Source organism: Boleophthalmus pectinirostris, unplaced genomic scaffold (genome assembly GCF_026225935.1).
Source record: "Boleophthalmus pectinirostris isolate CB_2022bp ecotype Guang Dong unplaced genomic scaffold, ASM2622593v1 HiC_scaffold_17, whole genome shotgun sequence".
In the NCBI taxonomy this organism is placed as follows: Eukaryota; Metazoa; Chordata; class Actinopteri; order Gobiiformes; family Gobiidae; genus Boleophthalmus; species Boleophthalmus pectinirostris.
The window spans coordinates 10,676,247-10,798,142 of NW_026571115.1; the positions used below are offsets into that span (position 1 = coordinate 10,676,247).

Below are 121,896 nucleotides of genomic sequence, written 5' to 3' on the forward strand. Positions count from 1 at the left end.
CTCTTCTCCCTCCTTCTCTTTCTCTTTTTCTTTTTCTGTCTGTCTTTCTTTCTATCTATCTTTTTATCTCTCTCGTCTCCCTCCCTCTCTTTCTGCCCATCTTTTTCTGTTTTTCTGTCTCTCTTTCTTTCTCCATCTGTCTTTCTCTCTCCCCCACTCCTTCACTCTATTTCTCTCTTTTTCCCCTCCCTTTCTCCATCTACCCCCCCTGTCTCCAGCGTTCTTTCTCTCTCTGTCTCTCGCTCTTTTCTCTTCCTCCCTCTCTTTCTCCCCATCTCTTTTTCTGTCTCTGTCTCTGTCTCCCTCTCTCCCCCCTCTTTCCCTCCCTTTCTCTTTCCCCCCTCCCTTTCTCCATCTGTTTTTCTTTCTCTCTCCCTCCCCATCTCTGTCTCCAACCTTCTTTCTCTCTCTCTTCTCTCCCTCCCTCTCTTTCTGCCCATCTCTTTCTTTTTCTGTTTTTCTGTCACTCTATTCTCTATTTCTCTCTTTTTCCCTTCCCTTTCTCCATCCTTCTTTTTCTCTCTCCACTCCCCTCCTCTCTCTGTCTCCAGCCTTCTTTCTCTCTCTCACTCTCTGTCTCTCTCTCTTTTCTCTCCCTCACTGTCTTTTTCCCTTCTCTTTTTTTCTGTCTGTCTCTCTATCTCTATCTGTCTCCCTTTACCCCCATTCACTCTATTTCTCTCTTTCCCCCCTCCCTTTCTCCATCCTTCTTTCTTATCTTTTTATCTGTCTTTCTTTCTCTCTTCCCCTTCTTCACTCTATTTCTCTCTCTACCCCATCCTTCCTCCCTCCTTTGCTTTCATTCACTCCATCCTTTTCTTTCTCCCTGTCTCTTTCCCTCTTTCTTTCTGTCTTTCTTTCTTTTTCTCTATGTCCCTTTCCCCCTCTCATTCTTCTCCCTCCTTCACTTTATTTCTCTCTTTCTGCCCCTATTCTTCTCACTCACTCACTTATTCTCTCTCTCTCTCCTTTCTTTCCTCCCTCACTTTCTTTCTCCCACCCCTCCTCCTTACTCCCATTCCAAAGCTATTTTTCTTTCATTTTAGCCGCTGTAGTTACTAAAGTCTTCGCTAAGCCAAAATCCAGTCTCTTTCACGGCCCAAAATCCCCATAAAAACTACAAACCCCAAAACGCCTTGCTGTCCTGTAGTCCATTTCTCACTCTGCCCTTTTTAATGTAATGGACGGCAATTGAGTTTATAATTTTAAATCCTCTATTGTTTTATTGAGCACTTTGATACATTTGTGTTGTTTTAAATCCATAAATAAATAAACTGGATTGGATTTGGATAATATAAAAAAATAATCATTATAAAACATTCTCAAATATGGGCACATTTTGCAATTCTATTAAAAGTCCAGTATCATGCAAATCTGTCTCTTGTGAGCTTTAAGCCATGTTATAATGTTGTTATTTCATCAAAAACATACCTGGAGTTGTTGTGTTTTGTTTCATTCACACATGTTTGAGCAACTCTTTATTATTAGTCTGTCTACATCTTCAATGCTTGAAATGCTCTGTTCCACCTTGTGATGTCATGTAGTGGTAGTTATCAAGTTAACAGCTACCATTCACTGCAAACATCTATATCCAGAGTGCTGAAAGGGACAGTCCTGGAATTTTGGACATAGGACCTCATTTCCTCGTGAGCCAGAGTGTTGGAGACGTGTGGAGACACTTTTTTAAAATTTTCCATCCAGTCCTTGTATTTGCAGAGGTCACTGGTGCTAGGCTAGTGCATGTCAATGGCCATAGTTAGCCTGCCAATAAAAACAGTCTTACCCACTCCACAAAACACCCGAAGCAAATCTATTATTACGGCAGACTATCGATGTGAATGTCTGTGTTGACAGAATAATGTTTGAAATAAAATTAACCTTGCATCGCATGAATCGTCGCATGTTGAGGGACTATTTTCCATGGCTGCCAAACTTTCTATCAGGAAGTACAACTCACTGCTGCTGCTCAGACATAAATCCTTCAAATGTAAGTTTGGTTTTACTTCTAAAATTATTCTATGGACACAGACATTCTTTGGGTGTTTTGTGGAGTGGGTAAGACTGTTTTTAGTGGCAGGATAACTATGGCCATTGACATGCATTAGCCTAGCACCGCGACCTCTGCAAATACAATACTGTATGGAATATTTTAAAAAGTGTCTCCACACGTCTCCAACACTCTGGCTCACTAGGAAATGTGGTCCTATGTCCAAAATTTCAGATTGTCCCTTTAAAATGGCTTAAATTAAGAAAATTTTTCTTTATTTGAGTCGATATAACTTGACAAGTAAAATGATCTACCCGTGGTATAAGCACATTTTTCTTAATTCAAGCAACATTCAATTTTATTTCTTATTTTAAGTGCAAAAAGTTGTTGTTTTTCTTATCCTTAGTGCAGCAGGATGTGTTGTCATATTTTAAGTACAAAAATCTTGTTCTGTTGGCAGATCATTTTACTTGTTGAGTAAAATTTATTCAAATCCCAGTCAAACTTTGTCAATTCAAGTGATCTTAACTTGGTCAGATTTTAGTTTTTGCAGTTTTTACCTTTTGTTCAATAGAGATGAGCAATTACAGGGCTGAAATTATCCAAATTATTCTAGTGAAGGTGTATGAAGACGTGTGTGAATGAAACAAATACAACTCCAGGTTTGTTTTTAATGAGGGAACTACATTATAACAGAAGAGAGATTAGAAAATAGTGAGCAATATAAGCCACGTGATCCCAAATGTCAAATATTACAACATATTAGAGACATATTGTGTCATCATATCAAACATCACACACCCTCTGTTAGACCGTATTCAGTACAGCCAAGCCATACGAGGGAGACACAGACAGCAGACTTTCTCTATCTCTTTCCACGCAGATATGTTAACAGGTGTGAAGCTGTGATAACACGCAGACGTCAAGACAACGGGTTCATTTTCTGTTTTTGTTGTTTTTGGCCTCATTTAAACTCCATACACCTACACTTGAATCATGGGGATAATTTCAACCCTGGAATTCCCAATCTCTCCTGAATAAAAGGTAAAAAGCAGCTGTTAACTTCAAAACTGCAGCTTCACAACATCACAAGACTGGACAGAGTATTTTGATCTTTGAGGAAGAAACCAGCCTAAAACTGTAATCCAGGTTTGCTCAAAGATGTGTGAATGAAACAAAACAGACCTCCAGGTGTGTTACTGAGGAGGTAAAAACATTAAAAACGTGGCTTAAAGCTATAAAAGTGAAAATACTCTATTGCTAATTTTGTTATTTTGGTATTAAATGTGTAATGTTCTAGGAAATGCTGGAAAGGACTAGATCATCTATTTTGCAACTTTGCTGGTCTCTGTGGAAAAATCCTCATGAAAGACAGCTTTTAATACACAACAAAGAGCAGCCAGCAAATATTAGCATTAAAGAACATGAAGATTGACAGTTAAAGCCACAGTATGCAACTTTTTAGCCAAAAAATGGATTAAAATAAAAGGCTGTTTTGTTCATTTTGTTGTGCCTATTCGTGGGCTCAGCAACATTTTGAGAACTTCTGCCCATTCAAAAGACATAATAATATCGTGTGGCATAAATTGTTAATCACTATGGCAACGGTCCTAATATTAGGTTATACATTAGATAGATTTTTCAGCTGCAACAATTTAACATAATAATAATAACAATAAAGCAGTAATTCATCATTTATATTCATGAATCATTCTGAAACCCATGGATTCCACTTAAAATGCTGCACCCTTAATGTGAGCAAGCTCGCATCTCCACAAACCTGACTCTTGTTTGGTCTGGGGGAGGGCCTAGTTCTGCTTGATTCCATGGAAATGTTGTTCCCTTTTAGTTTGTTCTTCTTATTCCACAGTATTTCTATTTCCATGGAATCTTGCAAATGACCTCCAGAAAGTTACTCATTGTACCTTGAACTATTTATAATATGTTACTCAATAAAACATCAAGTTACTGCAGTTCTTGTAAATTCTTTGGTAGCAGTTTTTATATCAGTGTTTACTCCTGATTTAAAACATCTGTCAGTTTCAGTCAAGGTCCTGAGCCTATGGAGCTCAACTGTCCTGCCCACTTTGAAGCTCGCTAAGTCAATTTTCCATTCATTTTTCCCATAAACTTTTACAAAAATTCCAATATTGAAGGTGCGTTGTGTAACTTTTGTGGTGAAGGGTTCATCAGATGCATTTCTCCATGGAGATGTTATTGCTTTGTCTGGAAAGTTTCACAGTATGGCATTAAACCTTTCTATCTTCATAGAGACCAAACCAGACCAAGTTACACGTCAGATCTGAGGAGAGATGACCCGCTCACAGTCAGAATGCCTGTTTGTCTAGGTATTTTTGAGCTATAGAACCACCTGTAATTGAATGAATGCAAGGTAGAGCTGTTTAATGTCATACTGTGGAACATTTTAGCCAGAGAGCTGGCATATCCATAGAAACAAGCAGGCGAAAAAGTTACACAATGCACCTTTAAGAGCTCAAAAACATTGCAGAGCCTAACCATCTAACCAATTTAGCAGTTTATAAAGTTTCAGAAACAGACTTTAAACCAAATTACAAGTCTTGTGGTCAGTAGTTACCACATAGCTGATTAACCCCGTGAAAGCTTTCAAACATTTAGTATTAATTTGTTTCGGAAAGTCTATGTGAAAAATGAGTGGGAAATTTACTTCTGGAAGTAGGGTCAAGCGGTCACCGTTGTGCACCATTTAGAGAGTTTAGTAGAGTAGCCAAACTACTTATAACACTCACTAAAATCTCAAATTACTTTTTTATTTATTTTATTTTTTTTGCAATTTATTCAGTGCTTTTTTCACATACGCCACAGTGTATATGTGCATAGATTTTCTTTTACATAAAATTAATATCAAAATAAGAATATATATGAAAAAATAATTAAATAAATAAATAAATCCTGGGTGAAATGGGGTAGGGAAAATGGGAAAAAATAGTAGTAAGTAGTAAAAAACAAGAAAAAAAATATATGTATGAACCTACATTTTGATGAAAATATACTTTAACAAAAATAAATATAAATCAACTGAAAAAGAAAAGAAAAAAATAAGAATCAATATAAAATAAATAAATATATAGATAATTTAAATTGAAATAACTGTAGTTTTAGTAAATTATTTGTTAGCGATTTTTATATATTGGAAAAATTATTTCTCCTAAACTAAAACATCTGGCAGCTTGAGTCAAGGTCCTGACCCTATATTGCGAGATAAGACCAGCATGCCTTGGCAGAAATCTATTCTACGTAAGGTATTATTTATCATTATATTGTGCATTTGAATTTGGCATTTTTATATTAGCTGTATATGGTTAATATTAAATATGACATTATTATGTCACGATGACTATGTACAAATGCATTTACGTGTTTGCTTAGTGTGAATTTCTCTCTGTGTTATTTTCTCAGGCTCTTAATCTCTCTACGTAAATCTCTCATTCACAAATAGGGCCGGGAGAGGCTCAGCTGACGTGATAAGATTATAATTTTTTTTTTTTTTTTTTTTTTCAATTACAAATCAGCCTCAGCTTATGTAGCGAAATTCAGCCAAGCCCCTCCCCTCCCGTGCGTAAAACACCCCGCTAGCTCCTCCTATTACGAGTGTAGCCACGCCCCCTTGCCCATAGCCCCTCCCACTCATCTGCCTCACCGCGGGACCTACAGAAACGCACCATTCTGCAGGTTGCGATCGGCAGCGTCACTCCTCTCCTCTCGCGTGCGTCTATTTTGAAATCTAGACTTGACAGAGAGGACTTTTTTTTTTTCCACGACTGTTTTATCATCGTCTCCTCCTCCTCCTTCTTTACCGGGAGTTGAGCCGCACATCTCCGGGATAGCCTGTCACCATCATCCGCGCGCACCAGAACCATGGAGCCCTCCGTATCGACAGAGGGGGAGCCGAAAGAGAGGAAAAAGATCCAGTTTGCAGTGCCGGCTTCTGCGCCCACCAACTTGGACCCCCGGCAGGTTGAGATGGTGAGTACCAGTTCAACCAATCTAACATTTGCATCACGGTTTTTTTTTTTCTTTTCTTAAATTTTGCTCACTTAAATACAACTTTGAGATGCGTGAACCACGTTGCCAAATGTTGCCAAGGCGTTTCTAGCTAGCTTTCAAGAATGCAATGAAAAAAAGGCACTGAAAGCGATCTGTTCTGCTTTACAACTACGAAATATCTTAGGCCTATTCATAACAAGTTGTCAAGGGCATTTTAGATTAGTTTTTAAGAATGCATTGTAGGTTAAGCAAGTCCCTACTTCTCTAAACTCCTGTCAAAAGTGAAATTATTTTCGTCTTATTCCTTGCCAGGATATTTAACCTCGTAATACATTACATTAGCCATGGTTCTTTCAGATTAACCCAATTTTTTCCTTGATTAAACGATTAAAAGGTCCATTAAAGGAGTGAGGATAGCTGTTTTGCAATGGAGTTCATAGGGGAGACTAATGCAGGCCAAAAGTGACACACAAACCCAGAGCAAAAATTAGAACCAAATGTCTCCTATGAAAAGACACTGGACCTTTGCTCTACAAGGCTACAGGGTTTCTCCTCCTTAACTACTTCAGACTATACTAAAGATTTGTTACAGCTTCTTTTGCAGTTGCTGTATTCATTACAGATCTATCGTTATCTTTCTACTACTGCTATCATTGCTACTACTATTGGAAACGCTTCTGCTTTTGCCACCAGCTTTTCAAATGTCAAAAATAGTTTAAAGAGCCCATGTTACGCTATTTTTGGATCTATGTTACAATGTTTCCTCGTCAAAAACCTGGAGTTTTGGAGTTGGAGTTGCAATTTGGAGTTTATTCAGACATGTTTAACTCACAAAGCCTGCGTATTTAGGCTTCGGAGTTATTGTCTCAAACAAACAACACTCTGTTCCACCTTGTGATGTCATCTGGTAATACAGGAAGTGCTCCACTGTGTTTTTAAGTGCCATACACCTTCTCAAGAAGTAATAATTCAGTGAAGTTGGTTGTTTTTAGGGCTGAGTATCATTAAGAAGTTGCCGATACATTACATACCTTGATACATAAGCCATGATACAATACATACCTCACTACGTAGGCCACGATATGATACATACCTCGATACGTAGGCCACGATATGATACATACCTCGATCCAGTGAACTTTGGGTTCGATACGATATATTTCAAATCGGTTCGATACGGTTCAGTAAAAAATCTTCTCTGTGATACTAAAAGTCTTTGTTAAACCACTTCTTGTACAAAGTGAATATGAAACATCACATCACATTAAATTATACGACATATCAATATTTTGATATTTTTGCACACCCCTTGTGTTTATTACTACTATATAAAACTACCATTACTACTTCTAGAACTGCAATTGTTAATACCAGAGTTGTACTTCAGTGGTACTATTACTGCACATAGAACTGCTATTGTTTCTCACTTTCACACCAAGGTCAGAAATGTTACTTATTTTCACCAAAGATATAGAGTAAAAGTTTCCTAGCATTTACACTTAGAACTGCACATTCTTGGTAGTTTTCTTTTAAGTTTATTTCCCGACATCGCTGCTGCTTAAAGTTATTGTGTAACCTTTCTGATGGAGGGTCCCCCCCACCCCCCACCTGCTTGTGCCCATGTGTTACACAATGTGGCATTAAACTTATCCATGGAGACAAGCAGATGATGCCACCATGCAGGCGAAACTACAGGTCAGATCTGTGGAGTGGCGACCCAACTCACAGTACTGAATATATACATGCAAGACTGATGGAAAGATTTCTGTCAAAGCAATGCATTCACTCATTTTATTTTTTTTTTATACATGAAAGCAATCATAACATCCAAACAATAGGAAATAACATCTCCATGGAGACAAGCAGGTAGCTGATCCTCCACTAGAAATGTTAACAGTGAAGCTTTAATAATCACTAAAAGCCCGTGACATTTTTGACTCTTAATATTTTTCTGTTTTAATCACTCTCTTACTGTAACTGCATGAATGGTCAAGGCTCTTTCTATGTGTAATACTTTTATAACTCTTATCGGCCTGACTCAGCAAAGTTGTATCACAGCGTAAATGTCATTTCAATCATGGTTTTTAATTTGACCCTAATTCCTGCAGATCTTATTTTAGAAAGTGGGACAGAGTGGGCATTGGCTGGAGGCGCCTTGAGGATTGAGGCTCTACGGGACCAGTGATAGCAGAGGTATCGCAATGTGTGGTAGAACATGAAATGTATAAACGAAACATCTTAAATCGCCCATATTATGCCATTTTCTGAGCTATTATAATGTTGTTTCCTCATGAAAAACATGCCTGGAGTTGTCTTTTGTTTCATTCACCCATGTTTAACTCACAAACACTGCATTTTTAGGCTGAGCTCTTCTCTTTAACTGAAAACACCCTGGCCTGGAGTCATATGGTAATACAGGAAGTGCTCCAATGTGTGTTTAAACTCTATACACCTTCACTAGTATCATTAGGGTAATTTCAGCCCAGAAATTGACAATCTGTACTGACCAAAAGGTAAAAGGTAGCTATTAACATGAAAACTACTGCTTCATGACATCACAAGGTGGAGCAGAGCATTTTGAGCTTTGGAGATATAGACAGACTAATAATAAAAGATCACTCAAACGTGCAAATGAAACAAAATAGAACTCCAGTTATGTTTCTGATGAGGTAACAGCATTCTCACATGTCTTAAAGCTCAACAAGAGTCAATTTTGCGTAATATAGGACCTTTAACGTAATATTTGACATCACCTTTGCCCTTTAGGTTAACTCTCATTGTGTCTGTCCTCGTTTCACTATATTTAAAAAGGCTTTTAATAGCACGTTCTACTCATTTCCCTTGACACCATAATCTCACAAGGTTGCGCCATTATTAAAATGTCTCCTTTGAATTTTAGCCCGTATTTGATCCTGGATCTTAGTGGTGCTGTTTGATTGTCTTCTCCTTTGAACCCAAACTTAACAAGAAGTTAAAGAAAGATGTGATTTTAGTTATTAAAGTGTGCTACAAAAATACTTTATGTTATACCACCCTTGTGGTATTGGATATCAGAAGAAAATTTGAAGTCTTGGTTATATACTGTATGTTCTGTTGTTATCTCAGTTAAGCCTTTAATTGGATGTTATAAGACCTTATGTTTGATCTTTTATTCATACAAAGCTGTTCTGTAGTTACTTGCAGCAAAATAACAGTTACATAACATAACTGATGCATTTTGTAATAAGTTAACTGCATTTTAAGGAACATAAATGCCATTTTTAGTCCCTTCATACTGGTATCAGCAGTTAAAGACAAAAATATGTATTAGTATTACAGGAAATCAACTGGAAAGTCCCCCTGAAATGTACCCTTTATGAAACTAAGTTAATTAATCTGTATACATATAAAAAAAAAATCATTATATATATATATTGTATTAATTACACACACAGGTTACAATATATTTCAACACATTTATTCATACAAACAAACAAAACATGCAAAAATTAGTGGTCTCAAACACACACAAAGAGAGTAAATACCTTGTGTCAAATTACTCCTCAGGAATAGTCCACAAGTGAGGCACACACTTTATGTATAATCTGTCAATTTCTCATGTGTATTCACTCCTCAGAGTAGTCCCCGAGTACTCAGGAAGATCGGTCGGGAAGACTGGTAAAATGACATAAACAAGGTTCAACATTTGGTGTCTCTCTACATTCACATTTCATTTTATTATGATATAGAATGCTGATTTTCGAACTCAATACATCACACTGCGTGACACGGCCAGCTAAAGGCCGGCAAGACTGTACCCCCTCTCCTGGGCACAGCAGTTACCATGTGCTGCTCAAGAGAAGGGGGTGTCCAGAGGGAGGATGGGACACTCGAGCCAGGACTTTCAAGCCAGGGGGATGTTCGAGCCGGTATTCATATTAGAATTCAAAAAGCTCTTTCGATTCATTTCTGTTTTTATGGATCTTTAAAGGTATATATTACACAAAACTGACTCCCCTTGAGCTTTAAGTCATGTTAAAATGTTCTTACCTCCTCAAAAACATACCTGGAGTTGTGCTTTGTTTTAATCCTTATTATTAGTCTGTCTACATCTCCAAAACTCAAAGTGCTCTATTCCACGTTGTGATTTTCAAGGTAACTCTTTCATTTTAGCTTTAGTTCAATGGAGATTGGCAATTCCAGTGCTGAAATCATCAAAATGAGTCTGCTGAAGGTGTAAGGAGTTCCTGTATTACCGCATGACATCACAAGGCGGAACAGTGAGTTTTATGTTTGAGAGAAGAACTCAGCCTAAATATGCAGAGTTTGTGTGAATAAAACAAAACACACCTGCAGGCATGTTTGTGATGAGGAAACAACATTATAACATAGATCAGAAAATAGTGTAATATAGGACTTTTAATCTATGTGTGTATATTACGTCCATCCTCACTTGCCGTCACGATATCCAGACATGTCCAGACACCTGCCAGTCAATCATTCTTCAGCTTCTTATGTATGAAAACAACACATTTATTTACTGAGCTATTACTATGTAGATGCAGTTAAAACATGTGAATAACTGAATACAAATAGCAGTTGGTCATTGACACAGTAGAATGACTGTCTGTGTGTTTCCTTGTCGTTACAAAACACTTTTCCTTCTGCACCAATTACCAAAGCACTGGCAGTAAAAGATATAGGAAATACTTCGATCTGGTTTGATCCAATGGAAGTGCTATGCCCATATTAAAGGTGCATTGTGGAACTTTTCAGGTGGAGGGTCCGTCAAATGCTTGGCTCCATGGAGATGTTATTGCTTTGCCTGGAATGTTTCAGTATGACATTAAAACTTTTTATCTTCATGGAGACCAAACTAGACCATGTTACAGGTCAGATCTGTGGAAAGGCAACCTCGATCACAGTCAGAATGTTTGTTTTTCTAGGTATTTTTTAGCAATAAAACCACCTGTAATTGAAGAAATGTAAGGTAGAGCTGTTTAATGACATATCCATATACAAGCAGGTGATGAACTCCCAACCAAAAAGTTACACAGTGCACCTTTAAATAAGTAATACATAAAAATTAGGTTACTTAAAAATTTTGCTTTTGTGATTGCCTTATTATATTCATTCAAAGTGTAATGTAGATAAGATTATGATTAATTTTGCAACCCCTGAATGCGTCTTAATGCGACCCTAAAATAGTAAATATTAAATTTTCAAACTCAATTTCGATACTAAGGAATAGACTTGATACTCAATACAGATTCTTATACCACAATGATAAATAAAACACTCTTTATTTAGACAATAGAACGTGATTTTCAACATTTAATCCTAGTACTTTCTTTTGTGGTCTTATATCTGTGTATCCCTCAGTGGTCCAGGTAGGTTCCATAGTGGTCCATGGGCGTATACTAATCTATGTGCTCTTACACTTGTTCTGATACAGCTCAAGATCACTCTAAAGCTGTTCAGGAAAGGGCCATTACCGTCCTATGAATGTGACTTTTTTAGTGTTGACCCCTGCTCAAATGACTGTATAGTTTCAGTACTGATACAATCTGATTTTCTGTGCTTTTGACAACACTACCACTAACTGTTGGTAGTTTGCATAAATACAAATGACTCTTGTGTGTGTGTGTTTTCTTACCACACAAACATGCCCTGCCCCCTTGTTTGGATCCTATCTCTTCCAGGAAACCACAGGGCTTCAATCCCCCATATGTCAGCTGTTCTTATATGTTTATTTTCATGTGTGTGTGTATTTTACTGTGTGGGAGGCGTATTTCTCTGTGGTCTTATGTTATAACAGCGATATTTTCCTGTACTCTTCACCTTGCTTTATTTCAATGGACTCAGCCTTGGCTTAGACTGCTCCCGTGCTGCACTGCCAAAACAGTTTGAGTTATTTTATTTTTCATTGCCAATGCACAAACTCAAAATGCTGATTGATTTACACAAGATTTCCTCTTTAATACTATGCCGAAAATCCAACCACCAACCCTGATTCAATCCAGAAATGACAACAGTAATAATAGCATTCAGTTAGCTGTCTTAAAGGTCCTATAGTACGCAAAATTAACTGTTGTGAACTAGGGTTGGGTATCATTAAGAAGTTGCCGACACGATACATACCTCAATACATAGGCCGCGATATGATGCATATCTCCATACAGCGAGCTTATGATTCGATACGATATATTTCAAATGGATTTGATATGGTTCAATTAAAAATAAAGGCTTAATCATGGCTGTGATACTAAAAGTCTTTGTTAAACCACATCTTGTGCAAAGTGAAAATGAAACACAAACATTTTAATCATCAAAACAGTGAACATGTAAAATGCGTCACATAAATGAGTTTCCTTTCTCTGAACAAACAACAAAATTGATGCAATGTAAGAAAATAATTTAGTAAAATATACAAAAAAATATTCTTGGCGATATATTGATACAGCAGTCCCCGATATCAATACCGTATCATCCTTAAACGATACAGTATATAAATATTTCTATATTTTTGCACACCCCTATTGTGAACACACCTGGAGTTGTGTTTTGTTTCATTCACACGTTTGAGTAATTCTGCATTATTAGTTTGTCTACATCTCCAAAATGCTCTCTGAAAATGCTCTGTTCCCCCTTGTGATGTCACAAAGAGGTAGTTTTCAGGTTAACAGCTACATTTTACCTGTAGTTCAGTAGAGATGGGCAATTCCAGGGCTGAAATGATCCAAATGATTCTACTGAAGCTGTATGGACTGGAGTTTTAAAACACAGTGGAGCGCTTCTTGTATTTCCATATGACATCACAAGGTTGAACAGAAATATGCAGGGTATGAAAGAAACAAAACACAGCTTCAAATATGTTTGCGATGAGGAGACAACTTTGTAACATAGATCAGAAAGTAATGTAATATGGACCTGTTAATTTTGAATAAGTCTGGATACTGCTACATTATTTAACAATTAGAAAAACGTAGGCTATAGGCTGATACTCAGAAATTCACTTAAAGAACTACTATGTCATTTTTCATCTCCATGTCATTTTTCAAGCTCTGCCACATGCTTGTCTTCATGGAGCTGTCATTGCATTGCCTGGAATGTTCAGTAGTACGGCATGTGACTTATTACTAGTGTTTTATTTAACTGTATTACTAGTATTTTTTTTGGTAAATATACCTCAAAAAACATAAAAACTTGCTGTGAGCGGGCTTGCCTCTCTACAGGTAACTGATGAGGTAACTGTCAGATGTTTCTCCTTGAAGATTTGTTTGTTGAACCATATCGACCAAGAGCACCAACAGCCCTGCATGCGTGTAATAGTATCTACAAAGGGCTTTTTGTTTCAGTTCTGCAGACCTATTATGCAAAATCAACTTTTTATGTCCATGTTATAGTTATTTCCTCTCTCCATTTACTCTCCTGAACTTGTATTTGGAGTGATTCATGCATATTTGAGCAGTTTTTTATCACTCATTTTCAAGTGGCCATATTGCCGATAAACCCCTGTTTTCACCACTACCTGCAAACATCCACTGCTCTGTAATTTTATTTTCTTAATTTGTGATACACTTAGGATTTAGCAGTGTCACATAGTCATTTTGGTTCAAATGAAAAAACCTTACTACTTCTTAAAAACTCAAATTCACAGAGAGCCAAAATTAAAAACTGGGACAAAATTGTGGGGCAAACTAAATATTTATTGAACATTTTCAACAACATCTGCATGTTTTCTCTTCTTTTGAGATATGTAAAGTTAAACCTTTTCTTATTACAATCAATATTTAATAATAGTTTTGATTAAACACTAAATCCAGAACAAGCATAATTTAAATAATTTTTTAAAAATAAATAATATCTATAGCCTATCTGTAGGGAGCCAGCTCTAATGCATATTTGATATGATTGAGTTCGACATACCTGTCTTATTCTGTTTGAAGCTTATGATATTCTGAAATGTGATTCTTGTATCATTTTGTATCAGTCTTTTTGTAATTTGTTCTAGACACATTTCTACTGGAGAGTCCACGATCTGTCTCCATGGAAATACAGTATTATTGCTTTGTCTGGAAAGTTTAAAATGACGTGTGGCGATATGCCTATTTCCATACAGACAAGCAACCAATCTCACAGCATAAAAGCATGTTTTTTTTAAAGTTTTTTGAGAATTCCATTCCAGGCAAAGAAATAACACCTCCATGAAGACAAACACTTTACAACCCCCCATCAAAAAACCTTATATAGTGCAACTTTAAAACACACATTTTTTTCAGACAAAACCGAAATTAGATATTTCTCCCTCAGCGTTCAGTTAAAATATTTCCACCAGTACTTTTGTTGTTTACAAAATTTGCATGTTTTCTTTGACCCATATAGCAGACTGAACGCATTAGCGGCTGCTGCGCATATGACCGACCGCACGTGATGAAAGTTGAGTTTGTGCTTGGAGGAAGTTTGTTTAAACCAAGAGCCCATTCAGGGGAGGATGTGTATGTTTGTCTTTTGAATCTGATAACTTGTCAAGAGTCCCAAGAGATTTCACTAAAATCCGAACAATGATTTTAGTCCTGTCCCCTCCCATAGCCGCCTGCTGTTCACTAATGAGCTGACTACTGTATGTTTATCTCACGCCCCCATTGTTGTTCTTAATGGCATTTTTAACCCCTGTCACTTAAAGGTGCACTGTGTAACTTTTCTGTTCTGGCGATGTTGTTGCTTTGCCTGGAATGTGCCACAAAATGGTATTAGGCTCGAACATTTCCATAAAAACAAGCATGTGACGCCACCAAGCAAGGTTACAGACCAGATCTATGGAGAGGTGACCGCACTCACAGTAAGACTGCATGTATTTCAAAGTATTTTTGAGCAATAAAAACAGCTTTAATTGAATGAACGCAAGATGGATACGTTTAATGCTGTACTGTGGGATATTCTAGACAAGGGGTTTTCAAATTAGGTGATTGTGAGCCTCCCCTGAGAATAGGTAAAGACAGCAGAGCCCCCACCCCCTGCTCGGCGTGGTTTAGACCTGGTTTTAGTCCCGATTTTACTCCAGGTTTAGACCTGGTGTAGACCTGGTTTTAGTCCTGGTTGAGACCTGGTTCAGACCTAGTTCAGACCTCGTTTTAGTCCTGATTTTAGTCCTAGTTTACTTCTGGTTTAGACTTGGTTTATACCTGGTTTAGACCTGGCTTAGACCTGGTTTTAGTCCTGCTTTTAGTCCTGATTTTAGTTCTGGTTTAGACCTGGTTTTAGTCCTGGTTTAGACCTGGTTTAGACCTGGTTTTGGTCCTGATTTTAGTCTTGGCTTAGACCTGGTTTTAGTCCTGGTTTATACCTGGTTTAGACCTGGTTTAGACCTGGTTTAGACCTGGTTTAGTCCTGGTTTTAGTCCTGATTTTAGTCCTGGTTTAGACCTAGTTTAGACCTGGTTTAAGCTCTCGTTTAGTCCTGGTTTTAGCTCTGGTTTATTCCTGGTTTTAGTTTTGGTTTAGAGGTGCGGCCCACGCTGCGTACGGGGGGAGGCGTGGTCCACTCAGCGTATACAAGATCAATACTGCTGCAGATGTGTACAGATGTGGACTGTTATTTTTTCTACCCGTGTGTCGCGCCTCCCCAGTGGCTCTTGGAAACTTACACAGTGCACCTTTAAGTTGTGGTTGTGAAACTATGGAAACATTACAGTGTACTTTGTTGAGTGGCGTTCTTTGCTTTGGCATTTGAAAGGTCAGATTTAATGGGAATATATGAATACCTGAATGTTTGGTAATAGGCTGTATTTAAAGAACACATATTGCACTTGTGTCTGTTATATAGTTATAATCTATGACACATGTGGATCATCATGTGTTATAATTCGGACGTTTTAAATAGCAATATTCATCTAAAACGACTTGATAAAAGAAACACGCCTGCTGACTTCTGCATTAGAAAACTGCGGTGCCCGATTGTCGCTGTAAACATCATCCCAACAAATAGAGAACATGCACCGATTAAGAAAATAAAATTGGAGAACAAATCAGTACAGAGCAGAGGGCACGTACTGGTGAAAAACAGGGGCTGATGTGCAACATGACGTCTTGAAAATAAGTGATTAAAGATTGCTCAAACATGAATCACTCCAAAGACAACTTCGAGAGGGTAAAAGAGAAGGGGAACCAACTCGAAAGCACACATGATTTCACATATTAAATCACCTTTTATACAAAATAGTAATGGTAAATTATGTTAAAAAAGCAGAATAAAATTGATGTTACAATCAGTGTTTTTTGGACATGCCGGGCCTGATTCTGGCCAGCTGAATGATCCTCACATTTTCCTCAAATCTGCACCAGTGGATACTTGTTACACTGAGCCAAGAACATGTCCTTAAAGTGATTGCAAATTACAGATAGGTACACACACGATACCAAAACCGCACTCTGGAACATTATCCATGAAGATAGATATTGTGGAATATTATTGCCAAAGGAACAACATTTCCATGGAGACACGCAGCGGGAGGCCCTCGTCTTGGCCAAATAAGTGTCAGGTTTGTGGAGATGCAAGCCCGCTCACAGTAAATGTTTTGATACGTATTTCATTGCAAAAGAAAACCCAGCCAAAATGAAAAAAAGTTATACAGTGAGTCTTTATGGAAGAGCCATGATACAGTATAAGCTGTTTTGATTTTGTATATATTTCAGATCCACTGGGGAAACCTGTCAAGGCAGTGTTTTACTTAAATGTCCTATATCATGCAAAATTCACTCTTGTGAGCTTTAAGCCATGTTAAAATGCTGTTACCTCCTCAACAACAAAACATACCTAGTGCTCTGTTTTGTTGTGTTTTGTTCCATTCACATATGTCTGAATAACCCTGCATTATTAGTCTGTATATCTCATCTCCAAAGCTCCGAAAGCTCTCTTCCACCTCATGATGTTATGAAGCGGAATTTTTCAAGTTAACGGCTACTTTTACAATTTTGTTCAGTAGAGACTGGGAATTCCATGGCTGAAATCATCCAAATGATTCTAGTGAAGGTGAGTTTAAAAAACACAGTGGAGCACTTCCTGTATTACCACATGTCATCACAACGCAGGATTATAGCGTGCAAGTTTTGGAAAATGCATTACCTTTAAAAACATTTACCAATCCTTCTTAGAATATGTCAAGTAAAGAGATAATTTATTCATTGCTAATTAGGGATGGGCATTCGATTAAATTTTCTTAATCGATCATCAGGAGAATTAACGATCAATTGTCGATTAATCATTAACGTTTTTTATATAAAATTTATCATCATTATTATTACTATCTGCACTACTCATCTGCATAAATGAATTCAACTTTACGACATATAAACCGTAACCACTCTAGAGCCACATCAGCCCGTTTGACATTATTATGTGTTTAATGCAGATTTGCGCAACTCTCACAGAAACGAAACTTAAAACCGCATGGCTAATTTGCATAAACTAAGGAAGGCAAAAAAAAAAAAACAGCTCTTTTTTTACTTGTACAATTTCTTGTACAAGTCATCGTTAAATCTGAGTCATCTGAGTGCAGCGAGCTATATGTATGGACCCGTTTGTACTTGGACATGGACGTTTGGTCACCCTATGCTACGCACAGCAACCTGCATTGGGTTTGTCGATGAAAATGAACGTAATCAATGAAATTCTTAATGATCAATTACCGATTAATCGACTAATCATGCCCATCCCTATTGCTAACCCCAAATATTGGTCTCAGATTTTCACTTTATTGTTGAAAAATGGCAAGTTTAATCTTACATGTATGATTCACAGTCAGTTTTTTTTTTTTTCCCTCAATAAATACGGAGAAGTGGGTGAGGAAAGGGGGCAGTTGAAAACAGCAATTTTCTGAGCACTTGAGCCACAAATGCTTTACAAAACAAGACCACTCAAACATGTATAAATGTAAATATGACTTTGTGTAAGATAGTGATGAGGAAACACATATAAACAAGCTCATTAAAGGTGCATTGTGCAACTTTTCTGGTGGGGGGTCCATCAAATCCTTTTCTCCATGGAGGTGTTGTTGCTTTGTCTGGAATTTTTCACGGCATGACATTAAACCTTTCTGTCTTTGTGTAGACCAAACCAAATTACAGGTAAGATCTGTGGAAAGGCAACCCCCCTCACAGTCAGAACACCTGTTTTTCAAAATGTTGCATAGTGCACCTTTAGAGTCAGTATGTTTTCTTTTACATTTGAGCGAAATATTAGCTGCTAACTATATACAAAAATAACACACATTTCAGAACATTTTTTGCAGAGGTTGAGACTGCAGTGTGGGGTTTCAGCATTATATGTCAATAATAGAACCTTATGGTAACACTGATATACATTTATGTGTCAGCAAAGGACTATTTCACCTGTAAATAATTTCAGCCCTTCTTAGGATTATGAGAGTAGGTGGTTTTGCTTTACATGTAACACCAAGGTCAGTAAAGGAGTATGTGTGTGTGTGTGTGTGTGTGTGTGTGTTCACATTTAGGCAACAGAAGAGACTGTTTTGGGTTAAAGAAAGGCATTTTGTCATTTGTTTTGAAGAAGTGCTTATTATTACATGCTGAATATCTGAAAAAAGCATATCTTCTTAAATGCCTTTTTTTCTTGAAGGTATCGAAAAATAGGATACTAATCGATAATAAAACTAGTATCAAAACTAGATACTAATTTGAGCAGGTATCGATACTAAAAAAGTCACATTCACAGGACAGAAGTGAGCCTTTCCTGAATAGCTTTAGAGTGATCTTGGGCTATATCAGAACAAATATAAGAGCACATAGACTAGTATAGACTCATGGACCACTGTGGAACCTACCGGGACCACTGTGAAAGACCACATGCTGATTTAAAAGAAAGTACTATGATTAAATATTGAAAATCACATTCTTTTGTCCAAAGAAAGTGAGTTTTTTATTATCATCATGGTATCAGAATCTCTAATGAGTATAAAGTTTCTCCCTCAGTACTGAAATCAAGTTTGAATCAAGTTAGTATCGTGACAACACATGCGCTCATAATTGCAAGTAGTTTTACAAAATTTCTGTTATCTCCAATTTGTTCAGTCCTAGTTAGGGATGTGGAAAAATATTGCAATATCGTGATACTAAATTTGGTGAGTATTTTTTGGTATGTTTTAGCAATTTTTACGACTATACTACAATTTTGTTGCTTATTTTATGGATGGAAACCTATAACAGTTCTATTCACTATTCTGATGATTTAAATAGATGCATTTCATAATTTTGCAGAAGTGGTGGTTTAACAAAGAAATATTGTTGCTAAAAAGTATTTGGCTTAAAAAAACAAAAACAAAACAGCAACCACTGAAAAAACATTATCATTATATAGTTAAAGTGTCTTAAATTAAGAACATTTCACTTTATTTGAGTAGATTCAACTTGTGACCCTGTGATTCCCAGCCCTAGTCCTATATTTCTAAGTCCTGGGTTAGTCCTGGGTTAGCTCAGTGAAGGGGCAGAAGACTGTAGTGGCTGTAACTCCTATGTCCATGTTCTTACCTTGCAGTTTATGAACATGAATAATGGCAGCAGCAGATTTTAATGCTGACTCAAAATTATTGTGCAAAACAGCACTCTGCAATTGTGCGTAAAGGACACTGGTTCTCTCTTTCATTCTGATTTAGTTAATTATTCAGCTATTGACATTTGTTGAGAAGAATGAAAAGCAGATGTCAAATTTCAGCTGAATAAATTACTAAAAGTTATGCAATTAAAGGTCGCATGCTTTTTTTTTAAAAAAGGGGATAATATGCAAAATTGACTTTCTGGAGCTTTCTGCCATGTTATAATCCTGTTCCCTCATCACAACATGCCTGAAGAGGGTTTATCCAAGCATGTTTGAGCAATATAGGGATCTCAGGCCACAAGCACGTCACCCATGCTCCCACAAAGCAATTCTCCATGACTATACAAAAGCAGGATATAAAACAATACCCAACAACTTGTCAAACCTGATGTAATGTGCAGTAGTAGTTTTACACTCTGATTGTGTTGTGATAGCGCTCTGAAGGGGGAGTGTCCCCTGAGTCCACTACAGTCCAAACAATAAAAGGTAACATGATGATCTAAATATGTTACATGTTTTAAAATGCTTTTTGGGGGGCTAAAAAGTGACATACTGTGGCTTCAAAGGGCCCATTTTGTACTCTTTTCTGATCCATGTTATAATGTTATTTCCTTGTCAAAACATACCTGGAGTTGTGTTTTCTTTCACTTGCACGCACACACAAATCATTCACACATGTTGAACACACAAACCCTGCACATTTAGGTTGAGTTCTCCTATCAAACAGAAAACACTCTGGTTCACCTTGTGATGTCATGTGGTAATACAGGAAGTGCTCCAGTGTGTTTTTAAAGCCCATACACCTCATGGATCTATTAAAATAACTGGATAGGTTATTACTGGCTTGTAGCTGCCTCCAGTTGACATAGTGGCCACTCACTGGTACTTCAGCAAAAAAAATCCTCTGGGCCGAGAAAGGTTTTTTCTCATAGAGTGACTTGTAATCATAAACTACTCGTGTTCGGTTGAGAGGGGACCTACAACTTTTAAAAATGTCAGATTTTGAGGCAATTTTGACCTATTTTTGGATAATAAACTTTCTCAAAATCCTTCAGTTGTCTTAAAAACACATTATAATCATTATCTCCGGCTCTGCTCTGCTCCACTCTAGCTCCTTTTGCTCTGATTGGTCAAAGGGATCACGTGATGCACGAGACTGCACTCCATGTGTGCCCTCGCGTGCATTCATTGTGCCCACGGGAGAAAAGAGCACTACTGCGCCTGCTCAATCGGCCCAGAGCCACAGGAAGTACCTAGCTAAAAGCGAATCTGGAGTCGTGCGCCATTGAGCTTGTTGACTTGAATGAGCAGCCATTTCAAAACCCCGAGGTGATACACCTTCACTAGAATCATTTGGATCACTTCAGCCCTTGAATTTCCAGTCTCTACTGAACAAAAGATGAATGTAGCTAGTAACTTGAAAACTTCATGACATCACAAGGTGCAGCAGAGCATTTTGAGCTTTGAAGCTGTAGACAGACTAATAATAAAGCATTACTCAAACATATGTGAATGAAACAAAACGCAACTCCAGGTCTGTTTTTGAGGAGATCACAACATTATAACATGACTTTAAGCTCTCAAGAGTCCATTTTGAGTAATATAGGACCTAATGATTGGACTGCGTACTGTACATGTGAAACACAGATCCATACATGATTCCATTCGATACTTGCTTGTCTGTTACATGGAACAATCAAATACCAGATGTGGGTTTACTGAATGATTACTATGGATTTTAACATAGATTAGTGCTATGGAGGCAATGATGCTGCTTTAGGCTAATGTATACTAATAAATATAGATCACATGTCAACACGTGTCCGTACCGTATAACTTAGGCCTGTCACAATAAAACATTTTGAAGTGCTGAAGTAAATATAGATGATAAACGATAATACTGAAACCAAATCATACAGCAGAATTATCTTCAAAACGGTATTCTTAATGTACAACTTTGTAAAAAAAAACAGAACAAAACAATACTTAAAGGTGCACTATGTAACTGTTTGGTTGGAGGTCCGTCACCTGCTTGTTTCCATGAATATGTCATTTCTCTGCCTGGAATGTTCCGCAGTATGACATTAAACAGCACTACCTTACATTTATACAATTACAGGTGGTTTTATAGCTCTTTAGCATTTCCACAGATCTGACCTGTAACCTGCTTTAGTTTGGGCTCCATGATTTTAAGAATTTTTATGGGATAGCAACAGCAACAGGGTGGGTTGAGTTGGTGGAAAGTTTGGAAGTGAATCATGAGTTTAATTTGCATTTTGTTTTTGAAGAGGCTAATATAAGTGTAGATGGGACACTTTTTTTGCTTTTAAAATACCTTGACAAGATTTTGGTGTGAATTATTTCCATCATAATCCCAAGAATTCAAGTAAAACACATATATCTTCATGTTGTCTGCACTGAAATGAATCATGGGATATGTAGTTCCAATGTTCATAAGCTGTTGCTGCTATAAAACAATGCATTTAAGCAAAGGAACTTGTTATTCGATATATTGTGACAGTCCACGATATTATTATGAGACTTTTGACGATACGGTATCACGATATTTCGGTTATTGTTACATTCCTGTTGTTTTTGCATGAACTCCCCCTGCAGGTGTAGTCTTGTCAGTGCAGTTGGGGTCAGATACACAGATGCGAAATAGTTTTGCGAGTTGTAGCCACACACCCTTTTTAGTTGACTATTCCATCTGCACGACATGCCTTTAGTCGACCAAGAATTTTTTTAGTAGAATACAGACCACGCCCTCTGTGACCCTGCCATCTTTCTGACCCCGCCCCCTCTCTCCTCTGTTTCATCTCGCAGCAGCCTTCTCTGGGTTAAACGTTAAACAGTGACCTTTGAGGCGCGCTCTGTTTGTGGGTAAACAGTGCGTGTCTGGGGGACTGTCAACATGACCAAAACCAAAGAACACAGCTGACTGCCCCAAAGCATGCTGGGACATCGGAACTGCTAATATCGCACACTTTCTAGTCTCACCAGAGCTTGATGTTTAATTTTCATGTATTGACACGTTGATGGTGTTCTACATATACACTACCGGTCAAAAGTTTTAGAACACCACACTTTTACTGTTTACTGTTGACCAAAACGTATTCAGCTGAACACACTCGTGGCATTCTTTTTACAATAGAAATCAAATATTGTTCAGAAAGTTCTTCCCAAGTCTGTTGCAGAAGTTCCCGTAAATGTGTGGCACTTGTAGGTTACTTGGTTTTTACTCTTCTGTCCAGTTCATCCCAAACCAGCTCGATGGGGTTTAAGTCTGGAGACATGTTTTCAAGTTCATCATCTTGTTCTTTTTTCCTGTGGTAGTTTTGGCACACCTTGGACTTGTGTTTTGTTATATTTTGTCTTTTTTTTTTTTACCTCTTGCTGTTCAGTACCTACCACTGTACCATTTGAAGCTCTTCATTGGACTTGCACGACTTGAATTGCAATAAATAACTTGAAAAATGAGGCTGATCTAAAACTTTTGACTGGTAGTGTATCTCTCTTGGTAGAATGTTCAGCAGTTACCATGGAGACACGACGCACACAACATGTTTTAATATAGTCTGACAACTCGAGACAAAAATTTATTCAAACAACACGTTTTTGGGGACCTGTGTTCAATACGAGCATTCAGACAGAGCAGTGCCAAAACTTAACAAAGTATCAATGGTTTTAACTATAGCCACACTTGTATGGGAGGAATGTTTTGTGTATAAGTTGTGTAAAAAGTATACAAATATGGTTTACATTGTTAGGATAAGTCAAGGTCATTGGGAATCTACATTAACTGGCAGAGGTGGTCCATGGAAATGTTATGGTTTGCCCGGAATGTTCCACGGAATGGCATTTAACATAACTATCTCCACGGAGACAGGGAGCTCCGATTGAAAATACATCTTTATTATATACACATGCAATATATTAAATGCAAAAGACTGTGTAACGTTCCCGTAAATATGTTATAACCCCCTCCAGAAAGGTTCCACAGTGCTTCTTTAATGTCAAGCCCTTATTATGACTCACTTTCCCCCTGTTATTTTACCAGTATTCCAACCAGGGCGTCCAAGATGCTTTTAGTTGCCTTTGTAAGTGTCCAGAAATAATTGGAAAATGTTGACACCACATGTTGTAAATTAAGTTTGGGGACTGCTTACGGAAGGTTTTTTTTTGTTTTGTTTTGTTTTGTTTGTTCTTGTTGTTGACGGTCCAGTATTTCGACGAGTGAATTCATTTTTATTAGCAATGTCACCAGCTGCCATTCACAACTGTGCTCAGAGTGTTACGACATGTCCTTGGTTGACCTTAAAATAAGCAATACGTACATTTTGGTCATTCACGAAGTCCCATTCATATCAGAGAAAAACATCACGACAGTTTCTTACCTTAAAGAACCCATATTACACTACCTCATAATCTATTTTATAATGCTGTTCCCTCATCAAAAATATACGTGGAGTTGAGTTTTGTTGTTTGTCACTGTGTTTCTAAACTCCGTACACCTTAATTAGAAACATTTGGATCATTTCAGTCCTGGAATTGCAAATCTTAACTGAACTAAAGGAGCTAATTGGAAAACTACCACTTCATGACATCACAAGGTGGAGCAGAGCATTTTGAGATGTAGACAGACTCATGATAAAGGGTTACTCAGACATGTGTGAATGAAACAAAACACAACTCTGGGTATGTTTTTGAGGAGGTAACAGCATTATATTTATTTTGATTGATTTATTTGGGTCACAGGTATATTCTGACATTATTTCACAGACAGTCATATTGAACATACACAGACCGAAAAGGTGTCAGCTGAAGCTTGAGCTTATTATACCTACCCTTTATTCCTTTGTCAGAGCGTCATCTTGACACCAGTTCATATTCATAAATATAGCAAGAGGAAACAAACAAATCAGTAACAGTACAACAAAGTCCTACAGCACAAACTTGGGAATACGTTCAGACTGCAGCCTGAAGTGACCCAAATACGATTTTTTGGCCCCTATTTGACCTGTATCTGATGTTTTAATGACAGTCTGAACGATACAGATCAGATTTTTTCAAATGTGACCCAGGCTACTTGGATATGTGCTCCTGAAACCGATACATATCTGATCTTTTGACATGCGACTTCAGTCTGAACGGCCAAAGTGCATTCATCCGACCTACACATCATCAACAAGCCACAAATGTCACTATTCTGCGCTGAAGTAGGCGAAAATTGTTAATGAACTCCGTGTCACTGAAGCAAAGCACATGGCCACTCACCACTCTTGACTACGTCTCCACATCCACACGTTCCTTTCAATGGACGTTGCTGCCGCTGTCCCACAAAACACCACGGCCAAAAACCTCGACCTTCTCCTTCTCAATCTCCTCCTTACAAGTAAGTTGTTCATGTTCTGGCTCCAGTACGAGAGGAACCATGTTTGGACAACTTCCATAAACACAGAGCACGCTCGCTGTAATTGACATCATCGTGTCCTCCAGTGCGCATGTGGGACACTTTCGGGCCATTTACTGTTCACACTGGAGTTCACTTACAAGTAATATTTAATTGGAAATGTGAACGACCTCGCAAAAACATCGGATTTCACAAAAAAATCGGAATTGAGCATTAAGCTCTGCAGTCTGAATGTAGCCTAAGTATCATAACTCATGTATCTGCTCAGAGTTAAACATTTAAACTTGAGAGTGGTGCACAATTTCATTATATATTATACATTATATATACGTTATAACATGACTTAAATTGATAAGTGTCAATTTTGTGTAATATGGGACCTTTAAAGTGGACATGACAGGTTTTTCATGTTTTTCCAATTATTACTTGGTTTAGTGGGATAGTACCTGTTGTAAAAAATATTATTTAAAGGAACTGTATGTATGATTTTTATTTAAAATTTCATAAACTTGACCTTTGTGTGTCCTCAGATCAAATCAAACATTGTTTTTACTTATAACACTCCTAATGCTGATTCTTCATTATAAAAAACAAAACAAAACTAACATTTGACATGATGGCCCCGTTTTAAGAAGCAAGTTTTGTTTAAAGTCAGAATTTGTTTCACCGTGAGAGAACTTAAACCCTGAGTCAGTCACCATGGTAACTCCCTCTGTGAACTTAACCTGGTACAGAGCAGGTTTTATTCATCTAACTCTGAGTTCTTTGAGGAGAGCTCACTTAGGCTACGTTCAGATTGCAGGGCTTAATGCTCAATTCAGATTTTTTGTGAAATCCTATTTTTTTGCGAGGTCATTCACATTTCCAATTGAATGTGAACATTAAACGGCCTGAAAGTGTCCCGCATGCGCAATGGAGGACACGATGACGTCAACCGCAGCGAGCGTGCTCAGTGTTTACGGAAGTTATCCAAACATGGACGCGAGCATTGAGCACCTGGAGGTTTAAAAATTTCTCTCATACCAGAGCCAGAACATGAACAACTTACTTGTTTTAAGGAGGAGATTGAGAAGAAGAAGGACGAGGTTTTTGGCCGTGGTGTTTTGTGGGGCAGTGGCAGCAACGTCCGGTGAAAGGAACGTGTGGATGTGGAGACGTAGCCAAGAGTGGTGGGTGGTGATGTGCTTCCCTTCAGTGACACGGAGTTCATTAACAATTTTCACTTACTTCAGTGCAGAATAGTGACGTTTGTGGCTTGTTGACAACATGTAGGTCGGATGAATGCGCTTTGGCCATTCAGACTGAAGTCGCATGTCAAAAGATCGGATATGTATTGGTTTCAGGACCACATATTGAAGTGGCCTGGGTCACATTTGAAAAAATCTTATTTGTGTCATTCAGACTGTCATTAAAAGATCAGATACAGGTCACAAAGGGGCCAAAAAATTGGATTCGGGTCACTTCAGGCTGCAGTCTGAACGTAGCCCAAAACATTCCCTGAAGAAAACTAGATTTAATGGTGAGGATTTAAATTTTAAGAGAATTTATTTTTCACTTTCATACATTTTGTTTCAATTTGTAATTTATAATATTACACAATTCACTGCTTATGACAACTTCCTGACTTTAAAAATTGTATTCAAATTGTGAACAAAATTATTCAGTTTTAATGTATTATACAGATTATTCATTAAAGTATTTGGTATTTAACATCACATTTTAAAATCAAACCTGAATTGAACCTGTCCACGGTCACATGACTTCCTGTCTCTCTAAAGTGGACGTCTTCTCTAGTTTACCATAGTGAATCGATTGATCAGGGCTTTTTTCCTCAGTTGAACTCCAAGTGAACAAACTCTGAGTGGCCTAACTCTCCTCCAGATCTGGACGATTATTCAATCAGAAAGCAGAATGAGCCTCAATGCTGAAATCCAGTTGGTTTAAACCTAATAGGATTCTGTTTGATCTGAATCGTCAGTTCCTCCACCCCAGCGCCTGCAGCCAGTCATTAATCACTGAGTTTTCACACGAGGCTTGTATGTGTCCTCTGTATATGCAAGTTTAGACACCGGCAACCCAGGTTCAGTGATCAAGAGCACAGGTTGCACAGTTCATTTACAAAAGTACAAAAGTACAGGAAGTACAGGAAAAGTGAATACCTCTACCTGACAATATGTGTACATTTTTTTTCTAGCAGTTTAAATCAAAATAAACTAGCCAAGGTTTTTTGTAACATCTAAAATATAATACTTAGTAGTTTTAGTGAAATCAGTAACTAACTAACTTGTCATATGCACTTTATGCTTTGTCATTGTGCACTTGAGGTGAAATGTGTCCAGTATAAACACGTCAGAAGCATAAACACAGAGCTGTGGGCCTGATGACAGCGTACACAGTGGGGTCTGCAAGGGCATATTTGACTATAGAAAACACAAATCAATAAACCTTTTAGAATAAGAACATTATCATTACAATGTTTTGGGTCTATGTTTCTTTCTAACTTAGAAATTGTACACGGAAAAATTAAGTGTAGGTGAATAGCTGGGTCTAAACGATTCCAATTGCAGTTACTTGACAACAACTGACATTTGCAATTTGAGTTTTAAATACAGATTTTGGTCCCTGGACAATTCTCAATTCAAGTTATATTTACTTCTGTACTTAAATTGTACATTTCAAGTTCCAGCACCTTGAAAAATATTGTAACTGCATTAACAATCCTCTTACTTGAGTAGAAGTTTTAGTTACCACTGTGAGTAAGTCTATGGGTGACAAAAGCTTTATGGAGAGTATAATTTGGTTTTTTCTGTTCTATCCTTACCAAAAAACACCAACGAAATCAACTTAATCAATCAATCACACAAATTTATTTAACATCAACATCAAACATCAAAACAATTCAACAATAACTTTTTTTTTGTCTTTTTTTCAATGCTAAATGGGCTCTAAAGGCCTTTCTGTTAAATTTGGGGTCTAACTCATCCACAGAGCGAGACCAAAGAGGAGGAGTCCAAAAGAGAAGCCGGTCTTGGGGCTGGAACTGGGGGTGGTGGTGGTGCTGGAGGTGGTGGTGGTGGTGGTGGCGGTGACGGTGACGTTGACAGGCAGGGCTGATTGGAGTTTTCTGTAGTTATTGATTATGGGCGCACTGCTCATGTCATGAACCGTGGTGAAAGTGGCAATCTGCACATAAGAAATAAAAAAAGAGGCAATAATAATATGACTGCAATGAGGGGCAAGCTAAAATAATTCTTGTTCTGCTCATTTTGGGTGTTAGGATTTATTTTGGAGTAGCCTGTGTTTTGATGCTTTAACCTACCAGATTGTGGCTAATTTTGATGGGAGTGCTGAAGACAGTCCAGATCACAGACTCATCACAGTTGGGGGTGGTGAGGGAGCCCAGGTATCGGTAAAACTTGGTGCAGTCCACTCCAGTCAGGAGGTCATCCAGGGATATGGCGTCGGAGAGAGCCTTTTGTTGGTCTAAGGACACATACATCATATGACTTAAACTGACTATTTTTCTTGCCATAAATATAATCATAATAATCCTCATCATATTTACCATGGGCAGAAATGTTTTTCAGGTGAGCAGTCAGATTTTTCCAGGATGCAGGTTGATCTGATGTTTGTCCATCCACCTAGAAAACACAACACAAATATATTAGCCACAAATATTCTCAAAATTGCGCTGTGATTTTATCTCTTTCACCATTTCTTACTTCAATGAAAAATCCCAAAACTGCTAATCCTTTTGGGTCTTGCAGAGCAGTCGTTAGATTACTGGCAGAGGCCTTTATACTCACAATTTGAAGCTAAGAAAAACAACATATTAGAAAATGTCTCTTAAAATGAAAGTTGGCTTGAATTAACAGTGTGTGAATTGTTACCTCCATAGGAAAGCGTTTCCCATCCAGGGCGTGTTCAGAGCCCATGGTTGAGACTCCATCGCCCCAGTGGAGGTGGAACTCCTGGACATTGTATTTTTCAGGCAGCCCTCCTCCAGACACAGACACTCCTCCTCCCACAGTCACTTTCACTAAGCACGGAAAGAGCACAAGTTTAAACAAATGTATTTAATATAGATTTCTTCACCAATTAATATATAAACACTCTTACTAAATTTAAATGTTCTTAATTTGTTTTATAGTGCTGGAGGATTTCTGACTCTGCCACTGGACAAACATGCTCAGGATTCAGTATTCCAGATATTTACCTGTTGTTTCAGTGTTCTTAATCGAAGTCAGGGCACTTTGGTCATTAAAGTTGGTGAAATCGAAGGGTTTCAGATTGTCGTCAGGTGTGGCATTTGCGGAAACGATGTCGATGGGAGACTGACGCGTCCCGTTGCAACTGCCTCCCCACAGATCCTGATCTATAGGGAAAAAACATCAAGATTATTGCTTGAAAAGTGGGGAGAAATTCATAAATTCAAAAATATTAAAAGCTCTACTTACTATTACATGAATCACCAATGTAACACCATGCTGGAAGAAAAAAAAAAAGCATATATATAGTTGTTTTTTTTTTTAATCACAAGCACATCAACTACAGCAATAGATTACAAGAAAACAAAAGAGCTGCTGGGTTGCTAGTGATAAATGCATTACTTAAAATACCAGAATATTTTGTAGTTTTATCATCTTAAAATCCCCATTGATTTGACATTAAGATAACTAAAACAGAATCCACGATCTCCATAGCAACCAACTCTGCTTATCTGCTTTCTACTGTCTGACAGTTCACTTTTGTTTTGATATGAAAAGACACAAATGTTATTTATTTAACTGTTTTGATTTGATTAGAAAAAGCTGCCACCATGTTAACTAACCTAACTGAAACTTTTACCACAATCCTGTTACTAACTCTAACCTTCACCAAATATCACCCGTAATTTAACAAATAAAATACTGTCAAAAAACATTAATCAACATCCACCAAGTGACCATTGTTTTAGATCAACATCAGTTATTCAAGTTCACATATTAAAGTTAGCATAAATAGCAGTGGCAGTTGGAAGTTGAGTGAAGTTATTTTTTGTTAACAACAACAAAAAAAGATAAAAAAAAATACTCACTTGTAGCTCCTTGAACCACCGGTGTTAGGCACAAAAAAGCAATGGCGATCAGAATCATTTTATATGTCGTTCAACGTCGAGATCTCTATGAAAAAAAGTTCACCTGCACAAAGCTGTATGTACGTTTGAATGTAAACTGAAGCATTTCCCCCGTGTTTTTATACTCTCCAGGTAACTGATCACTTTCAAAAAGAAACATTCTAGAGGGAAAGTTTCCATGGCGACGCTCGGTGAGACAGGATAACTTTATTGAAACTGAGGGATTTGATTGAAATATTCCTCAAATAAAACTAATAATATTAAATTAAAATTGAATCAAAAATCCAAAGCAAAGCAACTCCCTTTGAAATCCACAAGGTTCACTTGAAACTGGGATCACATTGTATGAATTTTTGCAGAAGTAAGGGTGGATTTTAGGTTGAATTAGGGCTGGTCATACAGTCGGGATGTCAGACATGTTTGATATTGGTCTTGTGTCGTAGGGTTGGAGCATGTGAACAGTAAAATGCAGCTGCAACAGACATAAACACTAGGGATGTAACAAAAAATGAAATATCATGACACAGATCTGCAGACCTTCCCAGACCGGTCCTCATGTCAAACTGCACTGAGACCTTTGAGTGAAACACAAAGACCACTGAGACGCACAGTGTAAATGTTGCAGCAACATCAGCTGCAACAGTTTGCTGCAGCAAAATGTGAATTTCCCTCAGGATTAATAAAGTATCTGTCTGTCTGTCCATCTGTCTGTCAAAAGTCTCACAATAATATCGTAGACCACCACATTATATCAAATAACAAGTCTCTTCGATTAAATTCAGAGTTATGGTGCAGCTACAGCTTAAAAAAAAGAGGAAACTACATAGACTATGATTCTTGCCTCTATTGCAGTGCAGACTACATGAAGAAATAAATGTTATAAGGACTTTTAAATCTTAGTTTTTTGGATTAAATCTTGTCAAGGCTTTTTACGAAAAAAAAAAAAAGTAGCAAGTAGTAATCCAAAGAACTAAGACTTAAAACTGCTTAGAACTGTTATTTCTTCTTGACAATACGATATCACGATATTTCGGTTACATCCCTAGTTATTATGTCATTAGACTTAGATTTAAACTTAAACAAAATGTATTGATCCACAAGGGAAATTATTTGGACGCATAGCGAATAGAATAGTATAATAACAAAGATAACAGTACAACAATGATAAGGTGATTGACAGGACGTAGGCTTGACAGCTCCAGTATCTGCTTTTTGATATTTTTGACAACCAAATTAAAACTCTCCCATTAACTATCAAAAGCCTCAGAGTATGGATGCTGTGAAGGGACATTTTTCACATGCCTTGGGTTAGATCATGAGTTCACAAATGCGTGATTGTTTTTTCTCACCTCCAGCAGTGCTCAGTTTGTCTCCGGACTGCAGCTGTAGAAACACTAGTAGTCAGTGTGGTCCTTCATCATCAGAATAGACATATGACTACAAGATTAGTTTAAAATATGGCTTTCATATACATTAAAGTTGTCAAAAGTATTGTACTCAGATATTAATCGTTACAAAAACTACAGTATAGAAATTAGAAACACATTTAAGCAGGTATAGATATTACAAAATCACATTCACGGGACAGAAAATCACATTCTAGTGTTTTTTTTATTGTCATCTATTCCTTAGTATTGAAATGGATTTTTAAATCTGAGGATCGTGACAACACTAACGTACATATCTGAAATCTGTCCTCTGCATAATGTGGTCCATCCTTCAGTTCTGCTGGGACCACCTGGGGGAGTGTGTGACCGCAGTAGTTGAAGATTCTCAATGGTGGATATGCTTTCGCTTGTAACGAGGAATGGAGATATAGCTGTTCCAGGACCGGTATCAGCCAATATCAGTCTTTTTTTTTTGTTGTTGACTTTTTTTTATCTCCTTCTGATGTCATGAAGTCATAGTTTTCAAGTTAACAGCTACTTTTTATCTTTTGTTTAAATAGAGATTGGCAATTCCAGGGAGGAAATCACTCCTGTGATTTTAATGAAAGTGTATGGAGCTTAACCCCTTTATGTTTAGGCCTATTTTTTCCTAAAATGCCTGACTTAAATTACTCTCAGTTCAATTTAAGTCTATGTCTGAACCCTTTGGAGCTCAGATGAATGGCTGCACTCTTTGTGAATCTGAGGCTCTGGAGTTGTAGTTGTATTCTCTGTTGTCCACAGAGGAATGTCAGATTTCAAATTACACTTAAATATTTGGAGGTAAATATAGGAATAGGTTAAAGCTGTGTGATTAATAGAATTTTGATCGCGACTTCCATTTGTATGTCAGATGATCTCCAAATTATTTTAAGTTTATTTATAAGAAGTTTATTTTGGGATGTTTTTATATAAGTAAGTATATCTATTTTATTTTTTTAAATATAGAGATTGTAGAACAGCTGTATATATAGTTTATTTTGGATACTTTTATGTTTTTCTATACCTTATTTCATGTTCAAAATATATTCTATAAATTTTTTAGTTTTATATATCACAAAACTGCTCTAACATTTGTAGCCTGTATTTATTTCTAATTTGAAAGTTTTGCAGAAATGATCAATAACAGTGTTTTTTTTTAGATAGAAATGCTGAATAAATACATTGTGTAACTAAAAAATAATCGTTTGAATAATTGTGATTTCAATATTGACCAAAATAATCGTGATAATGATTTTTTCCATAATCGCGCAGAACTAGAATAAGTATAGCAGGTGTCCCTGGGGACGGTCTGAGAGACAGTATCAGAGCAATTGTTGGGTCTTGACTATTCCCATGTCAGTGCTGAAGAAGATCTCACTAAACACGAGATTTAGGGACTTGTAATGAGGCAAAGTCCAGGCGGAATTCATATAAAATTCCTATTCATTTTTTTTTTTTTTTTTTGTATTTGTGGGTTTGCAGTACAAACTGGTCCAGATTCTTCTCAGACTGGTTCATTTGACTGAAAATAAGTGGGTTACAGATTTCCATTAATGTTTCACATGTCCATGAGATTAAAAGTTCCCTTTTATCAGAAGCTGGGCAAACAGAAATGAATTAAGAAAAAGTACAAGAGCTCGTATCAGGACCCTTGAAACATGAACAGGTTAAAAACACAGTGGAGCACTTCCAATATTACCATTACTGTGTGAGGTCACAAGGTGGAACAGAGGGTTTTCTGTTTGAGAGAAGAGCTCAGCCTAAATATACAGGGTGTGTGTTCGAGTTGTTCCGATGGACAACATCATCATTGTGTTTTGTTTCATTCACACGTTTACTACACAAACACTGCATTTTTAGGCTGAGTTTTGGAAACACTCTGCTCCACCTTGTGATGTCATGTGGTCATAGTGGAAGTGCTCAGCTATGTTTTTGAACTCCATAGACCCTCTCGACAATCATTTGGATCATCTCAGTCCTGGAATTGCCAATCACTGCTAAAACAAAAGGTTAAAGAAGCTGTTAACTTGAAAACTACTGCTTCATGACATCACAGGGTGGAACTGAGCAGCTTTGGAGATGTGGATACTGATAATAAAGGCTTAGTGAAACATGTGAATGAAACAATACCCAACCCAAGGCGTGTTTTTGAGGAGGTCACAACATTCTAACATGGCTTAAAGCTCACAAGAGCCAATTTTGCATAACGTAGGACTTTTAATGTAGCGTTTCCATATATTTCCCCTGGTAAATCTTTAGTATTAAAACACACTTCCAGTTTCTACCACTGCCAACAGCCCACATTAACCCATAAAATGTCAATTAGCTTTTTGCATTGCTTTGAGGCAGAGAATGAAAGGCTTGTTGTCAGATTTTTAAAAAATGCCTGCAGCCTTATAGCGTTAATTACATTTTATATTATTGGAAATACCCTGCAGATGCACCCCCTTCCTTCTTGTTGATTTAGTTCGCCAGCGGTAAGTTCACAGGTCACCTCCAGAGTGTTAGCGTCATTTGTGCTATGGAAATGAGCTCTGTGCAGTCCTATATTTCACAAACATTACACTTGTGAGCTTTTTGCCATATTACCTCATCAAAAACATACCTTGAAATATTTTGTGTTTTTCAGTGTTTTCTGTTTAAGAGAAGAACTCAGCCTAAATATGCAGGTTTTTTGTATTAAACATGTTTTAATGAGAAAACAACATTATAACCTAGATCAGAAAGGAGTTTAATGAGCATTTTAAAGTCCTTGATGCTGTTTGAAAGTGTGAAGTAACCAAATACGCACTCAAGAATTAGTAACAGAACAGTAGCTTTGTTCTGTTTGGCTCGTGGCTTGTGGACAGTTTCACTATATTTTACTTTTATTTCATGCTAAACTTTCAAAACTTCAACTGCACCCACATCTCCATGGGGACAGATACATTTAATGCTATACTGTTTAACATTCAAAGCAATAACATCTCCATAGAGAAAGCAGGTTGTGGGCTCTAGTGGGGTCTCAGTACTGATTCTCAGGATTCCCACGGTCATGGAAATCCTGGAAAAGTCATGGAATTTTACTATCTCTTTTACGCAACTATAGCGTTCTGTTAAGTTGTCATTAGGTTATTATTATTATTTCTGAACATGTGCACCTTTTGTTTAAAAGAGACAACAATAAATGCACTGACAATATTTTGAAAGTTAAAAAAACTATAATATCAAACCATAAGGTGAGTGGAAAGGGTTAACATTTCATATTTCGACCTAAAAGTATGATCAATTCTACACATGTACGGTGCCGTAAAGTTGTGGAGAATTCACTTTAGGTCATGAAAGCGTCATGGAAACGTTTTTAAATTTTGTCAGTGAAAAAGAGTGGATTCTGATAACACAGTGATAATAAAAACTATTAATTAGACAACTGAATGTAATTTTCAACATTAAATCCTAGTACTTTCTATTATATTACCATGCGGTGTTACATCTGTGTAATCCCCAGATCATCCATGTAGGCTCCATAGTGGTCCATGGGTGTATACTATTTTATGTGGTGTTATTCTTGTTTTCATACAGCTCAACATCATTCTAAAGCTATCCATGTTCATGTCTGCACTGCGAATGTGACTTTTTTTTAGTATTGATACCTGCTCAAATCTATTTTTGATACCAGTTTTAGTATTGATTATAGTATCTGCTTTTTGATACTTTTGCAGATGTATGTGGGTCTGTCTCTGTTGCCATGGAGCGTTGAGTCCATGAGCCTTGATCATATGACACAGCCCCTGCTCCGCCTGTGTGCGCTGCAGGGACCCCCACCATGACCTGCTTCTGCCTGTCACTGGCTTTAATCTGCCAACAGATTAGTGTGTCAAAACAAACAAACAGCAACGCAGCATACAGGCAGGTTTCTATATTGTTATTCTCACAAGGAAAGTTATTAAATTGCCTATGACAGTTTAGACTAGTCACTTTTCACTAGAACGCAGTGAACATGGTTATATTTAACATTTTTGCAGAAACATTCACACTTGTTTTCACAATTTGGCAATTTTTTTAGGTTTAACTAAGGAATAACTGTTACCTAGCAAAACTCCTCTAAGGTACACAGAAATTACTATCTGACAAATATAAATATAAGAAAACATCTGTATTTTGTTGAAATCGTGTTTAAAGTATCAGAAAAATGGGTTTCTTGCGTGTAAATTGTGCTGAACTTTTGAATATATTTCTCTGTGTATCTTTGAACTCTCCACTGCCTGTAATTTTCAACATACTTTTCAACTTTTCCTCTCAAATTGCTTTTAAGTTGTGTAAAACGATAATTTATACTGATAATAACATGTATTATCCCACCAAATAAGGTAAAAATTGGAGAATCATAAAAATCTATCATACACACTTTAGCATTTTCACAGTAATAAATAATGTGAGAAAAGTAAAGGACTTTTTTTTAAAATTAGAAAATAGCTGGAAATCACAGGGTCTCTCGCAGTTCGATACAATTCACGATACATGGCTCACAATACGATATTACCACGATATGGCAATGCCTGCGATAACTGATATATTGGACATAACAGTTTTTATACATGCAAAGTTTATGTAAGTACATCTATTTTAATCATGAAAAGGAACAACAAAACTGTAATTGTACTACAGTCACAAAAAAATTTGCAACCCACGTGATAACAATACTGTATCACCAAATTTAGAATCATGATATATCGATATTCCGATATTTTTGCACACCCCTAGTTAGAACTGAGTGAAATGTCAAACCTGCAAAAATTAGGGTTGAAATGGAATTATATTGGAAAACTTTCAATCTTTTTCAGTTAATGTAGGGCCTAGTAAAATAATTTTGACATATGGGTGTAAGATGTATTCACTCTAATTGGAACAAATCAAAATGAATAGCTGGTTTAACCTACTTTTTCAAACTACTTTCACTATTATTCTCAGTGCAAAGTTTCCTGTTTACGTCACTATTGTTTATTATAGCTTTATGTTGCTTGTAGTCCTATCCGTGAGTTTCAGCTTGCTGTTTGTAGGCGACACTTTGAGGACTGTTCACCATTCAAACTGCTGTTTTATGTTTATTCTAATGTAATGCAGGCTTCTGAATAAAAAGCAGCTAAACTCCTTAAATGCCCACTATAGCCGATTGATCTAATCCTCTTCTTATTGCTTCAAATGAGCTCTGAAATAGGAGCGCTCAGAGAGGACAGGTTAAGATAAGATGACCTTGGCGAGGATGATGGTTAAAGGTCCTATATTACGCAAAATTGACTCATGCGAGCTTTAAGTTATGTTATAATGTAGTTACCTCTTCAAAAACATACCCAGTTGTGTTTTGTTTCATTCACAGATGTTTGAATAATCCTGAGTTATTAGTCTTTCTACATCTCCAAAGCTCAAAATGTTCTGTTCCAATCTGTGACGTCATGTGTTTTTACCTTTAGTTCAACAGAGATTGGAGATTTGAGAGAAGAACTCAGCTTAAATATGCAGGGTTTGTGTGAATGAAACAAAACACAACTCCAAGTATGTTTTTAACAACATTATAACGTAGATGTTAAATTGAAAACTACCACTACATGACACTGAAAGGTAGAACAGAGAATTTTCAGGTTTGGCAATGCAGACAATCTAATAATAAAGGGTTACTGACTCATGTGAATGAAATAAACCCCAACTCCGGGTATATTTTTGAGGAGATTGTCACATGGAAACAAGAGAGGACCCAAAATGCTTCAGTTGTTTACGGTAACAAAACCAAAAAACAGAAGAAACCAAATCCAAAAACAGAAACTACAACAGACATGATACTGACAAGACAAAAACAATGGAGCAACAAAGGGCAAAGGAAAACACGGGGTATATAAGCACACAGATACAGGCGTAAGACATTAGGGTGGGGCGTACAATCAACAGACAGGAAGTAAAACGCAAAACTAGAAGCTGACAGGACAAATGTCAAAATAAAACACCAAAGGCGCACTACACTACAGGAAAAAGATAAACCAGAATAAGCAAAAACAACGACTTCAAAACATGAGCCATGACAGAGGTAACATTACAACATTGCTAAAAGCTCACGAGTCAATTTGACGTAATATAAGACCTTTAAACTACTCTATCTGTTATAGTGTCCTGCTATTAAAAGAAACAGAAATGTTGATATGATGAAGATGACCCCTCCCTCTGACCCACTGTACCATACACACCAATCATGTGTTTTTTTTCCACTGTTAACACTGAGGCCATATCTGAGATCAATCCATATCGCTCCATCTGTCCCTATGGCTCCCAGAATAGATAAAGTCCCCAATGCTACACAAGGCCAATGCACAGTAAACAGGAAAGTGGTATGGCTACATAAAGGCTACAACTAATGATTATTTTAGTAGTCAACAACTTGGTGATTATTTCTATTGTACATCAAGATTTTTTTTATGATTTTGTAAAAAGTTTGAAATATGGTGAGTGAAGGGTTCTAAATAGAGAATTGTTACAAATATAGTGTATAATAGTATATATAAATATTCCTTTTTGGCATTTTAAAAAGGGTGTATTTTACTTACTATGAGGTTTTACCTTCTAATACATAATATATTTAGATCACCATTAGAGCCCGACCGATGTGGAATTTTTTGCGGCCGATATGATACCAATAAAATGGCCGATATGATACCAATAAAATGGGAGTTGGAGCTCCCGATAGCTGATATAAAAGCCGATACATTTAGTGATTCACTATAAATCTTCAGTTGATTATAAAACTTAGGTTTGGCTCTACTGGATTTTAAACTGTTTGTTTAGGCTACATCTATTGTTATTCTGCCTCTTTACGTCATATTTAAAGACAGTAGATCGGCCTACTGTCATTTTTGCACGACATTCTAGCCAGTACAGAAAGTAAGTAAACTACCTCTATCAGCCTTTAGCTGTAAATGCATGCACGCCGCGGTAATTTAACCATATGCATAAATGTCAAAAATCATTCACACGTCTATTCACAGTTCATTTACATATCAGTGCAGGTCCAGTAACACGTACAGCCAATGTAGTCACTTTAGTCAAGGCCAAAGTAAGAAAACAGGCTGTTTATATGTGGGAGCTACAGCAGCTAATCACTAACCAATGAGAAAGAACCAAAAGTAGCTTTAAAACCGACACATTTGTAACACTTACCGCTCACACAGGCACCTCTCAGATCACAGGTCTTCACAAACAAACCATAAAATTTCAATCCTGACTCAAAATGATCAAATGTAAATATAACATAATCCATATTAAGACATTTATCTGTCTGTAAATTGGATTAAATGGACATAATATAGAGAATCTAAGCTTTGTAATGAGGTATAACCTGCCCATGAGGACTATCGGCCCAGATCGGCAAGATTTAGACTGATAGCCAATATGTCTCCAAGTGCCCATATTGGCGGATAATATTGGTATATATAGGTTGGGCCCTAATCACCATGTTACCAATTAGATCACCATGTTACCTTTTATTCTTTTGAAAATGCTATATTTGTCAAAAACAATGTATTGTTTTGTAAGTTTGCTCCCTTTGCTACCCGCTCTAAGTCTCTCTCCCCTCAGTGCGCTATCACCACAGAATCAGCATGCATCCCGCTAATGAAACCACAGCACATCGCATCAGGTTTGTGAAGCTGTTGCCTACAGTTTTGTATCATGTTTTTGTATATTTATGGAGAACTGTCATGTGGGAGCATGGGTGACATAGGCTTGTGGGCTGAGCATCGGACAAAATCTTACAGCTTATCTTCAGGAGGGTTTGAATAGGGCTCAGGAGAGATTGCGTAATTACTCAAACATGCATGGATGACAGCGAAAACCTCTTCAGGCGTGTTTCTGATGAGGGAACATTATAACAGCTCCGTAAAGTCAATTTTGCATAATACGCCCTCTTTAAATAATGTCACTGCCTAAGGTCTTTTGAAATGTGTTTTAGATTTTGTATTCGCAGATATTGCATAGTTCTGATAACGATTAATTATTATCAAAAAGCAATTATGATTATTTTAACAGTTGATTAGTCAAGATTGTTCTGATTCAATGTTTCAGCCCTAATATGGAGGTGAGCTGGCTTTTATAGTGTAATAACAATTATGCCTAACCTTGTTTTGCATTTTACAAGTTTCTCATAAAAGCCTCACACACCAAACTCATATCAGGCAAGGTGGATAAAGTGCCTTGCCCAAGGACACAATAACAGGATGCTGTGGTTCAAGTGAGGTTTGAACTGTCGACCTCTGGTTTGGTGGAATGCTCTAATTTCTGAACCACTTATAGATAGATTGACTTGTATTGTCCCCAAGGGGAAATTCTTTTTCACAGATACTGTCAAAAGAAGATATACAAAATAAAGACAAATGGACACAGGGGAACACACACAGTTACACACACACACGCACACACACATACAAGCTGATGAGGATCCAGATTACAGATGGTTGAGAGCAGTGATGGCAGGAGGGACAAAGCTTTTACGGGTTCCTTATCTGTGGCCTGTTTGCTGTAAAAAAAAAAAAAAAAAAAAAGTATATATTAGTATAACATTTTTTGTCATTTTTGTTAGTTGGGTCATTTTACCTGCTTTATCCTGGTTTAGACCTATAGTACAATTTTAAAAATGTAGCATAGTTTCTAAATACAACTGTAATTCAATCTTTCTGTATAAGCTACATTAGGGTTGTCAAAAGTCAGAAAAATCAAAAATCTGTTACTAAGGATCAGAGGTTGGCACAGTCATGGCTCAGAGTCGAGTCAGACTTGTGTCACTATTTTTAGGACTTGACTTGATAAAATAGACTTGGGACACGGCTTGGACTTGAAGGTCAGTGACTTGGGACTTGACTCAGACTTGAGCCCTGTGACTTCATGCTTGTCTTAAAAAATTATTTATGTTTTTAGAAAATACGTTTCTCTTTACAGTTGATAAATGCAGTGCTGAATTTTACAGTAACAAACTGGAACATGCCCGTCCTACTTGTGTTTGTTACTTTGGATGTAAATTAAGTACTGTGATATAGTATCCTCAAATGTACTACAGTAATATACAATACAATAAAGTAAACCAGAAGGAACTACATAGAACATGATCCTTCCATTTCAGTGCAGACTGCACAATAAAATAACTGTTAATAACTGGTAATTATTTCTATTCTGACCATAATAATTAACACTCTTGTCAAGACATTTAAAAAGGAAACTCTTATAAGGAAACCCTTATATAAATACCATGACTTTTAATGAAAGTTTTAGTTTAAAAGTCAAAGGAATTGCAAAAACCCTAAGATGTATTTGGTACTTTTTTGGCTTAAAGACTTGAAATGACTTGATGCTCAAAGCAGATGACTTGGAATTGACTTGAACTTATGGGCCGAAACTAAAACTAGTATTGAAACTCTTTAAGTATCGATACTGAAATATCACGTAACTCCCTGAACAGTCTCATTTTGCAGGTGCATTGTGGACTTTTCTGGTGGAGGGTCCATCACCTGCTTGTTTCTATAGATGTGTCACTGCTTTGCCTGAAATGTTCCACAGTATGACATTAAACAGCTCTTACATTTATTCAATTACAGGTGGTTTTATAGCTCAAAAATACCATGAAAATCAAGCATTTTGACTGTGAGTGGGGTTGCCTGTCCACAGATCTGACCTGTAACTTGGTATGGTTTGGTCTCCATGAAGATAGAAAGGTTTACTGTGAAACATTTCAGGCAAAGCAATCACAGTATCTCCACAATGGTATAATAAACAAGTTGTTGAATTACAATGTTACTTATTTTTTAAAGAAGTATTTGGAGATCAGAATCAGTATTTAGTATTGAAATTTTATTATCATGACCACATACATTTCGCTCTACTCCAAAAAAGCGAACACTGAACTTTTTATTAATAGTAGTTCTCTTTAATTTCAGCTTCAGTGAACATTGTCTGTCTGTGTCGTGGACTTCGGGGTCAGACTGGGGATGTGGATGCACTTCTAACAGGTTTTTTGTGATTGTATTTGCGCCAAACTTCTCCACCGCTGAAAGCTTTAATCGACGCCAGAGTTTTGGAGCCTGATCTCACGGCCGCCCCAGAGACCACCGCGATCTAGTTTAGCGTGTCCTACTGAAGCTTTTTATAGGGACCAGAAGTTACCAGTTCACGGCGGAGTCCCTAGGGAGCAAGCCCACATCGCTCAACCAGTATACCAGTAACATGCAAGTCGATGATCAGTTTGACTACGCATGTTATTATGTTAGATGTTTAAACCAGGTCTGGACCAAAGGGCTGGTAAAATTTGATGCTAACTGTAGGCATTGCTCTGTCTGAGGCTTTGCTAAACTTTAGTCTGAGCTTTATTTTAACGTAATCTGACCAGAAAAATGTATTTATTTTTTTTACAGTTTTTCAGTTAGTTACTCTCACCTTTTTGTTGAAAATCAAACTCTATAACCCTATAATCAGGACCGTGAATACTCGTATTGATGACAGGGTCCTGAAATTAGCTCTGCTCGATTATGGAAAAATCATTATCACGATTATTTTGGTCAATATTGAAATCACGATTATTCAAATGATAATTTTTTTAGTTACACAATTGCATTTATTCAGCATTTCTCTCTCAAAAAAAAATTGTTATTGAGAATTTATGCAAAACTTTCAAATTGAAAATAAATATAGGCTAGAAATATTAACCTTAGAGCAGTTTTGCGATGTATAAAACATAAAATGAATTAAATGTACTTTGAACATGAAACAAGACAGAAAAACATAAATGTATCCAAAATAAACTATATATCCACCTGTTTTTAAAAAGTAAAATAAATATTCTTATTTATATAAAAAAAATATCTCAAAATAAACTTTCTTTCTTAACCCTCACACTCAAATTGACCTGAAGAAAAAAAAAATTCCTTCTGGCTCTCTTGGCGCGGGTCAATCAGACCCACAAATTTATTTTCAAATAAATTCTCACCAGGTGAGAAAATAAATTTTTGGGTCTGATTGACCCGCCTCAAGAGAGCGGGAAGGAAAAAAAAAATATATTGGGGTCAATGTGACCCCAAGTAGAGCATGAGGGATCATTTCAACTTTATTATTGAGTTTGGAGATCGTTTGGCAGACAAATCAAAATTGTGATCAAAATTCAATTAATTGCACAGCCTTACCTGAAATCTTCAACTTTTTGGGCAGTGTTTGTTGATGTGTCTTCATGGTAACTGCGGAACATGCTGCGATAGACATGTAGAACACCCCCAGCTTGATGTCATGGCAAATTGTCCATACTTCACTAAGACAGGCTTACATATCTGGCAAATTTTCTGCTTGAGTTGTCTAAAAAATGTTTTTCTAAATATGTATCTAAAAAGTAATGCATTAGGATAAAATTAGACCTTTCCTGGATAGTTTTGGAATGGTCTTAATGTCAGAACTAGTACAAATGTACATTGACATTTAAAAAAAAAACAGTTATTTTTGTGTGGTAAATGATGCGTAAAATGATCATTGTGCATGGTTTTCAGGTCTTTTCCTTAGTATCAAAATCAAGTATCAAAATCAAATATTACTGTGAGAACTGTATATGTTTTTTTTTTTTTTTACTTTTTATTTTTTCACAATTCAAACAGAACATTACCCGTGACAACTGTGTTTTGTTTTCATTTCCTTGTGGCAGCTTGTCAGGAGCAGTGGGCGAAGTGCAGAGATCAGGGACCCATTCCAAGATAAATGTTTATTTCAAACATCTATGAAACTATTTAACAATTTTATATAGATAGGCAGATATACAGACATTTCCTATTACCTGTTAAATAAAGTTTTCCTAAAAGTTCTATTCATAGTATGACATAAAGAGTCAACATTGAGCTTGACATTTGGACTTGTCACAGACTCAGACCAAAGTCCAAAACAGCCAAATCTCTAATGTAAGTTATAGGGATGGGACAACATCTCATGTCACAAGATCTTGTGAGACAAAATTGCCTCAAGACTGTGCACACATGAGGAAAATGATCTTGTGAGATTTTCTTCTTCATATTATTACATTTGGCTTAGATAAAATAGGTTAACTTTGATGAGCAACTCTTTTTGAGAAGCTTTAAGACAAAAAGCAGTTCACAATGACAGCAAAAAAAACACAAAAAAACAAACAAACAAAAAAAACATGAAAAAACACGAAGCCAAAATTGTGAACTGAATAGCAAAATGTATGTATTAAAAATTGTATCAAAATCTCGTTCTCGTGAACTGAATCTCGTGACATGTCTTGTCTTATGTCCTGTCCCATCCCAATAAGTTGAAGTTAATCGATTCAATTGGAGCTGTATAACTAAATAAGGCTTGATCCGGTTGGCGTCTGACATTTCTCTGTAACGTGAATGAATGGCCAGACTGTGTAAGAGCAAATTTGACATTTGGATAATTCATCTTTCAAAGCTAATGCAGTTTTGAGTTGTATTTGGGTCTCATGATGGATTCAGGCAGCAGACAATCTATTAACATTTAAAAACAAAATATGGAGTAATGGAATTAGCATACACATTATTGGTATAAGATTTTATTTTATGCTTTAAATGGGAAGTTGCCTCTGAAAATAGGTTATTAAAAAATTACAAATCAGTGCACTTTTTGTGATGGTCCCAGAGTAAATAAAGAGATTTAATTGTATCTGGAAGGGCATCTGACATAAAAGGGACAGTCTTTAGCCATGTCTATGTTCTTAAATTTTTGTTATTATTCAATATTTGCTTACTTATTACTTACTTATTTGACTTTGGCTTAGTCTTGTCTATTGACAGAAGGTTACTTCAGTTTCTTTTACTGGCATTGCAAATTATTATGTTGCAAATTATTATGTTCTTGAGCAAGACACTTCACTCATCTAAATCCATTTGATGTGTATGAAGCTTTTCCTTTCTTTGATCTAGGGTTCGAAAGGTATGCTACCTCTGGCCACAGCTAGTCAGGCTGGCGCTACCTAGTGCCCCCTCTCAATTTCATTTCTCTTCAGCGACTAGGTCAGGAATCAGAATAGACTAGACAGTTCGCAAAAACCCCAGAAGTGTGAGTTCGGGCACCAGCCAGTTAACGAAGAGCCATATTTTGTGTGTTGGCAACAATTCCCCAGATCGAGGATTTAAAGCCAGAACAATCAGAATGTTTGGTGAATTTTATCAAGGGGAAAGAGGTTATTATCCTTCTTCCTGCGGGATTTGGGAAAAGCCTTAATATACCAGTTAGCCCTGTTAGCGGTGCATTACATACATCCTGACCAAATAGCAGGGATTGGTTAAATGAAAAAAAGGGCCCGCGTACCACCGAGCAAACGAATTCTAATGCTGCGAGGTCAGACGGTTTCCATGAAGTGAAACTGGCTGATGAATCAGGCTAGGCCACAGCTATCTTGGGGCTAACTTACGGAAATGTGGCTGCAAGTCTTTGTCATTTACTTCTAATGGCAGAATGGGTCTTTCAGTGTTTTCCTTTTTCGTACTTTTCTGTTATTTATTTATGGAAAGTTGTGTATGGAGTATATGAGACCTTGAAAAAATCTGCTTCCAGGTGTAATGTGCATATTTTATGGTGAAGATGGAGATGTTATGAAGATGATGGAGATGTTATTGATTGACCTCGAATTCTTCACACTGTGGCATTGACCGTGTCTATCGCCATGGAGATAAACGAGCGACGCCACTAGGTCAAGTTACAGGTCAGGTCTGTGTGGAGGCAACCTTGCTCACAGTAAGAATACAAGTTTTTGAAGGACATGTAGGACATTATAGTGTCTTACACATTTGTGCCCAGCCAGACAGGTTTACAAATGGCTACAGACCCATAAATAAACAAATAACCGCTCAGACAGAAACATACTCTAGTCATACAGAATATAGTACTTGTTGTCTCCTGTCCCAGGCTCTAGCAATGTAACAAACTAACACAAAAACCTCCTTATTCTAAAGCCAACTCATAATTTTGTAATCCAGCAACAAAAATACACATATTGATGATTGTACAGCAGTAAATAAAATATTCCTCAAATCAGAATACAGAGGACGGTAAAGTTAGTAGTATTAGTAGTTAAAAGTATTTCCATGGGGACAAGCAAATGAAAAGTCAGAAAAGTTAGTGAACCTTTAAATTACATCCAACTTTTGTGAAAAATGATTACGCAGTTAATAGTATTGCCTATGGCCTACTTTCACTTTAAGGTTTGCACAGCTGTAGCTCTGGGTTTATGTTAAAGATGCATTGTGTAACTTTTCTGGTGAGGATCCGTCAAATGCTTTTCTCCATGGAGATGTTATTGCTTTGTCTGGAGTGTTTCACAGTATGGTATTAGACCAAACCAGACCAAGTTACAGGTCAGATCTGTGGAGAGTCGACTGTGCTCACAGTCAGAAACTCTTGTTTTTCTAGGTATTTTTGAGCTATAAAGTAGGGCTGCTCGATCATGGAAAAAATCATTATCACGATTATTTTGGTCAATATTGAAATCATGATTATTCAAACGATTATTTTTTAGTTACACGATGTATTTATTCAGCAGTTCTCTCTCTCTCAAAAACACCACTTTGCTATTGATAATTTACGCAAAAATTTGAAATTTAAAATAAATATAGGCTACAAATCTGTACCTTAGAGCAGTTTTGCGATGCATAAAACTTAAAATGAATAAAATATACTTTGAACATGAAATAAGGTGAAGAAAAATATATAATCCAAAATAAACTGTATATCCAGCTGTTCTACAATCTCTATATTTAAAAAAATATATATATATACTTATTTATCTAAAAAATATCACAAAATAAACTTTGTTATGCTTTATAGTTTCAACTAGATTGTATGAGTTTGGAGATCATTTGACACAAAAATCGAAATCACAATCAAAACTCGATTAACTGCACAGCCTTAAAACCACCTGTAATCGAGTAAACCTAAGGTAGAGCTGTTTAATGTCATACTGTGGAACATTCCAGGCAGAACAATGACAAATCCATAGAAACAAGCAGGTGAGGACCCGTGCCTGGAAAGTTACATAATGCCTTTAACATTCTTACATATAGCACTTTTCAGATGTATCAAGCATACAGGCTTCTACATTTCCCATGCTTCAAAGCCTGTGTCCGCTGTTCCAGACGGACATGTGACTTTTAACTGGTCTCTCGTTTGATTTTCTGGCCCGGAGATTCATTGTTGTGGTTTATTTTTCCTGGGCAAGTCGCATTGATTTGAAGTCAGCAGGTGGTTGTTTGCAGAGCTTTTAAACTCAGTACAAGTTTTACAGCACAGAGAGAGAAAGGGCAGCGCTGAGGTGGGGCTGTGGAGGTCAGACCCAAACTATATCAGAAATATAACAGCCTACGTTCTTAGCTGCATTTATTCAGTAACAACTGTTGACAACATATTTTCTGCACAATTTCAGTGTGCTTCTTCGGGATATACTGTATTTAGAAAATGCAATTTATGTCATTTGTCTGCACGTATACCAAAGCATAAATCAGTGTTAAAGGTGAGTATGTAACTTTTCTGATTCATAGTGCGCCACATCCATGAAATGTTCCAAAGTATGGTATTCAGTTACATGTGTTTATTTCTACAAAAACTTTGAAAGACATGCTTTTTTCAACCCCTTAACGCCTGAATTTATATAGTTGTATATAAGAAAATGTTTTGTTTGTGTTTTTGCCTTCAAGTAGATGGTAAGTTAAGTTGAGGTTCATTTGACTATAGCAAAAAATAAATAAATAAAAAGAAAAGAAATTTGGGTATGTTGCAAATTTGCGACAACTAGAAACAAGTGTTTACCAAAGGTTCCTAGAAAGGTCCTGTATATGCACTAAACGGCACTGGGGGAATGCAGCCGCTATCTCGGTTTATATCTTGATCCAAATGGTTTGTCGCATATAGGGATGGGCATTCGATAAAATTTTCTTAATTCGATCATCGGGAGAACTAACGATCGATTATCGATTAATCATTAACGTTTTTTATATTAAAATTTATCATCATTATTATTATTATCTGCACTACTAATCTGCATAAATAAATTCAACTTTACAACATATAAACCGTAACCACTCTAGAGCCACATCAGCCCGTTTGACATTAGAATGTGTTCAATGCAGCTTTGTATAAATTAAGCGAAGAAAAAAAACAGCTCTTGTGCACTGACTCAGTGGAATTCAGGTTAGTGTGACCATATTTGTGTTGGTCAAAACCAGGACACCGTACGGGGGGAGGGAGGTGGGGACTCGTCATCGACATTGCACTACTCTCACCTGGCAAAGATTTTTCCCACTGGACACCGAAACATATGTGCTGCTTTATACACTGTGCACATGGCCTCACACTTGTCCTGACCGGAACGGAAAGCATGGAATTTTTTGTACAAGTCATCGTTAAATACACATTTGCGCTTCGGCATGTTGCAGACTGACCGACTGTTTGTGTTTGCTCACTCCTTCTGAGTGCAGAGAGACACGTGTACGGACCCTGTTTGGTCACGCTATGCACAGCAACCTACATTCGATTTGTTGATTAAAATGAACATAATCGATGAAATTCTTAATGATCAATTATCGATTAATCGATTAATCGTGCCCATCCCTAGTCGCATATTTGTGACAGTCGACACTCTGTGAGCAGGGCTGCCTCCCCACAGATCTGACCAGTAACTTGGCTTGATGGTGCCTGTACTGTCTTTTCTCTGTAGAGATAAGTTTAAAGAAGACATATTGTGCTTGAGCCTGCAATATAGTTATTACCGTGGATCATTATGTTGTAATTTGCACATTTTAAATTTCAATATTCATCTAAAACAACTTAATAAAAGAAACATGTGCACTGACTTCCCTGTTAGAAAACTGCAGCGTCCAATGGGAGCTAACGTCGCTGTAAACGTCATCACAACAAGGAGTCGGCATCTCTTATTGGTTAGCTGCACATCACACTAGCGAGTAGTACATTTTAAAAATTTTTTTTCATGTATACCAAAATGACTACGCGACATTGCTAAATCCTATGCATATCAGAGGTTAAGAAAATAAAATTGCAGAATGAGGCAGTGGGCGTTTGCCGGTGGCGGTGAAAATGAGGGCTGATTTGCGATATGGCGCCTTGAAAATAAGATTAAAGATTACTCAGACATGCACGAATCACTCCAAATACAACTTCAGGTTTGTAAATGACGAGGAAAAACAGCTATAACATGGTTAGAAGCTCTGAAAAGTCAATTTTGTCTAATAGGTCTGCTTTAATGGGACATTCCAGGCAAAGCAATAACATCTCCATGAAGATGAGCATGAAAAGTTACACAGTGCGCCTTTAGTATCCACACACTTTCTTCTTGGCAGCTCTTCTTCCTTTCTCTGCTGTCAGGTTCTTTTTGTGAATGTAAAATGTGAAATATATAGCCAAGGTTCAGTCAAGTTAGGCTCTGTCTTGTCATGCCGTACTCTGTGTTGCAGAGTCAGCAAGTTTCTGTTAAAGGTACATTATATAACGTTTTGGTTGGGGGTCCATCAACTATGTTTGTCTCATTGCTCTGCCTGGAATGTTCCACAGTATGACATTAAACAGCTCTACCTTACATTTATTCAATTACAGCTTCAAAAAACACACATTCTGACTGTGAGTGGGGTCGCCTCTCCACAGCTCTGACCTGTTAACTCTGACTGGTTTGGTCTCCATGAAGATAGAAAGGTTTAATGCCATACTGTGAAATATTCCAAATAAAGCAATAACATCTCTGTGGAGAAAAGCGTTTGATGGGTCCTCCACCAGAAAAGACTATGCACCTTTAAACATTCCCACATTTCAAAGATTCACTCATGATTGGTCTGGAATTAAATTTGTTTGTCCGCTGATCCGAAGGTTGGTGGTTTGAATCCCCCTCTCAACATAAACATCATTGGCAGAGCAGTCAAATCCACTGAGACACAGGTTGGCGGTGCAACTCCAACTCCCACAGATGGATCGTGTGTCTTTGGGCAAAACACTTAACCCACACTGGTGTATAAACGTGTGTGAATGGGTGAGTGGTTCCTTGATGTAAAGCGCTATATAAAACTTGTCATTCAGTGGTGTCAAGGGTGAATTTTTAAGCATATACATCATTTGTTAAATTTCTTGTCTTAAAAGGAAAATCATCAGGAAAAAAGTAATCTCAAGATGTTAACAATTAACAACAAAATTGCTGTACTGACCAGAAAATGAACACTGAACAAAACAAAACACAGAATACATATATATACTTTTTTTTTTTGAGTTTATACTGTTGTCCCCTCATCAAAAAACATATCTGGAGTTATATTTTGCACTTGTTTCATCACCCCATTAAATGTCCTATATTATGTCAAATTGACTCTTGTGAGCTTTAAACCATGTTATAATTTCGAATTTTTATGTTTCCTCATCAAAAACATACCTGGAGATGTGTTTTGTTTCATTCGTGAGAGAATGAAACAGAGAGAGAGAAGAAGTCATAATCAGGCTTTGTGTGTTAAACATGTGTGAATGAAACAAAACAGCTCCTGGCACATTTTTGACGAGGAAACAACATTAAAAATAGATCAGAAAATAGCGTAATATGGGCCTTTTAATCCAAAACCATCTTCTCTCAGAATTAAAAAATGCTCAGTTTCCATTTTGCTCATTTTGCTACGTCACAGATAAAACTCTGGACATCGACGCAGTTTTTAAGCCCATAAGCCAGCACTGGACTCATTCTGTGGACAAACTGTGAACACAAGGCTCTATTAACAGAGAGTTCATGAGGGGGTAAGGACCTCATTTGTTTTGTGCTAGAGTTCATACCCAGTGCTGACAGCAGAGGGAGCTCCAACGCCTAAATGTCTCAATGGAAATGGAGGTGTAGTTTATAATATCTATTTCCAAATCCAATATAACATTATTTTAAGAGAGAAAATATGAAAAAAGCATGTTTAAAAGAGGATTAAAGGCATGTGATTGCATATGTGCGATTTAAAAAATAATTGCAACATTGATTAGCATCTTTTATTTTCATTCCCACCTTTTCTATGAATGTTTCTATTTATACACAGTGATTCACAGTGGTTCAGTGGAGATGTTCTATAGTGAATGTACATGATCGATGTTATAATGTTGTTTCCTCGTCCAAAACATACCTGGAGTTGTGTTTTGTCTCATTCACATGTTTAACTCAAACAGGAAACACTGTTCCACCTTGTGATATCATGTGCTAATGCAGGAAGTTCTTTACTGATCTTTACTTTAAACCAAGTAGAGAACTTTCTTTTGATTCTAGTAAGCAAAACTTTTCTGCATACTAGAATCATTTAGATCATTTCAGACCTGAAATTGCTAATCTCTACTGAATTTAAAGTTAAAGGTAGCTGTTGAAAACTACCGCTTCATGACATCACGAAGTGGAACAGAGCATTTTGAGTTTTGGAGATGTAGACAGACTATAAGTCACAGTTTTTTCATAGTTTGGGTGGTCCCGTGACTTATACTTCAGTGCTATTTATTAGAGATGCGCTTATGGGCTATTTTTTCACCCGCAACCGCATCACAAAACTCATCATCCGCCAGCTGTCCATTTGCAACAACAGTTTTTGACCAGTTTTCAAAACTGCACCCTCCCGCCATCCTCTTGGTCTCCTCCTAGTTGCTCCGAGTTCAGAGTTTTTTATTTGAGTAGTGAAACTGCCACCTGCCCAAATTTAATTAAAATATTATTTTTCGTCACGTCATCCGCCCGACCTGCGGCCGCAGCTGTAACCGCCATCCGCGCATCTCTACTTCTTATATATTAAAATGTTCACACTGTGACAGGGCGCTCTAGGCTTGTGTACTCCTGTACTACTGACACTTTGCACTCTACTGCACATGTCGGCTGCAGAAGAAAGAGAAAGAACCACTGCCTGTCTGGTATCATGCCAGTCGATTGCACCATTACTTCTGTATCACTGACAATTTAAAATTTAAACAAACATAAAGGCAAGTGAAACCATCCTGTCGGGATTCAGAAAGGCTGGAATAATTCTAACTGATGCTGAGTCGCAGAAGAGGAAGCAGCGCTCAGAAGTGACAGTGAGGATGAAGAATTCAATGGATTTGAGTTGGCGAGTTTGATAAACTTTTTCTGTTACGTTAACAGCCTGTTGTTCTCTATTCTATTGTTATTACTAGAACTTGCCTTTCAAGATGAAATGTCGGTTCTTGGTCTCTGATTTTATAAAATAAATTTCCCCCAAAAAGTACAACTTATAGTCCAGTGTGACTTATATATGTTTTTTTTGTTTTTCATTACGCATTTTTTGGCTCGTACAACTTATACTCCTGAGTGACTTATAGTTTGAAAAATATGGTAATAATTACTCAAACATGTGTGAATGAAACATGTAGGATTTTGACAAGGTAACATTTTAATACAACTAAAAACTCACACAAAAAAATTTGCGTAATATAGGACCTTAAAAATTGTGTGTGTTGTTGACAGTAATTACAGTAAAAAATGTCTCTATAAAAATACTCTGTGTACAAGCAAGTATTTTTTATGTACCTGTAGCGTGTCTCAAACGCCCTGCAGCAACCAGCAGAGCGACCAGATCAGACATTCAAACTGAAATGTGGTTTGGGAGATTGAGGGCACGGGGCTTTTCTGAGGGGAGGGGTCATAATCTGCTCCACTGTGGATGAGCCTACAGAATTACGTAACAGATAGGCGTGGATTTGAGATCGGAAAATTACTTGGAGTGTGTTTGGTGTCATGGACTGATGTCACCGCCTTCATCTCTGTGTTGGAAGGAATAATATAATATGTAATACATGAAGGTCTCATGCTGGCGATGCAGGTCAGCTCTTGGGCTTTTCCTTTACGCTGTTGTGAGAGCTGGTATGGAAGAATTATGGTGTTACATTCCACATTTTTGTAGATCAAATGTATCTATTTTATCTGTCTCTTAAGCCCTATTCGCACGGGATTAGTATTACCTGTGGACTAGGGATGTAACGATATCCAAATTTCATGACATTTTCACTGTATACATCTCACTGTACGATTTAATACGATTTATTGCAACATTTTGTAGAGGCTTACGAAATTGTGAATATGCTACTTTTTCCTCTTAAAATGCCTTGACAAGACTTAATTCAAAGAACTAAGATTTAAAAGTGCTCAGAACTACTGTTTCTTCATGTAGTTTGCACCAGAACGGAGCAAAGGATCATGGTCGATGTAGTTCCTTCTGTTTTTTTTTTTTTTGTATTGTGATGGCACACGATATTATTGAGAGACTTTTGACAATACAATATCACGATATTTTGGTTATTGTTACACCCCTACAGTGGACCTTTGGTGATTTGTAATAATTGTGGAGGATGCCTGAGATCTTAATCCCGTGCGAATGTGCCATGTCTGTAATTTGTAAAGTTTGTATCTGTTTCTTTTCTTTCCGCGTTCTTTTCTCTTCCAATCTCAGTCAATGTCAGTAAAATAGAGTCATTTACGGACTTTGTTTATCCCGTGCAAATGCGATGGAAGTAACACAGAGGTGGGGCGGTAATTTGCAAATTACCAGACGTCCCCAGGTTGTACTTATCCCATGCGAATAGGGCTTTATTGAAAATGTTACACTTTCGATATTATTTTCCTAAAAGTTTCTCTAAAACATAGTTAACATCATTATATTTCAAGAGCCCATATTACGCTATTTTCTGATCTTTCCAGAGTTGTGTTTTGTTTTATTCACGCATGTTTAACGCCACAAAACCTGCATTTTTAGACTGAGAAAAGACTGTTCCACCTTGTGATGTCATGTGTTAAAGCATGAAGAGCTTTGCTGTGTTTTTAAACTCCATACACCTTCACTAGGATTATTTGGATCATTTTAGCCCTGGAATTGCCAATCTCTACTAAACAAAAGGTAAAAGGAGCTGTTAATATGAACACTGCCGCTTCATGACATCACAAAGTGGAACAGAGTATTTTGAGCTAAGAATGCAGGGTTACTCAGGCATGAATGAAACAAAACACAAACCTAAGTATGTTTTTGAGGTAACAGCGTTATAACATGCACAGCTTAAAGCTCACAGGAGTCAAATTTGCATAATATATGACGTTTAAATTAACAAAAATGTTTGCCAATTATTTATTTTTTTTTTATTCTAGTGAAGTTTATTATTTTACTTTCTGGCTGGACACAGGCAGCAGGTAGTACAAGTAGAAGTATTTCCATAACTATTACCTAACGGTCATAATGTTAACGAGGGGGAATAACTTCTCATTTATACAATCAACTGTATGATTAGACTAATAAAAATTAATGATGTACCATATTTATTTGACATTGGCATTTAAAGTAAAATTTAAAGGTTAAACCAAACCAAAACCTGCCATGAACTTAAGCTCAAAAATTGTCCAAATTATTTTTCGGAAGTCTGAACCTGGCTCCAAAAACAGGGTTGTACTGACAGAGGACTGGCTATTTGAAAATTTAGTGACTTATTTTAGTAATTTAACTAAAATAAACTCCAGAAATATTGCCTAATTAAGGATTATTAAAATTTTCAGTCAAAGTTTCAGTTACTTTTATTTTTATCCAAATATTTTCCATTAGACACTATACACTTCCTCTCTTCTGTCAACATGTTTCCAAAACGGGACTGGTCTTGATTGATCGAGAACAAATGTGGTTTCCGTAGTAACTGTAATCATTAGAAATTCCATAATCCTACATAGTGCCTCTTTTGTATCTCTTTTGGAAGAAGGCTAAACATGACATTTCTTGGAGTAATTGCGCCTCATTAAAATCCCATTTATTTGTTTTCATTCAGTGTGCCACAGTGAACATTGGCAACTACTTGGCAGTAATTTGGTGAAAGTTAATCTAGCAGAAATTTGATCAATATTACTTTGTTATTCTGCTATTCTGAAAGCCATGCAGGTTAGTCAATGATACAAAATGGAGATGTGAGTTCATACTGAAATTTTAAACTCCATTTCGATACTAAGAAATAAACTCGATATTCAGTACAATGATAATAAAAAAACGCTTATAGAAGCATTAAAGATAAAGTTGTGGTGGAGGGTTTGCCACTTGCTTGTCTCCGTGGAGATCATATTGCTTTGCCTTGAATGTTCCATAGTATGACATTAAACTTAAATCTTACATTTAATACAATAATAGGTGCTTAAGTGCTCATAAATTCAGAGAAAAACATGAATTCATAATGTAAACAGGGTAACATTTCCACAGATCTGACCTGTAACTTCACCTGCTACCATGGAAATAGATATGCTTAATGTCATAATGTGGAACCAGACAAAGCAACATCTCCAAAGCAACATCTGAGCTGATAGTGAACCCTCTACCACAAAAGTTGAACAATGCCCCTTTAAGTTGTAGTACTTTCTTTTATATTACCATGTGGACTTATGTGTTTGTAATCCCTCAGTTGTCCCGGTAGGTTCCACAGTGGTCCATGGGCGTATACTAGTCTCTGTGCTCTTATTTGTTTTGATACAGCTCAAGATCATTCCAAAGATATTCAGGAAAGGTTCATTTCTGTCCTGTGAATGGGACTTTTCAATGGCTGAAATCATTCAAATGATTCTAGTGAAAGTGTACGGAGCACTTCCTGTATTACGACATGATGTCACCAGGTTCAACCGTGTGCTTTCAGTTTGACAAAAACATGTTTGTGTGTTCAACATGTGAATGAAACAAAACACAACTCCAGGTATGTTTGTGATGAGGAAACAACATTATAACGTAGATCAGAAAATAGCATAATATGGGCCCTGAAAGGTGCATTGTGTAACTTTTCTGGTCGTGTGTCCATCAAATGCTTTTCTCCGTGAAGATGTTAATGTATTTTTTGGAATGTTTCACAATATGGCATCTTCATGGAGACCAAACCAGTCCAAGTTACAGGTCAAATCAGTGGAGAGGTGACCCCACTCATAGCTAGAATGCCTGTTTTGTTTAGTTTTTTAGGTATTTTTGAGCTATAAAACCACCTGTAACTGAATAAATTTTAGTTAGAGCTGTTTAATGTCATACTGTGGAACATCCCAGGCGGAACAATGACTTATCCAGAGAAACAAGTAGGTGACGGACATCCCAAAAAACGGAAAGTTACATAGTGCATCTTGGAAATATCTATACCTGCTCAAATGCGTATCCAGTTTCAATACTAGTTTCAGTATCGATACTTCTGATACGTCTGATGTTTAATACTTTTGACCACCCTAGTAAGTAGAGTAATAAGGGTGGTTTCTTAGTCCATATGTAATGATCTATCCTATTAGCCTACTTAAGAGAGAATAAACTTTTCTTTTAGGCTGATTTTGGCACCTCATGCTGCATTAACACTAAAACAAAGATCACATTATACTAGCAATTCCCACATTGGCTATAACAACATAACAAGCATGGGTATGTAAATTGTACTGGGCCCTTTAAACTAACCACAAAGCTCGCACAATGTTCTCCAGTTGTGCAGGTTTGACGCTGTGGTTTTGGCCCCGGACAGAGGTGGTGTCTGTTTTTTGTAGCTGTCATATGAGGACATCCTGTAGGGGGAGATCATAGCCCCAAACACCCACTTTATTATTAAGGACAGGAAGGCAAACGCCACCTTCAAATGTTAAAAGGAAAATATGAGTGGAAAAAGTGTGTGTGTTTGTGGATTCGATTCAAGTAAAGGTGATCTGAGGTGTCTGCTTTGAATCCGGGTTATGTAAGGGCAACTGATTGTCTTAGGAAACGCTCTGTAAACTGTAGAACTGCAATGATTAAGAGAATTAACCATGACAAATGAATTAAACTTCTAATTTATTCATTGTTTATTATTATTATCTGGACTCTACAGAATCCTGAACAAGTTTATCACAGGCAGTATTGTTATCAAAGGGCCAGTATTACTATTTTCTGATCTATGTTCTAATGTTTCTTCATCACAAATACCCGGAGTTGTGTTTTGTTTCATTCTCACATGTTTAACACTCAGACAGTATTTAGGCAGAGTTTTTCTCTCAGACAGCAATACATGAAGTGCTCCACTGTGTTTTTAAACTCCATACATTTTCATGTTATTAGGTTCTTTTTTCAGACCAAGAGTTTGTTTTCATACAGCTTCAGACAGTTTCGACTGCTCCCTGCACTCTTCCTCACAGTGGTCACATGATATTGCTGTGACGTGTCTGGTCAGCTGATTTGTACAGCTTTTGGCGCTGTCTTCCTACCGGTGGAGGCTATAGACCAGGTCGAGGGGGCTTTTTTACTCTCACACACTTGTCCTGAGGAAGTTGGACCGCAGATGGCGCTGTCGTCCTGTCTCCACTGGTAGGAAGACAGCGCCAAAACCTGTATAAATCATCTCACCGGACAAAGACCACAGGGAGCAGTCAAAACTGTCAGGTATGAAAACAAACTCTTGGTTTGAAAAAATAACCTAATAACATAAATTATTGGAAGACCAAATGTACCTCATTGGACTCCATACACCTTCACTGGAATCATTTGGATAACTTTTGCCAATCTCTACTGAACAAAAGGTAAAAGGTAGCTGTTAACTAGAAAACTACCACTTGATGACATCACAAGGTGCAACAGGGCATTTTGAGTTTTGGAGATATAGACAGACTCATAATAAACAATTACTAAAACATGTGTGAATGAAACAATATATGTAATATAGGACCATTAAATCACACAAAATCTATTGTGTGTTTTGTTGTGTCATAGAAGAACATGTTTGAACTTATCTATTTTATTTGGATGCTTATTGCTAAACTTTAACTTTGAAGCCTGATAGCTGCTTTTAGCAATGTCCCACTTAGCAAACAAGACCACGTGATAATCCATTTCTGGGCAGTTCTTTTGGGATGTTAAAGGTCTTATTATGCAAAATTGACTACTTTGAGCTTTGAGCCATGTTATCATGTTGTTACCTCATCAGAAACATGCATCGAGTTGGGTTTAGTTTCATTCAGGCATGTTTAAGTAATCCTTTATTATGGGTCTGTCTACATCTCCATAACTCAAAATGCTCTGTTCCACCTTGTGATATCATGAAGCAGCAGTTTTCCAGTTAACAGCTACCTTTTGTTCAGTAGAGATTGGCAATTCCAGTTCTGAAATCATCCATGATTCTTGTGAACATGTACGGTGTTTATAAACACAGTGGAGCATTTCCCGTGTTACCACATGACATCATAAGGTGGAACAAAGTGTTTTCTGTTTGAGGGAAGAACTCAGTCTAAATATGCAGGTTTGTGTTTTAAACATGTGTGAATGAAACAAAACACAACTCCAGGTATGTTTTTGATGAGGAAACTGCATTATAACATAGCTCAGAAAATAGCTTAATATATGTATTAAAGCAGAATAAACCCGTGAATGAATAAAATGAAGTATCAAGTTCTCCTATTTCTTTATTTACGAGGCCAAAAGCACCACCAAAACTGGGCAAAAGACACTTAAGGCTCCACAAATCATGTCTGCAGATGTCTGGGCAGCACCTTCCACTTAAAGGTATTAACTGCTCTCACATAACCAGGAACCAGAGCAGACTTCACCATTTGCCAAACCAAAAATAGGAGTGGGGGTAAGAAAAAAAATAAATCATAATGACTTTTTAAATTATTTCACATTTTAAAGCATTATTGAAAGGATCTATATTATGCTAAATTGATTCTTGTAAGCTTTTAGACATGTTAGAATGCTGTTACAGCATAAAAAACTTACCTAGAGTTGTGTTTTGTTTCATTCACACATTTGAGTTTTGAATAACCCTGCATTATTATTCTGTCTGCATCTCCAACGTGGGACAGAGTGCTTTGTGTCTCAGAAAAGAACACAACCTAAATATACAGGTTTTGTGTGTTAAACATGAATGAAACAAAACACAACTCTGGTTATATTTGTAATGAGGAAACAACATGATAACAGATCAGAAAATAGTGTAATATGGGCCCTTTAAAGGTGTGATGTAACTTTTCTGATGAGGGGTCCCCCATTGTATGTCTCCATGGAGATGTTATTGTTTTACCTGGATTGTTCCACAGTATGGTCTCAAACGAAGAGATGCATTGTTAGTGTCAGCTGACTCACCTCTCCAACGCTCCAACCTGTAACTTGGCCTGGTACGACCTGGCTTGTCTCCACAGACTAATAGAGATAAATTAATCAAATCTAGTCCTATGTACTAAGACAAGTGTTTTTTGTTTGTTTTTTATTGGCCCCTGTTTGGTACTGAAGAACCATGTAAAAACGAAGTATCTCAGATCTCAGTTTCTCAGCCTCTTTACGCAGCCTCCAGATTTCATTGACAGATATTGAAAAGTGCAGAACAGTGAACACTTGGGGGCTTGTTTCATGTTATGAGAGATTTCCACTTAAGATATGAGGAAGTGAATGAACACCTTGTGTGACGCTTAACTGTCCCTAATGGCTGGAATGTATTTTATACACAAGAGTACACAAGGCTGCACAAGGTACTGTGTACTTAGCTGAGGTCATTTTAACACAACTAGTTTAAAGGTGCATGTGTAACTTTTACAGTGGGTTGTCCGCTTGTCTCTATGGAGATGTTATTGTTTCCTTGGAATGATCCACAGTGTGGCAGTAAATCTATCTTGTATGTATTCTGGTGTTTGTTGCATTCTTACTGTGTTCACTCCTCATCCCTCTTCTCAGTTATGACCTCTAACTGTAACAAGCACTTCTCGTGTCACCTGCTTGTGTCCATAGAGATAATTTAATGTCACACTATGGAACATTAACCTTGTACACCAAAATAGAATCTCAAGATATTTGTGAGTTCACAAACTTTTCGAGAATCCATCTTGGTGTGCGCACATTGTAATGATGAACGTGCAGGTATAAATGTACAGAAGGTAAGATAAGATGGATGTGCTTTTCTCACTACTGGATTTAACCAAAGTTAGATTTTTCTTCTTGTTCCACTGATGTGATGCCTCAGTTAACTGAAATAATCATCATGACGCTCTGCGTTTTCCGATCACTTTGAGTGAGAACCGTTCCAGATTGAAAACATATAAAACTCAATTCAGAGTGACACTCATATCAATTTGGCCTGAGCCGGGTCAGTGGAACAGCCCAAGCTTAGGACATCTCCATGGAGACAAGCACGTGGAGTAGTTACATGATGCACCTTTAAGTAATCTTTTAATCTCTGCCCTCTCCTGCTTTACTGTCCCCTCTTAATATGAAAACACTGACCAATCACAGTCTATCTTGTATTTATTTATCCCTAAATCTATACATTTTACTGTGAAAATAATCCTTAAAGCCCCATTACATTTTGGATGTTTGCATTGCACTCTTGCACCCTTACTGTGAGCAGGTTTGCATCTCTACAAACCTGACTCTTACTCTTGTTTCTTTGGTTATAATGTTCCACAGTATGGCAAAAATCACATCTGTTTCCATGGCAAATATTCTGAAGTCGTTGAATTTTAACTTTTTATTTCCATGGAGTCATTCAGGGGACCTCCAGAAAGTTAATTCAGTGCATCTTAAATGAGTTGGTTTTGGTCAGGTCTGTATAGTCCTGGTTTAGTCTTGCTTTAGTCATGGCTTAGAAACAGACTTTGTTTATGTCTCCCTCATTTTATGAAAGACTACTTACACGCAGGATTCTTATACCTTTACCGCTTTAATTTAGCTTTCTGTCCTTTTTGGTTGGGGGGCTATCACCCTCTTGTTTCCATGGAAGTGGCATTTCTCCGTTCCGAATGTACCACAATATGACATTGAACAGATCTACCTTAAAGCTATTCAATTACAGGTGGTTTTATTGCTCAAAAATACCTAGAAAAAGAAGGCATTCTGATTGTTGTCTTTCTCTTCTTTTTCTATTTAAACATTTTCCATACAGTATGTCACTTAATTACCCCTGATTGCTGCTTTGCATTATTTACAATGTAGTAAACAGCTCTGTCACAGAATAAACACAAGGAAATGAGAATCTAGCCCAGACTCTCCTAATGTGGTCCTCCCTGGAGAAAACAGCTTCTTAAGGGACCGTGCTGCTCATGTATGCCCACACAGTCACCTCTCTGTCTGGGAACAAACGCACAGCTGTACACTCCCAACCTCCAGGTCCGCCGCAATCATGCCCCCCACCTCTACTGCCCAAGTCTGGCACCCACGGGTCAACAAAACCAACAAACATGCCAAACATATGTCTGCGTGCTGGATGTGATGTGTCTCCTATGTAATGGAATAGAAATTTGTAATTGAATAAGTGAAAACTAGAGCCTGAATAAGCACAAAATCAAATCTAAACTTGGACTAAATGACCCAAAAATGAACAAAATCTGGACTAAAGCAAGGCTAAAGGGCTAAGCAGAAGTAAACCAGGTCGGTTACTGGGTTATAATGGGTATGCAACAAAATTGTAGCAGATAGTTTGATAAATCTGATATAAATGAGTGGAAAATTAAATGCTTTGTGGGTCTTCGGAATTTATTATTACCATTTATATTTTTTCTCTTTGTTAGTACAATATACTGTGATGTGTGAGCTACTGTGTCCAAGTAATTCCTCTTGTGGATCAATAACGTTTGTCTAAGTTCAAAAGTACTTTATAGATTCAGTGCATTATTATTATTATCTGAATAACCACATTTAATATAATATTTTATTTTCAACAGCATTGCAGTTCCTAGCAATAAGTTGATGTCACTGTGCACCTTTCCAGTAACTTTTTACTCGTAAACAAATTGGCTGCAATGTTGTACATGTGCACTGTTAATAATATTTATACCACCTTCAGAGAGAATCCAATGGGTAATTGCTCTGTGTTAATACTGCAAGTAGTTTAGCAGTAGGTAAATCACATTCTATATCATTGCTCTGTTGACATCACCATATGGCAATGTAAACAAATAATCATAAACATACTGGTCAACTTATGGGTAGAATGTAGGGACTTCATTTAAAAGACATAAATAACTAATATTTGAGACATTTACAGAGAGTGAACAGATTTTTCACGTTCAGAGGCAGGCCCGTCCACAGAAATTTGGGGGCCCAGGGCAGGAAGTCTCACATGGGTCCCCCTGTAATATAAATCAATAGGAAGAGGGTCCCATTCTGGGTTCCTAACACCCTGGCAACAACAGACCCCTTTGTCCTGCCCTTTGTACTGCCCTGTACAGGTGAGGCATTTCAGTTTGTAGCCGTGGTATTAAACAAGTTGGAGCTATGTTTATTAATCATACGATCAGTGTGTATTAAGAATTTAATTTTACTTAAAGGTGCACTATGTAACTTTTTGGTTGGGGGTCCATCACCTGCTTGATTCTATGGATATGTCTTTGCTCTGCCTGGAATGTTCCAAAGTATGACATTAATCAGATCTACCTTCTACATATTGAATGTCATGTGATTTTACTGCTGAAAAATACCTAGAAAAACAAGAATTGTGACTGTGAGCGGTGTTCCCTCTACACAGATCTGATCTGTAACGTGGTCTGGTTTGGTCAAAGAATTAACATCTTCGTGGAGAAAAGCATTTGAAAAAACACAATAACTTTATTTTCACACAGTCAATACTATTTGCCTTTGATATTTGTTTAATTTACAAGTGTTAAAATCAGTGACTGTACATTTTTACAATTTATTTTAGGAAATCTCTGACTTTTCAAACTCTAAGAAAAAAAACAAAAACATAATATAAAACAAATCTATCCATGAGCAGTAACTGAGAGTCTTTTTTATTTTCATGATACTTTGCAGATTCTCACTGAACATATCAGAACTATGAATTAAAACTTTGGAATGCAGTAAGCAAAAGATAAACTCCAGATATCTCCAGACAACTCCTCATTTCAGATTTTAGATTTTTAAAATAGCCACCTTTACAATTTCCACAAGATGAGGCGAGATATGAGACTGGGTCCACGAGCACGAGACAAGACGAGATTTTAGCATAATTCCTAATATATACATTTCACAAATCAATTTCCGATTTTGGCCTCATTATTTTGAATTTCTTTGATTTCATATTTTTGTTTCCATTCTAGTACTTGCTTTGGAACTGTAAAAGATGTAACTCACCAATTTTTAACCCTCCTTTGTCCAGTTCAAATGTAAAAATATGGAAAAAAAAAATCTCACAAGATCACTATGTATATAAAATGAAAGAGGTAAAATAAAGAAAAACGACATTGAATGAGAAGGTGTGTTTAAACTTTTGACTGGCCATACGTAAACCTCACTCTTATAAAACTTTTTACTATGTCACTGTGACCCTGCTTTAAAGATGAATAAACAGCTGTCACTGTATATTAAACCCCTCATTGGAAAAATCCGTAACTAAACAAATTACTGTTTTTTTCCAGATGAGTGAAGCTGGCAGGTCTCACAAACGCTGTATTGACTTTTTTATGTGTCACGGTCCAACATTGCATTTTAATTTGACGTCACTAGAGCCACATGTACTGAATGGGGGACTTGGGGTTTTTCTATAGCTTCTCTATATGGTGCCTTGTGTCCTCTGGCTGTCCCGCTAAAACACAACTGCGTCACTACACATGTTCATATGTTGCCAAAGCAGAGGCAAGCTGCTGTCAAACACTACAGTGAGCTAATCGAGCGTGGATCTCACCTTTATTTATGGACGCACACACACAAAGCTTCTACTGTGCGTGACCTCTCCTCCAGCTAAACTTCCTCCATTGTTTTTTAAAGTAGACTAAGGGAGTGTGACATCATCTATAGGGTTTGGGTCCAGTCAAATGAAGCTCACCGAGGCTTGTGGTCAACGGGGCGAATTTGGAGCCAGTTCCATATTCAGAAAAAAATTATTTACAGACAAAAATAGCTAAATAAAAACACCAGGATCGTGCAGAGCGGGTTAATACTAACATTTAAAACCAAATTGTCAAGCCTAACAGCAGCAGTTACACAGAGAGGAGGAATGTTTTTTCAATACAAAGCAAATTGGAGCTGCTATTGCTTTGCATTGTTACACAAAATAGCACTGACATTATTGTACTTATCGTGCATGTATTCAATTCAGTGTTTTTATTGCTTAAAAATACACTGAAAAACTGACATTCTTTTGTGAACTGGCTTGCCAATGCCTCTCCTTCTGACCTGGCGGCCCTGTCTCCATGGAGATAGATAAGTTTAGTGCCATACTGTGGAACATTCCAGGCAAAGCAATTACATCTCCATGGAGACAAACAAGTGGCAGACCTTCCACAAGAAAATATAGTGCACCTTTAATTTTTAGTCATACTGTTCTCATGTCATATTGTTAATTTCACTGCTTTGTGTTAGTTTCACCTCAAATTGGACATTTAACAAACTACTATCATTTAGACTGGAGTAAACCTTTGTTTGTTTTGGAGTAGAAGACTGATATTTGAAATCAGGTCTGGAAACTCTAATGCACAGGGAGTGTGAAGAGGACCGACTTCATCACAATTGAAAATCTGTCTTGTTCTTCTGGCCTGAATCAGAGCACATTATAAACACACTCAGGAACATTACCATTTTAGAGCAGACTCAAATAGGAACTGCTAAATATGTTTGTAGAAGACTAAACTTCTGGCCTAGTTTGATACATATCAAGACAGATAGTGTGTTGTATTCAGAGGCCATTATTTTTTTTTTAAGTTAGTCAAGGAGAAGTACACAGTAGTGGTCCAAGACATTACTCAACTAAGTGAAGAAGTATTTGGGAAAACTACTACTCAAGTAAGAGTAACTAAGAGTAAATGTCGGGAAGTAATATCTGATTTATAATGTTAACTTAAAGCTTTTGTCACATGTAGACTTATGGTGGGAAGAGTAACCAAAACTTTGACTCAAGTAAGAATAAAAGTATGCTGCTAGAAAAGAACTGTGAAAAGTAATTTTTTTTTAAAAGGTTAAAGGTCCCATATTATGTAAAATTGACTCCTGTGAGGTTTAAACCATGTTAGAATGTTGTTAATTCCTCCAAAACATAACTGGAGTTGGTTTTGTTTCATTCATACATTTGCATAACTCTCTATTATTAGTTTGTCAGTATCTCAAGAGCTCAAAATGCTCTATTCCACTTAGTGATGTCATGAAGCAGTAGTTTTCAAGTTAACGGCAATTTTTTACCTTTAGAGATTGGCAATTCCAGGGCTGAAAATACCCAAATGATTCTAGTGAAGATGTATGGAGTTTAAAAACATAGTGGAGCACTTCCTGTATCACCACATGACTCCAGGCCAGGGTGTTTTCAGTTTGAGAAAAGAACTCTAAATAGCCTAAATATGCAGCTACCTTTTGCCTTTAGTTCACTAGAAAGTGACAGTTTCAGGGCTGAAATGATCCAAATGAATCTAGGGAAGGTGTATGGAGTTCAAAAACATAGTGGAGCACTTTCTGTATTACCACATGACATCACTAGGTAGAAAAGAATGTTTTGTAGCTCAGCCTAAATCTGCATAATACAACTCCGGGTGTGTTTTTAATGAGTGAACAACATTATAACATAGAACACAAAATAGCATAATATGGGCTCTTTAATCAAGTAGATGTAATATTTCCTCTGTAGCGATGGCCTCTGTCTCCTGAAGTGCACCTCTTGTTGTTGTTGTCTGCTTTTAATGACTTGACCCGCTCTGTCAGTTATAATGTGATAAGGGTTTGCGCTGCCGGAGATAATAATGCATGCACTCTTCCTATCTCTATGTGCATTCTCTTATTTATTCATGACTTGCTCTGAGTATTGTGTATCTGTGTGTCTGAGTTTGTGTGTTTTGTGTGTGTTTAGATCCGACGCAGGAGGCCCACCCCCGCCACGCTCTTCAGAGTCGCAGATCAGGCCTCTCCAGACGATGACCCTTCCATGCATCAGGTAAAGGTGAAGTCATAAAGTTTATATTATTTTATTCGTTGTCCGTGTGTTTTAAATTTTTGTGCTTGTAATGTCATGTGTGATTCATTCTGCTTTTTCACATGATAATCTACTTTTAGAAAGTAATATTATATGTCATACACAGTGTTGGGAAGGTTACTTTTAAAATGTATTCCCCTACAGATTACAGATTACATACCCCAGAATTTAGTTTGTAACGTAATCCATGAAGTTACTTAAAGTGAGTAACGTAATCTGAATACTTTGGATTACTTGATATTGTCATGCTTTGATTACGATGCTCTGATTACGTAATCCCGGTACATGTAATCCGTTACTCCCCAACACTGGTCATACATGTTACATTAATTTACATACAGAGACAATGACCCCTCCACACATTAGGTAAAGGTGAAGTCAGAATATTAATATTATTTTATCCATTCATCCATCAATGTGTTCATATGTGTTTTTGTAATGTTATGTGTGATTCATTTAGGTTTCTTCATATGATAATCTAACTGTAGAAAGTCGTATTTGCATAGCTACGTTCATGGGCGATAAACTAAAATGAATTTGTTTTTCTATTAGCTATATAACTGACATTCATTTATATACAAAGAAATGTAAGTGTATGTATATAAATATATAATGCAGAGAGAGAGTTGCGCTATTTTTTAATCTGTGTTATGTTCTTTCCTCACCACAAACATAAATGGAGTTGTGTTTGGTTTCAATCACACATTTAACACACAAATCCCCCATATTTTGGCTGTGTTTTCCACTCAAACAGAAAACACTTTGTTCCACTTTGTGATGATATGTGGTAATACAGGAAGTTCTTAGATGTGTTTTTGAATTCCATGCACCTTCACTAGAATCATTTGGATGATTTCACACCTGGGGTTGCCAACCTCTACTAAACAAAGGGTGAAAAGTAGCTGTTAACTTGAAAAATACTGCTTCGTGACATCACAGGGTGGAACAGAGCATTTTAACTTTGGAGATGTAGACAGACTAATAATAAAGGATTACTCAAATATGTGTGAATGAAACAAAACATATTTCCAGGTATGTTTTTGATGAGGTGACAACATTATAACATGACTTAAACTTCACAAGAGTCAAATTTTCGTAACAGACTCGTTAACGGTGCATACTGTCCCTGGCACATAGCTGTTATTGTTTCAACTTAAAATATACAAAGTACACAAAATACTTTTACCGAGAACAGCTGATACAGACATGATTTACTCCCTCTGATATCAGACTGTGATGTATTGTTCTTACTGGCACAACGTTTTGTTTTTATAAACATTCCTGAAACATTCTGCACCAATGGAGATCCCCCGCAGATAAAAAAACTGTCTCTAGGAACTGGCTTGTGGCTAAAAGCAAAGCTCAGTATTTGCCCTTTTATTGCTAACACATACTTTAAATGTTTATCGTTTGGCAAGATGTAGCTTATTTAAGGCATGTAATCTTTTATTGGGGCCATAACACTGCGGAAATGACTTGACCTCAACAAATTGGATCATACAAAACTGAATTTTCCTACAATTTATTACATTTCTAGGTTATGGGCCAGGCTTTATTTTGTAATGAACATATAAATATGGATCTTGGAGGGGTATAACAGTTATTTTCAACTATTACTTTATCAGTGCTTGTCTCCATCAAGATGCACCATTTCTGCCTGAAATATTCCACAGAATGACATTAAACTTACCTATCTTGCATATGTTTTTGTTGCTAAAAATACCTTAATACATATATTTTATCTTTTCTACTCAGAGACACATTGCCTGGCAAATCCATAATGATATCCCTTTGTATTACAGATCAATATCAGTCTCTCTGTTACATCTTAAGCCTGGCCAAGATAATCGTCCAGACAGATTATCTTTTTTTTCTGTGACACATGTGAAACAAAGGACCTCATTGGTCGCCATCATTTACATGTAAAATCTGATTTATCTCACCTCGGATTAACAAAGTTTAAAGCTTCACTCATTCATTCTACAGAAATCAGCAAAGTTTTTCTGTTTCCTGTGATATAGGCTCTATTCACACTTCTTTCCAAACGTCTTTCTGGTTTGTGATGCCAAATAAATAGAGCCTATCGCTTCCAATACAGATGGAAGATGCATGTCCCTGATTGTCAATCACAGCTATGTGAAAACGGGGAGATTCACCTGTGACCAGACCAGTTATATAGTGTACCATTAAATATGATCAGATATAGACAGTATTGCACATCTGCAGTGGCAGTTTAACCAAATGACCAACAAGGTCCCTGGTAGTTATAACTTAATTTTTTTATATTAGTACTTTATTTTTTATGATACCTTTCCTGTATGTGCTACATCTTTTATCGTCATAATGGAGTGCGTAGTTTCACTTTTTCACTTGGCATTTACTCACTTGTGTTATTTCTGTGTCTTTATTTTTGCAGTGGGTGGTGGGAGAAAACGGCATCCTCAAACCTAAACGCATTAATCAGAACGTGTACCAGCCTCCGTCACTCAAAGGTCAGTGTTTTAAATGTTCTGACGGGGCTCTGGGGAGGAGGCTGCTCGCTGGGGTATCTGCTCTACTTTGCTTTGCTGCTACTTTCTCTTCATGCTCTCTGCAAAAATAGCACATCTCGAATTTGGGGAGTCACAATGTACCTCACAATTTGATAAAACATGATGCGCATATGCAAATACAACCAAAACAGTGTTAAGTCTGAAAACTGCACTATATCATTTTTCTGGTTGTCTCCATAGAGATATCATTGCATGTCTTAGAATGTTCCACTGTTTGGCATTACAGTTGTCATCTCCGTGAACTCCATGAAGAAAAGTAGGTGACCAAGTTACATATCAGATCCGCGGAGAGGTGTCCCTGTTCATTTGTAAGGTATTTCGTAGCAGGCAAAAATAAAATAATGCAAGATACATAAATATAATAATAATGCAGATACATAAATATATTGCCAACTGTGAAACATTTAGCCACAGCATAATCACCATGGAGACAAGCATGTCCCACCAGAAAAGTTACATAGTACACCTTTAACATACCTATCTCAGTGTCAGTATTTTATCACAGCGATTTGCACAGATTTTTGCGTATTTTTTGGCCTTTTTAAACAGAAGAGCCTATTTTAAGTGATGTAGAAAGTCAGAGAGATTAGACCGTACAACAGATGTGAGACAGTGAGTCTATGGAGCACGGGATGATCCTGGATTACAGCGAGAAGCAAAGGCACACACAATAGAAACACATGACAGAGACCAATGCCCCTGCCGGTACATGCGGTCATTAGGTGGACAGCAGTTCCCCACAGAGCTTATTTTAAAGATGATTTTTTTTGGATTTTATAGAATGATATAATGCTAAAATTTATATCCCCTTTGAAAAAAAACTCTACTTCAGACATGAGTCAACCCAACAGGCGCCATTTGTAATTGTGCGACTAACAAATGGATCATGGGGCAGGGAGATGTGTGGAGTGTCAAAGTGACCCAGAAGTGCAGCTAGTATTGTATAAGGAATAAGAGGAGAGAGAGGAGGAACTGAAACTAGTGCAGACGCAAACTGTGAGGTAACCCGTGGGGACGTATAGAACCACAAATCAAGCTGATTGTTGCTGAAAAACCTGCTGACTTTAAAATGCATTGTAGTGACAAAAGTTGCAAGATTGTAAATGGAGTTTGTATGTTTCAGTTTTCTGTCATGGACGCCATTTTGACAATTCATTTTTTGGTTTTAGTTGTTAGTTGCTATGGTAGTGATCCCATTACTTGTACAGTAGATGTCTATTTAGTAGGCCTCTGTAGAAATCAGGATTGTGTAGTTCGTCATAGTTACTCTAAAGTTAGACTGGGGATTTTCCTAGTGTGATAAATGTATTGATAATTTGCATTGACATTATGCTGGGGGTGAACTACATGTATCTCTGTTGGCAGAATGGTGACACTATGCACACATTAACAAGCCCAGACAAAAAGTTCTCAAAAGAAAAAAAAAAGGATCTAAACAACTATTTGATTGTTGACTTGAAAACCACCGCTTCATGACATCACAAGGTGGAACAGAGCATTTTGAGCTAAACGGAAAGTTACTCAGACATGTGTGAATGAAACAAAACACAATTCCAGGTATGTTTTTGGTGAGGTAATAATATCCTAACATTTTTGCGTAGCTCCGAAATTATAATTTTTTTTGATACTTACTGCATTCACTACACTCATTAGTACTATATTTAGACACGTACAGTAGGTGACTATGTGTCCTTAAAATGTCCCATGGAGTCCAGTGAGAGTGTGAGAAAGGTCATACTTTGTTCTCCGCTCCACATCTGGGACTCAGCAGCGTCATCTAAACTAATGATAAAACAAGAATAAAAAGACCAGTGTTAAAGCTGCATCATGGGACTTTTCTGGTGTCATTACACAGCATTTTTACTAAACATATTCAGTATAAGTAGTTGTTCAAATGAGCATCTAGTTTCTTTGCCAGTTTCAGTATAGTTAGAAATATCTGAGTATCTTAAAATGTTTTTGGCTCTGTTTGCAAATGTGTGCATTGTGTCATCATGGAAACTGCCAAAGACATACATGTAGAACACACTGAACATGAAAAAACTGCAAAGTATCAATACAGGAGAGTAAAAATAATTTGTGCCTTCAATTCAATTCACTCTTTATTAAGAACATGTAATATCTGGTTCATAGTATTAAAAAGAAAATAGTAAGAATAAAAAAAGTTAAATACAGTGCATGTTATAATGTATACAGACAAGACTGCCAGTGTCTCCACAACTCAGAGGTGAATCTGACAGAGCTCCTCACAGGACACACTAGAGCTTCAATGATTCGATTGCTCAGATTCATGGCTCTAACCATGAATGAATAAATACAACATCTGATCGTGACAACACAAGGTCTCACACCACAATTTACAAACATTTCAGTGGCTCTACAGAACCTCTGCACTTTCAGTAATATTCTCAAAGAGTCGTTATAGGCCACTGTCAGACTCTGCAAACTCTTTTTCTTGTAGTCATAATCATAATCAGAACCAAAGTCTATAGGACACACAGCTCTTGCGCTAAAAAATAACATTAAATTAGGTACTAAAAAGCTACAAGTCTACAACAACAAGAAGACCCTACAGTGCCATACTCCCTTATGAGTCATGGGCATAGGTGAGTAAAAGGAAGGGGGGCGGAGGGGTAGTTCAGGTCACTACCCCCTAACTGCATGATAATGAGATGAGAGAATAGGCTGAGTGAATCAAACAAAAGTGGTCTACTATTACAAATCTGGTACCCAGAATTCTGCTGCTTGCTTATCTGTATTTGTCTGTCTGTTGCATGTGATGTATTGGCCTCTGCCTTGTTTCGATGGTTAAATGTTGTCCATAATGTCTGTTGTTATATTATACAGGTTGTTTTCACATTTTACAGGCACATAACTGACACTATCCATGGGTTATTCAATGTATGGTCAGGACTTCATCTCAATTCAAAAGATATAATATTTTGTTTTATATTGTTATTTTTTCTTAATTCTGAAACCCATGTATAGCAGGGATCCAAGAAGGGGGGAGCAAATCCGCGTTAAAACAACAAACCAAGCAGAAAGCAAATACTAAAGTTATAATCTAAAATATACTTACTATGCAATCTGCAGGAAAGAACAAACAGTGACATCTCTGTGGATAAATTTAGTCTGTTGTTCATTTTGAAACCAACAATCATAGACACGTTTAAGCTCATTTCTTGTGGATTTTTGATTATCTTAAACAACACAGGAGAACATTTTAATTAATCTAAGACTCCAGTACCCTGAGGACTCTTATATTGTAGCTGTGAAGACCTTGTTTAAATTGGCTCTTTTTACACCTATCTTATTCTCACACTGTTCATCATCCTGTGAAAACAGCCTGTATACATACTACACAAAGAGATGCACTGATCCAGCCTTTCGATACTATGGCTTTAAAGAATCTGATATCCGATGTAAGAAGGCAGATAATCAGTACCAGTATCAGTATCGGTGCATCCCTAACTACACAGTAAACCCAATGGTCCTCTCCTCACCTCCCTGTGTTGTGTGTGTTTTTGTTTGTGTGTCTCTCTCCTGTTGTGTGTCCCTGTAGCCGTGCAGAAGATGGCAGAGGCCCACATGCAGCACCTTGGGGTGTACACGGCTCTAGAGGAACCGTGTGAGGGAGATGAAGACGAGCAAGACTGGCAGGAAGAAGATGGTGAGATACTGCTGTCCCAAGGAACTAACGGGATCAGCAGCATGACCAGAAATGCATTTTACTTCATTATATTTTACCTAATTCTGGATTTATATGTGTAGCAGTCTGAATTGAGTTTCACAGCAGTCTGGAGTGGCTCTCATCGAAAGCAGTCAGAATGTCCCTGACAATAATTTGATTCTAATTGGACGAAGCTGCGAAAATCAGAGTTTAGTTAAATTCACTTGAGACAAAAGCAGATTTTTTCCATTCACAAATGACTTCCTTCTGCACTTTCTCCATAGTCCGTATTTCTAAAACAGGCTGAAGTTCATTCATGATTGTTGCCATGTTTGGTTTGGTTTGTTTATTCTGGTTTGTTTGGGCAAACCACAATGCAGCTCTGTGATAGGTCCATTCGTCGAACCACTGGTGGTCAGGTCCAGTTGCAACAGTGATTATTGTGCAAGGTTACATCATGGATCTATAATAAGAACTGGATAAGACACGCCCCCTCTGTCTATGACCGAGATTGATTATTGGCTGTTCCATAGGTACTGCAGGTCAGACAATTCTCCCACAGAGCACAAAGTGAAATCAAACTGCCCATGTTCATCTGACCGGCATTGACAGCTTTCATAAAGGGCAGATTTTTTAGGGATTCTTTTGTATTTTTACAATATGAGCTTCATTTTTTTTAACTGTTAAAGTGCCTAAAAGTTAGCTTTGTAAGACTTAGCCTAGCCCTGCTCTGAGTACGGGTTAGCTCCGCTCTAGCAGCTAACCCTCTGATTGATCAGAACTGCACATTTCTGCTGTCACACATTTTGCAGTTTGAGGCCAGTATTCAAGAAGTAATACGGAAGTAAAAATCTTTTTGGCACAGTGCGCCAATGAGCACAGGCCATTAAAAACAATATGATGCCATCTTGGGTTCACTTTCCAGATTTCATTCTAGTTCTGTGGGTTATATTTTACCGCTATGATCATATTATATCTGTTATCTATTAACATCCAATTGCCATAGTTTGCAGTGACACTACACTGGGGGTGTATTTTTATGTATTTCTATGGCAGTTTATACAGTATTTACAATGGTAACACGGTGCATATTTGGAATAACTACCCCAAAAAATTTTTAGAATCTAGTTTTTAGAATTTTATGTGTGATAAACTTGTTTAAGAGCACAAATCATTTCACCTGTTGTAGTTACATTTAAGCTCTTTCTGGTCAGACTGTGTTAAAATCAAGCCCAGATTAAAGTCTAACTTGAGTAACAGAGCTTCTAACAGTGTAGTGCTTCCAGTTAGCATCACACCCTCAGGGATTTTACGCAGGTTTACACAGTAGCTGTATGTTGTTTTGATTGATTATCCTATACAGACATAACTGCCCTCAAGTCTTTTACATCAATCATGGGCAAATGAACAGAAGATATGCATAATTAAGTCAGAATATAATGTAAGAAACCATTTAAAGTATCTTATTTTGATTGTCTTTTCATTGTTATTTTCACCAGAATCAGCTGTAATCAGCATAAAGTTGTAAATTGCAATGTAGTATAATATGGCAAAAATGTCACATTTTAGAAAGAAAAATGCAGTCTCATATGAACGAAAACCAAACAGATGGTTCTTGCCTTGAGTTATCTAATCCTTTAGTTCTTTGTTCTTTATCTTTGCACAATACTGACAGGAAATAAACAGCTCCCAGTTATAATATACACATTACACACAGTTGACTAGTGCTGTGTATGTGTTTTAAAGGTCCTATATTACACAGAATGGACTCTTGTGAGCTTTAAGCCATGGTAGAATGTTGTTACCTCATCAAAAACATATCTGGAGTTGAGCTGTTTTATTCACACATGTTTAGTAACTCTTTATTATTAATCTGTCTACATCTCCAAAGCTCAAAATGCTCTGTTCCACATTGTGATGTCATTAACAGTTCCTATTACCTTTTGTTCAATAGATTCTAGAGCTGAAATGATCCAAATGATTCCTAGTGAAGGTGCATGGTGTATGGAAACATAGTGGAGCACTTCCTGTGTTACCACATGACATCACAAGGTGGAAGAGAGTGTTTTCCTTTTGAGAGAAGAACTATATTGCTATATTGGCTTTAATAGCTAATCACTTGGCAGATATATTCGCTGTAATCTATTGCATAACATTGCATAATCATAATAATATATTCAGATTAATTCATGTCTTTGCCATCTACATTATGCGACGATGATGGAAATTACAGATGCTAATTGGTCTAGTCCTGTGCGACAAAACAACAGATTAATAAATAAGCACTTACGGTAGCCCACTGTGGACATTTTGTTTTTAAAGTAAAAACCAACAGAAAAATTAATGTGAAGAATGGAAATACGACTAAAAATGACCTAATTCTTGGTATTGTTAATTAAGAACTTAGAACAACAGCTATAAAGATTTGTGTAGAGAATTGTTTGGATTTTAAGTGTCTTAAAAATGTGAAAAACAAAACTAGCTCATTTTTAACAGTTTGCAGTTTTCCAAAGTTATTCCTCACTTACCTTATGCATTCAAAGCATCACAATTATTCACCACGATGAGTTTCATAAGCGCTTTTTACTCTCAATGACAAGAACAGTTTTATTACCATGGCATTTTGAGCTTTGGCGATGTAGACAGATTTATAATAAATGGTTACTCAAATATGTAAATTAAACAAAACACAACTCCAGGTATGTTTTGGAGAAAGTAACAATATTATAACATGGATCACAAGAGTCAGTTTTGAGTAATATAGGACCTTTAAACATTTTATCAGTTAGCTTCTCTGATATTATCAATACCATCTGATAAGTTTTTGGTACAAGCTTTCCAAGTATGTTTTATGGCTCTGATATCACGTTTATTTTGTTGGTTGATAATATAAACTGTACTTATTATCTAATCAGCTTACCTCAAAATGACATTAACTTAACATGACTATTCACAAAGCCCCTGATAATTCTCTTATTAAATCAGTAGCACAAAAATATTAGCACTGTCAGCCTGTATCCATTTATTTTGGTTATATCAGGCGCTACAAATCAGAAACACATGTCTTCCCAAATAAAGTAATTGAGATAGACAAGCCGGAAATTCAGCAGAAAGCATGGATTTGTTCAGCGTGCCATTTTAGTGAAGGGTTTAAGGCTCAAGTTTCCTCTCTGGACTGTTGCATTTTAGAAAACAGTGTTGAGTAGTAGAAAAGGTTACATTTTACACCATAACATATTTACAGTTTTCATTGTTTCAAGGCAAGGCAATAGTCACTGTTTCCATAGACTCCATCTGTTAAACTTCAGATTAAAGGTTCACTATGTCACTAGTGCACAGCCCGCAGAAGACTTACGGATTCAAAGTGCAGCCAGCTATAACTTCCGAAGTTGTCGCTGGCTGCACTTTCCTGTGATGTCATGTGACCCGTGATGTCATGTGACTCGTGATGTCATGTGACGCGTGGTGTCCATGATTCCAAAAGTTGTTTGTATTTAAAGTATATCTCTAATTTTACCCGATTTTGCCCCAACAACATGAAACTTGGCACTGCACTCACCTGTATCATTAGGATGACGCCCTCTAATTTTGAGATCAGTCGGATGAGTGGTTTGAGAGTTATGCATGGAACGACAAACAAACAAACAGGAGGAGACACAGACAGATGTTTCTTGCATTAATAGACAGATTTTCCTGGGAAGGGATAACACCTACTTGTCACCATGGAGATGTTATTGCTGTGCATGTAATGTTTCACAGTATGACATTATTCAATATGGGCCTAAGTTTTTCAAGACTTTTTGAGCAGTGAAAACACTTGTAATTGAATTAGGGATGCACTGATCCAGCTTTTTCAGTTCCGATAAAGATTCCAAGACTATGGCTTAGCATTTGCCAATACCAGATATCAGCCAATATCAGAGCAAGAGACTGAAAACAGCATATATTTCTTTTTAACTAAAACAAATTAAGACAAAACTGATCCAAATGTGTTATGTAGCTGTTATTTACTTCTCAAGTAACAAAAGAACAACTTGAATATGACTAGTAAATAGTCAAGTTACATCAATTTTATGTCCAAGCAGGATAATGGCAGAACCAGTATCTGACCTGTACATCCCTAAATGAATGAATGCTTATGAATGAATGAATGAATGCATACAAGAGAAATATATTAATGCTATACTGCAGAACATTCCAATCAAAGCAATAACATCTCCATGGAGACCAGCAGGTGGCGAAAAAACAGAAAAGTTATACAGTCCCCCTTTAACATGTATTAGGTATTTTCTCTACAAATAAAGCTACAGTGTGATCAGATTTCTAATACTTCTGTAACTGATAGAGGTATTCAGGTTTGTACTTTTAATCCTAATCACCAACTGCCTGGACTTGGGTCTGATCGCTTTTGATTTAAAGATGTACTGCGTAACTTTTCTTGAAGAGCATAGGCCACATGCTGATCTCCACATAGATTTACTTAACTGTTCAGCCTGGAATGTTTCACAGTAAGGCTTTAAACTGAACAATAAAATCACCTCTAAGAAAACAAAGGCTGGATAGACTTTTAATGCCATACTGGGAAGCCTACTGAGCAAAGCAATAACATCTCAACATCACAAAGTTACACAATGCATCTTTAATTTCGCCATTTGCCATTTCGCCACCAAAGATGCAACTATAAAAAAAAATAAGTCTGGCAATCTTACAACACAACTGTGATTGCTAGTGCACTTTGAGCTCAGTTGCACCACGTACTGAGACAGGCCCTATGTGATAATATCCAGTTATAGATTGAATCTGCTATATTTTTGTGATTATGAAATGAAATGTGGACCAAATCATAGTTATATTTGACTGAAATTTTCATCTTGCCCCATCTGAACATCTGTGCGATTTTGACACCACATTCACAGCATATCATTATCTTTAGTTTCAAGCAGACAGTTATGGCTTGTTTCGTCTCCTTTATGTCACAGAAAAGGCGATGTTTCACGATGAATTACTGCTGAGACGGGAGGATGACAGGCACATGGCATAAATCGTTTGTTTGATTCATCTAAAAGACTAAATGTTATAAAGCACAGCGCGTCAAAACCTCCAGTCTGGCCCCTTTGACAGAGTTCATTCAGAGGTTGTTTGGGGGTTGCATTAAATCAAATACTGGCCTCAAAAAATATATGGGTAAGATGAAACTAACGAGACTCATCCATCATCTTTTTATGGACTTATTTTGTTTGTTTTGAGTACCTCTTTATTATTATTAGTCTGTCTACATCTCCAAAGCTCAAAATGCTCTGTTCCACCTTGTGATGTCATGCAGTGGTAGTCTTCAGGTTAGCAGTGACCTTTTACTTTACTGCTAGTTCAGCTCTAAATGATGTAGGTGAAGGTGTGTGGAGCCTAAATACTCAGGGTTTGTTTGTTAAACATGTGAATGAAACAAACACAGCTCTAGGTTTGTTTGTGATGAGGAAACAACATTATACATAGATCAGAAAATAGTGTAATATGGGCCCTTTAATGGTCATTCTATTCACACTCTGGTCATTTTAATGCTCAAATTGCCATCCTAATATCTTGATAAATCCATGTATCATTCGTTCAAAAATAAAACTAAAAATAAGAAAACGAAAAAACAACAATTTTCTTCACAATTTGTCTCCAAAATAAAAAAAAACAAAACAAAACAAAACAAAAAAAACAGATAACGATTTGTTTTTTCAGTTTTCTATTTTGTGTTTAAATGAATAATGGAAAAAAACGATAACGGCTGTTTTTGTGTCTTAAACTGCGACGCTGGACTTTTGTACCACATACGGACTAAACAGGACTAAACCAGGACTACTACAGGTCTAAAACAGCTCTAAACCAGGTCTAAACCGGTCTCAGTCCTGGTCTGGTCCCAGTCTCAGGCCTGGTTTCAGTCCCGGTCTGGTCATGGCCTCTGTCCTAAACCAGGACTAAACCAGAACTGTACCAAGACTAAACCAGGACTGAACCAGGAGTGTTGGGACGGGCCCGAAGGTGCCTCCACGTAGCCTGTCGGGTGATAAGGAAACCGGGGCCAGACCCCATGGACCAGACTGAGACTGTGACCGGGACTGAGACTGGTTTAGACCTGGTTTAGTCCTGGTTTAGACCTGGTTTAGACCTGTTTTAGTCCTGTTTTAGTTTTGTTTTAGTCCTGGTTCAGTCCGGCATCGTTTAAGTCATGAAAACAGGAACCGTTCACTTAAACACAAAATCGAAAACTGAAAAAACAAATTGTTATTGTTTTTTTTGTTTTTTGTTTTTTTTTTTCATTTTGGATTTGGACACAAATAATGAAGAAAATTGTTGTTCTTTTGTTTTCTTATTTTTAGTTTTATTTTGAAAAACTAATGACCAAATGATACACAGATTTTGCTATACCAACTAGCAGCAGTTAATTCTCAGGTAGATTCTCTGCAGATTTCCAGACCATGAGGCGTCTGCACAAACTTTACCCTCTATATCTCTTTTTAATTGAATATTGTGGATAACAACAAACTGCACCATAACGCCAAAGCAAGTTCCTAGTTTGCGCATTCTGTTTGCTGACAATGGCCATAAAACTTAATCTGATTGTACTGAAACTTGCACTAAGAACATTGTTATTGCCTTTCCAGGAATGTTCCACAGTATGACATTCAACATATATACCCTCTGTCAGTATTATGCAAGCAAAAGGAACCAAAGGATTACACTGGATTAGATACTGTTTGGTTTTCATTCATTGAAGCTGCTTTTTTCTTTCTAAAATGTGACATCTTTTCCACATTATATATGCAATTTATAAATTTACATCACATTTACAGCTGGTTCTGGTGAAAATTAACAATGAAAAGACAGTCAAAATAAGATACTTAAATGCCTTCTTACATTATATTGTGACTTATGAACATATGTGCAAAAGAAGAAAGAGATCCGCTCTGCAGTTCCTCGAAGCTCCCAAATTTTTTATTTCAATGACACCATCAAAAATTTTGTCTCAGTTTTTATGTGTGTGTATGTGTGTATGTGTGTGTGTGTGTGTGTGTGTGTGTCTGTGGTTGTGCATGTCTCTGTCTACCAGTATTATGAACATCTGCCCATGAATGATGCAAAAGACTAAAGGCAAAATCATTATGGTTGTACTGGATAATCAATCAAAACATCATTTTTATTTTATTGATTTTATTTATCTGTTGTCCCAAGGCAGGTGACACAGAAAACAGTCACAAAATACAAAAGCTGTTACAAAGAGACACAGAACAGTTAAAGGCCAGACTAAAACTGTTCACAGACCTGGTTTTCCTCTATCCACATTTTAAGGTGCAGTTTGAAAGTGCACAGAGATGGACTTTCTCTTATGTTCCAATAATGACTGACAGCACAGTCTAACCCTCGAGCTGTGGCCCTGATGCCCTCCCACTCACAATCTTCGGTTTTATAAAGTCTTTCAGTGGAGGAGTGAGTCCGTGCAAAACTAACAAGAGAATAAAATGTTCAAAACTGAGTAAACTATAATTATCCAAAACAATCCAGTGTGAAAATAAGTATGTTTTTGTCCAAGGTTTTTATTGCCTTTTTATAAACAGATTCTATACATTTGTCTGTGAAATACATCAAAAAGAAATACAGCAAAATACTTAGATTTATTGATCCACAAAGGAAATTATTTTGACACAGTAGTTCACACATCACAATATAATATAATAACAATGACCAAAAATATAAATGGTAAATAATAAGTTCAAAATAAGTATGACAAATGATATCATTCTATACAAATTGTCTAGTGGGCGCGATTGCACCCATTTGTGCATTTTTTTATATGAATCTGTTCAGGGTCATGGTGTGCACCCACAATTAAAATTTGAGTGAAATCAGCCAAAGTTTGTGCGATTTGGAGATTTTATCATTAGAATAACATGGAGAGTTTATGTCATCACTATAGTGACGCCATCTGAGGTGGCTCGGGCACTCAAGTGCCTCCCTCAGGAGGTGTTCCAGGCATGCCTGGAACATGCTGGAGGGACTATGACTCTCGGCTGGCCTGGGAACGCCTTGGGGTTCCCCCGGAGGAGCTGGAGGAAGTGTCTGGGGTGAAGGAAGTCTGGGAGTCCCTGCTTAGACTGCTGCCCCCGCTACCTGGCCCTGGATAAGTGGAAGAAAATCGATAGATGGATGGATGGATATAGTGACGCCTTAAAAAATATGACATGATTGTCATTAACTTTTTGGATCTGAATGCCAAAACTGAATTTTGTGCAAAATTTCAAAAACTTTTGAAAAATCTTTTTTTTTTTTTCCCGTATTAAATTTAGTTTCAATTTGTGAGGGCACTAATGCGCCAAATTAATTAATTTATTTTTTTCACTTTAACTAGCTTTAGGGCAGGGAATTTAAGAAGTGATTCGAATTTCACTGAAACCGGAATTCATTTGTGCAAATGAGAGCAATTTGTAAAAATTCAAAAATTCTGAAATTCTATGCATTTTTTGGCACTTCACTTCTCAGAATGTGTGAAAAATTTAGATAACTTTTAATGTCCCACCCCTTGAGATAATGTGTACCATATTTGAGTCTGTTTGGGTAAACACCCTTGGAGTAGTATGAAGTTTTTAAAAAAAAAAGCTGACTCATGCTTTGCAAATTTAATCCAATATTGCTGCCCCTGGTGGAGCGCACAGCGTTAGTGTAATAATATTTTTTACTTGTCTTGTCATGATCTGCTTCTGTGCCAAATTTCATGATTCTACGCAAAACATAAACATTTTTTGGCCTTGTTCCCACCCTAATGCTTTTTTGTGTATTCGGAGGCACTGACGTGCCATTGTATTTATTTTTGGAAAATGGAAATAGGCAAAAGTTAGAGAAGGGTGAGTTTTAAGAACTGGCAAATTCTCATGACTTCTCACCATTGTTTACTGGGTGAAAAATGAGTGTGTTGATTAGGGAAACAAAATATATATAAGAAAGAAAGAAAATAATATTCTGATACAAGAACAATGTTCCGCTTTTTTTTTTAGCTAACAAACTATACATTTTTGGAAAGTTCTGGTGTATTCCTACGTCATGGCGGGGGTCCTAGTCAATACGGGCACATCACTACTAGTACCATTACTTTGCTATACTAATAGGCTCTTCACCAGCTTCTGACACTTTAGCCTAATAATTGAATTCATAGCAAAAGAAAATTGTATAGGTTTGAGTATTGTACCAGCAGCAAGTGACTAGGAGGTGATGCAGTACTCTGTATGTGAAAGTTCCTATAAGGCAATCCTACTCTCCACAGATCTTGGTCTTTTGCTGGCTCTTGTGCCTTTTCTTGTAGATACATGTCTTTAATGTCATACTGTCATTCGAAACAATTCAATCTTAATGGTAACAACATACACTATATAAAGAAGTGGACTAATGGAGTGTGACATCACCTACAGTGTTCAGCTCCAGACAAATGAAGGTCAAATGAAGCTTACTAACGCTAGCTGTTAAAGGGTTGAGTTCCATATTAGGGATAGGAATTAGTTTACGGACAAAATAGCTAAATAAAAAAACAAGGATCATGTAGAGCGGGTTAATACGAACATTTTAACACCAAAATGAGTAGATAGAGCCGGAAGCACGCTCATGCTCACTTCCTAATTTTTTATTTATATATAGTCTACAGTATATAGGCAACAAGTAGTGACTTTTTGTTTTGTTCTCGCATCTGTCTTTCCTTGACACTATATATATCTCCACAGATCACCAAGACACAACGGCCCCAGAGCAGCCAGACCGACCCAGCCCCAAACAAATACAAGCTGCGACAGATGAAGACGAGGATGAGGAAGAAGAGAAAGGCATTTCCAAAAACAACATGAAGGGAACCACAGAGGAGCACAGCAGGAGCTCTGACTGAACCCAGACTACCACAACAGGATATGGGGGGGCTGAAATGGTTAAAGGTGCATTGTGTAACTTTTTTGGTGGAGCGTTCGTCAAATGCTTTTCTCTGTAGAGATGTTATTGCTTTGTCTGGAATGTTCCACAGTATGGTATTAAACCTTTCTGTCTTCATCCATATCAAACCAGGTCAAGTTATAGGTCAGATCTGTGGCGAGCTTCACAGTCAGAATGCCTTTTTTGTTTTTTGTTTGTTTTTTTTTAGGTCTTTTTGAGTTATAAATCCACCTGTAATAGAGTTAACATAAGGTAAAGCTGTTTAATGTCATACTGTGAAACATTCTAGGCAACGCAATGACATATCCATAGAAACAAGCAAGTAACAGACCCCTAACCTAAATGTTACACAGTGCACCTTTAAAACAAACTAAGGAATTTGTCTGAATAACTGAGCGTAACAGAAGTAGTAATATGGGTGAAAGTGAACAGGCAATGTCACCTCTACTTAGGTCAAGAAAGACAAGTATAGGTTTTGATGAGGACGTGAGGAGTGACGCACTGACAGGGCGGACTGTTTTCCTTGTTTTTAGTCTAAACTACAGGCCTCAAGGTCAAGCCCCAAGATAATATTACTGGACACATGCTTATTCAGAATTTGCAGATTACTCATTCAAATTCTTAGATAAAAAGTCAATTCTGTGTAAGTCTTGATAAAGTTACACTGAAAACCATATCTGTTAACTTTAATTTTGCTTTGGATAGTTTTGATACTTGGATTCACGTGTCTGCACTGACATCTTGTGGCCATAATTTGGAATTACAAGTCATATGAAGTCAAAGTGGTTCTGAGTATTGACACTAATAGCTATTTTAAGCCCCAAATGTACAGTTATACCTCTAAGAAAATTAGTTATTACAAAATTACTATCTAAATTAAAACCTGTGAAGGGTCCACCACCTGCTTTTCTCCATGGGAATTATTTTGCTTTGCCTGCAATGTTCAACAGTGTGGCATTAAACTCATCTCCATGGATATAAGCATTCGACTCCATCAGGCAAAGTTTCAGGCTAAATCTGTGCAGAGGTTACTGTGTTCACAAGGTATTTTTTGAACATTAAACAATACTGCATATTAGATTAGTTTAACACAATAATACTATGGGACATTCCAGGCAAAGCAATAACATCTCCATAGGGACGGAATTTCCACTGGTAAATATTTACGTTTTGCATATTATGAATGCTGTATTTTCTATCATTTGAATAAAGAGCCAAAACAAATTCAAAGCAGTGGATATCGTAGAAGAATTTCAGGATGTGTCAGTAATGTCATAAAGGTAATATTGGCCCTTGTAAATTCACAGTTATAATGAAGTCTAAATAAACTTATAAACTCTAATCAAACAAACCAGATCTGTTTTATACAACCAAAGGTCAAAGTCTTTCATTACGTTGGCGTATCAGGACACAACAGTAACTGCCTGTTTGTATAATTACACGCCAAAACCACTTTTCATTATGGGACCAAATTAAAAGCCACTCAGGTTTGAAAATAACTTTTAAAAAAACTACTATTATGACCTATATTTAAATGATTTTGATTTCCATGTTCTAGTTTTATATATGAATGAAAAAATGGGCTTGCTATATGACTGACTCAAGAAAACTGACCCAAAAAATTTAAATTAAAGTAACACTACCTCTTCTCTTTATACTCCAAAATACTATTTGTGCTAAGCTCTCAAATCTCATCAAATGAATACATACACCCTTTATAATCTATATCTCATAAACTGAATATACAAAATAACTGACATTTCCCTTTTGTAAACTATTTTCTATGGCTCTATAGTGGTATAATGGAGACGTGTCATGAATTTGTCATGTAAGAAGTATTTTTCTATCTTGAAGGGTTGCCGTACGAGTTAGTCTGCTCTATCCTGTTTCTACTGTAGTTTGTGTGCATTAACTGGGAACTGAATTTCTGAACTAAATTGTGCAAAATTTCTGTCAAACATTTGAAAATTCATGTATATTAGACTTGTATCTTCAGTGGAGGGCGAGTGAATCTTTGTAAGGCCTGCCTGTAATATAAATGAATGGCAGATTGAGCACCTGTGCCCCTGTCTCTCCTCATTGGTCAAAGGCAACCACCATGGGAACATATGTATGAAATTGTATTTTATTATTTTCCATTCTCTGGTTTCTAAATGTTTTGTGGTTGTTTTTGGACAATAATGAAAAATAAACTGCTTTTTCGTTTCACCTTCAAACTTTGTGTGATTCTTCTTAATAAATCTTTTTAAATTTTAACTATTTTTAAGGCATATTGTAAAATGGTCCACCACCTAAGATGTCCATTGGTAATTGTTATCATCTTTGAAGTTGAAATGGTCAAAATCTTAATGTTTGACCTATATTCTATTAGTTTTGCACAACATAAAAACAGAAATTACCTAAAAGTTATAGGTCTGACAAACCAGGAAGTAAAGAGCATAGAGAACTTGCTTTTCTCGTGCTGCTGTGGTTTTTCAGAAGCGCGTGATGTTTTTGTGGAGTTTTAATTGAAATAGCCTAATCGATTGTCTTTCCCCGAATCAGATCCCTTTTTGACCAGTATAGAACTATGTTTGTTTGTTTTTTTTTTGTTTGTTTGTTTGTTTTTTTTTTGTTTTTTACACTGTAGTCTAAATCTCCTTATGTCTAAAGATGACTCAGAGGTACACTGTGTAACTTCCATGCTTAAACTGGCATGAAAATGGCACGTAGCGTAATCATCATGTATTAATTTAATTAGAGGTGTTTTGATTGCCTTGAAAGGCTGTGAGATTGCTTGCCTATCCAAAGATCGGTAACGTGGCATCACCTACTTGTCTCCATATGGATAGACAAGTTTAACGCCATACTATGGGACATCGCAGACATCTCCATGGAGACAAGCAGAGTACACACACACACACACACACACACACACACACACACACACACACACACACACACACACACACACACACACATACACACACACAAAAGAAATCATAAATATTTAGATTTTTTTTTAAATTATGATTGAATACGAAAATGTCAAATAGATCAAATAGAGCGTATGTAATTTAAAATGTTCAGTTTTGTTATTGCCTAAATGAAACTGTTAAAAAAAAAAAAAAAAAAGTGGGATGATACATTGCTCCGATTGGTTAAAACAGGTTTGGAGATGAGGTGATTTTCTTGCATTTAATCATCTTGTCAAATGTTTGCTCTTTGATTGACTGAAGCCGCCGTCTCCCGGAAGTCCAGCGGAAAAACGGAGATGCGGTGAAGCAGCCGACTGTATTCGCATAAATTACACAGTTCCAACATGTCCTGGGATTTCTCGGACGTGCCTCCTCGTATCTCCTCCTGGATCACCTTTCCGGTTCAATTTCTCTAAGGTACATCGCATGATTTCTTTGTTTTACTTATAATTTCCTTTCATGATTTTCTCTGTTAGCACGTGCCATTAAAACGAATGGCATGTTAGCCTCCGAGCTAACTGGGGCAACTTGCTAATAATAACAACTGACTGATTAAGCAAGCTACACGGTGAACAAAAGATATCGATTTCAAAAGTGTTTACTAGTCATATGATTTATTTGTAAACAACAAATTACGTAAATTAGCTTCACTAGCATTGTGGGATCTCATTATTCAAAGTATTATTCTTACGAGGAGAGGTGAATTTCCTCTCGTCAACATCACTAAACATTTAATTTCATGTATTAAATCGACTAAAACGTGTCTCCTTATTACAGAAATAATACAGATCTGTTGAATTAGTCAGTGATTGAATTCACAAAACGGACATTGTCAAAGTTGTACACCAAAACAAGCGACAATCCTACTCCCAAACATGAAGTCATAGTCTCGGTATTGGTTCTTAAATGAATAACGTTGAGGAATGACTTTTTCCAGGTTTTTAAATGCCATTCTTGCTGCTTGTGTGGCTTTCTCCTCAGAGCTAAATAATAGCTACAGGCCCATGGTTATGTCATGAGACAGCAGTGGAAGATAATAAAAGTTTTATATTGATTTAGTGTTTTGCATTGCTAGATAATTCCCTGTTTTTGGCTTTGATATGACTTCTGCAGCCTCATAATTCTTTGTGGAGTCAAGATCAGTTTGAAAAGACAAAAACAACCAGACATTAGACGTTTCTCAGACAGATTAAGCTGATTAGGTTAGACTTTTTGAACTTATAAGTATATAAAATATGCAGTACTTGGAATTGTTTTGCTGTGATAATACTACGATATATTGCAATAAATGATAATACTGAAAACACTTTATGCCAGTGACACAGTAACAATAAAGCAAGATCATTCCAGTACACCAATATTTAAATGGACTTGCCTGAGCTGCAATAAATAAATAACAACATTAAGCAATAATTAACCATACAAGCTACTTTTTTCAACTCTCTACAGCTCAAATCCTACTGCATTCAACTACAACAAAATAGAACAAAAGTCTCAACACTAATGCAAGTAAAATGCGCATATGATAAATACAGAGTCCCAAATTACATTGTTCCATTTATCATCTGCCAAAAGATAAAAGTTGTTTCAAGTAATCCAAAATTGGCCAAAGAATGTAAATATTTCTAATCTGCTGAATCGTTCTAAACCAAACATTGTGGTTTGTTATCTTGGACCCTTAATTATGTTATGTCTGGACCGGCCCGTGTCTGTAGAATCAATGAAGGAAGCATTAAACTCTGATGAGAATCTGAGATGAGATATGGTTGTATATTTTATTTGTAAATGACAGGTGACTATTTAGCTTCACATGCGTCACTGAAAAAAAAACAGATTTGATTGGACAATCACGTTTGACCAGGTTTGAGACACAAAGGAGACTGTGGGGGGGAGACTGATAATGATCTGTATAAAAATATGGATAGATACCGTTCTGTATTTACAAAGAAAGACCAGCCCCAGCCATTTACTCTTTGAAGTAATAGCCTACGTTAAGTTAGTCTTCAGGACGACATCACATCCATTGCATTAACCTTACTGCAGTGTAATATTTTGATGTCACCCTTTTATCATTTTTTTCCATCTGTGGCTTAACAGAATAATTTCCAATAACAGTGGTTGCATTAGTGAAAATATCTCGTAGCTTTTTACAGTTTAAAATAGAGAGGAAGGGTGCAAAGTGTTCTGTGATAAAAATTTGTACCTTATGTGCCAAAATGGAATGACCCAGTTTGTGTTTTAATATTTCTGTAATTACTCTATAATTAGCTTCACAAATTAACCAATATGTTTTATCAAAAGCAACTGGGATTTTTATGTAATCTCAGTAATTCCATAAGAAAAATGCAATGTTTATGGAACCAATTACAATTTGTGGAATTCTGTGGATGCTTTTTTTCTAAAACTGTATAGCACTCAAACATAAATCAAGTTCCAATAAAAACATTAATGATTTGATCGATACATACTATCCTTTACATTTACACATTAAACATAATTGCTCTTGAAATTTTTCTGTGTGTGCAAGTTGCCTTGTGAATCAATAAAGTTTGTGCAAGGACACCATATTGCACTTATATAAGGTCTAAGGTTTAGTTCCAGTTTAGTCCTAACTGGAACTAAAACTTAGACCTGTCACAATAATTACCATAGCAACTTATCGTTCAATATATGAAAGCTGGAACAATATATATATATATTTTTGGCTTTTTGATCAGACTTAAGCCAAAAGAGTTGTATAAATAACTACCATGACTCATTACAGATACAAATTAAGTACTTAAAGGTGCACTGCATAACTTTTTGGTTGGGGGTCCATTACGTGCTTGTTTCTATAAATATGTCATTGCTGTACCTGGAATGTTCCACAGTATGACATTAACATTTATTCAATTACAGCTAGTTTTATAGCTCAAAACCTAGAAAAACTAGCATTCTGACTGTGAGTGGGGTCGCCTCACCACAGATCTGACTTGTAACTTGGCTCTGCTTTGGTCTCCATGAACATATAAAAGTTTAATGCCATACTGTGAAACATTCCAGCCAAGCACGCTTATTCTGTTGTTTATTTATTGCAGATTTTTTTTTTTTAAACAATATTGTGCATTTAGAATAGTTTTTGTAGTTTAAATCTGCCCTTGAATTTTTGTGTCAGTGCATAAATAAGTTAAATATTCTTGTTTATCATCTGAATTTACTTCAGTAATATATCATACTTTTGTTATTGTGACAGGCCTACTAAATCTGGAATTAACTGGGCTCAAACCAGGACCGGATAAGTCATGTGAACGCACCCTAGGACTAATAAAACAAATCTCAAAGCTCTTCTCTTGTGTTCCAGAGGGGGCCCTGTGTGAGCGCAGTCATGCCCATAGGAGAGCTCCGAGAGTCGGGGAGCCTCCCGGCCATCGCCTCCCTGAACGCGTCCTACTCCACCTCCATGTCCATCCCTTCGCCGTACATATTCGTCCCTCCTTCGGAACGCAAAGCCATCTCTGACGTCCGCCGCACCTTCTGCCTCTTCGTGACCTTTGACCTCCTCTTCATCACCATGCTCTGGATTATTGAGCTCAATGTGAGATTCCAGCCTGCAGTTAGTATTTAGAAAGTAGGAAGTAGAAAGAAAAAAGGAAACAAAACACTGAATGAGAGCGTGCGTTCCAACTTTAATGAGAGGGTGCTTTGACACTCCCTCTTATTCAGTGTTTCGTTTTCCTTTTTTCTTACTTAGATAAACACCAGACAGATGGAATTATTTAGTAAAGAAAAAATGCTTTACTAAAACTTTACTTGAACATTTCTCGACAAAGCAAAAGGTGGGCAATTTGGTGATTTGGTTATTACTGTACTTTTTTCTTTGTTACATAATTCCATACATCTTACTTCATATATTTGATGTATTCTGTATGTATATAAAATGTAGACCGTACAATTCAAGTTCACAGTTCAAAGTAGTAAACATATAGAAAAAGAACATCGAATGAGAGGCTGAGTCCAAACTTTTGACTCGTGGTTTATTTGTATTCAGTATACTGTTAGTTGTATTGTTTACATCATGTTTAATTGGTGACTTTTTTTTTTATCCCAACAGTATTCCAACAGCAGCATCTGGGACAGCTTAGACAAGGAGGTCATCCATTACAAGTTTGAAACTTCCTTCTTTGACATAGTGGTGAGGAACTAGTTTAAGATACATTTATTTATAGTATTCCTTAGTTTTGGCTTGTTTGATTTACAGCCAGAAGTAGAAGTCGAAGATCATTTATACAGGAAGGAACATCTGTTTATTATTAATACAGTTTTGACCCTCAGTGTAAACACATCAAAAATAACTTACAAAAAGAAAGAAGTATCATGCCATGTAGGGCTGTGCAATTAATCCCATTTAAGCCATTGAGATTCAGTAGTTCCTAACTGTCACTGATCATCTTGGGTCTTTTTAATGGTCTACAGCCAATCTTATTTTGGCACCAATATATAGGGGCAATTTTGATTATTTTTGCCTAATTAAGATAAAATAAGATAATCCGTTATTGTCTCCCATGGGAGAAATTTGTCTTGGGACAGGGGGGGTCACATGCTTTATCAAAAAACAGGACAACACAACACAAAGCACCACATAAACACCACCATAGAACAAAAAAAATACGAGACCAAATATGACCCCGAATGATGCACCAACAGGACCTTTAAAACATTCTTTACAGGCAAGCCCTTGCATTCTTGTATTCTGTTAAAAATTGCACACTCCCTAAGCCTATGTGCAGTTTTGATTGCACATTCCCTAAGCCTATTATGTATTTTGTCATGTCATTTTTTTTACCTTAACCTTCAAGAGAGCAGTGTAATCATGTTTTAAACAGTTATCTATTTACATTAAAGTGTTCAAATAAAGCTTTGTGTGTACTCATTAGGCAGGACATTGGCCAAAACTAAATATTGATGTATGGTGGAGATTTAAAGCCAATAACCGATTTGCTAAAAAGTACAAATATCGGTGCATCTCCATCGTGGTTTACCAATTACTTAAAGTCTGACTTGTTTTATATTCCAGTTTGAGCAGTATCAGTGAGTGTGAGGAACAAAATTACCCAGCCCTACTGCTATGGGTTGAAATGAATATTATGTGATTACCATGCAGGTAGTTTTGAATTAGATTGATAGATTACTATATTATTATTACATGGATAAAACACTGTTCAGTTTTACTTACACATTTTACTACAAAAGCAGTCACCTCCAGTACACATAAGATTACTATTAATATTACAACATTGCAAGTGAAATCTCATGTAGTTGCATTATATTATGACATCGCTTTTTAAACTGACTTGTCATCGTTTGTACTGATTTACCCAAAAGGAGAAATCTGTTTGCAGACTCAACATTACTGAAGCTTGTGACCACGTATTTAAAAGTATCTGTTCATTTTGTTTATCTCAGCTCCTGGCCCTCTTTCGCTTCCTGTGTCTACAACTGGGCTATGCTGCCTTCAAGCTCAGACACTGGTGGATGATTGCGGTAAGAAGACAGTCACAAGATCTTAAAAATACCCCTGAACCACAGATTTTTTCCCCAATATAGTCCAGTAACCATAAATTCCTGTATGTTGGTTTCTTTTAGGTGACTACTCTAGTGACCAGTGCCTTTCTCGTTGGTAAAGTGGTCAGAATCTCCCACGTAAGTTTGGCATCTACAGTTCTCATTTGGGGTTTCAAAATAAACAATTTCATTTCCTCATTTTGATAACTGTACTGCATCTTTTCAAACTGAACGTCATACTATTGATTTGGGGTGTCAAGATGATGGTTACTGAGGTCACAAGATAATCATCTCAAGAAGTGAAAATGATAATTGTGAGAATTGCTGGCATTTCCATCCAATCTAAGTAAAAAAGCAACTAAAAGGGCCCATATTTCACTTTTTTCTGATCTGTGTTATAATGTGTCCGCATCAAAAACATGCCCAGAGTTGTGTTTTGTTTCATTCACATATATTTAACTCATAAACCCTGCATTTTTCTTATCTTAAACAAAAAAGCACTCTGTTCCATTTTGTGATATCAGGTAGGAAATGCTCCACTGTGTTTTTAAACTCTGTACACCTTCATGAGAGTCATGTGGATGCTTTCAAAGGTACAAGGTATCTGTTAAATTAGAAAGCTATCACTAAATAACATTACATAACATTCTGAGGTTTGGAAATTTAGACAGACTAATAATAAAGGATTACTCAAATGTTTGAATGAAACAAAACACCACTCAAAGCATGTTTTGGAGGAAGTGACAACATTATAACGTGGCTTAACGCCGTAAGTTTTTGCATATTATAGAATCTTATTATAGGACTTCTCGGTTTCTTGGTGGTGGTGTCAGTACTTGTGAATAAATATAAAATGCCAACTCTAACTCTAACAATAACGGCGACACTAAAATTTTATATTGTCGTGTTCTTACGACTGACTGCTGTAATGACGGCTCGTACTGATAACAGACAATAAACCTTTGTCTAATGTAAACACAGATACGGGAACTTAAACTTCCGTCTGCTCATAAACAGATCCTGAGTAACAATTTTCTGAGTAATTGAAATTGTAATTCCAAAAGAAATTGCATTTCCTGTTCCTACAACAATAGCTAGAATGGGCATAATTTATACAACTGTATACAAAAAGACTTCATATTTGTTATGGAATATTGTTCATGCTTTTCAAAAACACACTGTGGTACTTTTCTGGTTTTCTGGGGTGTTGAGTGCCCAATAGCCTCCTCGGAGATGTTATAGCTTTGTCTGGAGTGTTCCAGTGTATGGCATTAAACATTTTGCATTTAATTTCTGGTGTTTTCATTGCTCAAAATACAGTGAAAAACAAGTATTCTCACTGTCAGCACACTTGCCTCTCCATAGATCTGACCTGTCTGGTCACAACTCAACTCCAAGTATGCTTTTGAGGAAGTAACAACATTCTAACATGTCTAAAAGCTCACAAGAGTAAATTTTTTGTAATATACTGTAGAACCTTTAACTCTATCCTGTGAAAAAATCCAAACAATGCAGTAACAACTCCATGGAGATGAGCAGGGAGCTGAACCTCTACCAGAAAAGTTACACAGTGCACTGTTAATCTTACAAATTTCCCCAAATAACCTCCTTCTAAGTGAGTCTCTGTGTACTTTCAGGTCATGTCAGATAATGCGTTTGGATACGTGCTGCCCATAACCTCCTTTGTGCTGGCCTGGTTAGAGACCTGGTTTCTGGACTTTAAGGTTCTCACACAGGAGGCTGACGATGAACGAGGTGAGTGTTTTTACTGACAACTTTTAACCACAGAGCAACAGATCATAAAAAACATGTCTCCTTTTTCACCTTCACATCTTTAATTCTTCAGCGTACTTGGCAGCGGTGAATGCAGCGTGTGAGCGGGCCCCCATGATCTACCCCAGGGCAGTTTCCGAGGGGCAGTTTTATTCCCCGCCTGAGTCTCTGGCAGGTGAGGACTGCACGGGTCAAATATGAGCTGTAATTAAAACTCTAGTTTTTTGGCAGCAGTTAATAATGACACTGGAGAGTTCATGTCCTCACTTCATTCTCCATATTTAATACATTGTAGTGGTACTTGTTTGTAATGCATCAATAGAAATGGGAGTTACAGTAAATACTTTGGATTAACTAATGGATTAACTGCATTGTTGAGTGAATAATGGTGTTTATATGAAACGCATACAGACATACATGTTACCCTTTACGTCAAGAGTGTCCAAACTATGGCCTAGGAGGCAAATGTGGCTCTGAGACCAATTTTTATTGTCCCTCAGACCTTCTAGAGAATCATCCCAATTGATAATATGTTGTTCCTTTTTACTGCAAATTTAAGTAATTCTACCACTATAACTTTGATAACATCACATTGCATTGTGTTACAGACCTAAATTGACTTAGGCAGGGGCAACAGCCTGTCCCCAAAGGTGCTCTCCTGTCTGGTGAGGGTGCTGTTGGGGGATGCTGGTTATCCAGGATGGACAGGAGCTTGTTTAGGGCCCTCTAGTCAGCCACAAAGGTGTTGGGTCTCTCCCAAAACTATGATAAATGCATCTATCTGAATGAGCCACAGTACTGATCACGGGTCTGTGTCCCTCTGCTTCAAATATGTGTCAAGATGTGGCACTTTGGATACGCATGTATTACGTTCTGCAACCCATGCCCACCAAAATCGAATTATAATCTGAGTGAATGTAAATCATGACCCCTAAACATCCCTAGTTTCTTTTATAGTGTGTGCTTCAGTAATAGGAGTGGGAGATTTAACTGTTTATGTGCTAATTATATATTTACCATGTTTTTTGTCTTCAGGCTCAGAGGAGAGTCTTGATGAGGAAGGGCTGGGCCGTAGAGCCGTCACAACACAGGTATATGCACTCAGAAGAATTGAAAAGTATTTGAGTATTTGCCCCCGCGACCTGGCACCGGATAAACGGAAGAAGATGGATGGATGAAATTGTTTTTAATCTCCTAAAATCATTGTGTATCCATGTGTGTAGGAGAAGGAGTTTGTGCGACAGGGGAAAGAGGCCATGTCTGTGGTGGAGCAGATCCTCTCCCAGGAGGAAAACTGGAAATTTGAAAAGAACAATGTGAGTCTACTATTTAGTCATAATGTGTTTTTAAATCGAGGAAGAGAGTGGGAAAAAATATCATATAAAAATAGTCTGCCTGCAAAATCAGCTGATTGAAAATACAAACATAGCAGCCCGCAAGACTAATCACAATCAGTTTTTAGCTATTAGGCCCATTTGTAATAGTAAAGGACTTTTATTGTTTTTTATTAGTGTACCTCAGATATTTTATTCAAGCCCTGTGTGGCATACATGTTTGTGCTATGACAGTAAGAGGCTGATCTTGTATTTTAATGATATTCTCTTGTCCTGATTTTACACTTAAAGGATCCACTGAAGCTCTCACCTTATTTATCTTAGCAAACTGTAAAGACTGCCATTATTGAAGTCCTTTAAAACAACAAAATATCCTGTCTTAACTAAAAACTGTTCACTGTAGTTTAGACCTTTACAAACATGTTTTGAAGCTCATCTGATTCTTGTTCATTAAATGTTCATGTTTCAGTCTTCTCTCAAATGTTAATGCTTCAGGACATGTTTAAAAAATAGAACTTTGAACCAAATCCAACTATTGAAATATAAATCTCAAATCTAATTATAATCTCAATGTTTTGAAAACCTCAGTTGGATATTTGGCCAAAATCTTTCAACCGTGCTAGCAGTAGTAATTTATTTTTAATTAATTTATTAAACTTGTATTTCTCCAGTTTTAACATCAGCTGTGTTTTTTCAGGACATGGGCGACTCTGTGTACACTCTGGAGATTCCCTTCCACGGAAAGACTTTTATTCTGAAGGTACAGTGTTCTATCTGTGTATCTGTAATGAGCAGGATAATATAATAATCCCTATTCATGCTTACCGGAAGACATTTGGAAATATGTGGATGATGACTTGTATAGTTACCAACACTGGGCCAACCTGCCAAAGCTTTCCATGTGGGACTGACTCAGATTTTTTATTAAGTTAGACATATTATAATACACAAATTAAAAGGCAATTTATAAAAGGGAAAAAGAGGGAATACAGTGACACCTAGATGAAGAAAACCGGGCCATTTTCTCACTTTTCCCAGGTTTTGTCAGAGTTACTACTGCCAATTTTAAAAGATCCATGCCGCCAATAATGTCCTCATCCACATGTTTCCAAAGGTCTTCCATTTTTGTGACTTAAGTGTGAATCGAGCCCATATATAATTTGTTTGTGGTATTTTAGACATATATTTCTACAGTTGGGAACACTACCATTACTGACTTACTAACACTATTACTGCAGCGTCTGCTTGACTTGAATGCACTTTTAAATCCATAGTGTTCTCATAACAATAGTCTCATGGCTTTTGATGGGATTAAATATGGACTGAAAATAAACTACGGTAGATATATAAATTTGGGACCCATCGGATATCGGCATCAATACTCCAAGATATTGATTCAACAGATAACTCATTTTAGTCTATCAGTTGGTGTAATAAGATGATTTACTGGCCAATGACCCAAAATGTCTCATAATATCAAACCTGTATTTTTACAAAGCTGTTTTGTAGTTACACATTTAGATAATTTTTTACCATATGCCTATATTATGCTATTTTGTGATCTAAATGTTGTTTCCTCATCAGAAAATATACCTGAAGTTGTGCTTGTTTCATTCACATTTGTTTAACACACAAACTCTGCTTATTTAGGCTGAGATTTTCTCTCAGACTGAAAACGTATTGTTCCACCCTGTGATGTCATGTGGTAATACAGGAAGTGCTCCTCTGTGTTTTTAAACTCCATACATCATCACTATAATAATTTGGTTGACTGTTAACTTGAAAATTATCGCTTCATAATAACCAAATAAAAAACACCAGGATCATGTAGAGTGGGTTAATACGAACATTTTTAGACCAAAATGACGGTTCTTACTGCGGCAGTTACAGAATGAAGGGTGACAATTTTTCAATATTAAGTCAATTGGAAACAGAATTGATGGAGCCAGAAGCACCCGAATGTTCAATTCCTAACAGTGTTTTATATAAAGTCTATGGCAGTGTATGGACTTACTTCCTCACATACAACCAAATGTTTGTTTACTTTCCATCAGAAAAAACAAACACACAAAAAAATACCACACCACCAGGAACAACATGCACTAACCCACTAACTTCTATTTTACTGAATCATAACTTGTAAGAAGATAAAAGTACCTCTTTGAAACTGTAAGAGTAGGTCATACCATAACACACTTTTTAAAAATTTTACTGGAAATCACTTGAAGCTATCAGCGCTTAAGTTCCTGTTGTCGTGTATGTCATATGGAGGGATTTTCCACGAATACAGTAAACTCGTGTGGGAACTGTCATTAAAGTGAAGCTAGAATTATGGATTGTACTCATTCAGTCTTCTGATCTTTGACCCTTGAGATATCAGAGCTCACACACCAAGCTCTTTGTAATCTCTCCAAGAAACTGTTGTGACCTAGATTTCAAAGTTTATCTGACAGGTTAGACTGTTCCTTTCACTTATGCATATCAAACTAAAATAGAATTATCTTGCCTAGTCTGTTCTAGTTTGATAATCTGATGATGATGACCCATATTACGCTATTTTTTAAAATCCGTTATAATGTTGTTTCCTCATCGCAAACATACCTGGAGTTGTGTTTTGTTTCATTCACACATGTTTAACACACAAACCCTGCTTATTTAGAGTTCTTCTCTCAAAATTAAAACACTTTGTTCCACCTTGTGATGTCATGTAGTAATACAAGAAGGACTCCACTGTGTTTTTAAACTCCATACACCTTCACTAGAATCATTTGGATGATTTCAGCTTTGGAATTGCCAATTTCTACTGATCAAAATCTGAATGGAGCATTTTTTAGCTTTGGAGATGTTGACAAATTTAATCATAAAGGGTTACTCAGACATGAATGAAACAAAACACAACTCCAGGTATGTTTTTGATGAGGCAACAACATTATAACATGGCTTAAAACGCACAAGAGTTAATTCTGTGTAATATAGGAGCTTTAAATGAATGTTTAAACTGCCAGAAATCTGTGTCCCTTCCTCGTACATTTCACCTGACTCGTTTAGATGGTTATCTGCTCTGCTCCAGTGGAATTGTTTAACTCATGTCATCATGTGTTTCAGAACTCAGCGCTACTTCCTGCATTTTTATCTTGCATTTCAACTTCTTTACAAACTTCCACATGATCAAGTAAACAGTCGAAAAACCTTTTAAACTGAAAAATAATGTTAACATAGAAAAATTAAAGAAAGAAACACAATTTTAAGAGCTTGTGATCAACACAAGCGTTCATGGTCCTGTTTAGGTGTTTGATTTTTAACCAAAAGCTGAGAGTGACTAACTGTGAGAAACTGTTGGCGAATACTACCTGTAATTTTATGTGTGAGTTTGTGTGTTTTAGCGCACAAATCATCTCACCTGTTGTAATTCAAACCAAATCAACTCTCTCTGGCCAGATTGTGTTAAAACAAAACTCAGATTAAAGTCTAACTTGAGTAACAGAGCGTCAAAAGGTGCAGTGTTTTCAGATAGCGTCACACCCCCAGGGAATGTTGATGACATCAGCTGCAAAGTATCAATAAAGCCTTTCGTGTTGATCAGAGGAGGCTGTGTTTTTAAAGTTATAATTAAATATTTGACTAAATACTTGTTTTCCCCCTAGGCGTTCATGCAGTGTTCAGCAGAGCTCGTGTACCAAGAGGTGATTTTACAGCCGGAGAAGATGGTGCACTGGAATAAAACTGTCACAGCCTGTCAGGTAACTCTAATGCATATAGTTCAAATGGAAACTTTTATTTCCTTTCTGCTTAAAGGTGCACTATGAAACATTTTGGTTGAGGGATCCGTCACCTGCTTGTTTCTATGGATATGTCATTGCTCTGCCTGGACTGTTCCACAATATGACATTAAATAGCTCTATCTTGCATTTTTTTTTATTTCAATTTGTTTTATAGCAGATCTGACCTAGAACTTGGCTTGTTTTAGTTTCCATGAAGATAGAAAGGTTTAATGCCATACTGTGAAACATTCCAGACAAAGCAATAACATCTCCACAGAGAAAAGCATTTGACGGATCCTCCACCAGAAAAGTTACACAATGCAACTGTATTTAACTTATTAACTTTTTTTTTTTGTAATAGATATTGCAAAGAGTGGATGACAACACACTCATATCGTGGGATGTCTCAGCCGGAGCAGCAGGGGGTGTTGTTTCCGCGAGGTACATGATTTTAAACCTTTTATATTATTTAGCAAATCAAATTGTTTACAAATTAAAGATTTAAAGACAACACATTTAACAACACATGTATGTATTTATTTATTATTTATTATTTATTATTTATCGACTTATGTATTCATTCATTCACTCATTATAGATATAGTACAGTGACTGGGTCCAAAAAGGCTTTTTGCTGTTTTATTTTTACCTATTTCCAACTTGTTACACTTATCATTAGGTAATGTAAACGTAGATGGGTGTCTGTGTCTTTTTGTTTTAGGGACTTTGTAAATGTTCGCCGAATTGAGCGTAAAAAAGACTGTTACCTGTCCGCTGGCATGGCAACGGAGCACGACGCCAAACCACCCTGCGGCCGCTTCGTCAGGTCAGAGTGGAACTTTAACTCATTATTTTGTGTATGTATTCAGACTTCTACATTTTTTATGAACTATTTTTGTACATATGTTTTTCTTTAGAGGTGAAAATGGTCCTGGTGGGTTTGTGGTCCTAAAGTCCAGCAGTAACCCGTCCGTCTGCACTTTCATTTGGGTCCTCAACACAGATCTGAAGGTGAGGAGACAATTTTGATTTAAAGGTCCTGTATTACACAAAATTGACTCTTGTGAGCTTTAAGCCAGTAAAGTGATCACTTCATCAAAAACATACCTGAGTTGTATTTTGTTAGCATTTTGTTTGGAGGAGCTGCCACTTGCTTATGCTGCAGTTACAAATGGACCTTTTAAAAGTAGAACGACTCTGGAAAAAAAAAGAAATGAGCGCTTCTCTTTATTTTAGCGTTTCTTACCTTTGTTTCCAGGGCCGACTCCCGCGCTACCTCATCCACCAGAGTTTAGCAGCCACCATGTTTGAATTTATGAGTCATTTACGCCAACGCATCACTGACATCAGGGGGTCCGGGCGCTCCCACCATCACCACCACCACCCTTAACGCAGAAGTAACCCCCCACTGTGGATCTGTGGGGTCTTTCCCTACAAATTTATTTTTTTATTATTATTTGCCTGAACTCCAAATAATGAACTTGTTAAACTAGTTTGTTTTTTTTTTTTTTTACATATATGGACATCTACAGATATATCAATGGACTGCTGTTATTTTTTTTTTTTTGGACCTTACTAGCTGAGATTTTTACACTTTAAAATGAAGTCGGCCACCTTATGTCTCGTACGGAATTGTTACAAAGCCGGTGAAGCAATAGCATGACTGAAAACTATTTTACGAATCTCTCTCTGAGCCTTAACTCACAGCAAATGTGTAAGTCCAGTTTTGATTTGCTGCTCTGTTGAATGTTTTGTTCTTTATCTTAATAATGGTTCACAAAAACACATAGCCATATATTTTGGTGCACTGTGTCGATTTTTGGTTGGGGGTCACCTGCTTGTTTCTATGGATATGTCATTGCTCTGCTCCGAATGTTCCAAAATATGACATTAAACAGCTCTACCTTACAATTATTCAGTTACAGGTGGTTTTATAGCTCATAAATAACTAGAAAACCAGACATTCGGACCTGTAACTTAAACTGGTTTAGTCTCCATGAAGATAAAAAGGATTAATACCACACTGCGAAACATTCTAGACAAAGCAATAACATCTCCATGGAGAAAAAATATCTGACAGGCCCTCCACCAAAAAATGACACATTGCATCTTTAATAATGGTTCACTAAAACACATAGCCATATACTGTATTTTGTACAATGTTTATCATTAAAACTATCGTTAACACTGTACTTTATTCACATATTTGCACTGGAGTGACCACTAGAGGGCAGTGCCACTTCTTCAATGGAAAAAACAGCTTGTCTCACATTGAGGTAAACAGCCAATTTATTTCGTCAAAGGGCTTACACAAAAATATTCAGCAACAGATAACCATGCACTTTTATCTGTAAGAAGGTATCTGGTCAACTAATGGGTGGCGTTCATGTTCTAGTCATCAGATTGGGGACCTGTAGATTACTACATCTACTGTTTTTGAATGAAATATCGAAACATGATTCACAAATGTTGAAACTCGTCAACAGTTTGTTAGGCATTGGGTCTCTACACACTGTTGACCATATTATTTATTTTATGCCTTGAAGTCTGACAGCTGACAATAATCATGTATTTGGGGTTGAAAAATGACACCATTTTCTGACGTTACCGTTAAAAAAATCACTTGTTTATTTATGTTGACAGAGAAGATAATGTTTTGTTTTTTTTTCTTTTTGTTTCATGTGGTTAGGCCGACTAATCACAAAGATATTAACCATGAACCAGATCAAAATATTTGCAATCTGACAGTCAAAAGGCAAATCGTACTATAGAATTCTGACCTTGCTTCCAGCTCCATTTAAAACTATAGGCTATTCTAGATGTTGTGAATGTGCCCTATTAATTACGTGCGTCGCCATGGGAATAAATGAGAGTAGAACAGTGCTAACCACTCTACTTTTCCCAGTAGAGAAATTTGACTTTGTTTATTATCAGTTAAGTTATTTTTAGACAAGGACAAATGTACTCTGTGAAGGATGTGTTTTTTCTTCTATTTTTGTGACGGTGACCTCTAGTGGCCTTTTCCACAAACAGCCAAGTCATTATTGTCTCCCTTGATTATCGTTAGGTCTATTGTGGACATGTCCAGGGGCTAACAGTGTGGCTTTATTTTAGTTCTGGTTTTCTGTTTATGCTGGCAGTTAAAGCGTTACATTTTAAAATAATCATAATTAGATCTGTTCAAGGTTGTTTTGTTTTGTTACCTTAAAGGTGCATTGTAAACTTTCTGGTGGAGGGTAAGTCACCTCCTCTTTTCTATGGATATGAATGTTCCACAGTATGACATTAAACAGCTGTAACTTACTTTATTCAGTTACAGGTGGTTTTAAAGCTCAAAAATGCCTAAAAAAAAAATGATTTGGTTTGCATGAAGATAGAAAGGTTTAAAATCATACTGTGAAACATTCCAGATAAAACAATAACATTTAAGCATTTAATGGACGCTCCACCAGAAAAGTTACACAATGAAGCTTTAAGAAGAAGTTATAATTGCAATATTTGTAACGCAGGTGTAACTTATAACTTATAGGTCTAACTTATACGTTGAGTTACATGACTTTATAAACTACCTATTCTTGGGTTCTTGTTTTGAGGCGCCATTTTGAGCACTTTTCACCGTTCAGAAGATATAATATTTGGTTGAATTGTTAACCGCTATGGCAACGGTGCTAAGTAGAATCCATATGTTTTGACCTGGTTTATAGCTGACAAAAACTGGTTCAGTAGCTTCTCTGCCAACACAAACTCGAGTTGTTTTTTTTTAGCAATAGTTTCAAAACAGCTATTTGAAGCTATTGTTCAAACTGTACTTAGAGGTGTAAAAGTTGCAAGAACTTTAAGCCATAAAATTAATTTGAAAAATTGGTTAACCCAATCAAAACATAATGATGCAGTTATAGATGCTTTTAAGTTTGGCTATTTCTTCATACTGAACTTCATAATGATGTTGTGAAAATCCGTCATCTTTGTTTTGAGTTTGCAAGATATCCAGAGCGAATTGTCCAGGGGGAGCGCCAGACATTTTTGGTTGGAGGAGCTACGGGGGTGCACACTTAACTTGTTAATTTAGGGCCTTTGTACGGATGTGAGCGCACCCACGCCCCCTCTACCATCTTTGCGTCGCAGTTTTGAACATAAATCTAGTTAGCTCCTGTAATGATTTATGAAACCTAATATAGAGTTATTCTTTGTTTGCATTTTGAACTCTGTGGCTGCCATTTGAACATTTTGTGTCGAGATTTAATGTCCTAAGAAAATGGTGCTGCCCCTGGAATTGACCAAAACATCATACCGGTAGTAGCGATGGAAAACCTCATTTGCTATTGAATCATTATTAGTAAATACAAATCAGTTAATGTCTGAGTACTTTACTTTGAGCAGCTTGTCTCTTTAAATCTCCATTGATTTAACGTGACGTGAACACAGCCTATTAGCCTGAAGATCTAAGTGGTGTGAACATTCTTGAGCTCTTCATGTGAACTAAGATAAAAGTGGCTGTGTCAGATCGCTAGAGTGAACATTTAATGAACCGTAACAATGCAGCGTTGTGACCTTATTATATCTTATAACAACATAATATTACAAACTTTGGATCTCTTGTTTCTTTATTTTGTATATTGTATTTTTTTTGCTGTCTGGTCAACATTATGGTGCCTTTCAAACCTGCCTTTTTGAATGTTTTTGTAGCATAATCAGTTGTTAAGCTGTGTTTATATTGGTTTACACTTGTTTGTCTGTATATGCATCAAACTAAACTCAAAGCCATCGTATGACCAAATGTTGAAGTCTTAACCATTTTCTTATATTGATTAAAATGGTAACATTTTAAAACTCTTATGTACTGTTTTCGTCGTTGGGTCTAGTGTACAATATTTTATTTCACAAATTTTCAAGGGCCTATATCAGGGGTCTACCAGTAGCTCTCCACCTCCTTCCAAGTAGCTCGCCAAGGGATTTCTGAATGTATTGTGCTGAATAAGTTAAATCTGATTAATTACCAATGTTAATGTATTATTTTCATGTCTAACTTTGTGCACTGATAAATGGATAATGGTTTATGTTTTAGAGGCATCTGACTGTTCCGCGTCTAAGGTTTGCCAAGGCTCTTATATACTTTGTTTCTTTGCGACTGCTAAAATTGGTAGCTCTCTGACATTTTCGTTTTGTAAAAGTAGCTCACTGGAGGAAAAACGTTGGAGACCCCTGACCTATATTGTGATATTTTTATCTGTTATAATGTTTTCTCATCAAAAACCATACCTGGAGTTGTGTTTTGTTTCATTCAAATCCTATGTATTTAGGCTGAGTTCTTCACTCCAACGGAAAACTCTGTTCCACTTTGTGATGTCATGTGGCCATACAGGAAGTGCTCCACTGTGCTTTTAAACTACATACACCTTTACTAGAATCAGCTGGACCATTTCAGCCCTTGAACTGCCACGCTCTACTGAACTAAAGGTAAAAGGAAGGTAGGGAAACGACCACTTCATGACATCACAAGGTGGATCAGAGCATTTTGAGTTTTGGACATGTTTACAGACTTATAATAAAGGCTTACTCAAACGTGTGGATGAAACTTAACACAACTCTAGATATGTTTCTGAAGATGTTTTAAAGGTCACAACCATTTTGCTTCATATAGGACCTTTAAACTATCTTCTAAATCAGTGCATTCATGAGGACAGATGAAGTGTGTTTAACGTTACTGTTCGGAGAGGGGACGTCCTGGAGGCAAAACACCAAACGCACAGAGGAGCTGCTGGCCTCATGTGATAAGACTGTGACTGTCTCCTGAGCGCTGGGGGTGTGAAGGCTCCACCAGAGGAGAAGAAGAAGGTCCTCACTGCTCCCAAAGCCAAAGACGAGGGCTGGAGCTGAAGATCTCAGCTGGACATACTGTGTGAGGAGACCCGATACCGGATAATATTACTGTGTGTGGTGATCGCAAAAGCAATGGGGAGCTGGAAATAGGTTTGGTTTATTTATTATTTTATTGTTGTTTATTTTGTGTGTTTTTGCAGATGTTAAGCTCAAGTTGTGGTAATGGTTTAATTGTTGTTTATGAGGGTGGAACAATTTAGGAAACGCATTCAATTAGATTCAATAGATTTGCGATTTATGTTTTAATGATGGCGTTCTGTTCTAAGTCCATATTTTATACGCTTCCAGAAGAATTAACAAAAAGACTGAAATATGAACTGACAAACTAATACAGGAAAAACGGACCTAAACTGAAGAAATTAGCAGTTTTTACAGATAAGACAGGATCTTTTTTTATTTGTGGAGGAAATTACAGTACTTAAAAAAATCGCAGCCTTTACAGTCTCCCAATTGTGTCCATTCAAATTATGATTTTGATTTGACTGTGATCGATCTTGCAGTAGCTCGAGTACATGGTAAGTTAGACTGTATGACACTCCAATAATGTGAATCAATCATTTCAATAGAATGGACTTTGTTACAGTTTAACTGGCTTAGATTTATGGTAGTATATTACAAAAAGTCCTTTCTTAGTCCTGGTCGAGTCCCTGTGTAGCCTTTATTATTCCTCTGTTTTCGTTTAGGTTGAGGTCTTTGGTGGGATAAACATATTATATTGGTTTAGTCTTGGTTGAGTCCAGTTTTAATCCAGTTCTTTGGCGTGGTGCAGCTAGGACTATTTATCTGATTTATCTCAGGATATATCTCAGTTACCTTTAGTATTTTCAATTCAAACTTTTAATCATTTGGAATGTTTTCATTCAGTCAGCAATAATATTTCTCCATCTCTGTCTCCAGGCCTCCAAACCATCAAAATCTCCACGGTGGACCTTCTAGACCTACCCCACCTTCTCAGGCAGCTATCCACCAACGTTTTGCAAAAAGAAGGTTCAATCCAAGACCTGAACCCTGGAACCATCTGTGATTTTGTGTACCTCTTTTTGGTTTGACTGTTTTTAGATGGGGTCAGCGTTTGGGAGGTTCTGTATGCAGTTCTTTTGCTGCTGCTGCGTCGCAGACGAGGAGGATGAGGACGAAAAGGAGCCACTGCTGCCGTAAGTGAAAATAATTAAGATAAATAGTTAAAAATAGTTTCTTCATGTCAAGATAACAATTCAAAATTATAATTATTATTATTTATGTGAATTTATAATAATAATAATTTCTTTTGAATTACACAATATAGTCTAACATTCAATAAAGGTGCACTGTGTCACTGGATCATCTGCCACCTGCTGTCTCTATGGAAATGTTATTGGTTTGCCTGAAATATTCCACACAAAGTTATAGGTTAGATCTGTGGAGAGGCAGCCTCACTGAATGCATGTTTTTCAAGGTATTATTTTTTTCTAACTAATTATACACTGGCTATTAAATGAATGCAAAACAGTATCATACAGTGGAACATTACAGTAAAGCAATAACATCGCCATGGAGACAAGCGTAACCCTACCTACAGAAGTTACCCTTTAATTTACTCTAATTAAGACCAAAATCCATTGACATGAGTTCATTCTGAATACTACAAAAATATAAATCTATATCCCAAATATACCTTGTTTAGATTTGACAGTAATGTTGTAATTTTGTTTTCTCGGATAGGCCTGACCCACTGGAGTATTTTAACCGTGAAGTGCAGAAGCGCAGAGACGAGGAAACCAACCTGTGGAGCACCCCAGGAGACCCCAGCCACTCTGAGAGGGACGATGACCGGACCCTGTACACCCTGATCCAGGCACGCAACAAGACACGCATGGGCTCTACGGTAAGACGGATTCATTGTGCAATAGTAGATAACAAAGATAGAGACACTTTATTGATCCCAAAATCAGAAATTCAAGTTTTGCTGCAGCAAACTGTTGCAGTTGCTGGTGTTTCAGTTGGTGATGAAATGTTCTATCCCCCCAAAGTATTTCCTCTGGAAGGTCTTCTGCCACATTTGTTTCAAAAGTTTTAAAAGTCTGTAGCGTCTCAAATGTCCGTAGCCAGCTCCTTAGCTAACCTCTTGAATGGATTTGAGAAAAACAAACAGTTCATTTCACACAATCCAACCATCTCTTACTTGTGTCCTTTGAACTGCACATGCTGCTCTTCTAGTTGGTTAAAATCTCATGATATGGTGTTAAAGGTCCAAAATCTAAAAGTTTCAAAAAGTGCTCAGTGTGTGAGACAGGTAGCTACAAAAGCAGCACTAAAGATAAATAGACAGACAGATAGACAGATTTTATTTGTCCCTGTGGCATTCACTGCCAGTTGAAATACTGACTAAGGACAATGGCATCTGAGGGAACTGAGAGAACTTTGCCTTTAAAGTCTCCATGTTTTGGAATGTGTGAAACAAGCTTTGTAGGTCAACAATAAACCCACTATTCTTCCTCTTTGGTTTATATGAGCCTATAAAAACTGTAATAATAAGTTAAAGTGATAACAACACACTTTGTTTTCTTCTTTAGGGTTACAGACGTTTAAGTGTGGACATTGAAGCCATGAGAGACACACGGCGAGAAGTACGAGACAAGTGGAAGACCATACTGGAGAACTTGGGTGAGTAAAACCAGATCTAATATAGATTAAAGGACATTTGACTGGTTAGACAGGAGCAAATATGACATAGAGGTGATTCTATAACTGTTATCTAGCAAACATAATGTGATGACACTAATGAAAACACATGACAACACCTTTTTTGTTAAATCAATGTTTAATCTATCAATAAAAAATAAACATAAATTGTCACTGCATTTGGGAAGGAATTGTCAGTTTTTGATGACATAGAGGTATACTGCTACTTCCACTTAACTAATGTAAAAACCAACAAACCAAAAGTAATAATAAAAAAAAAACATGAAAACCTGTATTTGTGTGTTTTTTTTTTTTTCATTCTCACATGTTCTTCTCAGAAAACCACCTTGTGATGTCATCTGCCAATACAGAAAGTGCTCTACTGTGTTTTTAAACTCTATAAACCTTCACTAGATTTAGATCATTTCAGCCCTGGAATTGCCAGTTTAGGGAACTAAAGATAAAAATTACACTTTAACTTGGAAAACTACTGCTTCATGACATCACAAGGTGGAACAGAGCATTTTGAGCTTTGGAGATGTAGACAGAGTAATAATAAAGGATTAGTCAAACGTGTGAATGAAACAAAACACAACTCCAGGTCTGTTTTTGAGGAGGAAACAACTTTATAACTTGGCTTAAAGCTGACAGGAGTCAATTTTGTGTGATATAGGAGCTTTAAAAACAGAATTATATTGTCTTTGTTTGTGTCTCCAGGTTTCATGGCGGAGGCTGACTCTCTCCTGAACGTCTCTGCCGGAGCGTCTCAGGACCGCATGAGGAACGCGGCGGCGGCTCGGTCAATGCTCAACATGCTCCACACCGAGACGTCCATCTTCAACAGCAGCAAGGACCCCCCACCAGAGAGATACCTCTTCATCCTGGTGAGACTCACAGACTGTTTATCAGAGCAGAGAACCGGGGACATGTGTGGGCTGAACGCTCAGGTGAAGGACAATGAGTTAAAGGGGCACTGTGTAACTTTTCTGCTACAGGTTCCGCCACCTGCTTGACTCCATGTTGTTTTTTTCATTAATGTTCAACAGTATGGTATATAATTTAACTCTCCATGGAGATACGCAGGCCACATCACCAGGCCAAGTTACAGGTCAGATCTGTGGAGAAGTGGGCATCAATTCATGCATCTATTTGTAGTGGTTTTGAGAAATAGAAACACCTCTAAATGACATATTTGTTTAATCTGGAACTTCCCGGATAAAGCAATAACATCACTATAGAGGCAAGCAATGGCAGACCCTCCACCAGAAAAGTTACACAGTGCACCTTTAAGTAGCTATCACCATCAGTTATTGTTGTTATCAATCATTTTAACTTTATGGACAAGTTTCAGAGTGATGAGAAACCAAGACTGTTGCAATGGAGCCAAACAGTGACTGCTCCCTCCTGGTTCTGGAAGTAAATTTCCCATTCATTTTTCCCATAGACTTTCTGAAAAATGTATATTAAAAGTTTAACAGCTTTCTCTGGGCTTCTTCATATTCATCTGTGGTAATGAATGACCACAAGACCTATATTTAGTTATATTATAGTTAAGTTTTTAATGTTATTTTAACTGAAAGCTACCACATTATTGGTCTTAGTTATCACATAGCTGGTTGGCCTCTGTCGTACCTTTAAACTCTTAAAATCTTTCAAAAAAATCTATGGGAAATTTACTTCTGGAACCACAGCAGGCTTTGAAGTGGACGGGACTGTTGAGCTCCATAGCGCTTAACAATTTAAAACAAAAGCCTTCTAAATGTTGCATAATATATAGTATTCTGCCCTACAAAGGCAAAAGACTTTAACTTGCCAGAATGTGAAACTGAGAAAAATTACTTCAAAGTTTCTGTTTTGTCCAGTCAAAAGTATAATAGGTAGGGCTCCCAGAATTTGACCACTAATTGCTATAATAAAGAAATATTTGTGTGTGAAAAATATTGAGCTCAAAGCTGACCTTTGACTCTTATTTCCTCACCAAGATCTAATCATCATGGTGTTTGTTTGAAATGATATAGATTTGGATTTCCTATTTAGTGCTGATCAGGATCGTGCGGCGACACTTACACAGTTAAACAGTTTGACACACAAGTGACTTTGCAGTATAGTATGTGCAGTATGAATAAATACACCAAATATTTTCACATTAAAGATCATTTAAGTATAATTGAATACAAAGATATATTTATTTAACGTGCTAAGACCCGGTGCCAAGGCCACAACAAAAAGAAGGAGGCAAGAGGTTGGATTTTAAAATAAAATATATTTATGAACTAAATCACAAACAAAACACTGTTCATGATAAAAAGGCAGAATACAGGAACTGCCACATAAGGGTCAAAGGGTCCATTTTGAGCTCAATATTTTTCACAGCATTTATTCACATGATAAAAGGGGTTTCAAATACCCCCAAAATGACATTAACTCATTTTTGACCAAACATGATTTTACGCCGTTCTGCCTTTGTAGGGCAGTGTTTTGAAAGTACTGTACTGGACTAGATTTATGGTGCTAGACATGTTTACCCTAGTTTCATTTTCTCATCAGTCACACAAACGTCTCCTGGAGCCACAGACCAACACACAGCTTGTATTCACTCATGCATGTGTCCTATAGAAACTCAACCCTCCAAACCACAACCACCACAGAGCAGATTTATACAGAGAAAATGAGTGAAACACTGTACCCAATGGCAAAACAACAGGATACAATGGTGGAACAGTAACTGAACTATCAACCTACTGGTTAGAGGGTGAATGGTGCAACAGCCTTCACATCAGTTTTAATTTAATTTATTTGTTTTTTTCATATTTTACTTGAGTTCTACTATGATCATTAGGCTATCTGTGGTCTAATATTCTCATGAAATCAACCTACAATAAGGCTTTTGTTCAAATAAGAAGCATTATTGTCTTGTCTCCACATCTCTCTCTTGCTCTCTCTATCTTTCTATCTCTTCGCCCCCTTTCTGACCCTCCCTTCTCTCTCTCAAACTCTCTCCATCTCTCTCCGTCCCATCCCTCATCCCTTCCCTTCTTCTCTCACTCTTCTTGTCTCATCCTCTTCCTCTCCTTCCCCTTTTATCTTCCTCTCTCCATTTCTTTCTCTCCCTCCCCATTTCTCTCCCTCTTCCCCTCTTCCCCTCTCTCCTTCTCTCCAGGATCGCCTCATATACTTGGACATAGCGGAGGATTTTGTAGCCAAGGCCAAACGTTTCTACCCCCCCAAAGACGACGACGACTCAGACGAGGACCCCACAGGGCTGGGGATCAACCTGCCGCTGCTGCTGGCGCGTGTTGAGGCCATGAACGGAGCTCATGACGATGATGAAGATGAGAGCGACGCCAGTGACAGATCCTAAAGCCGCAGTACATCACACTGACACTAGGGGGCAGTGGTTTACAAGCTAGAACACTACATGAGTTTGTGCATAACTAGGCCTACAAGTTTTCTGCAGTTTAAAATGGAAATTACATTTACCACACATCTTTTCTATATAAAGGTGTATTATGTAACATTTCTGGTGGAGGGTCTGCTACCTGCTTGTTTCCTGAGAACTGTATTGCTTCTCCTGGAAAGTTCCACAGTATTGCTTTTTACCTTTCTTCTACTAAAGTGTTTTTGTTGCTGAAAAAAATCCCGGAAAACATGCATTGTTTCTGTGAGCAGGGTTGCCTCTTTACAGATCTGATCTGTAACTTGGCCTCGTGGCGTCACCAGCTTGTGTCTATGAAAATAGAGAAATTTAATGCCATACTGTGAAACATTCTATGCAAAGCAGTGACATTTCCAAGTCGCTGGGGAACCCAACACCAGAAATGCACCTTTAATGGTCCTATATTAAGCAAAATGTACTCCTGTGAGCTGTAAGTCATGTTATAATGTTGTTACCTCATCAAAAACATCATTCACACATGTCTGAGTAATCCTCTATTATTAGACTGTCTGCATCTCCAAAGCTCAAATTCCACCTTATGATGTCATGAAGCAGGAGTTTTCAAGATAACAGCTACCTTTATTTCCGAGACAATTCATCCAATCATCCAAATGATTCTACTGTAAGTACACTACCTGTCAAAAGTTTTAGAACACCACACCTTTTCCAGTTTTTTACTCTTTACCGTTTACTGTTGACCAAAATATATTCTAAACTTTTGATTCATGAAAGTGTCCACCTTTGGCAGATATAAGAGCTGAACACACTCGTGGCTCGTTCTTTTTACAATAGAAATCAAATATTCTTCACTAAGTTCTCCCCAAGTCTGTTGCAGAAGTTTCCATAAATGCGTGGCTCTTGTAGGTTGCTTAGTTTTCACTCTTCTGTCCAGTTCATCCCAAAACCAGCTCAGCAGTTCAAGGGGTTTAAGTCTGGAGACTGTGCTGGGCACTTCATGTTTTGAAGATCACTATCTTGTTCTTTTTTCCTGAGGTAGTTTTTTCAGAGCTTGGACTTGTGTTTTGTTATCTTTTTTTTTTTTCTTAACCTCTGGCTGTTCAGTATTTACCATTGTACCATTTAAATCTCTTCATTGGACTTGCACAACTTGAACTGCAATAAATAACTGGAAAAAATTAGGGTGTTCTAAAACTTTTGACTGGAAGTGTATATGGAGTTTAAAAACCACAGTGGAGCACTTTCTGTTTTACCAACTGACATCACAAGGTGGAACAAGTAGAATGAACTTTTTTTTTGTTTGTTTGTAAATATGCAGGATTTATGTGTTAAACATGTGTGAATGAAACAAAACAGAACTCCAGGTATGTTTTTGATGACTAAACATTATTACATAGATTGGAAAATATTGTAATAGATGCCCTCGTCCTGGTCAAAATCAGGTGTTAACCAACATACATTTGATCATAGAAAACATGCTGACTTGTACAGTATTTTCTGTCTCTTTTTGTGAACCTGGAGGGCAGTTCTGTTCATTTTGTCCTATGATTATCAGCCCTTACTGCAGCAGAATCACATGATCGGGAGTAAGCATCCATAAATATCCCATATTTCTCTTAAAAGCCCCCTTCACTTTGCTTAAGAATACAAGTCAGTGGCATTAGGCAGTGGAGGTGTACAGGAAGTCATGTAAGTGGTGCATCTGGGAAGTAGTGTAAAGGTTGTCTATAGGATAACTCAGTTGTGTGCTCTGTGTGTATGTGTTTAATGCTGAAATAAAGTTGTAGCCTAAAGCGCAAGTGCAGAAAGACTTTGGTCACTTCTGGTATTTTTCCAATTCAAATACCATAAAAAGATAAATTTATACAAGGTACTCTATGTAACTTTCTGGAGGTGGCACATCTTCTGCTTGCCTTCATGGAAATAAAAAGTTAAAACTACACGTAAAACAGTGAGTGGTCAAAACTGTCAGATATGAAGGCAAGGTAAGTTTATTTGTATAGCACAATTTGTACACAAAGTGATTCAAAGTGCTTTACAGAATAAGAAAGACATTAAATTAAAACACAAATAATCATAAAATTAACATTAAAAGAGACGAGTGTGGAATAAAAATGTTAAAACAGTCATCTGCAGCTAAACAGAAGTGTTTTGAGCCTGGATTTAAACATAGTCAAAGCAGAGGTCTGTCTCACATGTTCAGGAAGACTGTTCCAGGTTTTAGCAGAAACTCTGTCTCCTCATGTTTAGTGCTGATTCTGGGCACCAGTCAGGACCAAGCAGCAGTGTTCTGGATGTACTGCAGCTCTCTAACTGAGCAAGCCGTTACAGTAGTTTAATTTACTGGAGACAAATGCATGGATAAGTCTCTCCATGTCTGGTATACAGTATACTTTTGATTTTTGCTCTGTTTTTTAGATGGTTAAATGTTAAATGTTGGATGTTAAATGTTATTGATTTGATGTGGACTGTTAAAGTTCAAGTCTGAGTCCATTACTCCTAGATTTCTTGCCTGATTTGAAGGTTTTAGAGCGAGAGACTGGAGGTAACTTCTGACACTGTCTCTTTGTTTCTGTGGACCAAATACTATCACTTCTGTCTTATCTGAGATTAGCTGGAGAAAGTTGTTTTACGTTTTAGTTGTTTTGCATTTTCAAGAAGACTCCAGCACACTGACTCACTCTTGGTTTTCGTTTATTAATATAACGTTTCAGTCCCTCTGACCTTCATCAGGAATGTGGATATACCTGTGCCTGTGTCCAACACGCCTGTCAGGTGTGCAGAGTCTACACAGAAAAGAAAGTTGTTTTGGATCCACACACTGATCTGTTAGATGCAGTGGCAGAGTGAATCCATTGGTCCATATTGACCTGCTATCAGTGAGACATAGATGTGAGTGTCGTCTGCATATTTGTAGTAGGCCACATTATTGCTGCGTATTAATAGGCTTAATGGCAGCGTGTAGATATTGAACAAAAGAGGGCCCAGGATCAACCCCTGGGGCATCCCACAGGTCAGGGCCACGTGATCTGAGACACCATTTCCATTTCCGTTTCCATTTTCAACAAACTACTGGATAGAACTTGAACCGGTTTAGTGCAATACCAGAGATGCCCACCCAGTCCTCTAGTCTCTGTAAGAGGATCCCATGATCGACAGTGTCAAAAGAAGCACTAAGATCTAACAGGATCAAGGAGTTTTCGCCTGCATCAGTGTTCAGGCGGATGTCATAGATAGATACATAGATAGATAATACTTTATAATCCCGAAAGAATTTATTTTTTTAGGCAGCAACAATACATAATAATAATAATAATAATAATAATAATAATAATAATAATAATAATAATATCAGTAATTCAATTCATTCATTTGTAATGAAAACAAACTAAACCTACTCTTAAAAAATAATCTATTAAAATAAAGTATGAGAAGACCAGATGAACCTCACTGGACTACTACATTGAGTCATGGACAACAGTGTATCAAGGAATTCCAGAAATTAAACTGGAATCGAAAAGGGCATGTTTCTGAAACCATCTCAGATACAATCTGCACAACTAGGACAAGTGAATTCTACTATCCAGCCTGAACCTAAAGAATCTGACCACTCCAAAAGACCACTAGTGAGCAGTCGAAATGGTCAAGTATGAAAGCAAACTAAATGTTGGTCTGAAAAAAGACCATATAACATAAATCAACAAAAATACACACTTAAAACCATTGCCTAAAGATAACAAGATGTCTTAAACGTACACTGTGCAAGTTTTCTGGTGGCGGGTCCACTACGTACTTGGTAGCTTGTAATTCTAAAAACTAGTGTCCAGCAAGCATACCAGAAAACAGACAAAAGGGAGCGTTCAAAAAAGAAGGGAAGAAAAGCTCATTGTCAATATTTTCCTATTTATAGATTTCTTGCGTATAGAGGAAAGTGTGTGTCACTTCCTCACTAAAACTAAATCTATTTGAAGAGTTTCAATTTCAATAGACCATTCAAAATGCATTTGAGGTGAGAAGAGATCACAGCTGATCAGAGCCGACAAGTTTATACTTCTAGACCCAGAGCCAGAACCACATGCATCTCAAACCTCAGCAGCAACAGTAAGTTGTATTATCCTTATTTATGTGAGTGTGACCACCTCAAATCAGAAGAATGAAGGGACAAGTTGTTGTATTTGGTCGGATATATAAAGGTGTACTCATAGAAGTTTGAGCTCATAGAACTGTAATAACCATATAATATGCAGTTTTTACCACACTGTAAACCCAAACAATTTAGCAATAATAAAAAAACTGAGGTGAGTCTATAGTCTTATGTTTTTAATTACTGTAAATAAAAAAAGTGTGTAAATATCACACAATATTTTTGATTGTATTGCAAAAAAACAAACAAACAAACAAACAAAAAACATAAAGGTGCACTGTGTAACTTTTCAGGTGCCACTGCTTGTCTCCACGATAGATAGTTAAATTAAATGCCATACTGGAGAATATTCTAGGAAAAAGCAACGTGGAGCAGGTGGCAGACCTGCTACCAGAAAGTACACAGTGTACCGTTAATAAAATCTTTTAAGGAATGTGAATTTTTTATTTTATTTTATTTTTTTAATTGATACTAAAGATTTTATGCAGTCATAAATCATACAGAGAATGTAATATCAATAGGTGCAACCCAGAAAGTGAATACAATGTTGATAACTTTGTAAGAAAACACAAATAGTATCATTTTGTCATTGTAAATCTCACTCTTTTGTTGAATTCAAGACACCAGTGAAAGATGGGACATTCTCTAAATAAGTTGGAAGAGAGACAGGGGCTTATGTGGCCATGCAGGACCATCAAAAGAGTCAGACGTGGTCACCCTATTGATGCTTTGCAGCTCATGTCATCAACATTCTGAGGGGGTGTAAAGCTAACTGAAAGCACTACTCTGTTAGAAGCTCTGTTACTTTAGTGAGACTTTTTATCTTTATTTTAACATAATCTGACCAGAAAGAGGTTGTAGCTGGACTGGACCTGGAATGGACGGTGAGCCAGGCACAGGACCTTCTTGCTGTGAGACATGGGGGCTGATCACAATGCCCTTGTGAAGAGCGTACCTTGCATTGTTACTCTATGTTCATGTTTGAGAACCCCTCCACCAGAAAATTTGAGTGAACAGAAAGAGCCAGGGGTATAGTGGGTGTGGTACACGGGGGTACGCCCTCCACCCACTTCTCCCGATGTGAGATATAAATGTCAAACCAGAGCTATTGCCAAAGGTGAAAACAACCTGCATAGGCTCATTATGTCTCCAATACAGTCCTATAGTGACCTGTGACATGAGGGGACCAGGGCTGAACCAAGACTGAACCAGGACTAAACACGTCCCCCACGGTGCTAAGTGCAGCCGTCCCCCGATCAGGTTTGCAGACACCCTTCTTCGCCGGCTCAAGGTGGTTTAGTCCTTGTTTAGTCCTGGATTAGTCCTATTTTAGTCCTGGTTCAGTTCTCGTTTAGTCCCTGGTTTAGTCCTGTTTTAATCACTAGTTTAGTCACTGGTTTAGTCCTGTTTTAATCACTAGTTTAGTCACTGGTTTAGTCCTGTTTTAATCACTGATTTAGTCACTGGTTTAGTCCTGTTTTAGTCCTGGTTTAGTCCTGTTTTAGTCCTGGTTCAGTCCTGGTTTAGTCCTCGTTTAGTCCTGGTATAATCCTGGTTCAGTTCTTGTTTAGTCTCTGGTTTAGTCCTGTTTTAGTCACTGGTTTAGTCCTGTTTTAGTCCTGGTTCAGTCCTGGTTTAGTCCTGGTTTAGTCCTGGTTTAGTCCAGTTTTAGTCACTGTTTTAGTCCTGTTTTAGTCCTGGTTTAGTCCTGGTTTAGTCCTGGTTCAGTCCTGGTTCAGTTCTCGTTTAGTCCCTGGTTTAGTCCTGTTTTAGTCACTGGTTTAGTCCTGTTTTAGTCCTGGTTTAGTCCTGGTGTAGTCCTGGTTCAGTCCTGGGCACATGTGTTGTGGCCTATGATTTATGTTCTTTAGGTGATTATGAATGTCGTTAATGTTAATAACATGATTCTGCATCGTTTTGAGTAAAAAATAAATAAATAAATCATCACATTGATGACGTCATGCATCACGTACCCCCACTTAAAAAATCCCCACTACACCAGTGGAGTGAACCTTTAAGAAAGCTTTAAGAAAACATCGCACAACAGTAGATTTTAGGAACCTTCGGAAGTTTCCGGAGAAGCAGTTGTTGCAGTATTATTCTGACTAGTTGTCTTAAGCAGAAGGAAGCTTTTGTTCTCACTTCCTCACAAAACAGACAAGAGTTTTAAGTTCAACTGACTGTATGTAATGTATTTGAGGTGCATTTCAGCTCTATAATGTTTCCATGATGATAAATCTAGATTGTAATAATTGACAGGTCTTCAAACTTTCTTAATTAAAGATTTGTTTGTCTTTCCAAAATATACTTACTATATACTATATTATATACTATACTAATCCAAGAGAAAGTACTATGTGCAGAGATTTCACTTCTCTTTCTCTAAATTCCAGGAGTCAAAGTGGCACTTCCTCAAGAAATGAAGAAAACAAAACATGTGGGGTTTGCCTTAAGAGACCTGATGATCTTTCTGCTCCTGTGTAACTGTGTCCTTTTAACTGAAGGATTTAGCGTCAAGAAGTGTTACATTTATAAAGACAGAGCCGATTGCTCCAAACAGAAACTCACCAACATTCCCACAGACATCCCTCTTTCTGTAAAGAGCATTGATCTGAGCCAAAACCGTTTTACGAGTATACAAGTATTAAACTTTACAAATTTCCCCAATTTAACAACACTTGACTTGAAACGGAACTTCATTTTGAATATTGGCAAACGTACATTTTCTCAGTTACCTTCCCTAAGTGTGCTAATATTGAACACCAATAAAATTGTCCACCTTGAAGATTATGTATTTGATGGTTTGCCCAAACTCACACAGTTACTTCTGGGCTTTAATCGTATTCAAACAGTAGCACCAAATACCTTCAGATCCCTGAGCAGCCTCAAGATCCTTGAACTGTCCAAGAATCAACTGCAAACTATTGAACTCTTCCATGCTGCTTTACAGCACATGCCACAGCTGAAAAACCTGCAGATTCGAAACAACAGAATAAAAACTTTCATTTCAAAAGATTTAACAAACACCTCGATCAACATTACATACCTTGACTTGTCTGAAAACCCACTTGAGAAGTTTGTGGTTACAGACGCTGTCTTTCCCAAACTCTCCCGTCTGAACCTTGGACGTCCAACTGCAAAGCTCCACCTGACCTGGGCCGTGCAGAGCCAGACTGTGTTAGAGAATGTGACCATTCTGGAGCTCAGTGAGGTTCGACTGGCCTCTGGTGATGAATGGAAAAGACTGTTTTCATCATTTAACTCCTTGATTTTCCTTAAGTTAAACTCAATGAAATACAAACTCACTAGCCTTATGAACATGTCCTGTTCCATGCCCACTGTGTCAAAGCTGCAGCTGCAGAGCAACAAACTCACCTTCATCAGCTCATCTTTTTTCCAAAAGTGCCATAATGTAACTGACATTGATCTGGAGGATAACAAAATAACACACATTGAAAATGGCTCTTTTAACATTCTGAAACTCTTAGAAGTCTTGAGCATAAAACGTAACAGGCTCCAGACTGTCCCATTTGCAACAAGAAATCTGTATTCACTTCGGAAACTCGATCTTAGCTTCAACTTAATCAGAACACTGGAGTGTCAGGATTTTGCTAAACTGACAAATTTAGTGCAACTGAATCTGCAGTGGAACAGCCTAACAGCTCTAAATAAATGCTCTTTCAACACTCTGTCAAAGTTAGAAGTTTTGAAACTACAAGGAAATTCAATGACCAAACTCGGAGGTGCATTTACAAAAAACTTGCCCAGTTTAAAAGTCCTCCTCTTAAATAACAATAAACTGACTGCAATCGGTAAACATGAATTCAGGGGCTTGTTTTCACTTCTGAACCTCTCACTATTTGAAAATCAGATCGAAACTCTACATGAGAGCTGCTTCCATGGTCTGAAAAATTTGACATTTCTGCAGTTGCAAAAGAATAATCTCAGAAAGGAAGCACTGAGCAATAACTGTTTAAGAAAATTGGTGAAATTAACTAGATTGGATTTGTCAAATAATCACTTTAAATACTGGTCCAGCAAAAATTTGACAGTACCTCCGTTTATGAACTTGTCCAATTTAGAAACGTTATTATTTGGAGTTCAACGCTCCAAGGGCAAAGGCGTATTCCCTGCAAACTTCCTTCAGGGTCTGACAAAACTCTCAACTTTTATTTGCAATAACATCCAACTTTTATCTTTTCCCAATGACTCTTTCACTTACACACCTCATCTCACAAACCTGGACATCAGCGCCAATGATCTTCTGGACATTTCACCCAAGTTGTTCAGTCCAATACCAAAATTAGAGCATCTTAGAATTAATAGCATTAACCTTCATTCTCTAGAGTTCCTGATCAACTCCAACCTTACAAAGTTAAATGAACTCGAAGCAAGAAAAAATGCCTTTTCTGTCGTCAGTAAAGACGTCATCCGATCGTTACCAAGTCTGTCAGTGCTGGACCTAAAATATAACAAATTCACATGTGATTGTGACAACTCTTGGTTTGTGCAATGGATAAAAAACAATAGCCAAACTGAAGTGGTGGATGCTTACAATTTTACCTGCAGCTACCCACCAGAGTCTATGAACCAAAAACTTCTACATCTTAACACTCAGTCTTGCATTTTGGACGTTGGCTTCTTTTGTTTTATTTCCACCGCATTCACCAATATCCTGATCCTCGTGGTTACCTTCACCTACCATTTCAGCAGATTTCATCTTATCTATGCCTACTACATATTTTTGGCATGGCTTTTTGACTCCAAGAACAGACAGAAACGCGTAGAGGATCAGTACGATGCCTTTGTCTCTTATAATACCCACGATGAAGCCTGGGTTTACCGAGAACTGGTCCCCCATCTGGAGAAGGAGCAAGGTTGGAGGCTCTGCCTGCACCATCGTGACTTCCTCCCAGGTACATACATTACATTTGCACTCACAGAATACTAATGACTTTGCCTGTATTCAATAATATGTCTTCTCGCATGCTTGCTGCAAAGGCTGTAAGACTTAAGCATGAACTGAACTGTGCTTCCAATGGCAGTCTTGTCTTGATTCCTTTGACTTCCCTCTAAAAGGCACTATACCTGATCTGTGTCAGGGCAGTTTGAAGAGAGGAAGAGCCACAAGTGTCTCTCCTCTGTGTCCTGCAGCACAGAAAATGCCTTGTTCTTACTCTGCTCTGGTGTTTAGTTTGGTGATGAAATGATTAATTCTTTCATGCAGTTTCCTTTCGAAGGTCGTCTGCCACATTTGCTGTGAGATACAGAGTGAAAAGTCTGTAGCCTCTTAAATGTCCATAGATTGCTCTTTAGCTAACCTCTTGCACAGTCTCTATGGATAGTTCTTGACATTTATTTAATAGTTTATTTTTTTCCATTTTAGACAGGGACAGTGCACAATATACATTAACCTTAAGAGGAGAGATGCATTGTATCAGGCTGCAGCACCAGTGCTGATTTCCACTTGTACTCCCTGGGTTAATTGATTGATTGTATTTAATTGACCTCAGCTATCGTCTGTTCTTCTTGGAGACCTGTGTAGCATGTTTTGTTGCTGATTTGTGTCTTTTGAACTGTACATGCCACACTGCTTAGTTGGTTAAAATCCTATGATATTATGTTAAGACAGAGCTCACAAAACAAGAAGTTTCAAAAACTACTGAGTGTATGAGCCAGGTACCCGCAAACATAAGATAAAAAATAAAAATAGCATGCAAATAACACACTTCCTGATTCTTGAAACATAAAACAGTTTATGCAGCCTTTTGACCCCAAGAGGCTAGAGCTGCTTTTACAACAAAACTAATTTAGCTCTACATGGAAAAAACTGGCCAGCCACTTCAAGCCATTTTTGTAAATACACCAGCTGTCCTCCTCTGCTCATGCATCAAATGATTTACCACAGCATCACAACCAGTCACCTCAACATTTTCTTTTCTTTCTCTTTATCACTTTAACACTGTTTTAAGTGCATTATACTTACAGGTGCACTTTGTAACTTTTCTAGTACAGGGTCCGCCACCGGCTTGCTGATACTTTGCCTTTAATGTTCCACAGTATGACATTAAATGTATCTGTCATAGTCACATGTCAGATCTGTGCAGAGGTGAATTCAATTACAGCAAAAATGTGGATTTTTAAATGCAAGATAGATTAGTTTAATGCTATTCTGTGGATCATTCCAGTTGCTTAGTGAACTTTAATTTGACTGACTGGAGTTTCTGTCCACAGGGAAACCTATTGTGGAAAACATTGCTGATGCCATTTATGGAAGCAGGAAAACCATCTGTGTAATCAGCCAACGATATCTGCAGAGCGAATGGTGCTCCAAAGAGATGCAGCTGGCCAGGTACTGCACTTTCACACATGAGCAGATGTCTCTGTACTTAAACTGAATGTCCCATACACACATACAAAGTAAGTACAAACTGACTGTCTGTACCAGGGGTGTCAAACATACGCCCTTGGCTGATTTTCTACTAAAATATTTTAATGATATTTTCTATTAAAATATTGGTAATTTTCTGCGCCGCTTAACATAGCAGCGTCTCCATCACCTCTGTGCGTGGCCCCTCCCACCAGAGCAGCACAAATGAAGACTTGTCTCTTTCAAGCGCTCTTAAAGGACGATCGTTTTGACTGTTGACCATGACACCCTCATCAGCAAAATGTCCAACATGAGAAAAGTGGAGCCGAGTGCAGGATTTTCCAAGAAAAACTGACTTATTCCTATTTGCATACAAGTTCATGTTAAAACATTGTGTTGAAATTGCATTTTTCTTAAAGTTTCAGGTTCATAATATTATAATATTTTGTAAAAGAAAGAGTTCATCAATTAAAATAGATTTGCATTTTTCTGCACAAATATTTGAACTTATTGCTATTTTTGGGGTATATATGCCATGAGTTTTCTGATCTGGCCCCTTTGGGATCTTAGTAGGTTGGATACGGCCCCCGGACCAAAATGACAGCCCTGACCTATACCATTGTGTCACTGAGCAACATATTTGTCTGTCAAAGTCTAATTTGATTGTTGCATAAAAATGTGAAAGGGTGAATTTGAGTTCAACAGTTTGTTCAACTGTTGATGTCTCAAAATGTTGAAGTAACAGTGGCTCTTCATTTTTCTTCATCTGAAAATCAACTTGCTTATATATAAGTGTGGTGTTTGTGTGTGTGTGAATAATTGTTTGGTGTCTGAGGGGTTGTTGGTGTAGATTGGTTGCCACACCTCTGCTGCTTAGCCTCAGTGCAGCTGTGTCTTCAGTCTTAGCTTAACTCTTTCAAAGTGAATGAACACTGCAATGTAAAGATGCTTTGATGTAAAGCATGAACAAAGACTGTTTCATTAAAAATGGTTCAAGCTTAATATTTAATTGAAACCACAACTCCTAATCCTTAATTAACTTGATTCAATCCAAGGGAAGTTCAAGTTAACCACTCCACTGTCATGAGAATTAAGATATTTGATTAAAATAAGTCAAATATAATACTGATTTAGATTTTTTCTGTGCCCTGTAGTTTCCGTTTGTTCGATGAGAGAAAGGACGTGTTGATCCTCGTGTTTTTAGAGAACATCCCCTCAGCTCACCTGTCTCCTTATTACCGCATGAAGAAGATCCTGAAGAAGAGGACCTACCTGAGCTGGCCCCGGCGCTCCGAGCAGCACCTTCTGTTCTGGGAGAAACTACGGCAAGCCCTTGGGTCCACAAACACAGCTGAAGAAGACAGACTGCTCCTCACTGTCACCCAATTGACCTGAGACTGCTTTCAGTGACAATACAAAGCTTTGAAAATCATTTGTAAATAAAACAGATTAAGTTATAAGATGAATGAATGAAAAAGTAATGGCGTTAATACTCTTCTATTGAATATTTACTGTTGTCTGTACTTGCCGTTTGTCTGGTGGAAAGTTTGTCATCAGCTTGTCTGCATGAAGATGTTATTGCTTTGTTTGGAATGTTCCACATGTTACCATTAAACTTGTTTTGCATTTATTCAGCTAGATTTGTATTTTAATTGCTTAAAGATACAAGCATTATAACTATGACCAGGTTCTCCTCTCCACAGATCTGACCTGTAAATTAGGTTGGTGGCATGACCATTTTCTCCATTTGGCAATTTTCATCCTGGTATTTACAGCTATGGCTGGATTTCAGTAGTCAGCCTGGTGCCACCTAGTGCCTCCGCTCAATTTCATTTCTCTCCAGCGACTAGATCAGGAATCAGAATACACGAGACGATTCGCAAAAACCACGGAAGCGCGAGTTCAGGCACCAGCCAATCAGCGAAGAGCCATATATTCTGTGTTTACAACGATTCTCGAGATCGAGGATTTAAAGCTGGAACAAAGAGAATGTTTGGTAAATTTTATCAAGGGGAAAGACGTTATTGCCCTTTTTCCTACGGAATCTGGGAAAAGCTTAATATACCAGTTAGCCCCATTTGCTGCGCATTACAAGTGTCACAACCAAATAACAGCGACTGGTTAAATTAAAAAATGTACCTGTTGCGAGGTCAGACGATTTCTACAAAGTGAAACTGGCTGATGAATCAGGCTAGGATTTTAGATGAAATCACAGCATTCTATAGGCCAGTATTATTTAACACAGCTGGGGGGCAGCTAAAATAAATATTGTTCAAGTGCAGATTTTTGCTGTAATATAGAATGCTCTTGGGTCTAATCACAAATGGAAATGATCAGGTTTGATATTAGGGACTTTACCTTTTTTATATTTCATGGCAACATACAATATAAACAATAGGAAAAATTTGCTCTTGCCCCCCATCTGGAAGTAAGACATCATCACATTATA

The 121,896-nt window shown here is 37.2% G+C and overlaps 4 protein-coding genes across 5 annotated transcripts; all 4 read left to right on the plus strand.

The window, feature by feature from the left end:
* The first annotated feature begins 5,679 nt into the window (after positions 1-5,679).
* On the plus strand, positions 5,680-83,848 carry LOC110161550 (protein phosphatase 1 regulatory subunit 1B-like). Of its 2 annotated transcripts, none has more exons than XM_020926309.2 (5): positions 5,680-5,992; positions 65,337-65,426; positions 67,876-67,951; positions 71,574-71,681; positions 81,434-83,848. In XM_020926309.2, exons 1-5 carry the CDS (start codon positions 5,885-5,887, stop codon positions 81,589-81,591), a joined length of 540 nt encoding a protein of 179 aa, XP_020781968.1. In that variant the 5' UTR covers positions 5,680-5,884; the 3' UTR covers positions 81,592-83,848. The 2 variants fall into 2 exon arrangements, with proteins under 2 accessions (XP_020781968.1, XP_020781976.1); XM_020926317.2 differs by having other exon boundaries at positions 65,337-65,420.
* Positions 83,849-84,813: 965 nt separating this feature from the next.
* Positions 84,814-101,834, plus strand: stard3 (StAR-related lipid transfer (START) domain containing 3). Its single transcript, XM_055152664.1, has 15 exons — positions 84,814-85,006; positions 87,930-88,163; positions 88,680-88,760; positions 90,032-90,109; positions 90,212-90,268; positions 91,768-91,885; positions 91,977-92,078; positions 92,939-92,994; positions 93,127-93,219; positions 93,935-93,997; positions 96,882-96,977; positions 97,360-97,439; positions 97,720-97,824; positions 97,916-98,009; positions 98,257-101,834. The coding sequence occupies exons 2-15, from the start codon at positions 87,954-87,956 to the stop codon at positions 98,386-98,388; spliced, it is 1,365 nt and encodes a 454-aa protein (XP_055008639.1). The 5' UTR covers positions 84,814-85,006; positions 87,930-87,953; the 3' UTR covers positions 98,389-101,834.
* Positions 101,835-102,668: 834 nt separating this feature from the next.
* Positions 102,669-110,732, plus strand: mreg (melanoregulin). The gene is made up of 6 exons (XM_020926521.2): positions 102,669-102,968; positions 103,776-104,032; positions 104,580-104,742; positions 105,431-105,521; positions 106,257-106,423; positions 108,700-110,732. The coding sequence occupies exons 2-6, from the start codon at positions 103,938-103,940 to the stop codon at positions 108,898-108,900; spliced, it is 717 nt and encodes a 238-aa protein (XP_020782180.1). The 5' UTR covers positions 102,669-102,968; positions 103,776-103,937; the 3' UTR covers positions 108,901-110,732.
* Positions 110,733-112,336: 1,604 nt separating this feature from the next.
* Positions 112,337-121,050, plus strand: LOC110161717 (toll-like receptor 13). The gene is made up of 4 exons (XM_020926532.2): positions 112,337-113,034; positions 115,471-117,993; positions 119,312-119,429; positions 120,602-121,050. The coding sequence occupies exons 2-4, from the start codon at positions 115,497-115,499 to the stop codon at positions 120,840-120,842; spliced, it is 2,856 nt and encodes a 951-aa protein (XP_020782191.1). The 5' UTR covers positions 112,337-113,034; positions 115,471-115,496; the 3' UTR covers positions 120,843-121,050.
* The last annotated feature ends 846 nt before the right edge of the window (positions 121,051-121,896 follow it).

Bases quoted from the DNA above. Each gene is read 5' to 3' on its own strand.
- LOC110161550 (XM_020926309.2), top strand. From the start codon at position 5,885: ATGGAGCCCTCCGTATCGACAGAGGGGGAGCCGAAAGAGAGGAAAAAG. The intron at 65,427-67,875 runs GTGAAGTCATAA...TTATTTTTGCAG, and splicing joins CTTCCATGCATCAGGTAAAG to TGGGTGGTGGGAGAAAACGG. The intron at 71,682-81,433 runs GTGAGATACTGC...ATATCTCCACAG, and splicing joins AGACTGGCAGGAAGAAGATG to ATCACCAAGACACAACGGCC.
- stard3 (XM_055152664.1), top strand. From the start codon at position 87,954: ATGCCCATAGGAGAGCTCCGAGAGTCGGGGAGCCTCCCGGCCATCGCC. The intron at 97,440-97,719 runs GTACATGATTTT...TTTTTGTTTTAG, and splicing joins GGGGGTGTTGTTTCCGCGAG to GGACTTTGTAAATGTTCGCC. The intron at 98,010-98,256 runs GTGAGGAGACAA...CTTTGTTTCCAG, and splicing joins TCCTCAACACAGATCTGAAG to GGCCGACTCCCGCGCTACCT.
- mreg (XM_020926521.2), top strand. From the start codon at position 103,938: ATGGGGTCAGCGTTTGGGAGGTTCTGTATGCAGTTCTTTTGCTGCTGC. The intron at 104,743-105,430 runs GTAAGACGGATT...TTTCTTCTTTAG, and splicing joins AGACACGCATGGGCTCTACG to GGTTACAGACGTTTAAGTGT. The intron at 106,424-108,699 runs GTGAGACTCACA...CCTTCTCTCCAG, and splicing joins AGAGATACCTCTTCATCCTG to GATCGCCTCATATACTTGGA.
- LOC110161717 (XM_020926532.2), top strand. From the start codon at position 115,497: ATGAAGAAAACAAAACATGTGGGGTTTGCCTTAAGAGACCTGATGATC. The intron at 117,994-119,311 runs GTACATACATTA...TTCTGTCCACAG, and splicing joins CCATCGTGACTTCCTCCCAG to GGAAACCTATTGTGGAAAAC. The intron at 119,430-120,601 runs GTACTGCACTTT...TGTGCCCTGTAG, and splicing joins AAAGAGATGCAGCTGGCCAG to TTTCCGTTTGTTCGATGAGA.